This window comes from Lathyrus oleraceus, chromosome 4 (genome assembly GCF_024323335.1).
Source record: "Lathyrus oleraceus cultivar Zhongwan6 chromosome 4, CAAS_Psat_ZW6_1.0, whole genome shotgun sequence".
In the NCBI taxonomy this organism is placed as follows: domain Eukaryota; kingdom Viridiplantae; phylum Streptophyta; class Magnoliopsida; order Fabales; family Fabaceae; genus Lathyrus; species Lathyrus oleraceus.
Genome location: NC_066582.1, coordinates 61,021,048 through 61,165,226, shown reverse-complemented (window position 1 = coordinate 61,165,226; position 144,179 = coordinate 61,021,048). Strand labels below are relative to the sequence as shown.

The following is a 144,179-nucleotide window of genomic DNA, read 5'->3' as shown; positions in this document are numbered from 1 at the left end:
CATTGGTAGGACTTCAGCCAACCAAAAATCACAAAGAATGGTGAAGAATTGAGAAAGAATTGAAGAGATGAAAATTCTGGAAAATCACCTTCAGGGGAGCTTGAAACTTGCTTGATCTTGCTTCCAATTGGCCTTGGCTTGACTTCAGAACCTTGCAAGAGTTGAATTAGATCAAGGAAAGACTTAGATTCTTGGAGTTTCAATCTCAAAACAAAAGGAGATATGAAACTTGTCTTTAAAATGAAAACCTTCAAGATTATCCTCTAATGGTGAGGGTTTGGGTTGCCGGTTCAAAGCTTGGGCAAGGTGTCCTTAATCCTGAGAAATGAGGGTCTTATTTATAGGAAAGGCAATTGGTTTCTAAACATTCCCAAAATTTTCCAAAAATAGCAATTCAGTTGCATGCTTGCATGGGCGTGTGATAGGCCCATGAAATGATAATATCAGGTCCAAAATCCCTCATGGGCAATGTCGAAAGCATGCCATGTGATCATGCAATGGTAATTGAAATGTGAATGTGAACTTCATCCAAATGAACCCTTGAATAGAAACCATGCGCAAGTCCTCCAATTCTTAGCCAAATGAGATGATCTTGGACTTTTTGGAAAGGTGAGATCAAGGGGAACAAATTTTATGTTGAACACTTTTCCATTTCAAGCTTGGATCATGATGAATTTTGAGGTAGAAGTTTGGAAAATCAAACATATTTGAAAATTTTCTAAGTATCAAGTCAAATGTTCACTTCTTCCACCTTGAATAATTTTTGCTATGGGCTTCAAATGGAAAAAGTTCCTTCATAAAAGTTGTAGCTCTTTCAAACCTCTTCAATTTTGTCACAAATATGACCTCATTTGGATTTGGCATGAAGGGGTTATGCATTTTAGAAGTTGAGGAAAATCACTTGTTCAATGGTAATGGCCCAAAATGACCTATAATGTTTCCTCTTGGCATAGGCATTTGAAACTTTAATTTGGATTTATTCCAAGAATCAAAGTTAGATAGGACATCTTGAATTTGATCATGAAACTTGAATGTATTTCATCTCATAAATATTGAGCAAGTTATGGTCCTTGGAAGTTGACCTCCTAACTAGGGTTCAGACAAAATTACCTATAATCTTTCACCATAAAAAATGAATTTACAAGCAAAACTAGATCTTTACTTAAAAATGAGAGTTGTTTGGAATGTCGTAAGGAGTAACTTTTCTCTTGGAATTTATTTTCGTATAACAAACATTGTAAGAGATAGGTCTAGGGAACACCAGTTTTAACCAGTTGACTTTTTCTGGTCAACCACCATGAACCAACTTGCAAACTTGAAGTTCTCTTGATATATTGGACTCATGGAGGATCATATATGTATAAGATGATTTATAATGAATCATCCTTTGATATATTTGATCAAATGATGAAGAAACTTGCTGAGGAAGTCACATAACATACCCAAATGAATTAAGACTTCCAAGGAAAACAAGCTTCAAACTCTTGATGATTTCTTGATCAAAATGATATGTGAAGACCATGGGGATCCATATATGATGTCTATAGTCAAAGTGAACCATATCTTGTTTAATATCCTTGCATCGAGGGTCTTAAAGCCTAGATATGAGCTTGATGAAGCATGGGGGAACACACACACTACCTACAAAAGAAGTAAACTATACATGGACATATTTTTGGTATTTTGGTTAGTAAATAATGAAGAACAAAGTATGATACAATCAAATGTGCTTGGTGACTTCTCCCAATGCAAACCCAATGAATGAGGGGTAAGGAGGATGCCAAGGTGTGATCCCAAAGCTAATGCATATGATGAGATAGCATGGAACTTTGGGTCAAAATTGGGGTCTTATAATGTGTATCAGATGAAAAAAAATACCTTGAAACATAATCAAAGAGAAAACATCAAAGAATAACAATAAGATCAAAATAAAAATTTAGACAAAAAGAAAGAGTATATTAGATAAACCCAAGGGAGACTCTCAAGGTTGTTTCAGATGAATGGCATTGGCCAAGTTTTTGGTCTCAAATTAATGGCATTGGCCAGGTTTTCTTTCATACCTCAGGAATGTTGCCTACTCCAAGTCCATAGGTCCAAATCAAGTCACAGACAAAGATCCAACAGTCCACCAATGTGTTTTTGTTTTTATTAAGTGTTTTAAGGTCTTAAGACCACAAACAAAATATGATCACAAGTACAAATATATCACAAGCACAAAATATAATGGCTCAAGTGAGAAAAATGAAAATAACTGAAGCATAAACACAGGCCCAAATGGACAAAGAGCAAATGACTGAAGCATAAACAAATTGCATGAATGTAAATGACAAGGAATGATAAAGTTCATAAATTTAAATTACATTAAATTAAATGACGAGAAAATTAAACGTTAGTTGTCAAGTTAGTATGTTAATTGGTGCCTTGAGGCAAAGTTAGCGCTATGTTAAGCAATCGTACATAGGCTTATGTAGAAGCCATACCTATTTGAGATCGGTCAATAATAATTTTGGTGTTAATTCATGCAAGAGACAAGGTATCAAGACCAAGCTCCTAAAACATACCACACACAAACAAAAGTTAGGTCAACACAAAGTCAAAAAAAAGCTCATCAAAGCATTAAATCAATTAAACTATTTTTAAAACATAAAAAATGAAGAAAAATAAGTTTTTGAAAATCAAAAACCTAAAACCCCTTCAAAACACCAAAGAAATGGCCAAGGGATGTAAGGTTAAAGAAACATTGACTAATTTTTTTGGCATTTTTCAAAAGTCAGAAGTAATTAAAAACGAATTAAAATAAGTTAAAAATCACAATATTCACCAAAAATATCAAACTTAATCCAAAAATTAATTTTAAATCATAAACGGGAAGGAGAAAATATTTGCGATTTTTTGGTGTTGGTCCCATAATTTTTGGATCAAAAATGGATTTATGGTGAATTTTAAAATAAAAATCTATTTAAAAAACAATTTATAAAAATAAAATAAAACATAAAAACCGGAGACGTCATATCTCCCTCATTAATTGAGGTGGCATCTCTGATGATCAGAAACACGCGTTCCACAAGTACTCCCAATCAACGTGCCACATGCATGGCAATCACAATCAAAGGCTCATATTAGAAGATGGGAAAGAGATCCAAGGGTGAGGGCCATGGCATGCCACCACCGGAGCCCTAGCTCCGGTCTCCTTCCTCGGTGAGGGTCACCGGACTGTCAAGATTAAACTTGACCAGAAATTGATGAATCTAACATCATTTTAAAGGGAAAACTGCAAGGATCACGATTATGACCTTTGTTTGTTCCATATCTCACTCTATAATTAAAAAAGTGAAGATCAAAATAGAGGTGTTAAACTTGAGTTTCTTCGAATTGAGCTCAAAACAACCCAGTCATGTTGCCTACATTGGTAGGACTTCAGCCAACCCAAAATTCAGTTCAGATCTAGAGTATTGAGGGAGAATCGAAGAGATGAAATTTTGAGAAATTTACCTTCTGAGATGCTTCTGAGCTTGGTTCTAAAGGAGAATAGCTATCCAAAATGCAGCGGAAATTAAAATTTTTCTCCTTTAGTGATCCTTACGAATGGGCATGATCAGTGATAAAATCGTTACCTCTTGTGGCGGTTGAAACCTTCGATGCAGATCTAAGGAGTGATCACGAATGTTGAACAACGCCTCTACTCTGTCCATATGAACAGATTCCTTCAATCTCAGAGCTAGCTGCTACGAATGAAGGCTTTAAGTGAGATAGAGTGAGAGAGAGAGAGAGAGAGAGAAACGAAATTTCAATTGCACAAATGCTTCTGCACAAGGATTCTATTTATAGAACCACTTGTGTGGGTTGTAAGCTAAAAAGCCCACTTAAGTGTATGTGGCCCATATCTTATGATATACCAAAATCACTTAAGCACGTGGTACCTTACCATATTTTGTTTTCTACTTAAGTGCACCGTACCTTATGATGTTCTACAATTTTCGTAAGTCCACCGTACCTTACAGTGTTCCTTATTTACTCTATCTCTCATCAATCCGTCCTTTTGTGTGTGACCCTGTAGGTTTTCGCGACATTGGTAATTATATTAAATCACGTATTTAACATAATAAATAGTGAGCGGTATCTAGCAAAACATCACTGCTACCGAAGACACAAAAATATCATGTGATCTGACAAATCCTTTTGTGATAATACTTATGTGTATAATTACCCTTTTTCCCTTGTGTCTATATTGAACACAAGGCATAAACTGTGTCATCCTTGTCCAGTTTAATATGTGGCCCTTAGACATTTATCCTGTTATGCAGGATGGGTAAATTCCATCTAGGTCACTCATGTCCCTCAACATGCTTCATGGAGTACCCATCAACTGTGTTTATGGTCATCCAGTTACGGACAATGTTTGATCAACAATAAGGCACTCAACTCTACATCTAGGGTCCATAGTAGTTTCAAGTCAAAGGGTTGTATACACTATTATCACCATGAGAATAACTTATGACACTTTGCATAACATTCTATATAGTATTCTCATAGCGGGTCAATCCAGTATAAGTATTACTCTTAATACTCATACCTATGTTTAAGACTTGATAACTCCTTATCCATGATCCATGAGATGTGATCATCCGTCTATATACATAATAGTCTTAATGCTTTAATGTTATCCCACTTTACAACAAAGCTCGACTACGGATACTTTAAGAATAATGTCCTTATGTTTAATGGGATCTCATGATTAAGTCACATTTGATACATTAAATGGACTAGCTATTTTAGTGACTTTATTAAACAAACATAATAAAGAAAAAGCCTTTTATTATTAATAAATAATTTGATACAAGTTCCAAAAGTATTGGCCTCTAGGGCTTACACCAACAGGTTCTTGATGCAATTCTTCGTGCTTTCTGTTCCTCTTGCTTGTAGGAACTTAATTGAGTGGAAAAGAGAATCAACCTTTGGAGTTTCTGTTCACAAACTTGACTTGAACAAAAACTCGATTTCTTGGGAAATCTTCAAATTATTATATGGTGTGAGGTTATGGGAATGGCTGGCAGAGCTTGGGCAATGTCCTTCTCAATTCTGAGCAAATGATCTTGGATTTATAGGCCAAGCAAATGATATGTGCACCTTTCTAAATTTGAATCAAAATGAGAAATTCGTGGTGCATGGGTGCATGAGTGATTATATAGGCCGAATTGATGATTGGAATCCACTCTAAATCATGCAAGAAGGTTGCTGAAGTCATCACACAAGGCCATGCAAAGTTGTTCAATGTTTTGAGTTCAAAACTTGACAAAATAAGTCATGGAAATAACTCATGCGCAAGCCCTTCATTTCTCATCCAAATGATGTGATCTTGGACATTTTGTAAAGTTCTCTTCATAAGGAACAACTTTGATGTTATGAAGTTTTCAATTTGAAGCAAACTGGCCTGAAGATACCTCTAACCCCTAGTAAATGGAAAGTCTTACACTCAACATATCATGGAAAGGGAGAATTACATCTCAACGAAAGATAACTCAAATCTAAATTCTTTCTTTTTGAAAAGTTTAAAAGGAAAAAAAGGCACCAAGTGGCCAAAATGATTAGATGAGGTTATTAGTTCTTTTTGTTTTTTTTTTAAATAAAGTCAATATGATTAAGTCTTCTTACAAATTTGATTAAGAAAATAGTTTGAAAATCAATGGCATAAGGCCAAGGTTTCTACTCATTAAAACAAGTCTAAGTTGAAAACCAACAAGCAAAGAAGTTTTAAAACTGAGAAGGAGATTTTGAAATTAAAGAAGAAGGAGGTGGAGATGAAGAGGTTATCTTAGACAAGATTAAAAGTTTTGAGTTAAAAATATCTAACCCATGGGAAGCATCCACAAGACAATAGTGTCAGATAGAAACCCATTTCCTTTGGATTGTCAAGCAAACAACAAAGTCATAATCATCCAAGCAATTAATAAGAAACTCAATGGTATCAAATAAAGATAACCAAACATCCAAGCTAGCATTACCAAGAAAGAAATCTTCAATGTCTTTCATGTGTATCAGATGAAAAAAAATCCCTTGAAACATACTCAAAGAGAAAACATAAAAAAATAACAATAAGATCAAAATAACAATTTAGACAAAGAGAAAGAGTGTATCAGATAAACCCAAGGGAGTATCTCAAGCCTGTGTCAAATTAATGGAATTGGCCAAGTTTTCTTCCATAGCTCAAGAATGTTGCCTACTCTAAGTCCATAGGTCCAAATCAAGTCACAGACAAAGATCCAACAGTCTACCAATGTGTTTTTTAGTGTTTTTATTTTTATTAAATGTATTAAGGTCCTAAGACCACAAACAAAATATGATCACAAGCACAAATATATCACAAGCACAAATATATCACAAGCACAAAATATAATGGCTCAAGTGAGAAAAATGAAAATAACTGAAGCATAAACATAGGCCCAAGTGGGAAAAGAGCAAATGACTGAAGCATAAACAAATTCCATGAATGTGAATGACAAGGAATGATAAAGTGCAAGAATTTAAATTTCATTAAAGTAAATGACCAAAAAATTAAATGTTAGTTGTCAAGTTAGTATGTTAATTGGTCCCTTGAGGCAAATTTAGCGCTATGCTAAGCAATCGTAAGCAGGCTAATGTAGAAGCCATACTTATCTGAGGCTGGTCAATAATAATGTTGGTGTTAATGCATGCTAGAGACAATGTATCAAGACCAAGCTCTTAAATAATACCACACAGAAAAATAAGAGGGGATGAGCCTATCTCAATCAAGCTTATGTTGATTCATCCGACACAAGGTCATTGATGAATCAACTAGCTAATGATTCGATAAGAAGTCATGGGCAAAGAGATGATGGGGGAAGAAATGAGTTGAAAATGCAGAGATGAAATGAAGGGGATCCCAAATTGGTCAATGGATGAATCTCTCTTGATCAATACCATTCATTCATCTTGGGGGGTGAAGTTTTAAACTTCATCAACCTCCTAAATCCAATGCTATTGACCAAGTCAAGGTCCACTTCAACCAAGACCAAGGTCAACACATAGTCAAAACAAAAGCTCATCAAAGCATTAAATCAATTAAACGATTTTTAAAACAATAAAAAAATGAAGAAAAATAAGTTTTTAAAGATAAAAAACCTAAAACCCCTTCAAAACACCAAAGAAATGGCCAAGGGATTTATCATAGGTCAAGTAAGGTCAAAGGATCATTAGCTGATTTTTTTCGCATTTTTCAAAAGTCAGAAGTAATTAAAAACTAATTAAAACAAGTTAAAAATCATAAAATTCACCAAAAATATCAAACTTAATCCAAAAATTAGTTTTAAATCATAAATAAAAAGAATAAAATATTTGTGAATTTCTAATGTTGGTCCCATAATTTTTTGATCAAAAATGGATTTATGGTGAATTTTAAAAGAAAAATATATTTAAAAATCAATTTAGAAAAATAAAATAAAAGATAAAAACCGGAGTCATCGGATCTCCCTCCTTAATTGAGGTGGAATATCGGATGTTCAGAAACACACGTTTCACATGTACTTCCAATCAATGTGCCACATGCATGGTAATCACAAACAAAGGCTCATATTAGAAGATGGGAAAGAGATCCAAGGGTGAGGGTCATGACACGCCACCACCGGAGCCCTGTCTGCGGTCTTCTTCTCCGGTGAGGGTAACCAGACTGTCAAGATCAAACTTGACCAGAAATTGATGGATCTAACATCATTTTAAAGGGAAAATAGCAAGGATCACGAATATGACTTCTATTTGTTCCATCTCTCATTCTATAATTATAAAAGTGAAGGTCAAAATAGAGGTGTTCAACTTGAGTTACTTCGAATCAAGTTGAAAACAACTCAGTCATGTTGCCTACATTGGTAGGACTTGAGCCAACAAAAAATTAAGTTTAAATCCCGAGTATTATGGGAAAATTGAAGAGATGAAATTTTGAGAAATTCACCTTCTAATCTGTGTTCTTGATGCAATTCTTCATCCTTTCTCTTCCTCTTGCACGCAGGAACTTATTGGAGTGGAAAGAGGAATGAACCTTTGTAGTATTTGTTCATAAACTTTAGTTGAACAAAAACTCGATTTCTTGAGAAATATTCAAAGTATTCTCTGTTGTGAGGTTCTGGGAATGGCTGGCAGAGCTTGGGCAATGTCCTCCTCAATTTTGAGCAAATGATCTTTGATTTATAGGCCAAGCAAATGATATGTGCAACTTTCCAAATTTGAATCAAATTGAGCAATTCTTTGTGCATAGATGCATGCGTGATTATACATGCCCAATTGATGATTGGAATCCATACTAAATCGTGTAAGAAGGTTGTTGAAGTCATCACACAAGGCCATGCAAAGTTATTCAATGGTTGGAGTTCAAAACTTGCCAAAACAATTCATGGAAAGACCTCATGTGCAAGTCCTTCATTTCTCATCCAAATGATCTGATTCTGTACTCTTTCAAAGCTCTAATCATAAGGAACAACTTTTATGTTATGACTTTTTCAATTAGAAGCTCGGAAGATGGAGCAAACTTGCCTCGAAGATGGAGGTATCAAACATACTTAGAAATTTTTCTAAGTTATAAGCTAAATGACCTCTCTTTCCACCCTAAATAACTTTTGACGTGAGCTTCAAATGAACTTGGATCCTTTTAAAAAGTTGTATCTATTTTAATTGTATTTAATTTGATCACAAATTTGGAACCATTTGGAGTTTGGATGATAGAGTTATAGGTGTTAGAAGTTGACGAAATTTGCTTGTCCAATAATGAGGACAAAAATAGACCTATAATGTTTCCTCATGGTACATGAGTTCACAAGTAGAATTTAATCTTTCACAAAGAAGATAAGTTGAAGAATACCTATTGAAATTAATCATGACACTTGGATAATCTTGATATCATACAAAATGAGGAAGTTATGGTTCTTGGAAGTTGACATTCTATCTAGGGCACCATAAAAAATGACTTTCAAAGAAAATATAGCTCTGGAGGCAAACATGAAAGATGTTTTGAATGTCATAAATAGTTCCTTTTCTCTTGGAATCACTTTAATATGACAAAAATTGTAGGAGATAGGGTCTAGGAAACCCTAGATTTGACCAATTGACTTTTCTGGTCAACTTCCGTGAGTCAACTTGCATACTTGAAGATAATTTGATATTAGGGGCTCATGGAGGATAATATATGCTTATTATGATGTAAAATTAAGTATTCCTTGATATCTTTGAACAACTGTTGAAGAAACTTGTCGAGGAAGGCACACAAGATACCTAGATCAATTAGGGCTTCCTTGACAAACAAGCTTCAAACTCTTGATGAACTCTTGATAAAAATGACAAATAAAGAACATGAGGATCCATATATGATGTTTAGAACAAATTTGGACCTTTTCTTTCTTGATCTCTTGCATTGAGGGTCTTAAACCCTAGTTGTGGGCTTGGTGGGGTACAAATGGACATACACGTTACCTACAAAAGAAACACAGTTATACTAGACATATTTTTGTATTTTGGTTAATAAACAAAGAAAATAAAGTATGACAAAATCATATATGCTTGATGATCTCTCCCAATGCAAATCCGATGAATGATAGGTGAGGATAATACCAAGATGTGATTCCAATGCCAATCCAAAGCTATGATATGTCATGGGGGATCTTAGGGGTCAAAATTGGGGTCTTACAGTTGCCCCTATTTAAGGTCATTCTATCTGAAGATGTGAAGGTTAAAATCTACATAGCAACGCGGTATAATGGACTTAAATATTAACAACAAGAAACAAATTTTGCCCCCTAAGAGACCTCATGATGCATATGATATAAATGCAAAATATAATCTTCGTGGGGGATATATTGCCACAAAGGAAAAGAATCCAAAAGAAACTGAAAGTCCACAGGAGCACAATGCATTCCATAAGGAAAACTCACTGTGAGGACAAAGACTCTGGGGATAATAAGCTATGCGTAGGCCATACTATGAGTTAAAAACTGCGTGAGACACGAGGGGATTTCCATGAAAATAAATCAATGGAAAGACTCGAATTGGAGAAAAATCGGCATGTATCGGGATACTACAAACACAGCAGGAAACTATTCATTAGGGACAAGCGACTCGATTTTATAAGGAAATACGAATCTGGACTCAACTAGGGAAGTCAAACTTCAACACAAGAGTAAAAGATATATATTATCTAGTACCCGTTACTGGGTAGGTTAAAACGGAAGATAATACACTCAGGCAGAGGGACATCCATTATCAGTTACTGGGTAACATATCAAGGATGACTCGTTGATGAAAAGGAGGAAGAATCACCAACTACCAGTTACTGGGCAACTTAACAAAGGTAAACCACAGGGAAAATTTATATTACCAGTTACTGCACAATATACTCAAAAGGGAGGAATATTCATTATAGATTACTGGGTAAGGATAACCTACTAGGGAAATGAAAAAGTAGGATTTACAACTACTAGTTACTGGGTAGAAAACCAAAAAGCAGGATTTACAACTACCAGTTACTGGGTAGAAGATCAAAATCAGGATTTACAACTACCAGTTACTGGGTAGAAGACCAAAAAGTAGGATTTACAACTAACAGTTACTGGGTAGAAGACCAAAGAGCTGGATTTACAACTATCAATTAGTGGTTAGAAGACTAAATGGGAGAATATTCGTTACGAGTTACTGGGTATCATATAAGGGATAAACTACCGGGGGCAAAAATTCAATGATAAGTTTTATTAACTACCAGTTACTGGGTAGATAATAGAAAATCGACCAACTGGAAAAAAGGATAAACAATTACCAGTTACTAGGTAATTGAGCAATGATAATCTCCTGGTGAAAAGGGAATATAACTCGTTGGGCAAATGAAAGTAAATTCGCTGGGGAAATCAAAGAAGTAAATTACCTTTTATCAGTTATTGAGTAGATTAACATGGGTAAAGTATTCAACATCAAGAAAGATATTACTAGTTCTTGGGTAATAAACTCTCGGAGGACCAAAAGATCTATCTAGGTAAGAAAAAGAAAGAAACAGTCAAACAAGACTCAACCCAATGAGGATATAACTCAAGGGGAGTGGTCCCATCCAGATAATGAACTGCGGAGGAAACATAAACAATAATCATCCACGATAAAAAATAACTCAGTGGGGAAGAAGAAAGAATAAACTCTTTCTGCTTAAGGGGATGACACTCTACATTGAAGGAGGACAGACACACCACATCTGCATGGGGAAAAGATATCACCAAAGCAGGGGATCATAAAAAAACAGGTCAATGCATAAAAATGCACAACGAAATATTTGATGTTATGCTTATGCATGTATATGCATGAGTACGTATATGATTATGCTGATGAATGAGCACAAAGGATAGAAAAGCACAATGAAATATTTGATGTCCAGCTGGAGGATCAGTCAACGCCTCTGGTTAAGTAGTGGCGGGATTCCTCTGCATCATCTGCCTGAGCTCTTGCTGTCCCTCAGCCACCCCTTGAACCACATCCATGAATTGGGTCATGCGGATCCTCATCTCGGCGAGCTCTGCTTGTAGGCTTTCCATCACTCTCTGTTGATTTCTTTGGGTACCGTATCGGTGAATGCCTGAGTCAGCTATCACTGCTAGTGGAACACCTAACAAATATAAGAACACCGCAGCGGTACCTGTTATGCAAAATATGCAAATGAATATGTAAATGAAATGACATGTTTATCAGTTCCAACGGGTATTCTACCCCCTTGATTCCAGTCTCACATCAGACAGAAAGCGCAAGAAGACCGAGTTGTGGATAAACTTCTGAGATCAAGATGCAATAAGGAAAGCCATCATATAAATGAGTTCAAGAAGGGAAAAGGCCTTAGCCGACAGTTCATTAAAAAAGTATCTCCACAACAAGCCTGTGGATTATCGCTACAATACAATAAGTAAAGAGAGGAACAAAAATCAAGAATCAGCCTCCTGTATACAACCCATAAGGACCGCTCCTCACTTCAGCCAGTAGTACCACTGTGTCAGGATGATCTGGAGATTCTGTCAAACGCCGGATAAGCAGATTCCTCTTGTGAATAACTCCATCCAACTCGTTGATGTGCTCTCTGTAGTAATTCCCATCATCTTCTCCGAATACCTCTTCAAGTCTAGATTTCTTCAAACCTGCCAGCACTTTGAGTTCCTCAATTTGTCCTTGAGCTTTGTTGAGTTGATCTGTGATATAACCATTGGTTGAACGGGCGCACAGAAGCTCATTGTTCTTCTCCTTCAGCAAAATCTTCAACTTCTCCATCTGACCAGTCAATTCGGCCACCATCTCCTCCTCCTTTACCTTCTTAGAAGCTGAAAATGTATCCCATTGCTCTTGCCAACCCGCTAACTTACCATGAGCATCTGTTAACTGCTGTTTGACTCGCCTCAACTCAAAACTGGATGATCCCAAGGCTTTGTCTGTCTTCCTGAAGAAATCCACCTCCACAACTAATTTCCTCTCTGCTTCCCCTTGCAATCTGACGGCTTCCCCCTTCTGATATTCTGCCTCATGGAATTGATGCATACAGTCTTGCAGCTTCACACTTAACTCCGAGTTTTCAGTTTGAAGCTCCTCCATGGCATTCTTCAATTTTTCATACTCCTCTCGGCTCACCATCGTTGACTGCTCAGGAGTAGGTGGATACAAAGGTTCTTCAATAGGAAACGGCAGACCAAACTCTTCGATTCTTCCTTGAAGCCATTCTTCAAACTGAGGGTAAGTTCTACAATCTCCTTTTCCAAGGACAGTTCTTCCTCTCTTGATCACCTTGAGCCAAGCCTCAGCTGCCTTACGGGATATAGTCAAATCAGATGAAGAATGGAAAAATAGAGATTCTTCCACATCTTTTTCCAAAGGCGGAGTTCTTAAAGCATATCCAAACTGTCTGACTGCCAGAGAAGGATTGTAGTTGATACTTCCTCTTCTTCTTACCAATGGTACATTCGGGAAGTTCCCGCAACTGTGAATAATATCTACCCGAAGCAAGTTCTGGTCTGACCACCAAGAAATATCTTTAGCTCTTATCCCCATCAGTCTCTTCGACCAACTCAACGAGTCCTTGAGATCAACGAACGCTCCTGACTTGGGTAGGTGGGAACTGAACCACTTATAAAACAAAGGCGCACAACAATGCACCAATCCTCCCCTTCTATTCTCATTCCTGTGATGCACTGAATGAAAGAAATCTCCCAACAAGGTCGGCACCGGATTTCCCAACACGAAGAGGCGTATGGCGTCTATGTCCATAAATTTCGCCACATTAGGGAACAAGACAATCCTATACACATAAAGAGCCAACACAAAAATGAAACCCCTCTGATCACCTTCTTCAAGCTTCTTCTTGACCTCTCCCAGTAAGAAACTCAAATGAAAACCACTGACTCCTCCCTTCTGACACATATTAGACTTCAAGACTGATTTCCCCAAATATGTGGCTGAAGCAACCGTGCTGAGATCGGGCAGAGACTCAGAACTGTAGAATAGCGATTGCGGCTTGATAGGAACTCTGAGAAAACTAGCAACCTCCTCCAAAGTAGGGACCAAAATATAATCTGGGAACGTGAAACACCTCAATGGAGGGTCATAGAACTGCAACAATGTAAAGAGAGCATCATGTTGATCTTTGGAGAGAACCGTAACGAAACTTAGAATCAAACCATAATCCTCCTGGAATCCTTCTAGAGAATCATGATCCATTAACTTCATCAGCTGTTGAATAGGATCCAAACAAACCACAGGAAACTTGTAGGCGACATGTCTATTTCTGCCAATATCCATCTTAAGAGAACCAGAGAACCCCGGCCGAAATCAAGAGGAAGATGTAAACCCCTAAAAATAGATAAACATATGTTAAATGATATGAATGCAAAATGATGTGATGCAATGCAATGACATGGGAATCAGGACTGCTGTATCTGCTTGAACATCTGTCAGGTTGCACTGTCTGAAGAGAAACCCACTGAATAATATAATACAAGATCAAATCTCTACTCCTGAAAACCGGGTTGGTTGGAGGTTAAGGTTTCCTGAATTTAGCCCGCCCCTCACTAGTAGGTTCTAAGAACAGAAGTTCGTCAACTTCAGCCCTTCAGTCGAGAATAATACGTTTACCACAGAAGGTTTGGCATTATTACGGGATAAAAGACCTCCACTGACTCCCCTCAACAGGATATCCTAAAGCAAGTTCCCAGTCTCGGGGTCCTCGGATTAAGCAGCGAGAATGCGCTCACCAGAGCTAACATAAACGCGTCTCGGAGGAGAGGCCTCGATTGAGTTCTCGGGAAATGGTCACCAGAGTCGACGATTTCTAGAGGAACATCGGTCGTTATGGAACACCCATAGGACAAAATATATCCAAAAGAAACCTCGTTTGGAATGTGGGTCTCATGAACGACTTAACGTAGCAACATGCTACGCAAGCCTCATGACTATCCACTCTAAAACCTGCGTGTACGCTCAAGCCAGGGTAGTGGGCTTATCTCTCATAGAATATCCCAACCCAACAAACAAACAACCCAACAGCAGAGCCAACAGATACAAGCAATGATATGTACACAAAAATGCAATAAGGTAAAGTAGGTAAATGAATAATTGTACAAAAGAAATAAACACCCAACCAACAAGAAACCTACAAAAGCTAGGAGGGACTCGCTTAGGGAAATCGGGTCCCCAGTGAAGTCGCCAGCTGTCGCAACCTGAAAAAAGGAATGCAGAAAAAAACAACCGGCAAAAAAGAAAGAAATGACAGGAGAGTCGTCACCGTGCGTTATTTATCCCAAAGGAGGGAAAGGAAACGCTCGAAGTAAACCTGGAAAAAGGAAAGGAAAAGACAAGGTCTCGCAACCAAATCTTGGGTTCGGGAGTCGATTATGCGAAGGGAAGGTATTAGCACCCCTACGCATCCGTAGTACTCTACGGGATCCACTCTTGTTGTTCTTGTCTAAAGGGTGTGGGTTTATCTAATGTACTATTTACTAAAAGAGGGGTCAAAAGAAAATGACTCGCACGGATGTCGCATCCACTGCACACGTATCTCATATGAATATGAGAATCAGAGTCTTCGTAGCTCGGCTACCTATGGGTTAAAATGGAGTGTGCTCGCCAAGACATCGCGTCTTATGCCTACGTATCTCATCTGGAATGAGAATCAGAGCAAACCGTAGTTCGGCTAACCTATTTGTTTGTTTTGTGTTTTTTAGATGAACAACGTTACTACGCAATCTACCGGATGCTCGACCTTTGGAGACTTACTCGCCTTTAGTAGAAGGAGTTAACGTGTTCTTTGGAGAAGAAAAATCAATGAGTTTGTTTGTTTTAGGAATGCTCATGCAAAAGCAAGTCCTAGACGAAGGAACCGTGCTACCTTAATTGACATGCAAACGAGAGACTATGCGAAGCCTAGCAATCCTACGGGGAGACGATCAACCATACAAAACAAACATGCATAAAGTAAACACGCCAACAAGGGGGCTCAAACATACGTGGGTAGGGCTTTAGTCAAAAGGGGTCATATCAACCTCGATAAACAAGCCATGGGAGGGTAATCAAATAGGCTCTTAACCACTGACACTGAACGTCAGGGTGAGCAGATCGAAAGGGAAATGAGGATAAGACCTCATAGCTCTTAACCCTGGACAGGGTGAGCTCATGACAAAAAGTGGGGATTCAGAAAGGTGGAACCCTCTCCACTGACTGACCGGACAAAAGATCTTGGGCTTTTGTTCTGAAGCATCGACACGTAGTGCGAGCATAAAGAACGACACACTGAATAACGGGGGATTGACTACTAATCCCTTTTATCCGTCAATTGCCTCTTTATGGAGGTCTTTAGCACTGATGCCTCTTCTCGGAGGTCTTTGGGCACAAAAGTAAACAAACAAAAGAAAATATTGCCTCCTATTGAGGTCTTCCAGCTAAGAAAGCGGTAAAATGCGGGAAAGATGTAAAAGGGATCAAAATATCTACCCCACGGATAAAGATCCGAAGTAACAACAACTAAAGGAACGAGAAACCCGGAGATCTCTCAAGCTAGCACCATCAAAGAAAGCAAGTCAGCAAAGTAATCAGAATAAATCTCCAAATGGTATCCCACAAATAAAGTGGAATACCAAGCAAGCTATCTCTTCAAGAGTCATGTGAGCCCTCACAAAAAACTCAACAAACAAGTTAGAATAACAAGACGGGGCGCAATCAAGAGTTGCACCAAACCAGAATCAAAATATAGCCACATGAATCATGCCATTAAAGTTCACAAAAATCTCACAAAAAGCAACCAAGGATAGGAGGCCTAAACCTCTTGTCAAACAAATGCACCAAAAGGGTATCAAAACTCCAAGTCAGGGGGCAAGGATCCACACATCAAGACATGACATACATACTAAAACATGTGCCCGGATGCAATAGAAAGCATGTCATAACAAACACAAAACAGATTGGAGAGCAAACAGAAAAAACAGCTACTGTCGCGATCGCTACTGCTTCGCTTAGCGAAGCTTCGCTGCAGATTCGCCTAGCAAAGGTGCTAGCGAATGCCTGCGGGTTCTGGGTTCTTCTTTGATAACAGTACGATTTCCGAAACCCCAAACCCTATGGCATCCATTCCAGAAATTAAGTGATTGAACATTCAAGGCATTGTTCTACACATTCATACACATCTAAATCCACATGCAAAACCTAACTATACCCACTCTCCCAGATTCAACCATAATACTTCATGCTTCAGGAATTTCAAATTAAAAGCGTAAAGTAATGGTAATAAGGCAAACCTGATTGGAGAGATCGAATGAAATTGAACTGCACCGTTGGGTTTGCGGAACAATCTTAGGGTTTATAGGAGAGGGAATTGGTTCTTTGCAGACGAGTTCCCTTCAGTCTCTGGAGGCTGCTCTGATCTCGTTAGAATCTCTCTCTCTTTCTCTTCTAGGGTCTTTTGTTCTACTGAAATTTTAGAATTTATAACCTGATTTTCGTGGCTTTGTGGGCTCAAATGAGAGAGGTCCAAGTCCAAGATTTTTCTGTTATATTTTCAAAACACGTGCGCTTCGCCTAGCGAAGAATTTGCTCGCCTAGCGAGCATGACAGTTCGGATTCGCTAGGTGAACCACGCTGCTCGCCTAGCGAGCATGACAGTTCAGATTCGCTAGGCGAACCACGCTGCTCGCCTAGCGAGCATGACAGCTCAGGAATAGACTTTTGCTCCTTCCAGATTAGCGTTTTGAATGGTGAATGGACCCCATTTGAACATGTTGGAAGTAACTCAAGTCATTCCGTTGTGTTGACTAATCACCCAGATAGAACCCACAAAGTGTCTTGGATGATGTTCAAGCTTCTTGGAGCTGATTCTGATTGACATGATGAAATGCATTATGAAATGTTTAAATGACCTAAAAATGAATGCATGAATGAGGGGGGGGGGGGGGGAATTTGAGGTGCTACAATATTGTTAAGAGAAAGATATTTGTAGAGAGGCAGATGACTACTGCTAACACTATAGAGTAGAACGTTGAAATATAATGTTAATGACATAAAGGATAACATTGTTGATACATAAACTAAGTTATGGCACATAAATCTTGGGAGTATGAGGAAAATTATTACAGAGAAATTTAAAGGTGACAAGAAACACAAGAAAGGGGGTGGGGGGATTTGAATTGGATTTCTAAAAGTGAAAGCTTTTTCAATCCAACACAACAAACAGTAAACAAAGAACAAAAATAATGAAAGAATAATTTTTATCCTAGTTTGTTATTAACTAAGCTATCTCCAGTCCACCCGCCAAGGTGATTTTTCCTTATCAATAAGGACTTAATCCATTATAACCAAACTGATTACAGATACACAAAGACAACACATCAATGTCTTCTTGAGAATCCTGACTAAACCATAGTTTCTCAACGAATACAAACTCAATCAATGAGATACAATAGATGTGTTTACAAGTTTGCTTCTAAGAAAGAAGATTACATAAATTTCAGTACAATGAATTTATCACATAAAAACGAACAAAAGCTCTATGTGTGTTTTCTTTTCTCTCAAAATATTTCAAAACTGCATTATTCACGTAGATGATGAATTGTATAACGTAGTATGTAGTAGCGTAAATTAGCAGCATGTTCATTCTCCCAAGTCTCCTTTATATAAGTAATGAAAAGATCTATTGGAGGGCATAATTTGAATACTAAAATGCAGTTGTATCGTTGCATAACGACTTGTCAAAATGGGAGGAATATTTGATCTTGTAATATGTATTATTTTCCCTATGTAAAACCCTTTAATCTTATCTTCAATATTCAAGGGCTTCTAATAGATACATGATGAAGCATGCAATAGAGAAGATTAAGAATCTAGTTGAGAGAAACTTCAAAATCCCTGTCTTAAGAGTCTTGATCCAGTTCATCAGAACCTGGTCTTTAGAGTTTGGTGACAAACTATGGAGTATTGAGATAGAAGGGCTTAAAAGTATATCAGCATCATAAGCATCATAATTGCAAAGCTTTTGATGAGCGTGAGTCAGAAGCGTTAAAGTACATAATCCAGAAAATAAGCATCTTGTAAACCACACATCTCAGAGTCAGAGTGCACTAGGTTTAGAATATGATGACATTAATGTTATTCATTCAGAGTTAGAACTCGAGTTTAGTATCTACACACTAAATTAATTGGTTAGGGTATAAAATTATTCTCTAAGATTCTATGAATTGTTGTCATCAAAACATAAGGCTAGATGCAGAACCAGATCTTGTTCTTACAATCTCCCCCTTTTTGATGATGACAAGACCATAAATTTTGATGAACAATTTTTACTTGGTTTAAATCATATAAAAACATCAGAGTGAGGTTTGTAATCTCCCCCTGAACTTTATACTATTAAACTTATTTTTTAGCTTAGAATTTCAGAGTTAGGTTTGAAAGCTCCCCCAGAATTTAAGACTTAAAATGATCTTAACTTATAAAATATATCAATCAGCATGAAAGATATAACTTTCCATAACACATAAGTCTAGTTACATAAACTTTGGCCTGGATGATTATGCTTGTTTCTTGCTTAATAGTCCAAAGGAAATTGGTTTCTATCTGACGCTCTTGTCTTATGGATGCATCCCATTGGCTAGATCTTTTCAACTCTAAACTTTTAAACTTTGTCTAGGATAGTCCCTTCATCTCCTCCTTTCCTTCTTAAATTTAAAAAGCTCTCCCTCATTTCAAAAACATTCTTTGTTTGTGTTTTCAACTTAGACATCTTTTAATGAGTAGAAACTTTGGCCTTATGCCATTGATTTTCAATTTTTTTTCCTAAATCAAACTTGTAAATGAACATAATCATATTGAATTTAATTTTAAAAATACAAAAAGAACTAACAACCTCATCTAATCCTTTTGTCCATTTTGTTCCTTTTGCTTTTAAAATTTTCAAAGGAAAGTATTTAGATTTGAGTTATCTTTGGTTGAGATATATTTCTCCCATTCCATGATATATTGATTGTAAGTCTTTCCATTTATTAGGGGTTAGTGACTTACTTGTTGATTGAATCCAAGTTGGAGCCCTCCCTCTTTATTGTGGTAAAGCCCTCATTATTGGTGGATGTTTGGTTGATTATTCTCTGGTTGATAACAAAACATCTTTAAGCTTTTATTAAAACCAATCCACCAATCTTTGAAATCTTTACCATGAACTACGAGGTTTTGATCACTCATTTTTATGTTGGTACCCAGGCATAAGACCAAAGGTTTTTTAAAACACAAAAATATAATAAATCAATTCTTTTTCTCATCCCCACCTTCTATATTTTAGCAAACATTTACACACAAAAAAGGGCTCCCTAAGAGTACCTAGGATACTTTTAGTGCTAATACATTCCCTCTGTGTAACCAACCCCCTTACTTGTAATCTCTGACATTTTATTAGTTTTGATTTGAAAACTTCTTATATTTGGGTTTTGTTCGTACTTTTTCCCTTTTCCTTTGGAAAGAATAAAAGCGCGGTGGCGACTCTGGTTTTATTGATGTTGAGCTAACCAATAGCTCAGTGGTCATGAATTTCCCGCTACAGAAAAAAGTGGTGAATCTGCTGGGGAGTAGTACCTAGTGGGGTTAGCCTACTTTTGTGTGTGTATATATTTGTATACATTTGATGTTTGTTTTCTTGTATATATTGTTGTATGATACTCTCTGTCGGTTGTGCTTGGTGATCTTTGTGTGGTAAGATAAGTTCTAACCTAGACTTGAGTGAAATTAAGATAGGAGGATGGTATAGTCATGTTCGACTCATGTGGAGTAGTCCTTAACGAGTTGGCTTGAGATCCATCTACTTAGTGTAGACTTGATAACAGTTGTTACGCAATACTACACTCATACGAGTTTCTCTTGAGAATACTATGGGTTGATGAGTCATTCATCTAAACCTCTAGTATCTGATAAATGGGATCACGACTCTGGGAACTTTTTAGAACATGATGTACAGGTTTTTTATCCTTAGTACACTCCTTTACGATGGTTCTTAACCTGACTCCCTGCTCGTGACTCACAACAAACCCTTGATTCTAGGTAGATCCAATCAGGTATCGTCAAAATTAATGGCACTTGGGTGTTGATAAGGTGAAAAACATAATCCACCAAAATGGATGATTGATCTTGAGGATGACTTGATCCATCCCTTGACCCTTGTTTGTGTTTGCCTTTTGTATGACCCATTGTGTATGATTGTTACATTCATGCATACCCAACAATACATTTTCAAGGAATTAAGGTCATATTTGCAAATTTTTCCAGACTATGGATTATGGACGAAGGAACACTAACAAGTATAGTTTTAGATATCCCAAATTTAAAGAGATAAGGGAGCTACCAACCTTTGTATTAGATCCCTTGGATTTCAAGCAACGTCATGGGAAGCTTTTATCCGTGTTGTCTACTAATGTTCTGGAAGGACTCTTTAGTGTCTTGGTCCAGTTCTATGATCCTCTTTATCGATTCTTTACTTTTCTTGATTATCAGCTCATGCCCATGTTTGAGGAGTATGCTCATCTATTGGGTATACCCATATCTAACAAGGTGCCTTTTAGTGGAGTAGAGGAGATTCCAAGATCTCAAGTTATAGTTGATGCTATTCATCTAAAGAAGTCTGATATTGATGTTAATATGACGAAGAAAGGAGGGATTCGAGGGTTAAATTCTTATTTTCTCATTGGTAGAGCTACTAATTTTTCTCAAGCTGGTAGCATGGATGCTTTTGAAGCCATCTTTATCTTGCTTATCTATGGTTTAGCATTGTTCCTTAACATTGAAAAATTTGTTGATGTTAATACCATTAGAAGATTCTTGATTGGGAATCCTATTTCGACTTTTTTGGGTAACAAGTATTTCTCTATGCATTTAAGGAATTATAAAGGTGGATGAACTGTTGTGTGTTGCATCCCTCTTCTATACAAGTGGTTTATTTCACACTTACTATAGACACCAATCTTCTTGGAGAACCGACAATATCTACGGTGGTCTCAGAGACTTATGTTTCTCACTAATAATGATATTGTTTGGTATGATTTTTCATTTGATAGCTTGGAGATTATTGACAGTTATGGTGGGTTCTCTAATGTGCCTCTTATTGGTACACAAGGAGGAATCAACTACCACCCTGATTTGGCTCGTTGTCGGCTTGGGTTCCCCTTGAAGGATAAACCGAATAATGTTCAGTTAGAAGATAGATTTGGAGCTTAAGATTCTGTACGCCTGTTAAAGACCTATGTCTACGGTTGTGGCTGAGCCATCAACTCTCCCTAACCAGGATTTAGAGGAGTTTGAAGATATGCTCGCAAAGATGAAGCAAGAGAGGGACCTGTGGGAAGAAGGGTTCCATGCTTTGAATCAGAATCAAGTAGAGTTGCAACTTGAGTTGAAAGACAAAGATGCACTCATTGAGATTCTTGAAGAGCGTGAAGTAAAGAGACAAAGAGAAACATATGATTTATTTTCCTCTAGTACTCCTCAGCCTTCCGGTTCTTGGAAGAATATCATCGGTTAGCTCGTCATTGAGAAAGCTCAGATGAAGAAAACTTTTGTATAAGAGATCATACACATCCGAAGGAAGTATATGCCCTTGGACAGTTCAACTGATTCAGTTGCTAGGGATCCTTAGGATGATACTTTCCTTTTCTCTTGTATTTGTACTTTTGGTTTCTAAAATTGTACTCAGTGTAATCCTTCCAAAATTTTATGAATAAAATGAGATTTTATGGTCAATTCAAATGTTATTTTTGGTTATTATTATTATAATTGAAATATTTGGATGTAAGGCTTTAAATGTTCCTTGAAATAAAAACAAAAACATTGCATTCCATGCATCATTTCCATAAGCAGGTTTCTTCAACCAGGTGTCTTATGATCTTCGTCTTTGTATCAGACAAACTGACTCATCACTATAATACTCGAGCTAGTCGTCAAAGAAGAATAGATAACTTGGAACAGGAGAAAAGAGAGCTCAAGGAAGAAGTTGTCATACTCACTACTCTGATGGAGTCTGCCATTGCTGCTCAGAATCAACCATCTCCAACTCCTACAACTCCTCCTCAAAGGACTGTCATCTCTGAGATGGTTCCAGCACCAGTGCTAGCCAGTATGCACCAGCTATGCCTGCCGGATTCTCATGGGGAATGCCTCATAACTTCATGCTTGAAGGTTATGCTCCAACTTTTGCTCCTATGTCGGCATCTAGCCAGGTCATATCTGTACCTCCTCCTGTTGTACATACTTTGCCTCGTGTTAAGGAAACCATTTATCATTCCAAGCCGTCTGAGGGCCCTGATGTTTATGAGAAAATGGATGAGATGAAAGTACAATTTCTTGAGATGAGAAAGGAATTGAATACCCTGAGGGCTAAAAATTTGTTTGGTAAGAGTGCTACTGAGTTATGCTTAGTGCCCAACGTCAAAATCCCCATCAAATTCAAAGTACCAGACTTGAGAAGTATAAGGGAAATACTTATCCTTTAAGTCATCTTGTAACGTACGCCCACAGTATGTCTACTCAGATAGATAATGATCAACTACTCATCCACTACTTTCAAGACAGTCTGACTGGTGCAGCGCTTCGATGGTATATGGGTTTAGATAGTGCTAGTGTCTGTACTTTCAACGAATTAGGGGAGGCCTTCGTCAAGCAATACAAGTACAATGCTGATATGGCTCTCGATCGGGATCAATTACGGTCAATGTCTCAGAAGGATAAAGTGACGTTCAAGGAGTGCGTGCAGAGGTGGAGGGAGCTTACCGCTCAAATTATCCCATCGTTGGAGGAAAAAGAGACGATCATGATATTCCTCAAAACCATGAGTTCATTTTATTATGACCGTATGATTTCCAGTGCTCCCAATGACTTCACTGAAATGATGGTTATGGGGATGCGGTTAGAAGAGGGTGTCCGAGAGGGCCGATTGTCTAAATAAGAGGCGTCTACAAGCAAGAAGTCTGGTGGAAGTTTCTCCAAGAAGAAGGAGGGGGAAACCAATGCAGTATCTATAGGGAGGAAGAAGAGGCCTCATGTGAGGAAGAAATCTAGATCTCACCAGCATCGTCATCAAGTATCATCAGTTATTCCGGTATTCACCAAAAATTCAACAATTCAATCAGTACCAGTTCAGCAAGAACAACAACAACAACGTACCCATAACAATCATAACTACAACAATAATCAGCAACATTTTAAGAGGAAAAAGGTCACTTTTGATCCCATTATGATGACTTATGTAGAACTTTATCCTTCCCTAGTAGTCAATAATTTGATTCAACCAAGGAATCCTCTGTATACACCCAAACCTCTTCCACAGTGGTACAAGCCCGATATGCACTATGCTTTTTATCAGGGAGCTCCCGTCCATGACATTGAAAATTGTTGTCCTTTGAAGCATGAGGTCTAGAAGTTGATCAAGAGTGGTATGGTGTCCTTTGAGGACCGCGCGCCAAATGTCAGAGCTAATCCTTTTCCAGCTCATGGCATTTCTTCTGTGAATATGGTAGATTGTTGTCTTGGTAATTTCAGGGTTTTTGATGTTCTTCATATCCGCCAGTATTTAGTGGAGATGCATAGAACTCTGTGCCTGATTAGTGCTTGTGAGCATGTCCATGATGGTTGTGTTATCTGCAGTGTCAACCCTCGAGGATGTGTGATTGTCAAGAGGGACATTCAGAAACTGGTAGATGAAGGTGTAATTCTGAGTCAATAGTCCAGAAATATGGATAATGATGTAAATGTAATTGTACCAGTATTCAAGACTCTGGAGCGAGTAGTGATCCAATTTGTCCAGAAATACGGTTAGCGGGCCCAGTCCCGTATGCATCCGATAAAGTTGTGCCTTATAAATACAATGCTACTATGATTAAGAATGGGCAAGAGGTTCCTCTTCCCGCAACAAATTCAGTGGTGAGCATTGCATATGTCGTTAAGGTGACCCGTAGTGGTCATGTATTTGGCCATATATCTCCGAAGGTTGCAGAGGATTTTGGTAGGACAAAAAATGTTCTTTTAGTTGATCCTGTTAATACTCCAACTTGTTATCGATTCCCTCTCTTCATATAATATGATTATAGGGTGAATAACCTTTAACCACCTGGGCACCGCCTTGTCTAGTCTATATTTTTGCAGGAAGTACCTGCTCCCTAATGGGATAGTTAGGTTATCTAAGGAGCTCAGGATATCTCCATAAAATTTTACGCAAAAAAGCCTCAGGATAAAGAGAATTTATGCTCAAGGTGGAATGACTGGAAATAGCAGCTCAGGAATAACGCCCCCATAGAAATTCCATAGAGGCAAGAAAACCTCCCCCCTAACCTATGAGGAAACCGAGGCTAAATATTTAGGAGATATTCTCCCTAAAGACGTTAGCATAACGACTATTTGTTTTTCTTTAATTTTGTTTAAATTGTTTCATTTTTAAAGGAGAGTACTGCATATCTGCCAATTGTAACAAACAAATTGCTTTATGTGGTGCTCCATTTTCCCTTTGGGAGCTCTTACAAAGGGTCAAGGTTTTTTAATGAAGCACCTCACTTTTTATTATGTTAAAGTTCGTATGTTTGGCTATCTATTCCCTTGCATAGAACTAGAGAATGCATGAGAAGGTTTTCGCCCATTGAGGCAACCAATCGTTGGATCCTTGAGTGGGATCCTCGCCACCCAATGAGGAAGTCAATTGTTGGAACCTTAAGTAGTATTCTTTCGGTACCTTGAGGAGATCAACTATTGGATCCTTCAGTCGGATTCTTGCCACCCAATGAGGAAATCAGTCGCTGGATCCTTGTTGTTCCCTTTGGGTTGGATGCATTATGAAAAAAACATGGAGTATGTTCAAGCTGTTTCTGATGCAGAACGAACACATGTGGAACACGATGTTCCAGCATGTGTGTTGCAACATCTTGTCTTCGTCAATAGACCAATTTTATTGTAGTTTTGGTTAAGAAGGGACACATGTGGAACACGGTGTTTCAACACGTGTGCAAGATTTGACTCTAGTTCAGCAGGCCAATGTTGTTGCATTTTTTTAGTAAAGTTATGTTTCAAATTCAATTAGATTTGTTGATATATTCTAGCAATGCGTTTTTGATATTTTTTGAAAATTATTAAAGATTAAATTAATTTAAATGGAGATTTAATTTTGAATTTGAATTAAAAACAAATCATATCTTTTTATGGATATTTTTATGAAAAATATCATATTCAACAATATCTGCTCTTATTCTAGACGAAATCAAATCAAATTCCGACAAGAAAAATCCCAGAGTTAGCTTTGTTATATAAGGAACCTCAAACCTAGATTATGAGGTGTGCATGATTTGAAGACTCTTTGGTTTAGGGTTTCTATTTTTAAGTTATTATTATGCACCACTCTAGCCTGAATTCATATCTTATGGCATATAGTTTGGTTTTGGTTGAGTTGTAAAACTTTGTTCCAAGACACTAATTATATAAGCTTGAGAAAAAAGTATTTGGGTTATGTGTACACGACATTATTGCTTCAGTCACTTAGCGTATGTTTTGCTTTGTCTTAGTTTAGTTATAAATTCAACATTCAATATCATTGCTATTGTAGTTGATCACTTGGGATTAGTGATTGAGAGAAAGTGAGAGGGGTTCTTATATTTAAGGGGTTCTAAATATAAAGTCATTGGGATTAGGAAGAGGCTTTGAACAACATGGGGTAGTTGTTCATATAAGACTAGTAGTACTAATTCAGGATAGTGGATTTTATTTCCTGGGTAGAGTGCCACCCCCAGACGTAGGTGTGGTTTCATTGAACTGGATTAACAATTCATTATGTTCTTTATTGCTTTTCTGCTTTATCATCTTGTATAACTTAATTTGTCATAGTTTGGTTGTGTAAGTGGTTTTTACTTTTTGGTATAGAAAGTCCCATACATCTTGTTTGGCATCTGCCCCCAAAATCTATTATTCATCACAAACCAGTTGTACATGTTTTCATAGGCATCTGGTCAACCATTTTTCATCCTAAAAACATAATTTAGAATTGTATCAAAGCATGCACCCTATTATTTTTGGGTGTGTTCCAAGGTTCTTATTTTATTCAAGATTAAGAATTTCAAAGAAGGAGGAGCAATTCATTGTCCAAAGATTCTTTATGGTATTAAGTATCCTCCAATGATTTTAGCAAATTATGAAGATTGTGAAGACCAAGTAGATTATATTGAATAAATTCCCAGGCTTGCTAATATCTTTAGTAAAGTCTTGAGAAAACTAGATATGAGATATGGGAATAATTTATCTTCAAATGTTCAAGACAATTAGTAACACAATTCCAAAAGGTGTATTACTCCTATTCATAAAACATATTGCAAATTTTCAAGCAACAAGTCTCAACATCATGTTTACTAGAAAACAAAATCCTGAATATCAGACAATATGTCTCAAGATCATGTCGAACATGTTCACTAGAAAGCATAACTCACAATGTCAGGTAACATGTCTCAACATCCTGGCACACATGATAACCACTACATTAATTTTTTCCACTTCATTCCCTTGTACTATTGTAAATTGTAAGGTAGAAAACCACACCATCAACATATGTATCCTCAGTGGAATGAGAAGTCTCAAAGGCTTTATGAACAAGTTTGGCTTCACAATCCTAATATTCTTGTTCACATTTCATGTTCCTCCCATTAGGTATTCTCTTCCGTATATTTTTATTTTGAAAGTAGGTGCAATAAAAAATTGATAGGAGAAATAAACTATGTTACATTCTGTGAGAGCCATAATAGAAAGAAATTTGTTAACATGACGAAGGTTGCTGCCACTATAGAGTAGAATGTTGAAGATCGTGTTTCAGACATCATGCAAGACATGTTAGAATCTGAAACTAAGATATGGTACATAAATCCTGAGGGTTTTTGCAAATAAAGTTTTCATATGTGTAGTGATCTCAAAATTGAAGGAAATACTTATGAAGTTTGTCATCTTGAGAAGAAAACCAATATTTCATACATGATGGTCAACATCTGACTCATGCTTCTAAATTACCATAGATGAACTTTATGAAACTCGCGTGAGGAGTTGTCATTGAAAGGAAGGCTGATGGTCAGGTTGGAGGTCCTCCCAACATTGACCAACTAATAGTGGTTCAGAAGAAGAAGCTAAATAAGAATAGTGATTATGGCATAATTCTTCCTATTGGAGTTCCTTATCATATTTATAGAGTTTTGATTAATCAAAAACATGATATTGTGTTTGGTGAAGCTGGAATTGGTGTTCCTCTAAGTCAATTGAATCTTAGTCATAAGTTGTATGTTCTAGATATTTATCTCCATAATACTCCACATATGGATAAGTCGGATCTAACTGCTGGTGGAAATGTGATTGATGTCTCACTGGTAGGTTTCCTGAATTTGGCCCGCCCCTCATTGGTAGGTTCTAAGAACAGAAGTTCGTCAGCTTCTAGCCCTTCAGTCGAGAATAATACGTTTACCGCTGAAGGTTTGGTATTATTACGAGACAAAAGACCTACACTGACTCCCCTCAACAGAACATCCTAAAAGCAAGTTCCCAGCCTTGGGTCCTCGGATTGATCAGCGAGAATGCGCCCACCAGAGCTAACATAATCGCGTCTCGGAGGAGTGCCTCAACTGAGTCCCCGGGAAATGGTCACCAGAGTCGACGATTTCTAAAGGAACATCCTGTCGTTACGGAACACCCGTAGGACAGAATATATCCAAAAGAAACCTCATCTGTGTGTGGGTCTCATGAACGACTTAACGTAGCAACATGCTACGCAAGCCTCATGACTATCCACTCTAAAACATGTGTGTATGCTCAAGTCTGGGTAGTGGGCTTATCTCTCATAGAACAACCCACCCCAACAAACAACTCAACCCAACAGATCCAACAGATACAGCAATCATATGTACACAATGCAATAAGATAAAGCAGATAAATGCTGAAAGTAGATAACTGTACAAAAGAATAAACACCCAACAAACAAGAAACTCAAAAAATCTAGGAGGGACTCGCATAGGGAAACCAGGTCCTCAACAGAGTCGCCAGCTATCGCAACGCGAAAAACAACCGGCGGGAAAAAGAACAAAAGATCCGTCACCGTTCATTATTTATCCCAAAGGAGGGAAAGGAAATGATCGAAGAAAACCTGAAGAGAGGAAAAAACAAGGTCTCGTAACCAAATCTAGGGTTCGGGAGTCGATTATGCGAAGGGAAGGTATTAGCACCCCTACGCATCTGTCGTACTCTACGGTATCCACTCTTGTTGTTCTAGTCTAAAGGGTGTAGGTATATCTAAGGTACTATTTGCTAAAAGAAAGTCAAAAGAAAAATGACTCGCAAAGATATCGCATCCATTGCCTACGTATCCCACCGGAGTATGAGAATCAGAGTCTTCGTAGCTCGGCAACCTATGGGCGAAAGAGAAGTGTGCTCGATAAGACATCACGTCTTATGCTTACGTATCTCATCTGGAATGAGAATCAGAGCAAAACGTAGTTCAGCTAACTACGGGAACAAGGGTCTCGATTGCAACTAGGGCAAGAAAAATGGAAGGTCTCGATCGCAATGAGGGCGAGAGAAAAGAATCACAGCAAGGGCGAAAGAAGGCAAGGATTAGTTGTTAGTCGTCAGTCAAACTCGGTAAGACATCGCGTCTCGTGCCTACGTATCTCATCTGAACATGAGAATCAGAGTTGTCGTAGTTCGGCTAACTAGGGGTTAAGGATTGCCATCTGAACATGGACTTACAAAAGAGGACACCAGTTGTGTCAAAGGAAAGTGGGCAATGTGTTCAACATCCTAGCGGTAGGTGACGCAGCTCGCTGAATCGAGTCTTAGGCAGTTACCTCTTTGCAATAGAACGGACTGACATGCCATAAGATCGGAGATGCACAGAAGGTCTAAAAGTGAGGAAGCTCTGCCCTAGAGTTGTCATGCAATGTGGACCTATGTGTTAGGATTTACAGAGGGGAACACCTACCTAATGTTAGCATGCAAAGAATAAGAAAATTCTACCTATGTTATCATACAAATGGGTTCTACCTAATGGGTGCTACCTAAACGGAACAAGAGTCAACTGGCGGAGCAAGGAGAGGAGCCACGGATAAGGATAGATGGCGATGCCTGAAGCAATCGACTTACAAGAGGATGGATGAATGTGTGCTGGTTCTGTTAAGTTTTGAAAATGATTACTCGACGTTGGATCAAGCTTTTGATCTTGTTTTGAAATGATTATCGGATGTTCGTTTTAATTCTTGTATTAACAGATGAATAAAGAATGAAAGAATAAATATTATACACTTTATGGGATAGGGGTACATTTGTTACAAATGGGGATGGTTCATGGCAATCAAACAATAAGAGTATATGCCTCAATCATCATACAAGTAGGCCACAATTATCAATCAAATCAGATAAGTAACAGGTATATAATCAAATCAAAGAATCAAAGAATGAAATAACGGAGCATTAAACAAGGCATGGGATGTATGAGCATGTTAAAAAATCAAGCAATAGTAAGCATGGATGAAAGAAACAAGTGTAACAGATAACAGATGAATCAGATAGATGAAAAGATGCACAAAAAGGGTCCACTGAAATAATTAAATCAAGAAATAAGGTAAGGATCTGATAAAATCAAGATAAAAGGCCTCTAATACATGGCCTATGAGATGAACAAGGGAGGATCAAAAGATCTCTTCAATTGCCATAAGCAATCCCTAAATCAAACATTGATCATAAAGAAATCAACTAAAAATTCGAGCCAACTTAAGAAATATCAAATAAATAGCAAAATAATCAGGAAAATTATGAAAAATTAAACTAAGTAAGGTGGGGTCAGGACATCATCATCCCCCAAAGAGATTTTAAACATAATGAAAATTAGGACATGAGTTAATTGAAACAAAACAGAAGTCAAACCAAAAGTCAATCAACAAAACTAGGTCAAAATTAAATCAAGAATAAATTGAAAATGTGAAATAAAAATCCAAGAAGAAGTCAGGTTGACCATGGGGCAGTGGTCAACCTTCATCCCAAAAATCAGAAGCTAAAAATAATTTTTAAGTTATAAAAATAAAATCAAGAATCAAATGTCGGCTAAAATGGACCACTTAGAATGAATAATTAAAAATAAAATATTAATACTAAATAAATGCGAAAATAAAACTTAAATAAAATTAAATAAGGCATCCAGAAATATGGAAAATGTTTTTGGATATTTTTATGAACAAAGAAAACATTTTAAATTAATTAAAATCAAAACAGAAATAAATTGGGAATTAAAAAAAAAGAACATGAAAAGGGGGTGCATTAGCATTTATGACTGCACTGGGAATTGAGTGATGCGCTGATGGGCCATAAACGGGGGTGTTGAAAGCAGCCAGTGGAAGGCCCACGATCCAAAACACAAATAAGTCAGGGCGTGACAAATTAAAATGAACATTTTAATTAAAATAACCATGTGAACCTTATGTCAATCGATAACTTTTATTTTAAGTAACTAAAAGACAAAACCCAAAACGGATGGACATGATTAAAATAGAAATGATGGATCCAAGGGCTCTCAAGACGACACACAGTCGTCTTCTTCATTGAGCCAAAACCCTAGCCATACTCATGCAGAAAACGCAGGAAATGCAGCATGCTTTTCTCAACTTCAACACGAAAATACGAACACTATAGTGCATCAAAAATCATGAAGCAAAGCCCAGATCTCAAGTACAAAATGTGATGATTAACATGGTAACCTTTTTTAGGTGAAATGGTAGCTTATTCATGGAGAAAAGTTAGCAGCAAAGTGTCAATAGAAATGGTAGCTTACCTAGTGGAAGTCTAGTCCACTGCTTCTTGACTGTGGAGAGGCTAGAAGAAAATGATGCTTCCTTGGTGCTTCAAGAGCTTCACCTTCAGAACTTGCTAAGAAATGGAAGCTGACCTCTAATGACTCTTTTCCTTGCTTGCTCGAAAATCTACTACCCTTCTTTCATGTTTAGGGTTTTTGCTTTAAATATTGTGGGTCAAATACTCCTTAATGGGCTCTGAAATGATTTGTTGATCCATGAGCAAGTGATGCATTTGGTGAGGTGTACTCTGAAATGATTTGTTTATCCATGAGCAAGTGATGCATTTGGTGAGGTGTACTCTGAAATGATTTGTTTATCCATGAGCAAGTGGTGCATTTGGTGAGGTGTATTAGAAATGGGAAAGAGGGCACGTGAGATGTTGTTTCTTATTTTGGCAAAACTTCTAGGTGAATGGAAATATGATGCATGGCCAAATAAGGAAAGCAAAACATTGGCTGTGCAATCTTGCATTTGTGCAGCATGGCTTGGTCTGGCAACAAGCAAGGAAACAATTCAAGGGGGTGACTTTGTGGCAACATAACTTGATGAGCAAACCACCAATTGAGGAGATAATGCAAACATTAGAGAGATAACATGAAGTATGGCATGTTTCATGTTGAGAATGGATGGAAATAATGAGTGGAAGAAGGTGAAAAATGGACCTCAAGATCATGTCACACCATTGCAAGATTGGTTGGGCAAGTTAGGCATAAATGCTGGGCACGAAAATCAGGTCTAAGTGATGACCTTGAAGGTTAATATCTTGCAAATGAAACATCCTATGAATCTCATTCCAAAGGCATATGAAAGATGGCATATTGGAGAGCATCTTTGATGTTCAAAGTTTAAAGAAATGGTGAGTAGAAGTAACCTAAAAAGAGGCCTAAAGTTGAGCAAAGCTGAAAAATGCAAGGCTGACCAAGGTAACTTGAAATCTGCCTAGAAATTTCAAGTCATGGTACCAACTTTAAGTGAGTGTATCTCTCAAACCATGGATCCAAATGAGATGACTCCAAAGGGAGGTGAAATAGAACATGACAAGGTATAATTGTGGTGAAGATAATATTTTCAATTGGTGCCTTGAAGTGCAAGAAAACTGGCCAAAACGTTTTGACAAAATTTAAAGATTTTTAGACTTAGAAATTTTTCTAAGTGTCCTAAAAATAAACCCCACTTTGACCAAGCATAACTTTCTCAATTTTGATCCAAATGGAGAAAACTTTATATTTCTAGAAAGCTTGGAACAATAGGAACAACTTTCATGTTGGAGAAATGTTCGAATGGAGCTTTTATCTTCATGGAAACTTGCCCAAAATGAAAAGTCAACCATTTCCAAATTAAGTAACTTTTCCAATTCCTGATTAAATGACAAATCCATGATCCAACCTTGATCAAATTTCACATGTAGGCTCCCCTAGGCATGAATTTTGAGATTCCACTCTCAAAAAGTCAGGAGTTGACTTTTTTGGCCCCACAGTTGACTTTTCCCAAACTGTCTGATTCCCGATTCCAGTGATCAATTGAAGCACTTCTGGCTTAAATTAAAAACTGATTTTTTATATGTAGACCCTTGTGGACATATGGAGGGCCATGGAAAAGAGTTTCACCCAAAGAATCAGAAATAAACTAATGTTATACCAAACCCTAATTTTAGGGAAAAATTGATCGGGAACTGATTGCACTGCTTGCCAATGGATCTTTCTGAGATAATTCTGAGTCTTCCTAGGCCAAGAGGCCTCTCCAATCATGACATGGATAAGCTCCTCTACTTCCAACCAAACATTGCCTATTGCAGGTAGCCATGAAACCCTAATTTCCTGATTAAATCCATGAAACCCTAATTTCCTAGAGCCCCTTGAGACCCTTGAGACTTGTATACTTAGAGAATGAAGTCCAATTCTCAGTCTTGTTTTATGTGGGCTCCTTCTATTAAGGAGTGATCAATCAAAACCCGATTTCCAAGTCACTAATGTAGTACGCAATGAGTATGACCTAGTATGATGCAATTTAATGTGAAACATAATCCCATGCTTCCAGGAAAAATTGTAGGGTAAATTTTGGGGTATTACAATAAGTAATGATGAAATTATATATTTGGGGTGTGTTGTTAATAAGGTATATAGATTGTTTACCGAGGGCACACAATCTATAGATGATGTTCAAACTGAAATGACTCCCCATGAAGATGAATATTTCGATCTCATTGGTATTGATATGGAGCAAGTTATTGCTGACAAATTAGGAAACATTATGTTGTCTACTAAAGAAGATGGGAGTTTTTATCCTATTGTATATCTTGGAGCCATCATATTGATACCAATACTGTCATGTATTCTGAAGTTCAAACTTTATCAGATGGATGAGAAAAGTGCCTTCCTTAATAGGTACTTGAATGTGGAAGTCAATTATGATGTTTGTAATTATGTCACTGGAAAGGATGGTGTCATTAAGAAGGATGATTATATGGAAGTCGACGATGGAATTTTGTTTGCCATCATAATGAAGATAATCATGGAGAATATAACCAAGTCTCAAGACAAGGCTAATATAGAAAAGGATCATATGGTGAACAATGTGAGTGACAACATTGATGATGTTGTTAAGAATTATGTCAGTGTTGATGAGTGTTCTATCCCTAAAAATAACAAAGTTCATGATGGGTCTGATCCTATCAATGAAGGTGTTACTAAAGATGTTATTGGCAAAAGGATTCCTATAAATGTTTCTATTGATCCCTTAAACAACATGTATTTCCATTTTAAGGAAAGTGTGTTAAAGTGGAGGTATTTGTATCACAAGAGGATAGCCTTTGAAAGGAAATTATCAAAACAAGATTTCACATTTGAAGAGGTTGTTCAACTGCTGGAGGATGTTATTGTGGAATACATTGAGAATCTTATGATAGTTCACCTTTGTGACATGTTAGACAAGACGCTGGAGCATTTTGCTCAACAAATGCAATCTGAATTTGAGTTAAGCGTGGTAGGAGATGTTACCTACTTTCCTAATTTTCAAGTGAAGCAAATGAAGGACTACACCTTTGATTCCAAAATTATATATATTGGAAGTAGCTTCTATCAATTGTTGCATAGTAACCAACTTCTCAAAGATGTCATCAAATATGGTAATGGAGATGTCAACCAGGATGTGCCAAACAACATGTTTGACATGTTGGTGACTGAGTTTCCACCTTAGAAGAAGGATGAGCAAGTTACCCTTGTTAATTCTGAAGTGAATAGAAATCTTTTTCAAACAAGTGAATTTGAGACAGATGCTAAAAAAAATGTCTAGGACATTGTGTCCACCATAAGGAGAAGGTATGTTGGGAAGAGAATTCATGTGACTGTCTCCTCTTCTCACATGGATCATGTGTCATTCCATTATGAAACAAGTGTTCAAAAGTGGAAATATGTTACAACTGAGAGAGAGCTAGGTAAGGAAGCTCTTGATTGTAAAGTGGTTATGGAGATGTTGAAAGTAGTTAGGTTAATTAAGACTGTAACTGATGTTGGTCCTTGCTATGAAAATCTAGACAAGGATTATGAACATTATTGTTCAGTGTGATGTTGAAGGATGCAAGGAGTATAGAAAATTTTATGATAGAAAAAGTGTGAAGCTTTCACCTTCTATTATTTATGAATATTTAGGAAGAAGAAAGGTTTCCTCTTTTGACAAAAATATTACCAAGGAAGAAGAGAAAATTGCAAGTGAGGATGAAGAAGAACATTATTTTGAGGCACTGGCGTATATTAATTTTATGGAGCTTCATAGTGATGCTCAACTGTTGAAGACAATGTTGAATGCTTGAGCTTGTTATCCTAGCTTGATGGAGGAGAGCGGGGTTAAGAATAATGATATTCCTCATGGGTTTTTGAGTTTCATATATATTTTGTTTGTTGGGTAAGATGTATCAGACGTTATGTCCAACATTTGTGTTGCATATGATGAATCTGATATGGTTTTTGATGAATAAATGTTGGAGCATTTGTACCTCAACTTATTGTTGCTTCTACTGCAAGCGTGTGTGTATGTGGGGGGAGATGATGATATAATGATATTAAATAAAGGATGTTACTTATATATGGTGTTCATAAGTAGTTATGTGTTGTTGTTATCTAAAGAATGACTAGGAGAATATGTGTGGTATCATGTCTGTCTATAAGATCTACTGTTGGATTATTTATTTGATGGTGGTCCTTTGTCTCTTTTTAGGAAAAGAGGGGGAGAAAAAGAATATAACACACTTGAAAAGGGCACACTTCTTTGATAATGTTTTCTCTTATGCAGAGGTGGTGCAATCATGAAGAAGTGTTTAATTTGTGCTTTTCCTAAAAATAGACAAAGGGAATGTTGTTTATTTTATTGGCTTATAGGAAAATGCAAAGAAAGATGTCTGGAATATGTTATGTGACATCTTGGCGTGCGTGCTATACTAGTTGGATTCTCATGCACTTTATATTTTTTTCAAGTTTGTTCAATGGTTTTTCAAGTCCAAGGTTTGTTGAAGTCAAAGTTTATGCTATAGTTACTTGGATTTGTATTAAAGAAGAAGCATACACAAACAACTGATTTTAAAGCTACTCAGATGATGATGAAGATTGGGTTAATTTTGTTTCATCAAGAGATATTCTAGCTCCAGTCCTGAAATTCTGTTCCTTAGGGGACATATGTCAAACACAACGTTCTAGACAACTGGTTTGACAATTTACACCCAAAACACTACAGTGGAAAGTACTTGATGATAGAGCAGAAAAGCTATAAATAACACAATATTTGTTTACCCAGTTCGGTGAAACTACACCTACGTCTAGAGGGTTGAGTCTACATCCGAATAAAGGAAATTCACTATTAGTAGCTTAGTATCATTAGTCTTACAAGCAATAACGAACCCTATGTTGTTTAATTCCTCTTCCTGACACTACCCAATGACTTTATATTTAGAGCCTCCATTTAAACATGAGAACCTATTCACTTTCTTCTCAATCATACCATCCATGGTTTGAGATTACAACTCAATAATAAATGTCGAATACTACTACTCAACTTTAGACAAACATTTTATGTCAAGTCACTGAAACATAGAGGTGTACATACAACAATCACAAGGACTCAAAAATAAACCATAACACTCTAAATCTTTAATTTATCTCTTGGGTTCCAATTTAGGTTTTGAGCTCCTTATATAGCATAATAATCTTGGATTTTTCTTCATGGATTTTAGATTTAATTTTCTCCAGAATTAATGCAGATTCTATTGGGTATTTAATTTTTTCCTTGAATATCTCCAACAAGATTTTATTTGTTTCACTTTAAATAAAAATTTGAATCTTCATTTAAATCTTACTTAATCTTCATCTAGATGTCAAACAAATCACCTAAACATATTGCTAAATAAAAGCAATAAAAAAACGGAATGTTTTCCAAAGATTAGTTCAAAATGCAGCAGTCTGGCGCCTGTTGAGCAAGGCGCAGATGTCGTACCAACATGTTGAAGCATCATGCCTAACATGTGTCCCTTATACAACTTAAGCAAGCAAGATCAATCTTGAACACTTGGACACTTCTCCATGTTGTAGTTTTGCTAAATGCCACCAATCCAAAGGGTCAATGTAATAGAAACTACAATCTCCCCCTTTAGAAAATTGTGGAAAACAACTCTTCAAGATAAATAACACTTCTTACATCATAACAAGTGATAGTCTTAAGAGGAAACAATCATCAACATCCATCTTCCAATTATCAGAGTTAAGCTCATCAGCGGAAAGTCAGAAGCATCAACTTTCAAATGCTTACACAAAATCCATTCAGTTTCTCCAAACCAGACTAAAAATCAGTTAATCATTCATAGACTTAGTCATGCATGAATCTAGTTAGCTCATAGTTAGTAGCATACACTCCCACTAACATATATCAACATACAATCATTCACATACTTAGTATGGAACTCACGAGAAGTTAGTAGTTGATATCAGAATATGCAACGAATACTACTACATAGATCTGTTTTCACATATACAAGGTCCATATGTCTTGTCTGATGATCTAGCATTGAGCATAACATTAGCATTTACCCTTAGTATAGATGTTTAATACTAAACAAAACATATGTTACTTCATCTCTTAGTAACACTAGTACTCCACCTTTTTACCATAATTTGGAAAAAGGGTTAGTATCTGTAAGACCCCAATTTTGACCCTAAGATCCCTCATGCACTTTCATCATAAGCATAAGCATTGGGATCATATCTTGGCATCCTCCTTACCCCTTTTCATTGGGTTTGTTTTGGGAGAGATCACCAAGAACTTTGTGATTATACCATACTTTTATTATATCATTTCACTAACCAAAATACCAAAAATATGTCTTTGCATTTGTCTAACTCTTTTGTAGGTAGGGCATGATCTTATTGATTCATCAAGATCACATCTAGGATTTGAGACCCTCATGAACAAAGAGCACAACGAAGAACTGATTCAAGAATGGTTATGAATATCATATATGAGTCCCAATGATCTCTACATGTTATATTGATCAAGTTCTCTTCAAGAGTTTGAGGGTGATTTGCCTTGGAAACCCTAGTTTGATTGGGTATCTTGAGTAACTTATCCAACAAGCTATCTCACCAATTGATCAAATTTCTCAAGGGGAACTTCAAATATCATAATATTATGCATATATGATCTACCATGAGCCAAGAAAGTCAATATAATTGGAAATTAGCAAGTTGGTTGATGGTGTTTGGCCAGATGAATTCATTTGATCAAAACTAGGTCTCCCTAGACCCTATCTCCTAAAATTTTCACCATATGAAAACGATTCCAATAGAAAAGTTACCCTAAATGAAACTATAAACATCTTTCATGTTGACACCTAGAGATAGTTTTTCTTGGAATATCATTTTATATGTTGAAACATTATAGGTCATTTTGTCTAAACCCTAATTTGAAAGTCAACTTCCCAAGGCCATAACTTGCTAAATTTTTATGATATGTGTCGCACCCCAAAATTTGACTTTGGCTTTGTTGACCACATCTTGATTAATCTCGTTGTCTCGTATTCATCTCAATTTCTTAAACTTCGCGTGACAACTGGTTTGATTAGGTTTTGTGTGTTTTCGTTGCTTACCGTGTTGTATTTCGTTGTTTTAGCAAAACCTGGCCGATATCGTTGCCTCGTATTTATCTCGCTTATCTCTTTTGTGCGTGGCATCGCTTCGATTAGGTTTTGTGCGTTTTTATCTATTTAATTGTTTGTTTGTTGGTATTTTGACTGTATTTCGAATATATTAGAGTTTTCGTATTGTCCGATTAGTTGTGATTATGTTTGTCAGCGTTTTCGTGATATCGTGTTGATTTTATTATTGCCTAGGGTTGTTTATTTAATTACGTGTTGTGCCGTGTGATTTAATCGAGTCTGTTTGAGTCGTGTTGTTGATTTTACTGGTTTACCGGTTTACTGGTTTATTGGTTTTATCAATTTGTCTGTTTTGCTGTGCAAATTGTCATCGTTTTTATCGCGTTCGTGTCGCTCGATTTTATCGTATTTTAATCGTGTGCCGTTAATATTATTTGTGCTTAATATTAATTGTGTTTAGTTGTTAATTAGTTTATTTAATTAGGATTAATATTATATTAGTTTATTATTATTATTATTATTATTATATATATATAAATATATATTATTAATTTATGTTAGATATTTTTTAGGTTTCTTATTGTTTAAGTAATCTAAATATATATTATTAATTTATGTTAGATATTTTTTAGGTTTCTTATTGTTTAAGTAATCTAAATATATATTATTAATTTATGTTAGATATTTTTTAGGTTTCTTATTGTTTAAGTAATCTAAATATATATTATTAATTTATGTTAGATATTTTTTAGGTTTCTTATTGTTTAAGTAATCTAAATATATATTATTAATTTATGTTAGATATTTTTTAGGTTTCTTATTGTTTAAGTAATCTAAATATATATTATTAATTTATGTTAGATATTTTTTAGGTTTCTTATTGTTTAAGTAATCTAAATATATATTATTAATTTATGTTAGATATTTTTTAGGTTTCTTATTGTTTAAGTAATCTAAATATATATTATTAATTTATGTTAGATATTTTTTAGGTTTCTTATTGTTTAAGTAATCTAAATATATATATATAGATGTGGTTAGTGAAAGAAAGGAAAAAGGAGGGATCAGTAAGGAAAAAACGTGTGGTGAGAGAAACAGAGAATTGAAAAGAAATATTTTTCCAAAAGCATTACCGTATTTCACTTGTTCTTCATTTTCGGTAACCCAAAATCGTCCCGATTATTCACCGAAACACAAAAACCGATTTCATATCTTTGAAGTTCGTTGAGTCCAGGTCACAAATATCCAAGGTTCATTTTATTTCGGCGTCGTTTCACCGATCAAAAGCGACGTTGAAGTCAGGTACTCACGAAGGCAGCCAGCACTGCGTCGGTGACGGTTTCCAGCTTTCGGTCGATCATTTGGATGATCAGAAGTTCATCCTCTTCACACAAGGTAATATTTTTCACTTATCTCTGAAATCGGCAAAGTTCCGGCTTGCCGACAGGTGTTTTAATATATTATTTTTGTCTATTATATATTATTTGTCTATATGTACATATATATTATTTTTGTCTATTATATATTTATTGTCTAAAAATAAATATATATATATATATATATATATATATATATATATATATATATATATATATATATTACTTTTGTTTACTAAATATTGTTTATCTTTTATTATTATTTTACATATATGTTTTATTTAAATGTTAGTTAAATTAATTATTTGTTTAAATGTTTATTTTAATTAAATATTTATTTATATCAAATGTTTATTTTGTCTAAAGTAAATGTTTATATTGTTTTTTTATATTTGTTTATGTTGTTACTAACCGTTTCGTTTCAGGTTCAGCTCAGTTAACTCCACTAACTATTCGTAATACTAACTATTCATAGCTAACTGTGTTGTAATAATTTACTTTCTCGCATTTTTTATGTTTTGTATTGTGTGTTTAATCGTATTGTTCATGTTTTATGTTAAAAAATCGAAAAATCCAAAAAAGAGAAACCCGATGCGATTCCAACGGTCGCCGTTTAAGAAACCCTTTTCACACACTCATAAGCTTACTCTTGGGCTTTCCTGTAATGAGCCCATTTATTTATTTCTTTAGGGTTTAGGCTCGTTCAAATCTAAAATCAACAAAACAGACTTTCCCCTTTTCTTTTGGGAGAACTACGTGGATTTTGATTTCTCCATTGCGCCTTGGAGATACGTAGGCATGAAGTCTACGACTTTATCGAGTCCAAAAACAATAAAATCAAGTTCTTTTCTTATCTCCCCAATCAAACGACCAAAGCAAAAAGGTTCCTGTGGAGTACCACAAATGTAGAGGGTGTTAATACCTTCCCTTGGCATAACCAACCCCCGAACCCGTAACTCTAAAGGGATTTATCGTTATTTTTCCCTTCCTCTTTTTGGATAAAATAAAAGACGGTGGCGACTCTTGCATTTAAAATATTTTTCAAACGAGTTAAGTTCAATCAATACTTAATCTCGTGAAAAATCCCGCCGCGACAGAATGGCGACTCTGCTGGGGATTTATGATTAAACTTATTTGAGGGTTTAGCCTATCTTTGCTTGTTTATATGTTTGCTTTGTGAATATTTGCTAAATTGTATTGTTTGTAATGTTTGTTATTTTGGGTTTTGGGGGATACTTGTGATAAATCCTATACCCGGATTTGGGGCACATTTGAGATAGGATGGATGATAATTCAGGTTGACTTGATAGGAGACAATCCTTACCGAGTTGACTTGAGCCTTTGTCCGCTTGGTGGAGGCCTCTTTGAGGGTGATAGTGCTAAACAAGTCATTTGTGAGGCATTGTTGCTTTCGACGGGCCCGTGAAGCCAAGGACCTTAGTTTACCTTTACCCCATCTTGGCCTTACTTAGGATGTGATGCGGTGACCACTTCGGACCAAAAGTCTGGTTTGGTTGATACGCGATATCACACTCAAGCGAGATTCTTTTGAGAATAATATTGGAAAGCGAGCAGTTGCTTAACCCGGTATTATCCAAAGAAGGATCCATAACCTTGGGAACTTTTAGAACCCGTTTGGCAGGTGAACCTTAGAACTTATCTTGGGGCTTTGTCCTAAACTCCATGCTGGTGATGAACTTTGAGCCTTGTATTGTTTGACCATGTTTGTGTTTGTTGCATTCATGCATGACATGCATTCATTCCCATCATTTCAACCTTTTTCCAAGGAACTTAAAGTGAGGATTGCAAATATTGCAGGAAACATGGATTTTGGACGGAGAAGTGTGACAAAGTACAATCTCATCAATCCAAAGATAGATGAACTAAAGAAACTGGTTTCTTCGATCGCAGATCCTATTGGTTTCAGAGACAGATATGGGGCACTTATATCTTTATTGACACTTAGGATGGAAGAAGGGTTATTGCAGACATTAGTACAGTTCTATGATCCAGTCTATCACTATTTCACATTCCCAGACTATCAACTCATGCCTACATTAGAAGAGTATGCCCAGTTGCTTCACATCCCAGTTGCTGATACAGTACCTTTCTCTGGTTCAGAAAAGTTACCCGAGCACAGTTCTATTGTAAAAGTGTTGTACATGAAGAAGTCAGAATTCAAGAATAACTTCACCACCAAAGGAGGACTTCCAGGTTTCACTGCCAAGTTCTTAATGGGGAAGGTTTCTTATTTTGCCAGTCAAGGTTGTGATATTATTGTGGAGCAACTATTCGCCTTGTTGATCTACGGTTTGTTACTATTTCCTAATATTGAAGGTTTTGTGGATTCATATGCTATACGCATCTTCCTAAGTGGTAATCCTGTTCCAACTTTGCTCGGAGACACCTATCATTCCATCCATTACCGTACTTTGAAAGGAGGAGGAACCATAGTCTGCTGTATACCGTTACTCTACAAATGGTTTGTCTCTCATCTTCCTAAGTCAGCTACTTTTTGGGATCGCAAGTCAGGACTTCAGTGGTCACAGAGGATTATGTCTCTTACCCAGTCAGATATTGCATGGTATAGTAGACTTTTAGACGATGTGAAGATCATTGATAGTTGCGGGGAGTTCCCCAATGTGCCCCTCATGGGCACAAAGGGAATCATTTCTTATAATCCAGTACTTGCTAGGAGACAACTCGGTTACCCTATGAAGGACAAGCCTCCTAACATTCTTTTAGAAGGTATTTTCTTGAGGGATAACGAGGAGGACCCTACCATGAAAGAGAGAGAAGTAAGAGCTTGGCATCGTGTTTGTCGCAAAGGGAGACTTGAATTGGGTAAGAAAGATTGTACCTCCTATGAGTCGTACCTCCAGTGGATCAGAGCCAAAGCTATACAGTTGGAAATGCCATACCCACATCATGATCCTATCAAACCCGCTCCGTTGAAGACCCCCTACCTTCCGCTAGATGACAAAGAAGAACTCCAAGCCACCTTGGAGAGGGTCAAGAAAGAGAGAGACACTTGGAAGCATAAGGCCCAGGTGCTCGAAATGGAAAATGAAGAACTTCAGAGACAGTTAAAGGAGCAGAGTGGAGAAGATCGTGCAGGTAAACGTCCAAGGGTGCAAGAGGATTTATTTTCCTCAGGCACAACAGATTACTCCCAGATTCCACAGTCCTCAAGTGCATGGAAAGGTCTTGTAGACAGTTTGGTGAAGGAGAAAGCTTTTATGAAGAAGGCCTATGAAGAAAGAATTGAGAGACTTGAAGGACAACTCCTACTTGTTTATACTCGTCCTGATGACACATGTCCTTAAATGGTTTTCTTGGTTGTATTTTGGGTTGATAACTTTGTTTTGTTATCAAAAATGTTTGCAATTCTATCTTTTCCTTCACTTAGAGTTCCTTGGAAAATCATTCATTTTGCATATCCATGCATCACGTGCATACGGGTTGTCTGTCTTGGTCCAGTCTTCTAACAGTTGCTTCCCGCCACAAGATCCATTTCAAGCTGACGCATAATTACAACACAAGAGCCAACTACAAAAGAAGAATGGAGATAACAGATAACGAGAACCGAGAATTGAAAGCTCAGGTTGACCGCCTTTCTGCTATGATCGAGACATTGATAGCAAACCAAGCAGCCCAAGCTGCTCAACTTCAAACAGCACAAGCTCAGGTTGCCGAAGCACAAGATGCACAAATCCAGGCGCAAGCACAGGCAGCAGAGATGCGCAACCAAATGTTAACCACCCGTCTACATGCAGAGGAAGCCCAGGCTAGGGCTCAAGTTCATAATTCAGGACAGACTTCGGCACAAAATCAACTTCAATTTCAGAATCAGACAACAGCAACACCCGTCACTACAGTCATCGCTTCAGAAATCAACGCTGTCCCAGTCACTTCTGTTACCATCACAGCATCCCGTCCTTGGGAAATACCCAGGGATCTTAATCAAGATAGGTATCAACAAGAGTTCGTTCCACCAAATGCTCCTGTCTTCACTAATGTGCCTCCCGTTGTTCACTATACTCCTCACCTAGGAGAACCTGTCTATCACGGCCCTACCCCAAGTGAGGATCCTGGTCTCAATGATAGAATGGATGAATTCCAGGATCAGTTTGCGGAATTACAAAAAGAGATAAAAGCTCTTCGTGGGAAAGAACTGTTTGGCAGAGATGTAAATGATATGTGTTTGGTTCCAGACGTAAGGATGCCAGCAAAATTTAAACTACCAGAATTTGAAAAGTACAAAGGAAGTTCTTGTCCACAGACCCATTTGGTTATGTACGTGCGAAAGATGTCAATGTACACCAACGACCAAAGGATGCTCATTCATTGTTTTCAAGACAGCCTTACCGGTGCAGCTTTACGCTGGTATATGGGATTAGACAGTTCTCAGATCAAGACTTTCAACGATTTAGGCGAGGCCTTTATCAAACATTACAAATACAACCTTGATAATGTGCCAGACCGAGATCAGTTGAGGTCCATGCAACAAAGAGAAAAGGAGACATTTCGTGAATACGCGCAAAGGTGGCGGGAAATTGCAGCACAGGTTGTTCCACCTATGGAAGAAAAGGAGATGACGAAAGTGTTCTTAAAGACTCTTGATACTTTTTATTACGAGAGGATGATTGCAAGCGCTCCTACAGACTTTACTGACATGGTAAACATGGGAGTCCGTTTAGAGGAAGCAGTTCGAGAAGGGCGTCTAGTCAGAGAAGGAAGTTCATCTTCAAGCGGGGCAAAGAGGTACGGCGGTTTTATGAAAAAGAAGGAACAAGAAACTAATGCTGTGTCCTATAATCATCCAAGAAGGATCAATTATCCTTACCATTCCCAACACCAACATATAGCAGCCGTGACTCCAGTAATCACTTCCGCTCCAGTTCAAGTCCAATACCCTCAGCAGCGTACCAACCGCTTCCAACAGAATACTCAGTATCAGCAACAACATCAATCTCAACAACATCAACATCAGTTACAACAACGTCCACCACAGCAGCAAAGAAGAACCAATTTTGATCCAATTCCAATGTCATATGCAGAATTGTATCCAGCTTTGATCACTAAAAACCTTGTGCAACCACGACCACGACCTCTTGTACCAGAAGTGCTACCTTGGTGGTACAAGCCAGAGGTATCTTGTCCCTTTCATCAGAATGCTCCAGGTCATGACTTAGACAACTGTTTTGCTCTAAAGTTGGAAGTACAGAAGTTGACAAGAGCAGGTATCCTGACCTTCAAGAACATGGGTCCCAATGTGAAGGACAATCCAATGCCAAGTCATGGTCCTTCATCAGTGAACAATATAGAAGTTTGTCTCAATGAACAACGTGTTACGAAGATAGAGGAGATTCGGCGGTCTTTGGTTGAAATTCATTCTGTTTTATGTGCTCATGGTCTATTCCAACATGACCACCAGATCTGTGGTACATGTTCAGTCAATTCAAGAGGTTGTAGAAAGATTCAAGATGATTTGCAAGGCGTCCTTGATCAGGGTTTGATTCAGATTTCTAGACAAGTGAGTTCTCCAGAATCACAAGAACAAGAGGTGAAGGTCATCATTCCTTGCTTCAACATTCCAGAGAAAGTAGAGATAGCTTATCATCCGAGGGAGCCAGTGGTGATTTGCCCTCCGGGCCCAATGCCTTACACTTCAGATAAAGCGGTCCCCTACCGCTATGCAGCAACTATTATTGAGAACGGTAAAGAGGTCGAGATTAAAACCTTAGCCTCAGTTACCAATATCGCAGCAAATAGCCGAATGACGTGCAGTGGCCGCGTGTTCGCTCCGCCGGTTATCCCAAGTAGAAATGTTGAGAAAGATCCAATAGTCGTGGTACCAGTGACAAGAGAAGCAGAAGGGCAAACAAGCAATTCAACCCTTGATAAAGAAACAGATGAACTACTTAGAATTATCAAGCTCAGTGACTACAAAGTGGTAGATCAGTTGCTACAGACATCGTCAAAAAATCTCGATCCTGTCCTTATTATTGAATTCAGCTGTCCACAGAGAAGCACTACTGAAGGTGCTTGATCAAGCCTTTGTAGAACAGGATATAACAGCAGAGCAGTTCAACAATGTTGTAGGCAGCATCACTTCGTGCAATGGCTTAGGCTTTTGTGATGAAGAACTGCCAGAAGAAGGAAAGAATCACAACTTCGCTCTCCATATCTCATCCAATTGTCAAGGGGATTCTTTGTCTAATATCCTAATTGACACCGGTTCATCTCTGAATGTCATGCCCAAGTCTACCTTGGTGAAGCTAAAGTACAAAGAGGGGCAAATGCGGCACAGTGGAATTATTGTGAAAGCGTTTGATGGATCAAGAAAATCAGTCATTGGAGAAGTTTATTTGCCTATTGGTATTGGACCACATGTATTCCAGATCACTTTCCAGGTTATGGATATAGTGCCAGCTTATAGCTGTCTGCTCGGACGCCCATGGATTCATGAGGCGGGTGCCATTACATCCACGTTACACCAGAAGTTAAAATTTTTCAAGAATGGGCAAATAGTGACGGTTAATGGGGAGCACGCTATGCTGATTAGCCACCTTTCATCGTTTAGTGTGATAGAAGTAGACGAGACGGCTGTTCAAACTCCATTTCAGGCCCTGACCATCGATGATTACAAGAAAAGTGAAGGTTCAATCGCGTCATTCAAAGACGCCCAGCAGATTGTCAAGACAGGTCCTACAGAAATGTGGGGCAAGGTGATAGAGTTGCCAGAAAATGTTAACCATGCAGGATTAGGCTTTGTTGATGGAAAACAAGTGCAGACTTCAGTGGTGCGACCTTTCAAAGATATCTTTCACAGCGGTGGGTTTATCAACATGGTAGCAATTGAGGAGGATACTTTTGAGGGAAAGACAGAAGACGAAGGCCCCAGATTCGTGACACCAGGAGTAGTTATGAAGAACTGGACCGCAGTTGACATCCCACATTGTGTCCACATATCAAAGTAATTAAGCTTTTCAGTTTTCAAAAATCTTCCGTTTTAGCCCAAAGCGCGAAGCATTAATTTTGTAAAATGGGCACTTTTGTCAAAAACGTACTATCCATGAAAAAGATCTTTTGTGTTCCTATACACTTGTGTCCTTTTATCTTTTCAGCTTTTTCGGAAAATGGTAACACAAAAAAAAAAACCTTAAAAAGAACACATTTTTGCATGTCATGGTCAGTCCTCTAAAAACAATTGTTTGTACAGGTTACTTAAACCCGTTGAACACAATGACATCATGCCCTCTCCCAACTTTGAACATTCTGTATTCGAAGCTGAAGAGGAAGAGTGGGATGAGATTCCAGAAGAGGTCGCCCGCCAGCTTGAAAATGAAGAAGACACTATTCAGCCATACAAGGAGCCTTTGGAAACAGTCAACTTGGGTTCGGAAGAAAATGTGAAAGAAGTCAAAATTGGAGCATTGTTATCCCCACAGGTCAAGGAGCAATTGATCAGCCTGTTGAAAGAGTATGTAGATGTGTTTGCTTGGTCTTATCAAGATATGCCTGGTCTCGACACTGACATCGTAGACCACAAGCTACCTTTGAAGCCAGAATGTCCACCGGTCAAACAGAAATTAAGAAGAACACATCCAGATATGGCCGTCAAAATTAAAGAAGAAGTTCTGAAGCAAATAGATGCTGGTTTTCTTGCCACTTCAGTGTATCCAGAGTGGATAGCAAATATTGTGCCAGTTCCTAAGAAGGACGGGAAGGTACGAATGTGTGTCGACTATCGTGACTTAAATAGAGCAAGCCCAAAGGATGATTTCCCCCTGCCTCACATTGACATGTTGGTAGACAATACAGCAAAGTTTGACATATTCTCCTTCATGGACGGATTCTCCGGGTATAACCAGATCAAAATGGCTCCCGAAGACATGGAAAAAACTACATCCATAACACCATGGGGAACATTCTGTTATCAAGTGATGCCGTTTGGGTTGAAGAACGCAGGTGCTACTTACCAGCGAGCCATGACAACGCTCTTTCACGACATGATGCACAAAGAGATTAAGGTTTATGTGGATGACATGATCGCGAAGTCTCGTTCAGAAGAAGGTCACTTAGTGGATCTATTGAAGCTGTTTCAACGATTGAGGAAGTTCCGTCTTCGCCTCAATCCGAACAAATGCACATTTGGCGTCAGGTCAGGTAAACTCTTGGGCTTCATTGTCAGCCAAAAAGGCATTGAAGTTGATCCAGATAAAGTAAAAGTTATCCAAGAGATGCCCGCACCAAAAACAGAAAGGCAAGTGAGAGGTTTTCTAGGACGATTGAATTACATATCCCGGTTTATTTCTCACATGACTGCCACTTGTGAACCTATCTTCAAATTGCTGAGAAAGAGTCAGAATTGTGTTTGGACAGAGGATTGTCAGAAAGCATTTGACAGTATCAAAGAGTACCTCATGGAGCCTCCTATCTTGTTACCACCTGTTGCTGGAAGACCGTTGGTTATGTATTTGACAGTGCTTGAGAATTCTATGGGCTGTATTCTGGGTCAACAAGACGAAACTGGAAAGAAAGAGCATTCCATTTACTACTTAAGCAAGAAATTTACTGACTGTGAATCACGATACTCCTTACTCGAGAAGACATGTTGTGCATTGGCTTGGGCTGCTAAGAGATTGAGGCAGTATATGTTAAGTCACACCACTTGGTTGATATCCAAAATGGATCCGATCAAGTACGTTTTTGAGAAGCCTGCACTCACTGGTAAGATTGCAAGATGGCAGATGCTGTTATCAGAATACGACATTGAGTATCATACCCAGAAAGCTATCAAGAGCAGTGTGTTGGATGAGTACCTTGCTCACCAACCCGTTGAAGATCACGATGATAATGAGGATGAGTTTCCTGATGAAGATGTCATGTTCCTAAAATCCAGAGATTGTAAAGAGCCACTTCCTGAAGAAGGACCTGAACCAGATTCTCAATGGGGTTTAGTATTTGATGGAGCATCCAACGTTTATGGACATGGAGTAGGTGCAGTCATTATTGAAGGTGAGAAAAACAAGAAAGGGGGGTTTGAATTGTTTTGAAAAATAAGCGCTTTTCAAAATGAAAATCACACAAGGATTTTATACTGGTTCGCTTATAACACAAAGCTACTCCAGTCCACCCGGCCAAGGTGATTTCGCCTTCAACAAGGACTTAATCCACTAATCTTGAAAGATTACAAACAACGTCTAAGAGAAAAATCTCTTAGTCCTCTCAAGTTTACAGACTACACTAAGTCACTTGAGGAAATCAACAAACAATAAATGAAAGATTTATGTAATCTAGAGTGCTTCTAAGAAAGCAAATATTACAATAGTATGAACAAAGTGATTCACGTTATAAGCAAAAGCTTCGTGAAGATTTAGAGAGCAAGAAGGTTTTCTTGTGTTGATGTTTCAGTATGATTTTTCCTTGTATGTGTAGTTTTGCTGAATGTTGATTTGCAATCCTTTATATAGATCAGTGAGGTAGTAGTTGAAACTGGTGGATATTGAGATGAAGTTACGCCATCACATAAATAGCTTCTGCAGGATGACTTTTTCTTCTTGAAATGACTACTTACCACAAGTAGTATTTTCTTTATTGAAGTTGGAGATTAACGTCTCTTTCTCAATTAGGAAATCCATTTGCAAATCTTTTCTTGACTTAAACGTTACTCTTTCATGATTAGCAATTCCATGCTCAGAGTATTTGTGTTTCTGGAGAATCTTGAAATCTTGCTTCTGATGTTAATCTTTTTTTTTTGAGTTCTGATGGATTTCTTCAGATAGCGCTGAGAGTTTCTGGAGTTAGACAACCGTTGTTCAGAGTCAGAACTTCTATAGCGTATTCTTGTTCAGATGCTACTAATGTATTGCTGTTTTGCTCAGAGTTAGACTTTCTTGAACGTGTCTCCACTTCAGATGCTTCTGATCATTTGATAATTTGTATCTGATCTAGTTTTGTATCTGATGACATCATCAGATTTCTTCCTTCTTTCTTTAGAATCCTGCACACTACGAAACTTTTCGTTAGGGTGCCATTTTTGGTTTCATCCTTTGTTATCATCAAAATCAAGGAATCTGTTGTAGAACAATTTTTGTTCTTACAATCTCCCCCTTTTTGATGATGACAAAACAACCTTAATTAGCAGATGAAACATGAATAATATTAGATCAGATAGACAGAAGCTCCCCCTGAGATAATGCTAGGGAGTTCAGAAGTTCTTACCAGAGTTTCTTAAGTACAGAGGTTTCTGAAACTTTCTGCAATTTCTTAAGTCCAGGTTAGATAAATTTTATTTTTAAGAAAAATATGTTGCAGAATGCTTAAGGTATTAGACAATGTTTTCATCAGAGCTATTAATTACTTCTCCCCCTTTTTGTCAGAATCAAAAAGACATAGTAGAAAATAAGTAAAGAGAAAAACTGGAATTCATAGATAGAAGCACAAAGGCAACAGAAGCTAGAAAAACATCAGATTCAGAGAAAATAAAAACAACAGGCAAGCAGACAAAAAAATAAATCCTAAGTGCCTAAGGGTTCGGAGGCAGAGGCATTCTCTGAAGCAACATAGCAAGCATGTTCTGGATGTTGTCGTTGACAGTATCTTGCTTGTCCATTCTGGCCCGGAGTTCATTCTGATCTTGCTTGAGTTCTTTCAGAGTCTGAAGAACCGTAGGAATCACAGAAGATGACTCCCCCAGAGTCAGAGCCTTCTGAGCTTCAGCTTCAGCAGCAGCTTGAGCTTCTGCATCTGCCAGAGCCTTTGCTTCAGCTTCCTTTTGCCTTAGGATTTCAGCTTCCTTAGCAAGTCTTTCTTCTTCTATCCTTCTTGCTTCTTCTTCAGCTTCCTTGGCCAATCTCTCTTCCTCCAGCCTTCTGGCTTCAGCCTCTCTGGCAAGTCTCTCCTGGAGTCTTGCCTCAGCATCTCTGATGTAGCCATTTCTGACTTGTTCAGAGATGCCCTTCAGTCTAAAGGCCTCAGATGTCATCCAGCCAATGACTCTGTTGCAGTGTGTCCTTACAGATTCAGGATCATCACTGATTTCAGAGTTAGAGACCAGAGAATCGACCTTTTGAACTGAAGCCTCTGCAATCATCAAGATGGCTTCCTTTAGGGTAGGTTTAGAAAGTTCAGGTTCAGGTTCTGGTTCAGAGGTATGAGGTGGAGAGTTTGGAGGGCTGAGATTTAAGGTTTGAGGTTCAGATTCTGATTCAGGTTGGGGTTCAGATTCTGCTTCTGGTTGCGGTTCAGATGTTTGAGGTGAAGCACAAAGAGGGTTTAACTCTAAAGGTTCGGATTCTGGTTCTGGTTCAGCGGAGATGTTTGGTGGGTTGATATCAGAAGTGGGATGGTCAGAGGGTTGGTTTTCAGAAGGTATGGTGGTTGTTTGTTGTGGTGGAGGTGAAGTTGCTTCAGATTGTGGTTGTGTTTGTTGTGAAGCAAGTCTATGAGCATAAATTGTGGCTATGGTTGGGGAATCAGGATCAGAAAATTCTGGGTCAGATGAGAGGGAAACATATGGGGGTGATTCTGGTGCTGAGGATGATGAAGATGAAGTGCTTTGGTGGGTTTGTTTAGGTTCAGAGGGAGGTATGAATGTACGGGCTATATTTAGAACTGGTGTAGGTTGGGAGGTTCTGGTGATTGAGGGTGAAATATCAGAGGTGGTATAAATAGGTTGTGAAGAGAGAGGGTTAGAAGAAGCCATCAGAGGATTAGAGGTAACAGGAGGAACAGACTTACCAGTTGATATATTCAGAGGAGCTGAAGATTTGCTTCCAGAAGTTTCTCCGAGTCTGGCCTTCTTTGCCTGAGATGCTACCTTCTTTTCAGAAAGACCTCTCTTGTATCTGACGAAGTCTTCTTCAGAGTCCAGACAGTCGTCGAGGCTGAAATCAGAGACGTCAACACCTTCTTCCAGCAGACGATGAAGATAGATAGCAACAGCGTCTCTGGGTTCATTCTTGAAGAATCTGGCAAGGCCATGAGGCATCTTCCTCTGATCTTTCAAACTATCCCAGGATGTATCCAGAGTTGGCCTGACTTGAATTTTCTTGATTATCCCCATACTCTTGAGATTTCTGGCATTCAGAGGCTTCCCCACATCTATTGCCAGATCATCCATCAGTTTTGTCTTTTCCAGATGGTCTACCAGTCCATGCTCAATGAAGACATCAGATAGCAATCTTCCCAGAGGAATGTAGGATCTGGGCTTCATGTTGTTTCTGGTTTCTCTGACCGAATCTCTCAGATATCTGAAAAGGAGAGCAGAGAGGCAGATCTTTATACCCTTCTGAATGCAGTACAGAATGCATTTCTGGTCTGCATTGATGTAGTCAGAGGAGTTAGAGGCAGGACGGTGGTGAATGGTTCCCAGAATAATCTTCAGCCACACTCTGAGGTTCTGGTGTAGCTCTTTGTTTTTAGAAGGGTTTCCTTCAACGTTGGGTTTGAAGATTGTTGGGTTGATAACATCAGTAATGCGCTTTGACCTAGTAGGAATGTTGTAAATCCTTTTTCCTCCACTTCGCTCCATGTTCAACAAGGAGGCAATAGACCCTTCAGTAATAACAATCTTCACCCCCAGAACATATGAGACGATGAAGTTGTCATCTGCATCTGCATGTCTCCAGAACTCCTTGACGAGAAGTGGGTAAATAGGACCATAAAGCCTTTGGAAATAGTTTTCCCACCCTTGTTGACGAAGTTCTCCAGTTAGATCAACGCCATTTCTTCTTAGGTTGTCGAAATCAACAAGCGATTCGCACAACACATCCAAACCTTCAAAAGGGGTTGAAAGGTTGATATGGCGTTCACGGTCAAGAACGTGAGGTTCTTTGTAAACAGGGGTGATGGTGACGCCTGTAACGGTTGGAGTTTGAGTGTTTGAGGTTTGAGCGGTAGAACTTGATTCCATTTGTTGTGAAAAGTTAAACACTTCTTGTTGTTGAGCGTCCATGGTGAAGAAGAAGATGAAGATTGAAGAACTTGCAGAGAATGCTTCAGAGAGTTTTAGGGTTTTAGAGAGGGTTTGAGAGTGAGTGAGAGTGATAAGTGTGAAATGTGAGAAAAGTGTTTATATACTCTAAGTAAAACACATGCAAAACGACACACATTCCAGCGTTAGCACAAAAATCAAAATAGCACGTTTGGGGGGAAAAATGATTACAGCTAATTAATGAATGTCTAATCCCAACAGTACGCACACTGCTCTAGGAGATTTCAAACGTTCTGACCTTTGATTTCTTTTGACAGCTGTCTAGAAGTTCTAGGGTTAGACGCTTAGAGCTCCACGTGTTGATGTATCTGATCTTCAGGAATACCAAAGGATTGGTTTCTGAAGATTTCTAACTCAGATATCTTCTTAACTTGGTAGAAGTATCAGAGTCAGAGGCAGAAGTACATTTGTCTACATCAGAGTCACATTTTACATTTTCAGAGCCATATTTCACTCAGGGCAATTTTTAATGTTCAGATGTTCTAAGATAAAAAGAAATCTATCTTCAGCTAGAGGCTTAGTAAAGATATCTGCCCATTGATGTTCTGTATCAATGAACTTCAATGTTACTATCCCTTTCTGAACATAGTCTCTGATAAAATGATGTTTTATTTCTATGTGTTTGGCTCTGGAATGTAGAATGGGATTCTTACTTAAACAAATAGCAGCAGTATTATCACAAAAGATAGGAATGTTACTCTCAAAGATTTGTAGATCTTCTAGCTGATGCTTCATCCAGAGCATCTGAGTTGTGCACAGTGATGCTGAGATGTATTCTGCTTCTGCAGTTGATAGAGCAATAGTTGACTGTCTTTTGCTAGCCCAGGAGATTAGATTGTTTCCCAGAAGCTGGCAATTCCCAAATGTGCTTTTTCGTTCTATTCTATCTCCTGCATAATCTGCATCACAATAACCCGAGAGTCTATACTCTGATGTTTTCTCATACATCAGGCCCAGGTTAGGAGTTCCTTTCAGATACTTAAGAATTCTCTTAACTGCTGTTAAATGAGATTCTCTAGGATCTGATTGGAATCTGGCACAAAGACAGACACTAAAGAGAATATCAGGACGAGTAGCAGTCAGATAGAGGAGAGAGTCTATCTTACCTCGATAGAGCTTCTGACAAACCTTGTTGCTTACCTCTTCCTTTTCCAGAATGCAAGTTGGGTGCATGGGAGTTTTTGCAGAGTTGCATTCAGTCATGTCAAACTTCTTCAGAACGTCTTTAATATATTTACTTTGATGGACGTACATGACTTCTGGAGTTTGATTAATTTGAATTCCCAGAAAGAACTTTAGTTCTTGCATTAAACTCATCTCAAATTCTGCCTGCATTAACTTAGAAAATTCTTGGCAAACAGAGATATTAGCAGAACCAAAAATAATATCATCAACATAAATCTGGCATATCATGAGATTATTATTAAGGTTTTTACAGAAGAGTGTAGAATCAACTTTCCCTCTGATAAAATTTTGTTCCAGAAGAAAATTGCTTAATCGTTCATACCAAGCTCTGGGAGCTTGTTTAAGTCCATATAAGGATTTCTTAAGTTTAAAAACATGTTCTGGAAAATTTGAATTTTCAAAACCTGGAGGTTGGTTGACATACACTTCTTCTGATATATAACCATTAAGGAATGCACTCTTGACATCCATTTGATATAATTTAATAGAATGATTAATAGCAAAAGATACAAGAAGACGAATAGATTCTAACCTCGCGACTGGAGCAAAGGTTTCATTATAGTCAATACCTTCTTGTTGACTATAACCTTGAGCTACCAGTCGAGCTTTGTTTCTGACAACTTCTCCTTTCTCGTTCAGCTTGTTTCTGAAAACCCATCTGGTTCCAATGACGTGAGTGCCTCTGGGTTTAGGAACGAGATCCCAGACATCATTCTTTGAGAATTGATCCAATTCTTCTTGCATAGCTGCCACCCAGTCGTTATCCTGAAGTGCTTCATCACAAGACGTAGGCTCAATCAGAGACACTAGTCCCAGAGGAATATCTTCAGAAGTCCTGAAAGTAGATCTGGTTTTGACAGGTTCGTCCTTGTTTCCCAGAATCAAATCTTCAGATATATTGATACGACTTTTGACTTTCTTTGGGATTTCTGGAGATTTAATTTCTTCAGAGTTCTGAGTGACAGTTGCTTCTGGAGTTTTATCAGATTCTACAAGAGTGATTTCCAAATCTGCAAACTTTTCAACTAGCTTTGACTTTTCAGGGTCAAGCTTATCATCAAATCTGACATGAATTGATTCTTCCACAATTTTGGTTTCTGTGTTGTATACTCTGTAGCCTTTAGAGCGTTCTGAGTATCCTAACATAATACCTTTCTGTGCTTTGGAATCAAACTTGTTCAGATGTTCTTTAGTGTTTAAGATAAAACAAGAGCATCCAAAAGGATGAAAATATGAAATGTTTGGTTTTCTTCCTTTACACAATTCATAGGGAGTCTTTTCCAGAATAGGTCTTATAGAGATTCTATTCTGAATGTAACACGCTGTATTTACAGCTTCTGCCCAAAAGTGCTTTGCTACATTAGTTTCATTGATCATGGTTCTGGCCATCTCTTGGAGTGTCCTATTCTTCCTCTCTACAACTCCATTTTGTTGTGGAGTTCTAGGGCAGGAGAAATCATGGGATATTCCATTAGAATCAAATAATTCTTCAAAATCTTTATTTTCAAATTCTCCACCATGATCACTTCTGACTCTAATACTTTTAGAGTCAAATTCTTTTTGCACTTTGGAACAGAAACTAGTGAATACAGAGTGAGACTCACTCTTGTGCTTTAGGAATTTTACCCATGTCCAGCGACTGTAATCATCAACAATGACTAGTCCATACTTCTTTCCATTAACTGATGCTGTTTTCACAGGACCAAATAAGTCAATGTGAAGAAGTTCCAGAGGCTTAGAGGTAGAAACAACATTTTTCTTTTTAAAAGATGTTTTTGAAAATTTTCCTTTCTGACAAGCTTCACACAGAGCATCTGAAGAAAACTTCAGCTTAGGTAGGCCTCTGACTAACTCGAGTTTAGTTAGCTGAGAAAGTTTCCTCATGCTAATGTGGCCCAAGCGTCTATGCCATACCCATTGCTCTTCGTGAACTGACATTAGACATTTAACATTTTGATCTTTTAAATCAGAAAGATTTATTTTGTAAATGTTGTTTTTCCTCTTGCCTGTGAAAAGGACAGAGCCATCATTCTGATTAATGGCTTTACATGTTTTTTGATTGAAGATTACATCATAACCGTTATCACTTAATTGACTTATGGATAACAAGTTATGCATTAATCCTTCTACATAAAGAACATCAGATATAGAGGGAAGAGTATCATTACCAATAGTTCCGGAGCCTCTGATCCTTCCTTTCTGATCTCCTCCGAAGCCTACAAATCCAGCGTCTTTAAGTTCCAGACTTTGGAACATAGACTTTCTTCCCGTCATGTGTCGCGAGCATCCAGAGTCCAGGTACCATGACTGGTGTCTGAACTTTGCTGCATAGGATATCTGCAACATAGATAATCTTATATTTCGGTACCCAGAATCTCTTGGGTCCTTTTAGATTAGTTTTCCCAGAGTTTCTTATAACTTTGGGTCTTCTAGCATTTTTAAATTTGTGTTCTTGTGTGTGTGTGTAGTGATATGAAAAAGGAGATTTAATTTGATCACTTGTAGAAGTTTTATCTTCCTTAGGATCATACCCAATTCCCCTTTTATTGTTCTGACTTACTCCATAAATCATGGATGCCATAATACTCCTATCTATCCCATTCTTCAGAAATTCTTGAAAGGCTTCTTCATATTTATAAATAATTTTATTTGAAGTTTGTGGTGCTTGAGACAACGCTTCTTCTAATTCTGAGCTTTTTGTTTTTGCTCCATCTCTTTCTAACGTTAAAGATCTGATTGTATCTTCATGTGCTAGAATTGTCATCTCAAGTTCATTACATTCTTCAAATTTTGTTTTAAGACAGCCTTTAATGTTTTTAAACTTTTGTTTTAATTTCTGATAAGAGGTAAGAGTTTCTGACAAACATGATTCTAAGTCAGATCGAGAAAGTTCAGAAAATACCTCTTCAGATTCTTCGTCTGAGCTGCTGGATGTGGTAGCCATAAGTGCTACGTTGGCCTGTTCATCAGAGTCAGATTCTGATGATCCAGATTCACTGTCATCCCAGGTAGCCAACAGTCCTTTCTTTGTTCTGAAGATGTTTTTCTTGAAGCTTTCTTTTCTAGGGTTGTCTTTCTTTAGCTTAGGGCATTCATTCCTGTAATGACCTGTTTCTTTACATTCATAATAGGTAATATCTTTGTTAGCTTTACCTTTTGAAGTTGACTCTGATCGATCCCCTCTGGGTCTTGGTCTTCTGAAGTTGTTGTTCCTCTTTTTCCAGAGTTGCTTAACTCTTCTGGTTAGTAGGGACAACTCTTCTTCATCATCAGAGTCTTCAGGTTCAGAGTCATCAGTATCTTCAGTTTCTGCCTGGAGAGCTTTGGTTCTGTCAGGTTTCCGTCTTTCAGATCTGGACTTTAGCGCTACGGACTTGTTCCTTTTCTGAGGTTCATCCTCCTCTAGTTCTATCTCATGACTTCTGAGAGAACTAACAAGTTCTTCAAGGCTGATATTGTTCAGATCCTTTGACAGCTTCAGAGCAGTAACCATAGGTCTCCATTTCTTTGGCAGACTTCTGACTATCTTCTTAACATGATCTGCAGTTGTGTATCCTTTGTCTAGCACTTTAAGACCTGCAATAAGAGTTTGAAATCTGGAAAACATAGCCTCTATAGCTTCATCATCTTCCATTTTGAAGGCTTCATATTTCTGGATAAGCGCCAGAGCCTTCGTCTCCTTGACTTGGGAGTTTCCTTCATAGGTCATCTTCAGAGAGTCAAGTATATCTTTGGCTGTCTCTCTGTTGGTGATCTTTTCATATTCGTTGTATGATATAGCATTTAGAAGTATTGTTCTGGCCTTGTGATGATTTTTGAAGATTCGTTTCTGATCTTCTGACATCTTGTTTCTGGGAACTTCAGCTCCATTTTCCAAGACTGGAGGTGTATATCCATCTGTGACAATGTCCCAGAGGTCAGCATCATAACCCAGAAAGAAACTTTCGATTCTATCTTTCTAGTAATCAAATTTCTCTCCATCAAAAACAGGAGGCTTAGCATTGTAAGAATCTCTTTCATTTGAGTGGGCCATTGTTTTTCTCGTACTGGATCTCTCTACACGGTTAAGTGTTTGATTAGAAAATCAATAACAGAGCCGGAGCTCTGATACCAATTGAAGGTGAGAAAAACAAGAAAGGGGGGTTTGAATTGTTTTGAAAAATAAGCGCTTTTCAAAATGAAAATCACACAAGGATTTTATACTGGTTCGCTTATAACACAAAGCTACTCCAGTCCACCCGGCCAAGGTGATTTCGCCTTCAACAAGGACTTAATCCACTAATCTTGAAAGATTACAAACAACGTCTAAGAGAAAAATCTCTTAGTCCTCTCAAGTTTACAGACTACACTAAGTCACTTGAGGAAATCAACAAACAATAAATGAAAGATTTATGTAATCTATAGTGCTTCTAAGAAAGCAAATATTACAATAGTATGAACAAAGTGATTCACGTTATAAGCAAAAGCTTCGTGAAGATTTAGAGAGCAAGAAGGTTTTCTTGTGTTGATGTTTCAGTATGATTTTTCCTTGTATGTGTAGTGTTGCTGAATGTTGATTTGCAATCCTTTATATAGATCAGTGAGGTAGTAGTTGAAACTGGTGGATATTGAGATGAAGTTACGCCATCACATAAATAGCTTCTGCAGGATGACTTTTTCTTCTTGAAATGACTACTTACCACAAGTAGTATTTTCTTTATTGAAGTTGGAGATTAACGTCTCTTTCTCAATTAGGAAATCCATTTGCAAATCTTTTCTTGACTTAAACGTTACTCTTTCATGATTAGCAATTCCATGCTCAGAGTATTTGTGTTTTTGGAGAATCTTGAAATCTTGCTTCTGATGTTAATCTTTTTTTTTTGAGTTCTGATGGATTTCTTCAGATAGCGCTGAGAGTTTCTGGAGTTAGACAACCGTTGTTCAGAGTCAGAACTTCTATAGCGTATTCTTGTTCAGATGCTACTAATGTATTGCTGTTTTGCTCAGAGTTAGACTTTCTTGAACGTGTCTCCACTTCAGATGCTTCTGATCATTTGATAATTTGTATCTGATCTAGTTTTGTATCTGATGACATCATCAGATTTCTTCCTTCTTTCTTTAGAATCCTGCACACTTAGAAACTTTTCATTAGGGTGCCATTTTTGGTTTCATCCTTTGTTATCATCAAAATCAAGGAATCTGTTGTAGAACAATTTTTGTTCTTACAATTATCACTCTAGAAGGTTCTCATATTCCTTTCACGGCAAGAATTTGCTTTGAATGTACAAACAACATTGCTGAATATGAAGCCTGTATCATGGGTCTTGAAGAAGCCATTGACCTCCGCATCAAAAATCTTACTGTTTATGGTGACTCAGCGTTAGTTATCAATCAGATCAAAGGAGAATGGGAAACACGCCACCCTGGCTTGATCCCATACAAAGACTATGCAAGAAGATTGTTGACTTTCTTCACCAAGGTTGAATTGCATCACATTCCTCGGGATGAGAATCATATGGCGGATGCTCTAGCTACGTTGTCTTCAATGTATCAAGTGGGTTTTCCAAACGAAGTACCCAGAATTGTGATCAAGCGACTTGATAGACCAGCACATGTGTTTACAGCTGAGGCCAGTTTTGATGATAAACCATGGTACCACGATATCAAGCATTTCCTTCAGACTCAGGAGTATCCTCTTGGAGCAACAGAAAAAGATAAAAAGACTTTGAGAAGATTGTCAGGCAGTTTCTTCCTTAATCAGAATGTGCTCTATAAGAGGAATTATGACATGGTCTTACTCAGATGTGTTGACAAAAAGGAAGCAGAAATGTTGATGAAAGAAGTTCACGAAGGGTCCTTTGGTACTCATGCAAACGGCCACTCTATGTCAAGAAAGATGTTGAGAGCTGGTTACTACTGGTTGACCATGGAATCAGATTGCTGCAAATTTGTAAAGAAGTGTCACAAATGTCAGATCTACGCTGATAAGGTTCATGTACCACCAACCTTTTTGAATGTGATTTCTGCTCCTTGGCCATTCTCAATGTGGGGCATTGACATGATCGGTATGATTGAACCCAAAGCTTCCAACGGACACCGTTTCATTCTCGTGGAAATTGATTACTTCACCAAATGGGTGGAAGCAACTTCGTATGCAAAGGTGACAAAGCAAGTGGTGGTCAGATTCATCAAAAATAATCTCATTTGCCGATATGGCATTCCAAACAAGATCATCACTGACAATGGCTCCAATCTGAACAACAAAATGATGGATGAATTATGTGAAAGTTTCAGGATCGAGCATCACAACTCTTCTCCTTACCGTCCCAAGATGAATGGGGCAGTTGAAGCTGCAAATAAGAATATCAAGAAGATCATTCAAAAGATGGTTGTTACCTACAAAGATTGGCATGAAATGCTGCCTTTTACACTACACGGATATAGAACATCAGTCCGTACTTCAACTGGGGCAACCCCATTTTCACTTGTATACGGTATGGAAGCTGTGTTACCGATAGAGGTTGAAATTCCATCAATGAGGATACTAATGGAAACTCAGTTGTCAGAGGCTGAATGGTGTCAAAGCAGATACGATCAGTTGAATTTGATTGAAGAAAAAAGAATGACTGCCTTGTGCCATGGACAGTTATATCAAAAGAGAATGAAGCAGGCATTTGATAGGAAGGTTAAGCCGAGAGAATTCAAAGAGGGTGACCTTGTGCTCAAGAAGATGATACTATTTCACAATGATTCTAGGGGCAAGTGGACTCCTAACTATGAAGGACCCTATGTTGTCAAGAAAGCCTTCTCAGGCGGTGCTTTAATTCTTACAAACATGGATGGTGAAGAGCTTCCACGTCCCGTGAATACAGATGCAGTCAAGAAATACTTCGCCTAAAAAATGAAAAGAACAGCTCGCTAAGTTGAAAACCCGAAAGGGCGGCTTAGGCAAAAATGAGCGTCTCGGTGGACTGAAAACCTGAAAGGGCGGTCCAAGCAGAAATTAGAGACATAAAAAAAACAAAGAGAATATTATCCCGGTAGATTGAAAACCCGAAAGGGCAATCTAGGCAAAAGTTAGGGATTTCAGGCAAGTAACTGCATAACAGAGATAAGATCATTGAAGTATCAGAATATTTTCAACAGTTCTCCAACTTTCTCAAGGCTGCAATACAGGTCAAAAGTGGAAGAGAGAATGATGTCATTGTAGTTCAACGTACCCTTTTTCCACGAAATTACCATTTTCCAATTTGTAAAGATCTATGGAATCACGCTGTTGGCTGATTACCATCCTATCAAATCAATTTGAGCCTTTCTATATTTCTTGGCACTCTTAATTTTCATTTCAATTTACGAAAGTTCTTTTACTTTGATAGATATGTTTTGAAACAAAAGTTTTGAATTAAAAACAGTTTTTGAAAAATATAAAGATTATTTATTTTGATTTGTGGACATCAATAAAAGGATTGAGACATGTGGTCCCAGTAATTCTGAAATCATGTGATTCCAACTAGACATGTTCATATTACTATCCTTATATGTATATGATGAAAAAATCTCCACAGGTGTCTTGGCAGTAATATTTCTCCAGCAGAGGTTGTGATTCTGGATATCCCCAGCTATGCTTCCTAGTTTTCCTCAAGAGATCATGCAAGAAATATTTCAAGAAGTTTCTTCCTTTCACTTGGGGCATGAAGACTCCCCAGTTTAATTGATCATGAAGACTCCCCAGTTAAATGATCATGAAGACTCCCCAATTTAATTGATCATGAAGAATCCCCGGTTAATTGATCATGAAGACTTTGATCCAGGTTTTAAGTTACAGATTTGGCCTATGGGATTACTACAGGTATTTCCCCAGTAATTTATTAAGGAGGGATCAGCAATGTCCCCAGTAGAGGATGAGAAGGAAGCTTTGATTTCCCCGAGCAGGAGTAATACAGAGGTCTCCATCCCTCAGCGAGTGAAGAAAGTTGATATTCAGAAACTACAGGGAATCTCCTGTTGTTCTCTGTCCATTCAATAGAAGGATAGGTCTCCTCCTCAGTAATGTTTTGTAGTAAAGAAGAGTGTGTTGCATTTTAAGCAAATTCAAGAATTACAGGATTCCTCCTGAATTCTCATTTACATTCAAAGGTCAGACATCACTGTTCCCCGACAGAGTCTCCTAGAGGAAAGATCTCGTAACCAGATATCAGACACCATAATCCCCTGCAGAGTCTTCAGATACAGAAAGTCTCCATGATAATTAAAGCAAAAAAATCAAGGATAGATTTCCCCTATATTCTTATTCCCTGGAAAGATACCACCTATCCCCAGCGGACTTTATCCCCAGCAGAGTCTTCCAGAAGAATAATCCCTTCTGCATTATCAGCAAATTCAAGAATTGCAGGACTTCTCTTACAATATCATCTTATTTCCAGAGGATAACACCTTGTATCCCCAGCGGAGTCCTCAGAAAGGTCCAATCCTCATATACCTCACAAATTCAAGAACCACAGGGAATCTCCTGCATTTTTGAAGTAGAAGGCATCTCCATTCTTCTACGGAATCCTCAGCAGAGACAGACTTTTAAAGAAACCTGGATATGGTGCTCTTGTACCAATTCCCCAGCAAGTCTTTGTACTACTCCCTAGCGAGTCTCAGTGCAAATCTCCAGCAAGTCCTTATGCAGCTGTTAACATTTTTAGTTATTCCTAGTTTTGTCTGTCCATCATGCATTCATTACTAAATATTCATGCATATCTATGACATATCATGCTTGCATTCATATGCACCTTGTTTCCTTGTTTATATTGTGGGTTGAGTCAATCTCTCCATATAGAGTATCCTCATAAGCAGCAAAATACCTTTTATTGGTCATGTTCCCCACAGAGATCTATGCCTCGTGGAAGATGGTTGTTTCAGTTGTAAATCCTGATGAGTTCATTCCTCTTCAGTTGAAGTCTTGTTTGACCGTTTCATTCTAGTTCTATCCTAGTTTGAACCTCGTGTCTCCAGATAAAGCTCAGAAATTGCCAGTAAAAGAAGGCAACAATATAGTCTTTGTAACTCTCATTCAGTAAAACAGACATGACAGATATTGTGTCCAAGTCCTTTATACCTTCATCTTTGAGTTGGTACCCATTACAAACTTGAGTTACCTACACCCATGAGTGGTAACCTTTGTTATCCCTCGGATAAATTAATCACTATCTCCATCTATGAGTTGATAACATCCTCACAGAAAGTTCCATGGTTCTACCTGCAACTTTGAGCTGGTAGCGTGCTTTCGTCTTTGAGTTTAGCACAGATTCCTTTTGATTCCACCTTCGTCTTTGAGTTGGTGAAGTACCTGCAACTTTAAGCTGGTAATATGCATTCATCTTTGAGTTCGCACATTTTCCTGTGATTCCATCTTCGTCTTTGAGTTGATGGAGTACCTTCATCTATGAGTAGGGTATGTTTGATCCTTGTTGAACTGATAATGTGCTTTCATCTTTGAGTCTGCACAGATAACTTCTGATTCCATCTTCGTCTTTGAGTGGATGGAGTACCTTCATCTATAAGTTAGGTACATTTTGTCCTTCCACCGTCATCTTTGAGTCGGTAATGATAAACATCTCCAGGAGAATATGTTCTAAATTCTTTTAAACACCTTTGTCAATGAATCGGTGGTTGCCTTCAACTTTGAGTCGGCATTTCTCTGTCTACCTCATCAATGAGTTGGTAGTGTGCATTCAACTGTAAGTCTGCACAATGATCCTTAGATCTGATTCCTCATCTACACCATCATCAAAGAGTTGGAATTTGATTTCCCTAGCAGTGTTATTATCAATCTTTTGAAGCTTGCCTTCAACTTTGAGTTGGCATGTCCTGTTTACCTCACCAATGAGTGGGTAGTGAGCTATCAACCATGAGTTAACGCAGTTCGATTCTTATTATGCCCTTGTTATACCTTCATCCTCGAGTTGGTATTCATCTTTTCTGTTACCTCCATCTTTGAGTTGGTAATGTACTGTCACATCAGTACTCTTGTTATATTGATCTTTTCCCACTTTCATCTATGAGATAGTGATGTATCGTCAACATTGAGTCGATATCTCTTTTCCTCCTATTTTCCATCTATGAATAGGTAGTGAATCTTCCCCAGCTGAGTATTCTCAGTGTTTACCTTCATGCATTGAGTCGGTGTATGTCCTTCCCCAGTAGAGTTTGCACTCCTGTGTCTCTGTGTCTATCTGTCTTTTGCATCATGCATACATGCATTTGCGGTCAAATTTTGTGGCGTTTGTCATATTTAATTACCTTACGCCATTCGATAGCCTCTGGCTATCTGGCCTAAGTTAATTAAATAGGGGCACCTGTCGCACCCCAAAATTTGACTTTGGCTTTGTTGACCACATCTTGATTAATCTCGTTGTCTCGTATTCATCTCAATTTCTTAAACTTCGCGTGACAACTGGTTTGATTAGGTTTTGTGTGTTTTTGTTGCTTACCGTGTTGTATTTCGTTGTTTTAGCAAAACCTGGCCGATATTGTTGCCTCGTATTTATCTCGCTTATCTCTTTTGTGCGTGGCATCGCTTCGATTAGGTTTTGTGCGTTTTTATCTATTTAATTGTTTGTTTGTCGGTATTTTGACTGTATTTTGAATATATTAGAGTTTTCGTATTGTCCGATTAGTTGTGATTGTGTTTGTCAGCGTTTTCGTGATGTCGTGTTGATTTTATTATTGCCTAGGGTTGTTTATTTAATTACGTGTTGTGCCGTGTGATTTAATCGAGTCTGTTTGAGTCGTGTTGTTGATTTTACTGGTTTACCGGTTTACTGGTTTATTGGTTTTATCAATTTGTCTGTTTTGCTGTGCAAATTGTCATCGTTTTTATCGAGTTCGTGTCGCTCGATTTTATCGTATTTTAATCGTGTGCCATTAATATTATTTGTGCTTAATATTAATTGTGTTTAGTTGTTAATTAGTTTATTTAATTAGGATTAATATTATATTAGTTTATTATTATTATTATTATATAATATATAAATATATATTATTAATTTATGTTAGATATTTTTTAGGTTTCTTATTGTTTAAGTAATCTAAATATATATTATTAATTTATGTTAGATATTTTTTAGGTTTCTTATTGTTTAAGTAATCTAAATATATATTATTAATTTATGTTAGATATTTTTTAGGTTTCTTATTGTTTAAGTAATCTAAATATATATTATTAATTTATGTTAGATATTTTTTAGGTTTCTTATTGTTTAAGTAATCTAAATATATATATATATATATATATATATAGATGTGGTTAGTGAAAGAAAGGAAAAAGGAGGGACCAGTAAGGAAAAAACGTGTGGTGAGAGAAACAGAGAATTGAAAAGAAATATTTTTCCAAAAGCATTACCGTATTTCACTTGTTCTTCATTTTCGGTAACCCAAAATCGTACAGATTATTCACCGAAACACAAAAACCGATTTCATATCTTTGAAGTTCGTTGAGTCCAGGTCACAAATATCCAAGGTTCATTTCATTCCGGCGTCGTTTCACCGATCAAAAGCGACGTTGAAGTCAGGTACTCACGAAGGCAGCCAGCACTGCGTCGGTGACGGTTTCCAGCTTTCGGTCGATCATTTGGACGATCAGAAGTTCATCTTCTTCACACAAGGTAATATTCTTCACTTATCTCTGAAATCGGCAAAGTTCCGGCTTGCCGACAGGTATTTTAATATATTATTTTTGTCTATTATATATTATTTGTCTATATGTACATATATATTATTTTTGTCTACTATATATTTATTGTCTAAAATATAAATATAAATATAAATATATATATATATATATATATATATATATATATATATATATATATATATATATATATATATATATATATATATATATATATATATATATATATATATTACTTTTGTTTACTAAATATTGTTTATCTTTTATTTAAATGTTAGTTAAATTAATTATTTGTTTAAATGTTTATTTTAATTAAATGTTTATTTATATCAAATGTTTATTTTGTCTAAAGTAAATGTTTATATTGTTTTTTTATATTTGTTTATGTTGTTACTAACCGTTTCGTTTCAGTTTCAGCTCGATTAACTCCACTAACTATTCGTAATACTAACTATTCATAGCTAACTGTGTTTTAATAATTTACTTTCTCGCATTTTTTATGTTCTGTATTGTGTGTTTAATCGTATTGTTCACGTTTTATGTTAAAAAATCGAAAAATCCAAAAAAGAGAAACCCGATGCGATTCCAACGGTCGCCGTTTAAGAAACCCTTTTCACACACTCATAAGCTTACTCTTGGGCTTTCCTGTAATGAGCCCATTTATTTATTTCTTTAGGGTTTAGGCTCGTTCAAATCTAAAATCAACAAAACAAACTTTCCCCTTTTCTTTTGGGAGAACTACGTGGATTCTGATTTCTCCATTGCGCCTTGGAGATACGTAGGCATGAAGTCTACGACTTTATCGAGTCCAAAAACAATAAAATCAAGTTCTTTTCTCATCTCCCCAATCAAACGACCAAAGCGAAAAAAGCAAAGCATTCACATAAACATAAGCAAAAAGGTTCCTGTGGAGTACCACAGATGTAGAGGGTGCTAATACCTTCCCTTTGCATAACCAACCCCCGAACCCGTAACTCTAAAGGGATTTATCGTTTTTTTTCCCTTCCTCTTTTTGGATAAAATAAAAGACGGTGGCGACTCTTGCATTTAAAATATTTTTCAAACGGGTTAAGTTCAATCAATACTTAATCTCGTGAAAAATCCCGCCGCGACAATATGAAAGATTTCCAAGTTGCACAATCAAATTCAATCTGTCTACTTCAACTTTGATGTTTGGAGTGGGAGCTAATTCAACTTTTGTGAGCATGTGATATGAGGCTACATTATAGGTCATTTATACCATTGATCAAGTGATTTTTCCAAACCTCAAAAATGCATAACTCTATCATTTCAAATCCAAATGACATGAAATTTCTGACCATTTTGAAGCTCTTTTAGAGAGATACAACTTTGATGAATACACTTTTCTCATTTGAAGCTCCTACAAAAAGTTAAGCAAGGTGGAATATTGAGACATATGGCTTGACACTTAGAAAAAATTTGATATGTCAAATTTTTCCAAACTTCCACCTCAAATTTCTCAAAGTTCAATGCTCCAAATGAAAAAGTGTTCAACATCAAACTTGTTCCTCTTGATCTCACCATTCCAAAGAGTTCAAACTCATTCATTTTGGACTTGAAATGCCTAGGTTGTGCATGGCTTAAACAGGCTGATATCATTTGGCATGGATCCAACTTCAAACAACAATGCACATGTGCCTTGCAATCTAAGCCAAATTCAAAGCATCTGAACTTCAAATTTGGACTTTCAACTATCATTTCATGGGCCAATACACGCCCATGCATAATTCCATCATCATTTGCCAATTTTGGAAAGTGGAAGTGAGTGTACAAATATCATTTGATTCCCCTATAAATGAAGCTCCATTTGCTTAGAATCGACAACCACATTGCGCCAGCTTTGATCCCCCATTGAAAACCCTTCACTCTCATAGGATAAACCTGATAAATTCATTTGAATTTAAGCTTGAATCTCCACTATTTTGGAATTTAATTGTCCAGGAATCCATTGCTTCTAAACCTTTCCATTCCTCTCCTGCAAGCAATTGAAGTGAGTTCAAGCACAAGCCAGATCAAGATCCATCGTGCTTAAACCTCCATTGAAGGTAATTTGCAGAAATTTTAAACTCTTCGATTCTCTTAAATTCTTGCTCAATTCCATTGATTCTTTGGTTGTCTCAAGTCCTACCAATATAGGTAAGAAGATTGAGTTGCTTTGAGGTCAAATCGAAGCAACTCAGTTCATGTACCTCAGATTTCAATTCCACATATCTCTTAATATATTTGGAATTGGAGCAATTGGAGGTTAGATTCGAGCTCAGTGCCATTTTCTCTTTAAGATCATGTCCTTGTTTCTTTTTTTGGTGATGGTTCATCTTGACCAGTCCGGTGAGTGGCACCAGAGAAGATGACTGGAGCTCTAGCTCCGACGGTGAAGTGTCTTACCTCTGATCCATAGGATCCATCCTCCACGTTCTACTCTTGAGCGTTGATGCTGATTACCATTTGTGCCACGCGGTTGACTCGGTTGTATGTGGAGCACGCGTTTTGGATCATCAGATCTGCCACCTCAATTAATGGTCCATGTAATTTAGAATTTCTGAAATTTTATTTTAATTGCATTATCTTCAATAATTCGTATTAAATTTAATATTGATCCAAAAAATATGGGACTTTCACCAAAAAAAAAATCAAATATTTTTCTCTTTCATATTATGAATTAAAATTATTTTTTGGATCATTATTAATATTTTTCATGAATTAATTGATTTTTCATTTGTTTTTAATTGTTTTTTTTAAGTGTCCAAAAATTATGAATTTTTTTATCCAAGGTCCTTTGACCTTGTTTGACCTATGATAAATCTCATGGCCATTTCTTTGGTGTTTTGATAAGATTTTAGGATTTGGACAAAACATATTTGAATTTAATGCACTATTTTATTATTTTTAATTGAATAAATGCCATTTTAATTATGTTGACCATTTGTATTGACTTAATTGAGTTTGATTGTTTGTTGTTGGGCCTTGGTCAAGGTTGATTTGACTTTGTCAAATTAATATCATTGAATTTAGGGGATTGATGAAATGTACATTCCATCTTCCAAAATGAATGAATGATATTAATTTGGTAAAAGTCCTCCTTTGACCGATTTGTGATCTCATTCATCCATTTCCCTCTTCATCTAATTCCCCTTCTTCATTCATTCATTTCCATTTGGCCTATGACATCTCAAAGTCCTAATGCTAGTTGATTGAAAAATTGACATGAGTATGGATGAGATTAGGCCACACCTTTCGCATATTTTTTGTGTGTGGTATGTTTCATGAGCATAGTTCATAATACTATGTCTCCAACATGCATTAACACCAAAAGTCTATTGCCCGACCTCAAATAGTTGTGACTTCTACATAAGTACAATTACGATTGCTTAACATAACGCTAAATTTTTGACACAAAGGCATAAGCATTCTAGTTAGTGAGATTGTAAGTCTCCCCTCTTTCATGGTATTATGTGGAAACTTGGCCTTCTTTCCTTCCTGTGGAAGATGTTTTGGTTCAAGGATCCATGCTTGTGATAAGTGGGTTGAGTGTTCTTCAAAGAATGTCTGAAGAAAGCAAAAGCAAAGCAAAACTAACTCCTAATTTACTAACCATTGACTTTTAGTTTCAAGTTTTTATCTTTAATGCAATTTACTCTTTGCACTTTATTTCATTTGCCATTGTACATATCATTCTAATTGTTTATGTTAATAAAATTTTCACTTTGTCCATTTGGACCATATTGTGTGATATATTTTGCTTGTATATACTTTGCTTGTTTGTGTGGTCTTTGGCCATTAATGTACATAATAATCACAAAAACCATAAAACACTTTTGAGTGGACTGTTGGCTTGATCTTTGACAAATGGACTTAGAATCTAGGCAACCTCCCTAAGCTAAGGGACTTGGCCAATGCCAATTTGTGAAGAACCAAGTGCTTGCAATTTGAAATTCATCTGATACATCTTTGAAGATATCTCTTAGTTAATCTGCAAAATGGTCATTGTGAAGCTGTTATTTTGAACGTGTGACTTGTGGAATTCATCTGTTACATGGGTTATTTCTGAAGAAGATCATGGAGTGGATAAGCTTGGATGAGGCCATCTTTATTTGATGCATTTTCTCTTCAAGATAATATAATTGTGCATTTATGAGTTGCTTGATTCTAAAAGTCCAACGGAATTCTGGGTTTCTATTGACATTTTTGTCTATTGGATTGTTACCCATTTGGTCAGATCTTTTCAACTCTAAACTTTTAAATTTTGTGCATAGGGTAGTCTCTTCATCTTCTACCCATTTCTTTAATTTCACAATCTCTCCCTCCACTTTCAAAACCTTCTTTGTGTGAACTATTTTTTTCTAAACTTTGACCACTTTTGCAAAAAGATAGAAACTTTGGCTTTATGCCATTGTATTTTCAAACTTATTTTCTTAAATCAAACTTGTGAATAAACTTAACTATACTTGACTTAAACTTTCCAAAATCCAAAAAGAACTAACTCATTCAAATAATTTTTAGGCCTTTGTGCCTTTCAAACTAAAATTTTGTTAAAATCAATGCATCCATTTTGAAATTTGTAGCACGAACTACGAGGTTTTGATCCCTCATTTTATGTTGGTACGTAGGCACAAGTCCGAAGGTCTTGTCAAACACAAAAATGTAATTAATGAATTCTTTTCTCATCCCCCCATTCCATTTGTTTGTAAACATCACTTTATACAAAATACATATGCACACAAAAAGGGCTCCCTAAAAGTACCTAAGACTCTTTGGGTGCTAACACCTTCCCTCTGTGTAACCAACCCCCTTACCTGTGATCTCTGATTTTTATTAGTTTTTATTTGAAAACTTCTTATTGTTTGGGTTTTGTTCGTACTTTTCCCTTTTCCCTTGGAAACAATAAATGCGCGGTGGCGACTCTTGTTAATTGATCTTTAGCTTGTCAATAGCTTAATGATCATGAATTTCCCGTTACACATTCCATTTGCCACTTACATATCATTTAACTTATTTATGCTTATGCCATTTTTCACTTTTCTCACTTGAGCCATATATTGTGATTGTATATATTTATTTGTATATATTGTTTGTGTTTGTGGTCTTAGGACCTTAAGATACTTAATAAACAACAAAAACCCTAAAAAATGTTTATGTGGACTGTTGGGTTTGATCTGAGCTTTTGACTTAGAATTAGGCAACATTCCCTATGCAAAAGGACTTGGCCGATGCCAACATTTCTGAGACCAAGTTATTGTGATTTGAGCTTTCATCTGATGCAAGTATTGGGATCCACATAAATTCATCTACTACATGGTCTTGATGCAAATGTTACTTTGAACCTGTGTCTAATGCATTATTCTGAGTCAATCAAGAAGTATGTCATCTGATACATTGGAAGATTAAGAAGAAGACTGTGAAGTTGCTTGCTTGGATGTGGCTATCTTTTTTTGATGTCTTTCTCTTCATATTGCTACTTGCTTATTGATATTGCTTGATTTAAAGTTCAAAGGAAAAGTGGGTTTCTATATGACATTATTGTCTATTGGATTGCATCCCATTGGTCAGATCTTTTCGACTCTTAACTTTTAAATTTTTTCTTAGGATTAGTCTCTTCATCTCCTCCCATTTTCTTAAATTTCAAAATCTCTCCCCCTTTAAAAATCTTCTTTTCTTGTGATTTCTAAACTTAGACTTTATTGCAAATTAAAAACTTTGGCCTTATGCTATTGCATTTTTAACTCTTTTCTTAAATCAAACTTGTAAATAAATATAACCATATTGACTTAAAGTTTCAAAAGACAAAAAGAACTAACACTCATTCAAACTTTTTGGCCCTTTGTGTCTCTTTTAAATTTAAATTTTGATTAAAAGCAATCCACTCATTTTGAAATTGATACCACGAACTACGAGGTTTTGATCCCTCATTTTTATGTTGGTACGTAGGCACAAGTCCGAAGGTATTGTCAAACACAAAAATATAATTAATGAATTCTCTTCTCATCCCCACACTCTATTTATTGCAAACATCTTTTATACCAAAACACATACCTAGAACACTTTGGATGCTAACACCTTCCCTTTGCGTAACAAACCCCCTTACCTGTAATCTCTGGCATTTTATTAGTTTTGATTTGAAAACTTCTTATCTTTGGGTTTTGTTCGTACTTTTCCCCTTTCCTTTGGAAAGAATAAAAGTGAGGTGGCGACTCTGGTTTTATTGACGTTAAGTTTATACATAGCTTAATGATCATGAATTTACCACTATAGAAATTAAGTGGCGACTCTGTTGGGGAGTAGTCCTCAGTAGGTTTAGCCTACTTTTTTATGTGTATATTTGATGTTTGTATACTTGTTTTGTGTGATATAATCTGCTTGTTGTGCTTGGTGATTTCTGAATGGTGAGATAAGTTCTAACCCGAACTTGAGTGCAGTTAAGATAGGAAGATGGTATAGTCATGTTCGACTTGTGTGGAGTAGTCCTTAACAAGTTGGCTTGAGACCCATTTGCTTAGTGGGGACCCTTTTGTAGTTATTGATGTCACACAAGTTATTTGTGGGTTGGCATTACTTTCTATGATTTTGGGGTCTGAGAAGCTGAGGACCGTAGAACATTTAACCTAACTTGGCCTATTTAGGACGTAGTGCGGAGATAGTTCAGGTGTAGACTTGATAACAATTGTTACGCGATACTACACTCAGACGAGTTTCTCTTGAGAATATTATGGGTTAATGAGTCAGTCATCCTAACCTATAATATCCGATAGATGGAATTAAGACTTTGGGAACTTTTTAGAACATGATCTATAGGTTTTTATCCTTAGTACACTCCTTTGGGATGGTTCTTAACCTGACTCCATGCTCGTGACTCACAACAAACCCTTTGATTCTTGGTTGATCCAATCAAGTCTTGTCAATATCAATGGGACTTGGGTGTTGATAAGGTGAAAACCATAATCCACCAAAATGGATGATTGATCTTGACAATGACTCGATTCATCCCTTGACCTTTGTTTGTTTTCCTTGTGTGTGATCCCTTATTTATGATTGTTGCATTCATGCATTCATACGCATCATGACATTCATCACATGAAAAATAACTTCAAGGAACTAAGGTTTTATTTGAAAATATTTTCAGACCATGGATTATGGACGAAGGAACACTAAAAGTATAGTTTCAGATGTCCCGACTTGAAAGGGCTAAGAAAGCTATCATCTTTTGTATTAGATCCCTTGGACTTCATGCAACGTCATGGGAGGCTTTTTTCTGTGTTATCTGCTGATGTAGTTGAAGGACTCTTGAGTGTTTTGGTTCAGTTTGATGACCCTTTCTACCGTTGCTTCACTTTTCCCGATTATCAGCTTATGCATATGTTAGAGGAGTAAGCCCATCTCTTGGGAATACCTGTTTCTATTGAGTTGCCCTTTAGTGGATTTGAGGAGATCCCTAGATCTCATATTATAGCTGAAGCTATTCATCTGAAGAAGTCTGAGATTAAGGCTCATTGGGTTAAGAAGGGAGGAATGTTTGGGTTGACTTCTAAGTTCCTTATTGAGAAAGCTATTGTCTTTGCACAAGTCGGTAATGTGGATGCTTTTGAAGCTATCTTTGTGTTGCTCATCTACGGTTTGGCTTTGCTCCCTAAAATTGACGTTATTGTTGATGTTAACGCCATTAGAATCTTCTTGATGGGGAATCCAATGCCTCCTTTATTGGGTGATGTGTATTTCTCTTTGCATTTGAGGAATTCTAAAGGTGGCGGAACTATTGTGTGTTGTGTTCCTCTTCTGTACAAGTGGTTTATTTCGCACTTGCCTCAGACGCCTGCTTTTGTGGAGAACAAGAAATGTCTACGGTGGTCTCAAAGACTTATGTCTGTCACTAATGATGATATAGTTTACTATGACTCTGCATTGAGTAGCTTGGAGATTATTGGTAGTTGTGGTGAATTCTCTAATGTACCCCTTATTGGTACACAAGAAGGAATCAACTAAAACCCTGCTTTAGCTTGTCGTCAACTTGGGTTCCCCTTGAGAGACAAACCTAATAACACTCAGATTCAAGGTCTTTTCTATCAAAAGGGTAAAGATCCCCAACATTTGAAGCAGAAAATAATACATGTTTGGCATAATGTGCATAGGAAAGGAAGATCCGAGCTTGGTCCGTGCAACTGTGTATCTTAGGAATCTTACACTACTTGGGGGAAGAAGAGAGCTTTGGAATTGAAGATATTGTATGCTTGTGAAAGACCTATGTCTATGGTTGTGGTTGAGCCATCAACTCTCCCTGACCAAGATGTAGAGGAGTTGGAAGACGCGTTCACCAAGATGAAGGAAGAGAAAGATATATGGGAAAAACGGTTCCATGCTTTGAGCAGAAAGAATGAGGAGTTGCAGCTTGAGTCGAAAGACAAAGACGCGCTTATTGAACTTCTTAAAGACCGAGCAATGAAGAGACAGAGAGAGCCAGAGGGTCCATCTTCCTATAGTATGCCTCAGCCTTCCAATGCTTGGAAGAAGGTCATTGATCAGCTTGTCCTCGAGAAGGCTCGGATGAAGATATCTTTTGAGTCTGAGATCCGATGCATCCTAAGAAAGTATGCACCTGCAGCCAAATCATCTAAAACTGTTGATAGGGGATCCTTAGGATGATTAGTTTCCTTTTCTCTTGTATTTGTATTTTGGTTTCTGAAATTGTACTCAGTGTAATCCTTCCAAATTTTATGAATAAAAGAAATTTTTATGGTCAATCAAATTGTTATTATTGTTATTATATATTTGCAAATATACTAATATGTTCCTTGAAAATAAAAACAAATAAAAACATTGCATTTCATGCATCATTTGCATAAACAGATTTCCTTCCGTCAGATGTCTTATTAGTTATTCTTTTGTGCTTCAGCCAAGCTGACTCACCGATACAACACTCGCGCCAATCAATCGAGAATCATGGAGCACTTAGAGCAAGAGAACCGAAAACTGAAGGATGAGATTGCTCTTCTAACTGCTATGATGGAGTCTCTTCTAGCTGCTTAGAATCAGTCTTCACCAACACCTGCAACTCCTCCTCCTCAAAGGACTGTCATCTCAGAGGTTGCTACCTCAACTGTACATGTTGCTGCTACTTAATCTGGTATGTCTATGCCTGCTAGATTCCCGTGGGGAATTGTAAGACCCCAATTTTGACCCTAAGATCCCTCATGGCATCATAACATTGCATTTGCATCTTGCCTCAAGGATCACAAGCATCTTGACTCCTAACCTTTAGGTGGGAACCTTTGTGAGTTGGTTTGAGATCACCAAGCATGATTGAATTGTATATTATTGCTTTTAGCATTTTTATTTACTAACCAAAAGCACAAAAATATGTCACTAACATCTCTTGTTTGTAGCTTGAGCAGTCACAAGATCCAAAGCTTTTAGGAGATCCTATGTGCATTGATAGGGCCAATTGAAGATGAAAGCAAGCACGGAAATGGTTCCCAAAGCTCTCATCCTTAAAATATGCCTCCCAAGTGTATCAATTCATCATTTTGATCAAATCAAATCAAGGGGTTTGAGGCTTGTTTCCCAAGGAAACCCTATTTCATCTATGCATCAACTGTGCCTTGCTCATGAAGCAACCTCAACCCATGATCAAATAAAATCAAGGGAAGTTATTTCACTCATTATTTCATGCATATTTGAACTTATTTAAGTATCCTCAATCATCAATTCATCAAGATATGAGGTTTGGACTTGAGAAGTTGATTAGTCAATTCATCTGACTATTTTGAAATACACTGAGACCTAACTTTTGATGTTTTTATCAAATGGAGATGACCCCAAGAGAAAACATGTTCTTAACGACCATATGAACAACTTTCATGTTTATCAAAAATTTATTTGAAGCTTAGAAGGTCATCATACATTCCAAGACATTATAAGTCATTTTGACTAAAACCCTAATTTTGGGTCAACTTCCCAAGGACATAAATCCTTCATTTTTCATGATTTTGAGGTGGGATAAAATGCATTGGAAAGTTATGTTGAGTAAAATTTCAAAATCCTAACAAAAATACATGTGATAATGCAAAACATTATAGGTCATTTTGGACCAAAGGCATTGAAATGTGAAAAAGTCCAACTTCAAGTGCCCATAACATCTTCATCAAAAATCCAAATTATGCAAACTTTAAGTCCAAATTGCTTGACTTGAAAAGATCTACAACTTTTATGTTGAAGATTTTGTCACTGGGAGCTTGCATCATTGAAACAGAAGGGCTTGAACTTTGGCCAATTTTGAAAATCTCACATGTACATATTTTGCACCCCACACTTCATGGCCACTTTTCATCAGTTTCCAAGGCTCAAATGGAGTTTTGATCAACATAACAAATGATCCTTATGAAAAAATATTTCCAACCATTACTCATGAGGTGGTGTTTCTATTTTGGACATGGTATTTTCGAAGGCTTGAACATTATGGCACATTTTGAAAAATTATTTAAATTTGCATTGCATGATCCATTAATACACAATCTGTACGTCCAAATTGCTTCTATCATGCATCAGCTACCAAATCCAAGTGGAATTGGGCCCTCCATGCGCCTGTACAGGCCCATGCATGGAGGCCCTTTCCATTCATGCAAGTTTATGATCATGCATTTTCAACTTGCCTTGCCTATAAATACAAAGCATATGAGCTTCATTTCACTAACCTGAAGGCGCCCTACATGCTGTGCAATTGAAACCTCACCCTCACACCAAAGGAACTCTCTCATTTTTCTCTCAATTTTCATATCTGAATTTTGATTTCCTCGATTGAAATTTCAGATCTAAAAGTTCCTAAACGTCTTCACCTTGATCCATAGAGTGAATTGTAAGCATTAGGATCAAGGAATTGTGACTCCAAGCCCTGCAAATCAGAGGTTTACCTCAACTTTTATTTTCTTCGAATCAGCTTCTATAATGCTTATTTCTTGTTGTTGTTGTGTGATCTGAAGTCCTCTGCATAGAGGCAACACTATTGAGCTTTCAATTTTCAAAAATCATGAAGTTCAGTTGAACACAATTAAAATTCCATCTCTGATTTCTCTCAATGTAGAAACCTAGAGTGGGTTTGATTGGTACAGGGGTGATGTACATCACCCCAGCTCTCGATTGGTGCCAGAATCGTGTCTTTTGGTTAACATTTGAGTCTCTGCAACTTGAAGCTCGGCCGGAAGTTGGTCGGAGAAGACGGTGGCGCTGGCCACCGTCCCCTCTCCAGATTAGAATAGAGCCGTCCACTGCTATTTCTAGATCTAATCTCATATGTCCATTGTTATGACTTTTTCACTGGCATGGTGCACTTCAGTTGACTTGTGCATATGGTGAACGCGCGCTTCTTAGCCGTGTGATGATCCACGTGAATTAATGAAGCTTCATCAGACGGTCCACGCATTTTCCTTTTTTTTAATTTCTGATTTCTATTTCTTTTAATTCCATTTCTTTTTAAAAATTCATAACTCCTTCATTATTGGTCCAAAAAATGTGAGATCAATTTCATTCTTCTCCTTTTAATTTATACTTTCTAAAAATGATTTTAAATATTTTTTATTTTATCATTTGATATTTTTTATTAATTTTCTCTTTTCTGGTTATTTTTAATTCATTTTAAATAGTTTTTGATATCCATAAAATACAAAAATATTTTTCCAACCTCTTTGAATGATGATAGATCCATGAAAAATATTCTATTCAATTTATTAATTGATTTGAGATTTATTTGAGAGTTTAGTTCAATTAGGTTGTTTTTATGCATTTTTAATTGATTTAAAATAGTTTCTGACTTCTAAAAATGCTAAAAAAAATTGTCAAACTTTGTTTGACCTTGTTGGACTTAGGATAATTCACTTAGACTTTTCAAAGTTGATTTGAAGTGAGTTTGAAGTTTGACCTTTCTTTATTATTTTAATTCAAGTTTTATTTTAATATTGAAAAATACCAAAAATATTTTATTTGTTTCTTGACTTCTAATCTTCATCTTGCTTCTGTTTTCTATTGTTTGATCTTGATCTTCTCTATCTTTGGTCAATGCTTGTTGATTATCTCATTCCATTTCCATTAATGTACTTTAATTTTCATTCTTCTTCTTCTTTTTCTTTTTTTTATCAATGAGTTAAAGATTGGTGGTTAGCATTAATACATGGAGGCTTAACCTTCCTTGATTCAAATCTAATTCATCTTGATCATGGATCGAGTGAATGGATTTGCATTAAGGATAAGTTGCTTCCTAATCATGCAAAGAACCTAAATCAATACAAGATCATTTCTCATTTTCTTTTTGCCACGGCAAGTTGTAGGAGTTTGATTCACTAATCAAAATCTCTAACATGTGTTGTTGCCTACATTGTTATTGACCGGCCTCAGATAGTTGTGACTTCTACATAAGTCCAATTACGATTGCTTAACATAGCGCTAAATTGCCTTATGGCACACTAACTCTAACACTAACCACTAACCATTAACATTTAATTCTTGCTTTTTACATTTAGGCAATTTACTATTCTTGTACATATTATTCATTTGTTTTTGCTCTTTGCTCACTTGAGCACATGTTTATGTTAATGCAATTTTCCTTTTGCTCATTTGAGCACATAATTATGTATATATTTTTTGTGCTTGTGTTTTGTTTTGATTGTTGTGGACCAAATGCAAAAAATGGACAAATGGACTTAGTTTCTAGGATATTCCCTATGCAAAAATGGAGTAAAAAGGACCTTAAATGTTGAAGATGGATTAGAAGGATCAAATCTCTAAACTCACTCTTTGTCCATTCTTGATTAACTTCATAGAACTCTTTGTTGTGTGTGCTTTTGTGTTAGGGAATCCTATTTGAGCCAAATTGAAGAACCATTGCCATGTTCATCGAAAGTGAAATATACAAAAGCTATTGGAGATCTTCTAAGAGCTTGCTTGGTTAATTTTATTGCTTGAGCTTACACTTATTTTGCTTGCATATTCCAAAGGATGTGAGCTACTTGGATCATCAATATGATATCAAGAGAGGAACTCCATTTGTGGTCTTGTTTCTTATCCCTCATCTCTTGTATGACTAGGACTTTAGCCATTCTTCTTCTTCTCTCCACTCTAACCCAAGCCAAAACTTTTGTGCAAACATTTAACAATTGTTTTCAACATTAGAAACCTAAGCCTTATGCTTTTCATTTTCAAACTTCTTTTTCATAACACTTATTTTGAATTGAACCTTTAAGTCAACTTTGACTATATTTTGTAAATACTTTTCATTGGTAAATATAACCTATTCAAATACTTTTGTGGTTTCAATGACCACTTTCTTAATAAAAAAATTTCATAACCTTTAGCTATTAGGTTTGAGTTATCCTTGAGGTAGATGTAATACTCACCTACATCCTTAGTGATGGACAATGAGTCTTCCATGCTTATTATAGGGTTAACCCCTCACTAGCATGCTGAAGCTATCCTCACATGGTGGATTTGTGGTTTTAGGTTGAGTTTTCTCCCTTGGATAACAAAAGACCTTAAGGCTTTTGGACCAATCAATTCACCAACTTGTTTTTGAGATTTTTACCCCGAACTACGAGGTTTTGATCCTAATCTTTTTTAAGATGGTACGTAGGCAATGGGTTTATCCATCCAAACACAAATTGTAAATAACTTGTATATTCTCTTCTCATCTCTTCAATCATGTTTGCACAAACAAATTTTTCACAAAAATACCAACCTTACAACAAGTGTGAAAAGGGCTCCCTAGGAGTACCTAGGATGTTTGGGGTGCTTAAAACCTTCCCATTGCATAACCAACCCCCTTACCCCGATCTCTGACATTTTTACTAGTTTTTTATTCGATAAAACTTTGAGGTTATTGTTCGCTTTCTAACCATTCCTTTGGATAAATAGAAGTGCGGTGGCGACTCGACTTGTATGGTTTAGCTTGGATTTAGTCAATATCTCTAATGGTAACGAATACCCCGCTACAGGAATGCCATCGAATTTTATGCCTGAATGGTTTGCACCCACATTTGCTTCTATGTTGGCATCTAGTCCGGTCATGTATGTTCCTCCTCCAGTTGTTCATACCTTTCCTCGTGTTAAGGATACCATCTACCATTCTGAGCCGTCTGAGGACCCTGATGTTTATGAGAAGATGGATGAAATGAAGGATCAGTTTCTTGAGCTACGTAAGGAATTGAAGACATTGAGAGGAAAAGACATGTTCGGTAAGAGTGTTGCTGAACTCTGCTTGGTACCAAACGTTAAAATCCCGATGAAGTTCAAAGTCCCTGACTTTGAAAAGTATAAGGGAAATACCTGTCCTCTTAGTCACCTTGTCATGTATGCCAAGAAAATGTCAACTCAAACTGATAATGATCAGTTATTAATTCACTACTTCCAAGACAGTTTGACTGGTGCCGCTTTGAGATGGTACATGGGACTGGACAATGCAAGTATTCGCACGTATAACAATTTAGGTGAAGCTTTTGTGAAGCAATATAAGTACAATGTGGACATGGCGCCTGATAGAGACCAGCTAAGGTCTATGTCTCATAAGGACAAAGAGGCATTCAAAGAGTATGCCCAAAGGTGGAGAGAGCTTGCCGCTTATATCAATCCTCTATTGGAAGAGAAAGAGATGACCAAGATTTTCCTTAAGACCCCAAGTTTGTTTTATTATGAACGAATGATTGTCAGTGCCCCTAGTGACTTTACCGATATGGTAAACATGGGGATGAGATTAGAGGAAGGAGTCCGAGAGGGCCGACTGTCTAAAGAAGAGGTGTCATCTAGTAAGAAGATTGGAAGTGGTTTTTCCAAAAAGAAGGAAGGGGAAACCAATGCAGTATCAATAGGGAGGCAGATGAGGCCTCATGTCAAAAGAAATTCGCAACCACGTCAACATCAACATCAAGTTTCATTAGTTATTCCGGTATTTACAAACAATCAATCAGTGCCAGTTCAACAACAACGTAAACAATAGCTACAACAAAGAACCAACAACTACAACTACAACAATAATCAACAACAAGAAAACTTCGAGAGGAAGAAGATCTCTTTTGACCCTATTCCTATGTCATACGCCGAACTCTACCCATCTTTGGTTCTCAAGAACCTACTCCAGCCAAGAAATCCACCTCAAATTCCAGAACCACTTCCATGGTTATATAAGCCCGAACTCCGTTGTGCCTTTCACCAAGGAGCTCCCGGCCATGATATCGAGACATGTTACTCGTTGAAGTACGAGGTCCAAAAGCTAGTCAAAAGTGGGATGGTGTCCTTTGAGGACCGTGCATCGAATGTGAAAGCCAACCCATTGCCCGCTCATGATAATCCCTTTGTTAATATGGTAGATGGTTGTCCAGGAAATTTCCGAGTCTTTGATGTGCGACGTATTCGTAGATCCTTGGTAGAGATGCATAGAAACTTGTGTACCATCAATGATTGTGAGCACGACCATGATGGTTTTTCAATTTGCAATGTAAACACTCGTGGGTGTTTGATCGTCAAGAGAGATATCCAGAAGTTTATGGATGAGAATGTAATCCAGATTCAACAGTCTAGGGCTATAGATGATGTGAATGTGATTATTCCTGTATTCAAGACCCTATAGCGGGTAGTAATTCAGTTTGATAGCAGCACCAGTAACATCGTCAATAGATTGGTATTGCCTTTAGTAATACGGTTAGCGGGCCCCGTCCCGTATACATCCGATAGAGCTATTCCTTACCAGTATAATGCTACAATGGTGGAGAATGGTCAAGAGGTTATGTTTCCTACAACCAATTATGTTGTGAATATTGCAGATATTACGAAGGTGACCCGTAGCGGTCGAGTTTTTGGTCCCGTTTTCCTGAAGGATGTAGCAGATATTTCAGTTGGTAAGAAGGTTGATGTACCTGCAGTAAACCCAGTTAGTGCTCTAATGTGTCAGTCTGGTGAATCCATAAAATTGAAGCCTAATGATGATGATGAGGTATTGAGATTAGTTAAGAAGAGTGAATTTAATATGGTGGAGCAGCTGCTCCAAACTCCTTTGAAGATTTCAGTGTTGTCTCTGCTAATGAATTCTGAAGCGCATAGAGAAGCATTGCAAAGAGTGTTGGAGCAAGCCTATGTCAAGCAGGATGTTACTGTGGATCAGTTTGACCATATTGTGGCTAACATCACTTCCTGCAACAACTTGAGCTTTTGTGATGAAGAACATCCCAAGGAAGGCATAAATCAATATCTGGCACTGCATATATCGATGAATTGCAAGGAGGATACACTGTCAAATGTGTTGTTTGTTACCGATTCCTCTCTGAATGTACTCCCCAAATTAACTCTTTCTAGGTTATCCTACCAAGGCGCCCCTATGAGGTATAGTGGCGTGATTGTCAAAGCTTTTGATGGTTCTCACAAAACCGTCATAAGAGAAGTGCACCTTCCAATGAAGATAGGTCCAAGTGATTTTCAAATTAATTTTCAAGTAATGGATGTCCACCCGACCTATAGTTATTTGTTTGGAAGGCCATGGATCCATGAAGCTGGAGCTGTAACATCCACTTTGCACCAGAAATTGAAATTTGTGAAGAATGGAAAGCTTGTCATTGTAGGTGGAAAGAAAGCAATGTTGGAAAGAGATTGGTGAAGAAGTATTTGATGAACTATCTTGTCTACTTGAGCATGAGGAAAAAGTCATTCAGCCATTCGAAGAACAGATTGAGCTAGTCAACTTGGGTTCCTAAGATGATGTGAAGGAAGTCAAGATTGGGTCTCAACTGTGGCCAGGGTTAAGAAGGGGTTAAATGATCTTCTCCGAGAGTATTCAAATGTGTTTGCTTGGTCCTATGAAGACATGCCTGGTTTAGATTCTGAGATTGTGGAGCATAGATTGCCATTGAAGCCAGAATGCCCGCCAATCAAGCAGAATTTGAGGAGGACTCATCCTGATATGGCAGTAAAAATCAAAGAAGAAGTGCAAAAGCAAATTGATGCCAGTTTCCTTGTTACCACTGAGTATCCGTAATGGGTGGCCAATATTGTGCATGTTCCTAAGAAGGATGGAAAAGTTTGTATCTATGTTGATTATAGACATTTGAACAAAGCTAGTCCGAAAGATGATTTCCCTCTGCCGCACATTGATATGTTGGCAGACAATACATCTAAAATCAAAGTATTTTCATTTATGGATGGATTTTCCGGTTATAATCAGATCAAGATCACACCTGAGGATATGGAGAAGATCACATTTATTACACCCTAATGAATATTCTGCTATAGAGTGATACCTTTCGGTTTAAAGAATGTTGGTGCAACGTACCAGAGAGCAATGGCCACTCTTTTTCATGATATGATGCATAAAACGATCGAAGTCTATGTTGATGATATGATTGCTAAATCCAGAGATGAAGAAGATCATGTTGACCATTTGTTGAAGTTATTCCAGCGTTTGAGGAAGTACAAACTCCGCTTGAATCCCAATAAGTGTACTTCTAGTGTTCGTTCTGGTAAGTTGTTGGGCTTTATTGTCAGCGAGAAGGGCATTGAAGTTGATCATGCCAAGGTCAAAGCAATACAAGAAATGCATGCGCCTAAAACTGAGAAGAAAGTCAGAGGTTTTCTCGGCCGCTTGAATTATATTTCAAGATTCATTTTTCTCATCACTGCCACGTGTGCACCTATATTAAAGCTTCTTCAAAAAGACCAGTCTTGTGATTGGACCGAAGATTGCTAGAAAGCTTTTGACAGTGTCAAAGAACATCTACTTGAGCCTCTGATTCTGTCTCCACCTGTTGAAGGAAGACCATTGATCATTTATTTGATTATGCTTGAAGAAAGTATGGGTTGTGTTCTTGGTCAGCAAGATGAAACCGGAAAGAAATAATATGTTATTTACTACCTCAGTAAGAAGTTCATCGACTATGAGACTCAGTATTCTATGCTTGAAAAAACTTGTTGAGCATGTGCTTGGGCTATTAAGCGTCTCCGCCAGTATATGTTGAATCATATCACTTGGTTGATATCCAAAATGGATCCAATCAAGTATATTTTTGAAAAGCCTGCTTTAATTGGGAGGATTTCCTGTTGGCAGATGTTGTTATCTGAGTATGATATTGAAAACCGATCTCAAAAAGCAATTAAAGGTAGTGTCTTGGCTGACCACTTTGCTTACCAACTGATTGAAGATTACCAGTCAGTGCAGTATGATTTTCCTGATGAAGAGATCTTGTACTTGAAAATGAAAGATTGTGATGAACCATTACTTGAAGAAGGGCGAGAACCTGGTACCCATTGGGGCGTGGTATTTGATGGAGCTGTTAATCAATATGTTAATGACATTGGGGTAGTGATTATTACTCCTCAGGGCACTCATTTTCCATTTATAGCTAGATTGACTTTCAATTGTACAAATAACATGGCTGAGTATGAAGCTTGCACTATGGGGCTTGAAGAGGCCATTGATCTTAGAATCAAGTATTTGGACGTCTATGGAGATTGGGCTTTGGTTGTGAATCAGATTAAAGGTGAATGGGAGACGAATCAACCCGATTTGATACCATATCGAGATTATGCGAGGAGAATTTCAACTTTAATTACAAAGGTGTAGATGTTTTTGATTGGCTGCATTTTGTGTTAAAACACTAACTGTACTCTGATGTCTTGACTGATGTCATGACATGCTTGAGTAGTATGCTGCAGGATTAGCTAATACAGGATTTACTGAATATCAAACTGAATGTTATGACATTCATCCCTGACAGCAGATACTGAATTATAGGCTAGTTAGTTTTCTGTTATAGTTCAGTATTTATTTCAGGCTATTTTTCAGGAAATTAACAGCTGAGCAAGAGACCTAGCATATAGCCTAGTGTCTGGATGTCAAACTGAATGTTATGACGTACATTCCTGACAGCATATGCTAAAGTGTAGGCTAGTTAGTTTTTCTGTTTTAGTATTTATCTCAGGCTGTTTTTCAGGAATCTAACAGCTGTGCTAAAAACCAGGAAACTAACAGATGTGCTAAATTTAAGAGACCTAACATGTAGCCTATTTATTAGAACCCTAATGTGTGGAAATTAGGTTAACTTGCTTGACCTTAATTTTAGGAAATTCAAGTACAAGGCCCAAGTGCTGCATTATAAAAGGATGGCAATCCTACTTTCAGCAATTCAGGGGTTCGAAGTGTGAAGAAGTAAATACATCATTATATTTCCTTGCTGTATGTTTTATTGTGTCTTGTATTAGATTTTACGTGTGAGCCAAGCAATTATCACCTAGATGATTGCATTGGACTAGGGTGTTTATTTAGTTGTACTTGTTGTGTCACTCTAAGCTTTTAAGCGTGAGTGCTGTGTTTCTTGATTAAAGCTTTTAAGCACAATCAAGAGTTGTTTGAAGGATAACTTCACCACTGACTTTAACTTATTAAAGGTTGTAATCACTGCTGTGATTGAGGGGGAGTAAGTAGGAACTCAGGTCTTAGTTTAGATTGAAATTGCATTGGGTAGGTTTTAAGTGATAGGATTAAACAGTTGGTTTAAGTCCTGAATTAATACCTCTTATAGTGGATTTCCTCCCTGACTTGGTAGCCCCCAGATGTAGGTGTGTTTGTCATCGAACTAGGTTAACAATTCTCTGTGTTACTTACTGTCTTTTACATTTACTTTCTGCATACATTACCTGTCTGCGCAGAATTGGATGTCATAAAATCCTGTGTGACATCGATCGTCTGTTACTAGAATTTCAATTGGCATCAGAGCAGGCACCCTGCCTGTTAATTTCTGGGTGAGATCTAGGGACGTTACTTTCTAGTACCATGGACAAGGATGTAGGATTCTCAAATAGACCACCCATGCTGGATGGTTCTAACTATGATGATTGGAAACCTCGTATGATAGTCTTCTTGAGGTCTCTGGATAGCAAGGTCTGGAGAGTTGTCAATAAAGGATGGGAACATCCAACAAAGACAGGTAAAGATGGAATCAGTATGCAAATTCCTGAAGAAGAGTGGGACAAAGAGAAAGAGGCATTAGCCCTTGGAAACTCTAAGGCCTTGAATGCACTGTTCAATGGGATAAATAAGAACATCTTCAGACTGGTGCATCACTGTGAGCTGGCTAAAGAAGTTTGGGATACTCTCAAAACAAATCATGAAGGTACCTCTAAGGTAAGGATGTCTAAACTCCAGATGCTGACTACTAAGTTTGAAAATCTGAGAATGAAAGAGGATAAGACTATTCATGACTTCCACATGAATATTCTTGAAATTGCCAACACTTCTGGAGGCTTAGGAGAGAAAATGTCTGAAGAAAAACTTGTAAGAAAGATTCTCAGATCATTGTCCAAGAGATTTGCCATGAAGGTTACTGCTATAGAAGAGGCTCAAGATATCTGCAATATGCAGGTTGATGAGCTTATTGGTTCTCTCCAAACTTTTGAAATGGGCTTGTGTGAGAATGTTGACAAGAAGAACAAAAGCATAGCTTTTGTATCAAATACTGAAGAGGATTCAGAAGAAGGAAATATTAGAGGTGATGAAAGCATATCAGAAGCTATAGCCATGCTTGGAAGACAGTTCAACAAGTTCATAAAGAAGATTGATCAAAAAGGTAGACCAAATGTCAAGAACATTTCGTCTGACATCAGTAGAAGATTAACATCTGAAGAAAATTTCAACCAAGGCAAGGGAATCCAGTGTCATGGATGTGAAAGGTTTGGACACATTAGAGCTGAATATCCTACCTTCCTCAAGATGCAAAAGAATGGACTATCTGTCACCTAGTCTGAGGGAGACTCTGAGAGTGAATCAGAAGGAGAATCTGCAAAACATGTCACTGCACTAACTAGTGTTTGTGCCTCTGATGATGACTCAAGTGGAGATGAACTTACATTTGATGAACTTGCTGCTTCATATAAAGAGTTATGTGTCAAAAGTGCAGAAGTGTGTATCCAAGGAGAAAAGCAGAAGAAACTCATCAAGGAGCTGGAAGTTGAGAAGAAGAAGCATCTGACAGTCATAGATGGTCTAAATGGTGAGATAAACTTGCTGACCTCTAAGCTAGATCAAATGACAAAATCCATCAGAATGTTGAATAAAGGAAATGACACTCTGGAAGAGATTCTAAAGGTGGGACAGAATTCAGGAACCATGTCTGGTTTAGGCTTTGTTAAGGAATCCTCATCTGAATTCAAAAGCTCAAAGGCTGAAGTTCAGAAACTCAAGCAGAAGTCACAACCAATGTCACAACATCATGGACACAGGAGGATTAACCATCAAAAGAAAAAATTTCAAAGATGGAGATGCCACTACTGTGGTAGATTTGGTCACATAAAACCCTTCTGTTACAGGTTGCATGGTTATCCTAACCAAACCCCTCAAGTCAGACCTAAGCATAAGGCATCTAAGCATAATGCCCCCATCAAGAAACAACAATGGGTTGCTAGATTAGCTCACACATCTCTAAGGGCATCTACCAGAGAAGACTGGTATTTTTATAGTGGTTGCTCAAGACATATGACTGGGATGGAGAACTTATTGGTAGATATACAACCTCATATTACCAGTTATGTGACCTTTGGTGATGGAGCTAAAGGAAAAATCAAAGGTGTTGGTATGCTGAATAGTCCTGGAGTTCCAGAACTAAATAATGTGCTGTTAGTAAAAGGACTAACTGCTAATCTCATCAGCATAAGCCAGCTATGTGATCAAGGCTTCAATGTACAGTTCACTAAGGAAGAATGTGTGGTGAAGAATGGAGAAAATAAGGAAGTTATGAGAGGATCCAGATCCAAAGATAACTGCTATCTATGGGAACCTGAAGTCTCAAACTACTCCTCAATGTGCTCCTTAGCCAAGGAAGAACAAGAAGTGAAGTTGTGGCATAGAAGACTTGGACATCTTCATTTAAGAGGAATGAAGAAGATCATATCCAAGGAAGCAGTTAGAGGAATCCCAAAGCTGCTTATTGATGAAGGAAAAGTCTGTGGAGAATGTCAGGTTGGCAAGCAAACCAAGATGTCACATCCTAAGCTTGGACATCCTACAACATCCAAAACTCTGGAACTTTTGCACATGGACTTAATGGGACCTATGCAGGTTGAAAGTCTTGGTGGGAAGAGATATGCTTATGTGGTTGTTGATGACCATTCCAGATACACATGGATAAGCTTCATCAGAGAAAAATCAGATGCATTTGATGTCTTCAAAGATCTACGCATAAGACTCCAAAGAGAAAAGGATAGTAGTGTTATCAGAATAAGAAGTGATCATGGAAGGTGTAGCGGTGTATTCGTTACCATTGGAAATATTGACTAAATCCAAGGTAAATCATACAAAGTCGAGTCGCCACCTCACTTCTATTTATCCAAAGGAAAGGTTAGAAAGCGAACAAAAACCTAAAGTTTTACAAACAAAACTAGTAAAAGAAACAGAGATTTGGGTAAGGGGGTTGGTTATGCAATGGGAAGGTGTTAGGCACCCAAAACATCCTAGGTACTCCTAGGGAGCCCTTTTCACGCTTGTTGCAAAGGTTATTGTTTTTGTGAAATTTATTTGTGCAAACATGATTGAAGATATGAGAAAAGAATATACAAGTTTATTTACATTTTGTGTTTGGATGGATAAACCCATTGCCTACGTACCCTCTTATAAAAAGATTAGGATCAAAACCTCGTAGTTCGGGTAAAAAAATTCAAAACAAAATGAGTGGATTGATTGGTCCAAAAGCCCTAAGGTCTTTTGTTATCAAAGGGAGAAAACTCAACCTGAAAAACCACAAGTCCACCATGTGAGGATAGCTTCAACATGCTAGTGAGGGGTTAACCCTATAATAAGCATGGAAGGCTCATTGTCCATCACTAAGGACATAGGTGAGTATTACATCTACCACAAAGATAACTCAAACCTAATAGCTAAAGGTTATGAAAAATTTGATTAAGAAAGTGGACATTGGAACCACAAAAGAAACATTTGAATGGGTTATATTAACCAATTAGAAGTATATACAAAAATGGTCAAAGTTGACTTAAGGATTCAATTCACAATGAGTACTATGAAAGGAAAGTTTGAAAATCAAAAGCATAAGGCTTAGGTTTCTAATGTTGAAAACAAGTCAAATGCTTGCACAAAAAATGTTTTTGTTTGGGTTAGGGTGAAGAAATGAAGAAATAAAAGGTGAGGGATGTGGAGTAAAAACACACTAGGAGTTCCTTTCTTAAGATCATAGAGATGATCCAAGTAAGTTCCTTTGGAATAAGCAAGCACAAGGCAAAAGCAATCAACCAAGTCTCAAAGAGATCCTCAAATGAAAGGAAACAAGATGCCAATATATGGACTTACACCCGACTCCTATCAACAAAATGGAAACAGAATGCCAATATATGGACTTAGATCTGACTCCCAATCACAAAAAGGAAACAGAATGCCAATATATGGACTTATATCCGACTCCTAACAACAAAACGGAAATAGAATGCCAATATATGGACTTACATCCAACTCCAAACAACAAAAAGGAAACAGAATGCCAATACATGGACTTATATCTGACTCCAAACAACAAAAAGGAAACAGAATGCCAATACATGGACTTATATCCGACTCCAAATCACAACAAACAAATGTCAAAAGCAAACATGCAAAAGCAATTAAGTAAACAATCATCACACACTATATACATACAAGAGGCTCAAACAAATGGGTGGGCTTTAGTCAAGAGGGTTCATATCAACCTCAAACAAATGAGACCTCATGCTCTTAACCCTGGCCTGGGTGAGCTCATGACAAAGAAAGCGTGGGGATCCAGAAAGTGGGATCCTATTCCACTTGACAGACACTGGACAAAGATCTTGGGTACATGTTCAGAAGCATTAGCACGTAGTGCGAGCATAATGAACGACTCATTGAATAACGGGGGATTGGCTACTAATCCATTTTATCCGTTAATTGCCTCTTCACTTAGGAGGACTTATCAAGTAACACATGCCTCATCTTGGAGGTCTTTGGCACAATCTGTAAACAAACACAAACAGAGCCTCTTAAGGAGGACTTCCAGCAAAATGCCTGCCAAAAAGGTGACAAGACTTCCAAACTACCTGAAGTAAGAGAATAGCTACCTAAGTGGTGTATCAACCACAATCCAAAGCTCAAGCAAGAGCTAAAAGCAAGCAACTAATGTACCTGTACAAAAGCTAAACAATTAATATCTCAGTCATAAAATCAGAAAACCAACAGTGAAACCATCCAACTGTTACACAATTCAATGAGCAATGTTCAAGTAATCAAATGAAGCAATGAGCTCAACACATCAACTTAAATCCCTACAAAACACAAAGAAGTCAGAACACAATCCAATTTTCATCTCAAAAGGTGAGCAACTCAACCATTAAAGCTAAGTGTCCAAACCTAAAACACAAGGCAAGGTTAGTTCATGTACAAAACACTAGTACAAAGACTAGGTTCAAAACCAAACCAAATGATCAAAACAGAACCCAATCTTTCACATAAAGCACATTCAAACAATCAACAAAGTGTCCTCAAAAGGACCAACATCAATTCACAAAGCAAATAGCTCAAATGATCAATGTAAAGCAAAGGCAAGCAAATGTGCACAAAGTGAACTTCCAAATTAGAAAATCCAAATCAAAACAGAAAAGCATGCAAAGGATATGAAATTTTTTATGCAAGTTTCTCATTTTATGAACAAGCAATATGCAAAAAATCACATCCAGAAGAGTTCAAATGATAGGTGAACAAAAATGCACAAATGCAATGTCCAAAATGTGACACAAATTGTCACATACATCTTCATGTGTCAAAAACAATGATAGCATATGAGAAAAAAATTCAAACCAGTGATCAAAAAATTATATCATGAGTGAAGATTAAGCATGCAAAAATTCAGGTCAAATGGATCAACACATAGCATTTCACAAAGCATTAATCATAACATGTCAAATTAGCATAATGTTCAATCAAAGATCCACAATTAAAAAAATCAGACATCAACAAATCATGAAAATAACACTAAAAAAAACTAGACATTAAAATAGAATTATGAAAAAAAAATGGAGTTAATTTAGATCATTTTTCAATTTTTTATGTTTTTTTAAAGATGAACAAAATAAATGAATTAACAAAATAAAATGGAGGGAAAACAAATATTTGAAATAATCCAGAATTAATCTCCACCACATGATCAGGCGCGAAATGCAATTAGACAGACCAAATTTGAATGATCAAAACACATAACATCACTAATTGAGTCAGCATGCACAATCAGCAAGTCAATGGAACGCATGGCAAGTCAAAGTAGTCATGGCCAATCAATCACACACATAAGCGAACACATCAGCATACAGCATGGCAAAATGAAACGATGCGTTTCATTAAATGATATCAGCATACACCTCAGCAGTCAATGGCACACGCAGCATGGTCAAACACATACAGTCCAATGAAACAAACACGCGAGGCACCACATCAGCAACAGCTCAGCATAAACCTTAAGAAATACCAGACGACTGAGCTATTCTCCGATCGTCTTCTCCGGTAGGATTCTGGCGGAGTTCCACACAAATTTTTCCAGAAATGAGCAAATCATACATCACTCGAATCCTCTTGCAACGTACATCTCAAATATCATATCAATTTCATCTAAATCATCCTATAATTTCTGGATCGAAGCAAAACATTTTCATGCTCAAAATTTACATTTCATCATACAACCTCAATTCTAAGCCAAATCAAGATCTAAACATATCAGCATGCTCTACTAAGTGAGATCTACACAATTATAACAAGAAATCAGCAAAAGGAGAGGATCGATTTTCAACTTACTTGAAATGCAGTTCACTATTCACGTGTGTTCAAGGTCTCTACAGCTCCAGATCTTCTTCCTTAACCTTGCCTTGAAGCTTTGTGCAAGAAGAATCAATTGAAAACACCTAGATCCACTTCAATTTCAGAAATCCATTTCCATGTTCATGCACTTGATCTGCTTGAAATCCAGCTCAATTGTCCAATCCAGATGATGATTCTTGCTCAGAAATACACCAGGAGCAAGAATATGCAAAGAGATTTGGTGTTTGTGTGAAGAAATCAAGGATTCGAAGAGAGATAAAAATGGAGGGAAACTTGAAATTCTAGATCTGAAAATTCTGTTATCTCAAATGAGATTAGGGTTTGGCTTTTATATGGTGTGCTAATGACACTGAAAATCCAATTAAGCCTTGGTTAATCAAGATTAGTGAGATGTGAATCAAATTGCAAAATTGCAAATGAGGCTAGCATGGCCATGTCCCACGTGAGAATCCCATGCAATGACTTAAAAATCACTCAAAATCATCCAATGGTCCTCATGGAATGATTAATTTGCTTGTACCATAAACCAATTTTGAATTATGGAATTTCCCTCCAAAATGGACACTTGAGGAATGATGATCATACACACTTTTTCGATGCATGGCAAGGCTTTTTTTTTAGAAGTATTGGTCATGAGGAGTATTTTGCAAAAAGAATGGACCAAATTGGAGCTTAGAATCAAAAGTTATGCCATTTTGAACTTCCATGTACACTTTGTGATCATTTGGCCATAACTTCTCAACCATTCATCATATGATCATGAATTAGGACTTTTTGGAAAGGGGAGACAAAGATCTACAACTTTTATGTTCACCAAAAATCCATTTGAAACTTCTTTGATGTTGAAAACTCGAGTTGAATGTGGACCAGAAACTTTCCATTTTTGGAAACTTGAAATTACAGGTCATTTTCCATTTTTGGAAACTTTTGCCATGACTTCAAAATCTTCAAGATAGATGATTGAAATGACAAATAGACTTCTTTTGAACATGATTGAGGTGTTTAAATTCATCTCCCCAACCCATAGCCCTTAGTTGACTGCACAGTTGACTATTTGGTCCTCAGATGACCTTGAAATGTATTGATGAACTTGAGCCTCTACCACTTGATGAAATGGATTCAAAATGAAACCCTAGCTCATGTAGGCTCAATATAATGTTCATGCGGTCCTGATCTCAAGGAAAATATCTCATCTCTTACACAAAGGATCCTCTTGAATCTCTTGACCTGATGCTTGCTTCAACTGCAAAACCAATGTTAATGACATATTTTTGTGCTTTTGGTTAGTGAATAAAACAAGAAAAGCAATGATATACAATTCAAGCATGCCTGGTGATCTTAAACCACTCACAAGGAGGTCCCACCCAAAGGGAAAGGGAGCGAAGATGCTCAATGATCCTTGAGGCTATGCAATGCAATGCTATGATGCCATGAGGGATCTTAGGGACAAAATTGGGGTGTTACAGAAGGGAGTTTAAAAATTCCAAGTTTGAGGATTTCTGCTCATCTAAAGGAATAAGCCATGAGTTTTCCTCACCTATTACTCCTCAGGAAAATGGAGTAGTTGAAAGGAAGAACAGAACTATTCAAGAGTCTGCTAGAGTTATGATTCATGCAAAGAAGCTTCCTATGCACTTTTGGGCTGAAGCTATGAATACAACCTGCTATGTTCACAATAGAGTTACCTTGAGAAAGGGATCCTCTTCCACTCTATATGAAATATGTAAAGGCAGAAAACCTACTGTGAAGTACTTTCATATCTTTGGAAGCAAATGTTACATTCTTACAGAGAAGAAAAATGGACCCCAAAAGTGATGAGGGTATATTCCTTGGATACTCTACTAACAGCAGAGCATATAGAGTTTTCAACTCCAGAACTAATGTCCTGATGGAATCCGTAAATGTTATTGTTGATGATAAAGATGAAGAATCCAATGTCATAGAGGATGTTGGAACATTCCTTGAGACTTCAACAGAAATACCAGTCAAGACTGAAGATGTGCAGGATACTCCTCCTGGACTTGAGTTAGAAGCATCCAACAAGGTGCCTTCTATCAGGATTCAGAAAGACCACCCTAAGGATCTTATCATAGGAGATCCCAATAGTGGTGTGATTACTAGATCACGGGAGAATAGCTCAAATTCCTGCTTTGTATCCAAGGTTGAGCCTAAAAGTGTGAAAGAAGCTTTGACTGATGAATATTGGATCAATGCTATGCAAGATGAACTGGAGCAGTTTAAAAGGAATGAAGTATGGGAGTTAGTTCCAAGACCTGAAGGGACTAACATCATTGGTACCAAGTGGATTTACAAGAACAAGTCTGATGAGAAAGGAGTAATCACTAGGAATAAAGCAAGACTAGTGGCACAAGGGTATACTCAAGTTGAAGGGGTTGATTTTGATGAGACTTTTGCACCTGTTGCAAGACTTGAGTCAATAAGGTTGTTGTTAGGTGTTGCCTGCATTCTGAAGTTCAAATTGTTCCAAATGGATGTGAATAGTGCCTTTTTAAATGGCTACTTGAATGAAGAAGTCTATGTGGAACAACCTAAAGGGTTCAGTGATCCTAACCTACCAAAACATGTGTACAAGTTGAGGAAAGCTCTGTATGGATTGAAGCAAGCTCCTAGAGCTTGGTATGAGAGGCTGACTGAATTTCTGACTACTAATGGTTACAGAAAAGGAGGGATCGATAAGACCTTGTTTGTGAAGGATGAAGATGGCCAGTTCATGATTGCCCAAATATATATGGATGATATTGTGTTTGGTGGAATGTCAGATAAAATGGTGAAACATTTCGTTAACCAGATGCAATCAGAATTTGAAATGAGTTTGGTTGGGGAATTGACTTATTTTCTTGGACTGCAAGTTAACCAGATGGAAGATTCTATGTTTCTCTTCCAAAGCAAATATGCCAAGAACATAGTTAAGAAGTTTGGTATGGATAATGCCAGTCACAAAAGAACTCCTGCACCTACTCATTTAAAGTTAACTAAAGATGAAGGAGGTTCTAGTGTTGATCAATGCTTGTATAGAAGCATGATAGGTAGCCTACTATATCTCATTGCTAGTAGACCTGATATTGCCTATGCAGTTGGTGTGTGTGCTAGATACCAAGCAGAGCCCAAAGTGAGTCACTAAAATCAAGTCAAGAGGATTCTCAAGTATATTAATGGGACTTGTGACTATGGTATGCTATACTCTCATGGATCTGAGCCTATCTTATCTGGGTATTGTGATGTTGATTGGGCTGGGAGTGTTGATGACAGAAAAAGCACATCAGGAGGATATTTCTTCTTGGGAAACAATCTCATATTGTGGTTCAGCAAGAAACAGAACTGTGTATCATTATCCACTGCAGAAGCTGAGTACATAGCAGCTTGAAGCAGTTGTTCCCAACTGGTATGGATGAAACAGATGCTGACTGAGTACAATGTCTCTCAGAATGTCATGACATTGTTCTGTGACAATCTCAGTGCCATTAATATTTCAAAGAATCCTATCCAACACAGCAAGACCAAACATATTAACATTAGACATCACTTCATAAGAGATCTGGTAGAAGACAAAGTTATTACCTTGGAACATGTGGCAACTGAACTACAACTTGTTGACATATTTACAAAGGCTTTGGATGCTACTCAGTTTGCAAATTTAAGGGGCAAGTTGGGAATATGCCTCTCTGAGGAATTGTAGCAACTAAGTATGGTAGGAATGTACTGTTTAATATTTCAAATTATTAAACAATTGAAAGTCTGCTCTGATTGGTCAACAGATAATAGTTATGTCACTTGCAACAAGTGTGTTCACAAGATGTTATGGGGGATATCTGAACATGAGACATCCTATGTACCTGCTGGAGTTCAAGAACATGTGCATGCAGGAGTGTTTCAAGATGTCATACACAAGGTCATGGCATCTGATAAGGTTGTACCTGCTGTGAAGAAACAGTGTGTGTCTACATGATCAAAGCTGTGAAGCAAGATCAAGTGGGTGTTGTCTTGATCAACGCTGTAAAGCAAGATAAAGAGTGTGTCTTCTTGATTGAAACTGTGAAGTAAAATCAAGATTGTGTGTCTAATGATTGCTTGTATTTTTGTCTGTTTTAGTCTGCAATATTAAGTGTTGCTTTGGCAACATTTTTGACAAAAAGGGGGAGTAACACCTGTACCCCAGAACAATAGATTTGTTTGAAGTTGAAGGTCTTCTAAACACCTGTACCCTAGGACAACAGATTTGTTTGAAGTTGAAGGTCTTCTAAACAAAAGGCTATGTTGTTGTCTGCTATCTACTTGGGTTGCTGCTGCTTGAAGTTTAACTTCTATGTGTGCTGAGTGTATTAGCTAATTTGATTCTCTGCTTGGATGTGTGCTTTCCGCTGCTGTGAACTTTGTTGTGATGCCAAGTTGTTTTAGCCAAAAATTTGCCAAAGGGGGAGTTTGTAGATGTTTTTGATTGACTGCATTTTGTGTTAAAACACTAACTGTACTCTAATGTCTTTACTGATGTCATGACATGCTTGAGTAGTATGCTGCAGGATTAGCTAATACATGATTTACTGAATGTCAAACTGTATGTTATGACATTCATCCCTGACAGCAGATACTGAATTATAGGCTAGTTAGTTTTCTGTTATAGTTCAGAATTTATTTCAGGCTGTTTTTCAGCAAATTAACAGCTGAGCAAGAGACCTAGCATATAGCCTAGTGTCTGGATGTCAAACTGAATGTTATGACGTACATTCCTGACAGCATATGCTAAACTGTAGGCTAGTTAGTTTTTCTGTTTTAGTATTTATCTCAGGTTGTTTTTCAAGAATCTAACAGTTGTGCTAAAAACCAGGAAACTAACAGATGTGCTAAATTTAAGAGACCTAACATGTAGCCTATTTGTTAGCACCCTAATGTGTGGAAATTAGGTTAACTTGCTTGACGTTAATTTTAGGAAATTCAAGTACAAGGCCCAAGTGCTTCATTATAAAAGGATGGCAATCCTACTTTCAACAATTCAGGGGTTCGAAGTGTGAAGAAGTAAATACATCATTGTATTTCCTTGCTGTATGTTTTATTGTGTCTTGTATTAGATTTTACGTGTGAGCCAAGCAATTATCACCTAGATGATTGCATTGGACTAGGGTGTTTATTTAGTTGTACTTGTTGTGTCACTCTAAGCTTTTAAGCGTGAGTGCTGTGTTTCTTGATTAAAGCTTTTAAGCACAATCAAGAGTTGTTTGAAGGATAACTTCACCACTGACTTTAAACTTATTAAAGGTTGTAATCACTGTTGTGATTGAGGGGGAGTGAGTAGGAACTCAGGTCTTAGTTTAGATTGAAATTGCACTGGGTAGGTTTTAAGTGATAGGATTAAACAGTTGGCTTAAGTCCTGAATTAATACCTCTTATAGTGGATTTCCTCCCTGGCTTAGTAGCCCCCAGATGTAGGTGTGTTTGTCACCGAACTGGGTTAACAATTCTCTGTGTTACTTACTGTCTTTTACATTTACTTTCTGCATACATTACCTGTCTGCGCAGAATTGGATGTCAAAACATCCTGTGTGACATCGATAGTCTTTTACTAGAATTTCAAAAGGTTCAATTTCATCATATCCCTCGAGATGAAAACCGGATGGCAAATGCTCTTGTAACATTGGCTTCAATGATTATGGTGAAGTTTTGGAATGAAGTTCCCAATTTGACTGTGATGCGTCTTGATAGGTCAGCTCATTTGTTTGCCATTGAAGAGGTCAAAGATGAGAAGCTGTGGTATTTTGATATTAAATGTTTCCTTTAAAGTCAGATTTACCCGTCTGGGGCATATTTGAAAGATAAGAAGACTTTGAAAAGATTAGTTGGCAATTTCTACCTAAATGGTGATGTGCTTTACAAGAGAAACTTCGATATGGTTCTGCTCAGATGTGTAGATAGACACGAAGCAGGCCAATTGATGACTGAAGTCCATGAAGTTTCCTTTGGTACTCATTCCAATGGACATGCTATGGCTAAAAAGATATTGAGAGCAGGTTACTATTGCCTGACAATGGAATCTGACTGTTGCAAGTTTGTGAAGAAATGCCATAAGTGTCAAATTTATGCAGATAAGACTCATGTTCCCTCGACACTGTTGAATGTCATTTCCTCTCCATGGCCTTTCTCCATGAGGGGAATTGATATGATCGGTATGATTGAGCCCAAAGCTTTGAGCGGACATCGTTTCATTCTGGTGGCTATTGACTACTTCACAAAGTGGGTTGAAGCGACATCATATGCGAATGTAACCAAGCAAGTTGTTGTAAGGTTTATCAAGAATCATATTATATGCCGTTATGGTGTGCCAATTAAGATCATTACTAATAATGGATCTAACTTGAACAATAATATGGTGGAAGCTCTTTGCAAAGACTTCAAGATTGCACATCATAATTCTTCTCCCTACAGACCGAAGATGAATGAGGCTGTTGAAGCTGCGAATAAGAACATTAAGAAGATCATTCAGAAAATGGTTGTGACATACAAATATTGGCATGAGCGCTCTTCCATCCGCACTTCAATAGGGGAAACCCCTTTCTCACTTTCTTATGGCATGGAAGTTGTGCTCCTAGTGGAGGTTGAGATCCCATCATTGTGTATCTTGATGGAAGCCAAGTTAACTGATGCTGAATGATGTCAGACTAGATATGATCAACTGAATTTGATTGAAGAGAAGAGATTAGCTGCCATGTGTCATGGTCAGTTATATCAGCAAAGAATGAAGAAAGCTTTTGATAAGAAGGCCAGGCCTCGTGTATTTAGAGAAGGTGACCTTGTGCTCAAGAAGATTTTATCTTTTAAACCAGATGCTAGGGGAAAATGGACTCCTAATTATGAAGGCCCATATGTTGTTAAGAGAGCCTTTTCAGGTATGCTCTGATTCTTACAACTATGGATGGTGAAGAGTTCACTCGTCCTATGAATGCCGATGTAGTCAAGAAATACTTTGCCTAAAAAGAAAAGAAAAACTCGCTAAGTTGAAAACCCGAAAGGGTGGCTTAGGCAAAAAAGAGCGTCTCGATGGATTGAAACCCCGAAAGGGCGATCTAGGCAAAAGTTAGAGACATAAAACAGAAAATTTATAACGATAGATTGAGTACCCCACCTTGGGGAAATTTATGCAAAAATTAGGGATTATGGAAAGTAATTGCATTCGGTTGATCTTCAGTCTTGAAGCCATTCTTGAGCACGTCATTTAGTTCTGATTCGTCATTCTCAAACCAATGCCAAGAACACAATGGATATTGAAGATGGTAGAAGGATTAGTGATCATTGTATTCAATGTAGCCCTTTTTTCCATGTAAATTACCATTTTTCAACTCTTTGTAAAGATCCATGGAGTTTTGTCATTTACAGACTACCATTCTGTTAAATAAAGTTGAGTTTTTTATCCAATTGTTCCTACTCTTATTTATCTTTCAGCCAAATAGAATTAAATTTTATGATGATCACTTTGAAATTGAATTTTAAAAATCAATAAAAATTGTCTTTGTTAAAATAATAAAAACAATTACTTTTAAGGAGCAATTGATTTCCTTTAGGAATATCAATAGCAGTCTGAGAACAGGTAAGTCCTGAAATGCGAAGCATTGTTGGTCTTTCCCAAGCAGTTAGTTCAGTAAGTTGGTTTCCCCAGCCGAGTTTTATAGACGGTTTGCATAGATTCAGTACAGATTTTGTTTCCCCTCAGGTCGCCAACGGAGTTATCCCTGATCCCCGTCAGCACCGATTCTTGAGCAGTATTTTTGATCCTCTACGAGGTTGTCTCCCATTTTATATGATGTTGACCAAAAATTCCCCGCAGGGTTGATGATTCAAAATCCTCAACAGAACCCCTTGCTTTCCCCAGCCATGGTCAAGCCTTTGAGGTGGATGGTTTATGTCCATCCCCAACTCTTTTTCTCTAGTCGATGTCTCCATCCTGTCGAGATTAGTCGAGTGTTGTATCGATGATTCATACCGTTGATATTGTATCCTTCGTGATTATTTTTGTCAGCATAATCATCAATCATATACATATACATATACATATACATTTATAAATTTCATTATTGCCTTTGGTGATTCATTATTTTTTTGATCCTCTATTATGGTGATATCATTTCCCCACGCAGATTTAATGTGTATGTCCTCCCTCAATTGTAGAGTGTCGACCCCTTAAGCAGAAAGAATTTAACCTTTTGTCATTCCCCACTGAGTTATTTCCTCGTGGATGATTATTATTTCAGCTTCCTCCCTAGTCGATTATCTGGATGGAACCACTCCCCTTGAGTTATATCCTCATCGGGTCGAGTCTTTGATTGACCGCTTCTTTCTAGCTTTTACCTAGATCGATGCTTTTGGTCCCCTGAGAGTATATTACCCAGTAACTGGTAATATTCTTCTCAATTTGCGAGTACTTTACTCTTACCCAATACCTAGTAACAGTGATCTACTTTCTCTTGTTTTCCCTAACGGATTCGTTTTACGTTTCCCCAGGTAGTCTATCCTTGATATGTTGATCTTAACCGATAACCGATATTCTTTCCTTTCGATTCTATCCTTGATATGTTCATCTTAACCAGTGACGGATATTCTCTTTGCAATTTTTTACCCAGTAAAAACGTTGTCGTAATCCCTATTTTATTCCTCAGAGGGTTAATCCTTGATATGTTCATCCTAACCGATGACGGGTTTCCTCCTCTTTACGGTCTTCTTCCCAGTAACCGGTAGTTATAAATCCTAATTTCCCTTGCGGAGTCTATCCTTGATATGTTCATCCTAACTGATGACGGATATTCTCTTTTTGGTATTCTATCTAGTAACTGATAGATGTAATTCCTATTTCTCCCCTTGGAGTCTATCTTTGATATGTTCATCCTAACCGATGAAGGATATTCTCTTTTTGGTATTCTATCCAGTAACTGATGGATGTAATTCCAATTTATCACCTTTGAGTTTATCCTTGATATATTCACTTTAACTAGTGACAAATATTCTCTCTTTTCGGTCTTCTGCCCAGTAACAAGTAGTTGTAAATCCTATTTGGCTTTTCCCCAACAAACTATTCTTACCCAGTAACTGGTAATGAATACACCTCATGTTGCCCTCAGCGAGTCATCCTTGATATGTTTACCCTAACCGGTAATGGATAACATACTACTGTTACTCCTGTGTTGAAGTTCATTTCTTCCCCAGTGAGTTTGAGTGCGTATTTCCTTAGTGAAATCGTCGTCCCCTGTTTGGATCGAGTATTTCAGTTTTGTCCTGATTTACCCGTTTCTCCTGCAGATTTTTCCTTTATCCTCGGCTATTTCCTTCCATTTATTTATTTTCATGGAATCCCTCGAGTCCCCCAGCAGTTTTAAGTCGTAGTCTGGCCTACGCAGAACTTTTTATCCCCTAGAGTCTTTGTCTCCCCAGTGAGTTTTCCTTAGGGAATGCATTATGCTCCTGTGGACTTTCAGTCTTTCTAGATTCTTTTCCTTTGTGGCAACATTTTCCCCACAGATATTATTTTTTAACATTTCATTTCATATGCATCATGAGGTCTCTTAGGGACCAAAATTTGTGTCTATGTTGTTATTTAAGTCCATTCTACTGAGTCGATATGAAGATTTTAACCTTCATCTCCTCATTTAGAACGTCCTTAAATAGGGAAAGCTGTAAGACCCCAATTTTGACCCTAAGATCCCTCATGCTATCTCATCATATGCATTAGCATTGGGATCACACTTTGGCATCCTCCTTACCCCTCGTACATTGGATGTGCATTGGGAGAGATCACCAAGCACATTTGATTGTATCATACTTCATTTTTCTTTGTTTACTAACCAAAATACCAAAAATATGTCAATGTATAGTTTGTTGCTTTTGTAGGTAGTGTGTATCCTCACCTATGCTCTATCAAGATCATATGTAGGGTTTGAGACCCTCAATGCAAGGAGCACAATCAAGAATTAGTTTACATTGGCTCTAAGCATCATATATGGATCCCTATGATCTTCACATGTTATTCTGATAAAGAAATCATCAAAAGTTTGGAGTTTGTTTGCCTTGGAAACCCTAATTCATTTGGGTATCTTGTGTAACTTCTTCGACAAGTTTCTTTAACAATTGATCAAATATTTCAAGAGATACTTCATATTACATCATCTTATTCATATATTATCCTCCATGAGTCCCAAATATCAAGAGAATGTCAAGCTATCAAGTTGGTTCATGGTGGTTGACCAGAGAAAGTCAACTGGCCAAAACTGGGGTTCCCTAGACCCTATCTCCTAAAATATTTGTCATATGAAAATTATTACATGATACAAGTTACTAAAAATTACATTCTAAACAACTTTCATGTTGAAGTCTAGAGCTAGTTTTTCTTGGAAGGTCATTTTTTATGGTGAAAGATTTTAGGTCATTTTGTCTGAACCCTAGTTTGGAGGTCAACTTCCCAAGATCATAACTTGCTCAAAGTTTATGATATCAAAGCCATTCAAATTGCATGATCAAGTACAAGATTTCTACTTCAATGTTTATGTTTAGAGGAGGTGAAAATTCAACTTGCAAATGCATGTGCCAAGAAGAAACGTTATAGGTCATTTTGGGCCAATACCATTGAACAAGTGATTTTCCTCAACTTCTAAAATGCATAACTCATTAATTACAAAACCAAATGAGGTCAAATTTATGACCAAATTTAATAGGTTTGAAATATCTACAACTTTTATGAAGAAACGTTTCTCATTTGAAGTCCATAGAAAAAGTTATTCAAGGTGGAAGAAGTGAACATTTGACTTGGGACTTAGAAAGTTTTCAAATTTGTTTGATTTCCCAAACTTCCACCTCAAAATTCATCATGATCCAAGCTTCAAATGAAAACTGTTCAATGTGAAAGTTGTTCCCCTTGATCTCACCTTTCTAAAAAGTCCAAGATCATCTCATTTGGATCAAAATTGAGGGACATGCGTATGGCTCCATTGTGGGAAGTGTTTTGGAAAGTTTTGAACTCAAATGATCATTCTTCTTTGCATGCTTCCACATGATGAATTTAGTACACTTTGCACACGAATTGGAAGTGGATTACATCATTCCTTAGGCCCAAACCATTTCTCATGCACCCATGCAACAAGGTTTCCAAATTTGGCCAAAATTCAGGTGGTGCAAAAATCAAATGCATTATATATTTAAACAAGCTCAAGGCTTCAGAATCAATATGAACACCTTGCCCAAGCTTTGCTAGACTGATTCAAACCCTCATTTCCATAGAATTTCTGAAGATTTCTCTTGAAATCGAGCTTGAACTTCATCTTCTGTTTCGAAGTTCAAACTCCAGAAATTCACTTCCTTTTTCATCTCGATTGGCTTCTGTAAGCAAGAGGAAGAGAAAGCAATAAAATCCAGATCAAGATCAAGTGGAATTGGATCAACTCGAAGGTGATTTTTCAGAAACTTCATCTCTTCGATTCTCTCTCAATTCTTCACCATTCTTTGTGATTTTTGGTTGTCTGAAGTCCTATCAATGTAGGAAAGAAGATTGAGTTGCTTTGAGGTCAAATCGAAGCAACTCAGTTCATGATCCTCAAAATTCAAATCCTTGTATCTTTTTATATACTTGGAATTGGAGAAAATTGACGCCAGATTCAGGCTCCTGAGCATTTTTCCTTCAAATTAGTGTATTCACTTTTCATTTTTCATAAGGTTTTGGTTGGACCATTCTGGTTGTCCTCATTAGAGAAGATGACCGGAGCTAGGGCTCCGGTGGTGCGCTTGATCAATCAAGACCATCTGATCCATTTGAAATGTTTTAGTCTCACGTGTCCAAACTGACTACCTTGCCTGTTGCGCGTTTGACTAGTGACCATGTGGAATGCGCGCTCTTGGTCATTTGACCAGCCACCTCAATTAATGAGGGAGTTCAGATGACCCTTGTTTTTTTAATTTTCTGTTTTTTCATTTAATCCTTTTATTTTGATTAATTCATATTAATTTCATTTTTAATCCAAAAAATATGGGACTTTCACCAAAAAATTTCAAATATTTTCCTCTTTCATTTTCTGAATTAAAATTATTTTTTGGATTAATTTTGATATTTTTCATGATTTAATTGTTTTTTGCATATTTTTAATTGATTAAAAATACTTCTGACTTTTCAAAAATTATGAAATTTTTTATCTAAGGTCCTTTGACCTTGTTTGACCTGGGATAAATCTCTTGGCTATTTATTTGGTGTTTTGAAGAGGTTTTAGGTTTTTGATAAAACATAATTCAATTTAAATGCATTTTTATTTGATTTTTAATTGATTAATTGTGTAGAAATTATGTTGAGCCATTTTTATTGGCTTGTGAAGTTTGACTATGTGTTTGGGCCTTGGTCAAGGTTGATTTGACTTTTGTTGGATTAAAATCATTGGATTTAGGGGATTGATGAAATGTACATTTCGTCTCCCAAAATGAATGAGTGATTTTAATTTGATAAAATTCCTCCCATGACCAATTTGTGTTTCTATCATCTCCTCTCCCTCTTCATCTTCAATCCCATTGGTTCATCAATAACTTTGTGTTAGATGAACCAATAAAAGTATGGATGAGATTAGGTTCATCCTTTGATCATTTTATTTTTGTGTGTGGTATGTTTAAGGAGTATAGTTCATTATACCATATCTCTAACATGCATTAACAACAAGAAATTTATTGCCCGACCTCAGATAGTTGTGACTTCTACATAAGTCCAATTATGATTGCTTAACATAGCGCTAAATTTTGACCCAAAGGCATAACATTCTAGTAAGTGAGATTGTAAGTCTCCCCCTTTCATGGTATTGTGTGGAAACGTGGCCTTTTTTTCTTCCTTTGGAAGATGTCTTAGTTCAAGGATCTATGCTTGTGAATAAAGGGTTGAGTGTTCTCCAAAGAATGACTTAATCAATTGAAAAGTAAAACATCACTAACATCTCATCAACTAACATTTGACTAACCTTTATTAATCTTGCTTTTAATTTCAAGTCATTTACTTTATGCCATTTACCATTTCATTTGCAATTTACATATCATTTAACTTGTTTATGTTTATGCCATTTTTCACTTTGCTCACTTGATTCGTATATTGTGATTGTATATATTTGTTTGTATATTTTGTTTGTGTTTGTGGTCTTAGGACCTTAAGATACTTAATAAACAACAAAACCCTAAAAAAATGTTTGTGTGGACTGTTGGATTTGATCTGAGCTTTGGACTTAGAATTAGGCAACATTCCCTATGCAAAAGGACTTGGCCAATACCAACATTTCTGAGACCAAGTTATTGTGATTTGAGCTTTCATCTGATGCAAGTATTGGGATCCACATGAGTTCATCTGCTACATGGTCTTAATGCAAATGTTACTTTGGACTTGTGTCTAATGTATTATACTGAGCCAATCAAGGAGTATGTCATCTTATACATTGGAAGATTAAGAAGAAGACTGTGAAGTTGCTTGCTTGGTGTCATACCCCAATTTTGTCCGGATAGTTCAAAAAACTTTTGTTAAGCATTCACAATCGGAGAGAATGGTATATAAACTTAAAAGTTAGGGATCTTTACTTGATCCAAGCTTCACAAACCCTAATCATGTCTAACATTCACAATGTGGCCTACTAAACCTTAATCTTACACGGTTCTTCATTGTTCATAGTGCTTGGTTTCGTCTGCTTGATCAAAAGTTCACTCAACATTCATTTGTTCATAACTTTTGGTTCTAGTCTAAGCTCGTGGTTCCAATGGATTTAATCCTCTATGGTGTAAGAACAAATTTGGTTCTACAATATATCTCTAAGATTTTGATGATAACAAGGATGAAACAAAAATGGTACTATAACGAGATTTTTACTTAGTGTGTAGGACTCTAACCATTTATGTATGACTTTGGCCATACATTAGATATAAAATATTCGATGATCAGATGCCACTCAGAAAGGATGCGTCCAGAAGGTTCTGATTCTGATCAACGCAGATACCAGCGCAACATTAAGAAGTCAGAAGGTCCGATAAAAGACTACTAAATCCAGACTCTGATACTAAAGAAGTCTAGAGCATTGAGAAACTCTGATTAGATCATACATAATCATCCTCTGAAGACAAACTCAGATATATCAAGACTCTGACATAGACTCACCAGTTCAGAACGCGTAACCGAAAAGAAACTTAATATGGAAATAAAGTATTTCAAGAAGGGAATAATGAGGCGTGCAAAACTGTTTTAGAAAGAAACAATGAGATTAATGAAATTAATCATTCTTCAATGACCAAGATTCTATCTTCACTCCAACGATCCTTCACAATGACTATATAAAGAACAGAATACTTCACAAGAGAATACACCTGAGACACACAAGAAATCTCATTCATCCTCTCTCATTTTCACGAGCTGCTGTTCTTAAGTGAAAAGCTATTGCTCTTATAATTCTGTAATATTTGATTTTTGTTAGAAGCACTTTACATTACAATTTACTCTTGGTTAAACTACTTCTTCAAGTGACTCTGCGTAGTCTGAATACTTGAGAGGGCTGAGAGATTATTCTCTTAGACATTTGGTTGTGTAATCTTTCAAGATTAGTGGATTAAGTCCTTTTTGAAGGCAAAATCACCTATGCCGAGTGGACTGGAGTAGCTTTGAATTTCAAGCGAACCACTATAAAACTCTGTGTCATTTCCCTTTTATTTTGTGTGTGTTTGATTTCTAAAAAAGTTTTTATTGCCAAAACAATTCAAACCCCCTTTCTTGTTTTTCTCAACCTTCAATTGGTATCAGAGCTTCGGCTTTGTTATTGATTTTCTAATCTAACACTTAACAGTGTAGAGAGATCCATCGTGAGAAAAACTATGGCCAACACCAATGAAAGAGATAGTTACAATGCTAAACCTCCAATCTTTGATGGAGAAAATTTTGATTATTGGAAAGACAGAATTGAAAGTTTCTTTCTGGGGTACGACGCTGATCTATGGAATATTGTCACAATTGCTACACACCACCTGTGACAGACGCTGGCGTTGCTATTCCCAGAAGCAGAATGTCATATGATCAGAAGCATGAATTCAAAAACCATCACAAATCCTGAACGATACTACTCAATGCTATTTCCTACAATGAATATAAAAAGATCACCAACAGGGGAACAACTAAAGAAACACTTGACTCCCTGAGGATGACTCACGAAGGAAATTCTCAAGTCAAAGAAACAAAGGCTCTGGCTCTAATCTAGAAATATGAAGCCTTCAAAATGGAGGATGATGAAGCTGTAGAGGTAATGTTTTCTAGATTTTAAACTTTAATTGCAGGACTCAAAGTGCTAGATAAAGGATATACAACTGCGGATCATGTCAAAAAGATTGTTAGAAGCTTGCCAAAGAAATGGAGACCCATTGTCATAACTTTAAAGTTATCAAAAGATCTGAAAAATATCAGCCTTGAGGAACTTGTCAGTTCACTCAGAAGCCACGATATAGAATTGGAGAAAGATGAACCTTAAAAGAAGATCAAGTCTGTAGCACTAAAGTCCAGATTCGAAAGACGCAAACCAGATAGAAACAAAGCCTTCCAGGCTGAAGAAGAAGACAATGATGACTCTGAGAAGGAAGACTCTGACGACGACGAAGAATTATCCCTTTTAACCAGAAGAGTAAAACAACTCTGGAGAAAAGGAATAATAACTTCAGAAGACCAAGACCCAAGGGGGATCGATCAGAACCAACTTTCAGAGGCAAGTCAAACAAAGATATAACATGCTATGAATGTAAGGAAACATGTCATTACAGAAATGAATGTACCAAGTTGAAGAAAGAAAGCTCTAGAAGAGAAAATTTCAAGAAAAGTTCATTCAAAACTAAAAAGGGACTGATAGCCACCTGGGACGACAGTGGACCTGATTCCTCAGAATCAGACTCTGAAGAACAGGAAAATGTTGCACTCATGGCTACCATCTCCAGAAATACATCAGATGGAGAATCTGAATCTGGAGAGGTATTTTCTGATCTTTCTCGCTCTGACCTTGAATCATGCCTTTCTGAAACTCTAAACTCATATCAGAAACTTAAACAAAAATTTAAAGCTAGCTGTAAAAGAGGTTCTTGAAGAAAATATCGAAGAATGTGGTAAACTTGAGATGATAGTTTCAAAAATAAAAGATGAAAACCAAACTTTGATATTAGAAAGAGACTCCACAAATAAACAATGTTTAAAACTTGAAGAAGCGTCATCTCAAGCTCCACAAACTTCAAACACAGTAATTTATGAATATGAAAAATCGTTTCAAAAGTTTCTGAAAAATGGGATAGAGAGAAGCAGAATGGGGGTTTGAATTGTTTTGGCAATAAAGTATATGTTCTAAAGCCTGGAACTTAAAGATGTTGGCTTCGTAGGTTTATGAGGAAATCAGAAAGGAAGGATCAGAGGCTCCGGAACTATTGGTAATGGAACTCTTCCCTCTATATCTGATGTTCTCTATGTAGAAGGATTAATGCATAACCTGTTATCAATAAGTCAATGAAGTGATAACGGCTATGATGTAATCTTCAATCAAAAAACATGTAAAGCAATTAATCAGAACAATGGAACAGTCCTATTCACTGGCAAGAGAAAAAACAATATTTATAAAATAAATCTTTCAGACTTAAAAGAACAAAATGTAAAATATCTGATGTCTGTTCATGAAGAGCAATGGGTATCGCATAGACGCTTGGGCCACATTAGCATGGGAAAATTCTCTCAGCTAAATAAACTCGAGTTAGTCAGAGGTCTACCCAAGCTGAAGTTTTCTTCAGATGCTCTATATGAAGCATGTCAGAAAGGGAAATTTTCCAAAACATCTTTTAAAAAGAAAAATATTGTTTCCACCTCTAAGCCTCAGGAATTTCTTCACATTGATCTGTTTGGACCTGTTAAAACAGCATCAGTCAATGGAAATAAATATGGACTAGTTATTATTGATGATTTTAGTCGATGGACATGGGTTAAATTCCTAAAGCACAATAGTGAATCTCACTTTGTATTCACTAGCTTCTGTTCCAAAGTGCAAAATGAATTTGACTCCAAAATCATCAGAGTCAGAAGTGATAATGGTGGAGAATTTGAAAATAAATTTTTTCAAGAACTATTCGATTCTAATGAAATATCCCATGATTTCTCCTGTCCTAGAACTCCACAACAAAATGGAGTTGTAGAAAGGAAGAATAGGACACTCCACGAGATGGCCAGAACCATGATCAATGAAACAAATATGGATAAGCACTTTTGGGCTGAAGCAGTAAATACAACGCGTTATATTCATAAATAGAATCTCTATAAGACCTATTCTGGAGAAGACTCCCTATGAACTATGTATTGGAATAAAACCCAACATTTCTTATTTTCATCCTTTTCGATGCTCTTGCTTTATTCTGAATACTAAAGAACATCTAAACAAGTTTGATTCAAAAGAACAAAAAGGTATTGTGTTAGGATACTCAGAACTCTCTAAATGCTATAGAGTATACAACACAGAAACCAAAATTGGGAAGAGTCAATTCATGTTAGATTTGATGATAAGCTTGACCCTGAAAAGTCAAACCTAGTTGAGAAACTTGCAGATCTGGAGATTACTCTTGCAGGTTCTGATGAAAATACCAAAGCACCAGAAGTATCTGATAGACAAAGTCCAGATGCAACTAAAGCTTCAACTATCCATAAGAAATCAAGAAGTCTCCGCCAACATCTCTGAAGATTTGATTCTGGGAAACAAGGATGAACCAGTCCGAACTAGGTCAACATTGAAGGTACCTGAAGAAATCCCTCTAGGACTAGTATCTCTGATTGAGCCTATTTCCTGTGATGAGGCACTTCAAGACAACAACTGGGTTCTAGCTATGAAAGAAGAGCTAGATAAATTCTCAAAGAATGACGTCTGGGATCTTGTTCCAAAGCCTAAAGGTACTCACATTATTGGAACCAGATGGGTGTTCAGAAACAAACTGAATGAAAAAGGAGAAGTTGTCAGAAATAAAGCTCGACTGGTGGCACAAGGGTACAATCAACAAGAAGGCATTAACTACAACGAAGCCTTTTCCCCAATCGCTAGGTTAGAATCTATTCGCTTACTTGTTTCATTTGTTGTAAATCACTCAATCAAACTATATCAAATGGATGTCAAGAGTGCATTTCTTAATGGTTCTATATCAGAAGAAGTGTATGTCAATTAACCTCCAGGTTTTGAAAACTTCAGTTGTCCAGAACATGTTTTTAAACTTAAGAAATCATTATACGGTTTAAAACAAGCTCCTAGAGCTTGGTATGAAAGACTAAGCAATTTTCTTCTGGAACATGACTTTATTAGAGGAAAATTTGACTCTACACTCTTCTATAAAAACATTAGGAATGACCTCATGATATGCCAGATATGTGTTGATGACATTATTTTTGGTTCAGCTAATCCTTCTGTATGTCAAGAATTCTCTGAGCTAATGCAGGCAGAATTTGAAATGACCTTAATGCAAGAAATAAAGTACTTTCTAGGAATTCAAATCAATCAAGCTTCAGAAGCTACCTACGCTCATCAAAGTAAATACATAAAAGACATTCTGAAGAAATTCGAAATGGCGGAATGCAAACCTGCTAAGACACCTACGCATTCAACCTGCATTCTGGAAAAAGAAGAAGTTAGCCAGAATGTTCGTCAGAAGCTCTATCGTGGTATGATAGGCTCTCTTCTCTATTTGACTGCTACACGTCTTGATATTTTGTTTAGTGTATGTCTCTGTGCCAGATTCCAATCAGATCCTAGAAAATCTCATTTAACAGTTGTTAAAAGAATACTCAGGTATCTGAAAGAAACCCCTAACATGGGCCTGATGTATGAGAAAACATCAGAGTATAGACTTTCTGGTTATTGTGATGCAGATTACGCAGGGGACAGAATGGAACATAAAAGTACATCTGGGAATTGTCAGTTCTTGGGAAAGAATTTGATATCCTGGGCCAGCAAAAGGCAATCAACCATAGCTCTGTCCACAACAGAAGCAGAATATATTTCAGCATCACTATGCACTACTCAGATGCTCTGGATGAAGAATCAACTAGAAGATCTTCAAATTTTTCAGAGTAACATCCCTATCTTCTGTGACAATACTGCCGCCATCTGTTTAAGTAAGAATCCTATTTTTCATTCCAGAGCTAAGCACATAGAAATAAAACATCATTTCATTAGAGACTATGTTCAGAAAGGGGTAATAACATTAAAATTTATTGATACAGACCATCAATGGGCTGATATCTTTACCAAACCCCTGGCTGAAGATAAATTCTCTTTTATCTTGAAAAATCTTAACGCCCAAAATTGTTTAGAATGAAATGTGCCTCTAAAATAGCAAAATAAGACTCTGAAGTAAACACCTGGACTCTGTATCTAACTCTGATGCTACTACCAGTTAGAAGTCATCTGAGTTAGATATCTCCAGGATCCAACCGTTTGGTATTCCTGAAGATCAGATAAAGTAACATGTGGTACATCTTGCGCCTGACCTTGGAACTTCTAGACAGTTGTCTAGCAGTAATCAAGAAACAGATTCTTGATATCTCCTCGAGCAGTGTGCTGATTTGGGGATTAGACTTTCATCATGGGCTGTAATCATTCTTATCTAAACGTGCTTACTTGGTTAACGTGCTGCATTCAATTTCCTATCTGTTAAACTCAACTTTCTATTGTTGTTTTGCATGCACCCTAAATATGTATATATTCATTTAATAAACTACACTTGCACACTTTCACACTCACGACCTCACAAAACCCTCTCTCTCAGTTCTTCATCTCCTTCAAAGGATTTATGCAGTCTTCATCAAGTTCCTCAACATTCATCATCATCTTCAAATGTTCTTCATGCATTCTCAGCAACAATCAGTTTACAACTTCTCCCAACAGACGAACTCAACAGAGCAAGCACTCAGTTCTAGCCAACAAACTACTGCAACCACCGGCGTCGTCTCAACTCCAATCTACAGGGAACCCCACATCCTTGATCGTGATCCCCACATCCATCTAGCAACTCCCTTTGATAAGCTTGAAGTACATTGTCTCCTATATTCTAGGAGTCAAGATAGTCATCACTGAAAAATCAATTGCTTCTCTTCTGAACATGGAGAAGACAGGAGGAAGACGCATCCATAACATAAACCCTAGGGAAAAGTACTTATCCCAGGAAATAAACCCTACCATCTTCCAACAGAGTGCTGAAGGGAAGCATTCCAAGAACAAGGAACTACATCAGAACCTCTGGGTCTGGCTGAAGATCATCTTAGGCACCATCCATCATCGTCCTGCTTCAAACTTTTCTAACTACATCAACACAGATCAGAAGTGCATCTTGTACTGCATTCACAAGGGTCTGAAACTCTTTCTACCTGCACTCCTCTTCAAGTACCTCATAGATTTAGTAAAATACACCAGAAACAACATGAAGACAAGGAACTACATTCCTCTAGGGAGACTGATATTTGATGTATTGATCGAGAGTGGCCTCGTGGATGTCGCATCCGCAAAAAACAAACGGCGGGCAAAAACAAAACAAACAGAACCGCCACCGTGCGTTATTTATCCCAAAGAGGGAAAGGAAACGCTCGAAGTAAACCTGGAAAAGACATGGTCTCGTGACCAAAGAGAGATGGGATCGGGAGTCGGTTACGCAAGGGGAAGGTATTAGCACCCCTCACGTCCGTCGTACTCGACGGGATCCACGCTCAAAAGAATAGAAGAAAGGTGGCTAAAACTACTCAAAAGAATGCACACACACACTGGAATAAGATACAGGTGGGAGAAGAGGGGAACGGGCTCGCTAGGATATCGCATCCTATGCCTACGTATCTCATCTGGAATGAGAATCAGAGCTACCGTAGTTCGGCTCACGCACGCCAAACAAAACCCACACAGGAAACCGACTGCCAATCGCTGGACTTACGTCAGACTCCACACAAACAGGAAAACATGGAAACCAAATGCCAATCACTGGACTTACATCAGACTCCGAACCAACAAACACACACAGGAAACCAACTGCCAATCGCTGGACTTACGTCAGACTCCAAACGCACACACAAGAGGTTAACCGGACGCTGAGTCGTCAAAAGCAACAAAAAAAGTTGAACAAACAAACCAACAGGGAGTCTGGTACTCGAGCCTGCTAGCTGTCAAGCAAACACACACAAAAAGAAAAAGGGTGCCCGGAGAGATCTCGTACGATCTCCTGCCTACGTACCTCATCTGGTATGAGGATCAGGGCAACGTAGTTCCCCTTAACAGGGGAGAAACTTTCTCCTAACGAGAGACTGGGAAATGACAAACTAGAAGGGAGACTGACTTGAGCCTAATAGTTATCATGCAATCCACAATGGTCCTAGGTTGAGGTTTCTATCTGACTTGCACAGGCAGCAAGCTATCCTAAACAGCACAAGCAAAGTCATACAAACACAAGAGCAAGCACACACACTATATACAAACAGATGGGCTCACACAAGGTTAAGCTTTAGTCGAGGGGTCATGTCAACCTCGACAAACAAGCCACTATAACAGGGTGATGTTAGCTCTTAACCCTAACATTGAGAGTTAGGGTGAAGCTGATGAAATGGGAAGTGAGGGTAAGACCTCAAAGCTCTTATCCCTGGCCTGGGAGAGCTTCAGACAAATGAAAGTGGGAGTTCAGAAAGTTGGAACTCTTCTCTACATATGACTGACACAAGTAAGATCTTGGGTTAATATCCACAATGCGTCAACACATGGTATGTGAGCAAAGTGGATGACACACTGAATAGCAGGAGATGGATTGCACATCTCTTTTATCTGCCAATTGCCTCATAAGAGGACTTTCCCTGCTTGGCACAAAGATAAACATTCACAAGCATTGCCTCTTAAGGAGGGCTTCGGACAGGTGCCTGCCCACATAACAGGACAGGTCTTCCAGACTACATGAAGTCAGAGAAGTTATACCTCAATGGTTAAGCAACCACGCAAAAGCAAGTTCAAAGAACTTAAGCAACTTATGTACCTGTTGAAACATCAAACAAATCAGTTCAACTGTACAAACAGACAGACAATCATGAATATCAAACAGTCAAACCCAATGAGCAAAGGCATAAGCCAACAAGTCAAACTCAAATGAGTTAACAACCCTACAAAACACACAAGGTTAGTAGTCATAAGTAAACATCAAAGGCTCAAGTGATAGAGCACCAACAACTATGGAACTTGAATGCTCCACCTGAAATCAAAGCTCAAACATAAGCAACTAACCACTAGGTCAAAGCCTAGGGTCAAAGATGGAGAAAAAATCCAAAACAAAACATGAAATTTAACATGAATCATCCTCATTCAATCAAGAACACAATCCAAAAGGCCCCATCTCATTACCATTAACCAAAACCATTTCATGAACCAAACATAGCAAGGTATGCAAGTTATGATCACATTGAGACACCAGAATGAACAAATGCAGATTAATTCAAAAATGATTCAATTAATCTTGGAAAAAATCATGGATAAACAGGACAAACAACATGATTATCACATAAAAAATCAAGGCAATTGGGCAACATTAGGCATGGTAATCAAATTGCATAAGTCAAGGTAAGCACAATCAAGCACATATGTGACACAACTTGGCACACCAACTTAGAACAAGCCTAAAACAGAAATGAAACATGGTAAAAACCTCAAACCAAAGCCAAAACAACATTCAACATGTCTGGAATTAGTGTGCAAAATTTCACATCCATTGGATAAAGAACAAGCATTTCACAAACAATTTAAGATCAAGGCAATTCAAAAGCTCTCATATGACTATCCAGAATGAAAAATCTCAATGGAATCAGAAATCAATCCAAAAATTCCACCAAATATCATGAGCATTCACAACATCCATATCAAGCATCATACAAAAAATCAGGACATTTGGAGATCATTTGGCATGGAAAATTCATCCCTCAAGTTGAATATCACAAGGTGTGACACAAATTGTCACACCTAACTTAGAAAAATCATAAAACAGAAATGACACATGATAAAAATTCAAACTCAACACCAAAATTTCAAGTCATGAGTCTACTTTCAACATGTAAAATTTCATGATCATTGGATTAAAATTGAGCATTTCACAAATGAAGAAACAAGGCAATGTCAAGATATGATACATGTAGACAAACCCTAGCACCAAATATTTTCCAGCCATGCACAATTTACAAAATAATACTCATAAAAAACTAGAGGGGAAATGTGACACAATGCAAAAATCCTGGTATTTTTTGGATAAAAACTCAATTAGTTATGAATTTTTAAAGGTTGGAAATAAAATGAAATGGAAACGAAAGAAACAAATGAATTAATTGAAATATTATTTAATTAATTTGAATAATTCCTTTTGGCGCCAGGGTGCTACGCACCGTTTCACTTAAGTTTGGCCAGAACCAATCAGAGCGCTGCATGAGCGCTTCATGCAACCAATGAAAATAAACCTAGTGAAACAGCTAAGGAAACGGATTGGAATCAAAAAAACCGTGGCCAAAAGTTCTGGAAATCATCTTCATCGTGTTCATCATGTGAACAGTGGAACATTCAAACATGCCAAGAACAAATTCTCCAGAAATGGAAATTGAACACATCAACATGAAGATCCTTTATCATAGATCACGAATCAAGCATTGATTAAGCATGGATCATCATAAACAATTGGAATCGAGCAATTCAAGTTTTAACCATGGAACTTTAAATCAACCTAACTCGATGAATATGGCATGGAATTTAATGATTCGAAGCTCAGAATGATCACAACAACAAGATCTACAACATTCACACAAGAATTTTAAGAAATAAGGAAATCGAATTCGTGACCTCTTGAAGAGAAGCTTTGGAATTTGCTTGATTCAGGTTGTGCAAAGCTCCAATGATCCTCTATAATGCTCATGCAAGTGAATGGAAGAGAAATTAAAGCTCTATTGCACATGATTCAACAGAATTTTTGAGTTGCCATGGATGAGTTTAAGCTTCAAGCTGCTCCAATCATGCACGAATTCATGTGATTCTTCCTTCAAACTTGCTCACAAATGCTACCAGATGATGAATTGATCAAGAAAAGTGCAGAATGTTTGAAAAAATTTGAAGAAATTGTGAGAGAAATTTTTTGGAGTTTTTGGTGATTCTAGATCTAAGATAGGGAAATGTGAAAAACAGTTAGAGATTTGCTATTTATATGCTATGCTAAACATGCTTAATTAACCTAAACCAAATGCTAATGAAAATGGATTAAGTTTGGAGGTGTTTTTCAAAATTGAGCTTTCACCCTTATGCATGGAAATGCATGGTGAACAGTACGAATTTGGATTGAATTTCTCTTTAAAAACTGTTTTGGAGTCAATGGTGATGGTCACATGTTCAAATGATGCACAAATTTTAAATTCCATTTTCCCCTCCAAAAATCAAGTGAATTTCCAAATATTTATGTGAATGTAATGCATGCCATGTAATGCAAAATTTGGAAACTAAAGGTTAAAACAAGAACAGTGCAAAAAGAGCCACTTGAATTGGACTTTTGGTTGAGAAGTTATGCTCATTTGAAGTTCAATGCACCCTTTGTCAAGTTTTTATCATATCTCCTTAACCACACATGAGAAATTGATGATCTTGGACTTTTTGGAAATGGGAGAGAAAGATCTACAACCTTCATGTTAAACAAAATTTCATTTGAAGCTTTCTTGATGATGTAATCTTGAGTTTAAAACCTTTCCATTTTTGGCAAATTCAAATTACAAGTCACTTTCTATTTTTGGAAAGTTTTGTCCTGACTTTATTTTCTTCAAAGTTGATGTTTGAAATGTAAAATGAGACTTGTTTGAACATGAATGAAGTATTTCTAATCACTTCCCACCTCCAAATCCAACAGTTGACTTGTGGTTGACTTTTGCAGTTGATAGATGACTTGATCTTGCACAGAGGATCTTGAACCTCAACCACTTGATGAAATAACTCCAAAATGAAACCCTAGCTTATACAAGCTAAATCAAATCATATGATGATCTCTATCTCAATAAAAACCTCATCTCCTTGAAAAACCCTGTTTGGCCTAATTCAACTGATTAGGGTTGACCAGAGGTCAAAACCCTAATCCCAAGGAATCTGATCAGGAATAATGAACCATGATGATGATGGTGTACCACTTCAACCAAGATAATACCCAATCTCCTTGAGGAACCAAGAACCTAATTGAAGCACAAACCTCAGATGATTGGTGATCAATTCATGAAACCCTCAAGCTTGCATCTCTTAACCTCTTCATCTTCTGAGAAAGACTTAGGAGGATGACTTGTTTATTGTTTCCACATGATATGCAATATGCAATGACTAATGCCCTAAAAATGAGATGCAATATGATAAGCTAGTCCCAAGAGAGGAGGGCAAATTTTGAGGTGTTACAGTGGACCATCTGATTCAGCTCAGACTCATGGAAGATGTCACCATTGACACTGGAAGACCTCTGAATACTCGGAATCTGAAGAGCATCGGAATCATTGATCAAGTCAGAGCCAAACCAACACTTGATACCTCCTCGGAAGCACTCAAAGATCAGAGGGAGATTCCCAATGGACTCTACCTGTTCTCCAAGATTGACCTTCTAGAGGTAATAGCTACTATCTAGAGGACCTTGCCAAGCAAGGGGTGGATATCTCTGAATTCTCAGTGGACTGGATACCTGAGCATCCACCAAACTCCATGAAGAGGATGCGAGAGCCCTCTGAGAAGTCCAAGAAGGCGGAGAAAGCTAAGCTGGGAGAATCCTCTGGATCAAGATCCCCTGTACCTCTGGTTGGCTCTCCAGGTAAGTCTGTATCTCTCCCTCCCTCTGTCAAAATTAAACCAATTGCTTCTTCTCTTTCCCAAACAACCCCCATATACACCTCAACTGAAACTCCTCCCTCAACCACCAGATCTTCTAACCCACCATCTCTAAAATTCAACCTCTCCACCACAACATTACCAGTTTTAGAAGCAAAAATGTTGAATGAAACCACCTCACCATCATCATCACCATCTCCTGAATCCCCACCTTACTAGGAACTCTCCTCTGATACTGAACCATCTGACCCCCAATACCCCACTCTGGCTCAACTCCAAGCCCGTGCTCTGGCCTCTCAAAAGCCATCACATCCTGAACCTAAACTTGAAGTCACTTCCCCACCTCCGGAACATCCAAATCGAACCACATCTGAACCACAACCATCTGATCCAACCACATATGAACCAACCCACTCTGGCATACCACCACCTATCACTTTCGCTGACCCAACAACTCCTTCACCTAATCTTAATGCCCCCATCTCACCCTCCTCACCCTCCCTAGCCTCTGCCACTGAACCAGAAACTACCCTTCCTACCCTTGAAGAAGCAATCAAGTTTTTTGCAGAGTCTTCAGTTGAGAAGGTCAAGTCTCTGACCATCAACTCTGGTATCAGTGATGATCCCTCTGATGTAAGGATCCACTAGAACAAAGTGATAAGTTGGATGACCTCTGAAGCCTTTAAGCTAAAAGGCCTCTCTAAACAAGTCCGCAAAGACTTCATCAGAGACGCTGGGATCAGACTCCAAGAGCGCCTTGCCAGAGAAGATGAGGAATGGACAAGGAAGGAAGCTGAAGAGATAGCGCGTCAAGAAGAACTTCAGAGAATCAGAGAAGCTAAAGCAAAGGCTATTGCTGATGCTGCTGCTGCTGAGGCTGAGGAAAAAGCTAAAGCCGACACTGAAGAAGCAACTCGCATTGTTGAAGAAGTTGCTGCCAAAGCCAAAGCTGATGAACTGACTCAGGGGGAGCACTCCAACTCTAGGTTCATCCCTCTGGTCTTGAAGACTCTAGAGGAACTGCAGAAAGAACAACAGATAGTTTGAGCCAGACTGGATCAACAGGATTCTGTCAACGTTAACATTCGGAACATGATGTCCCAGCTGCTCCACAGGATGCCTCCGCCTCTAAACCCTTAGGCACCTAGGCTATTTTGCTTGTTGCTTTCTATGTTTTGTTGTTTTCTCCTTGCCTTCTGCTTTCTGACATATGTGCTTATCTATAAGTGTCGTTTTATCTATATCAACTTTATTTTGCTATGTCTTTTTTATTCTGACAAAAAGGGGGAGAACTAAAACAGCTCTGATGAAATCATAACTAATTCCTCTCAAGCACTGCAAACATTTTCAATAAACTATTACTAAATCAATGACTAAAGATATGCAGGAAACTAGCTAAAAGCACCAACCCAAGGAAGGTCCGGTAAGAACTTCTGAGCTATCAAAAGATCTAACTCAGGGGGACCCCACTGTACTATCTGATCTAAGATTTTCCTTAAATGTTTTATCTTTACTATGAACTGTTTTGTCATCATCAAAAAGGGGGAGATTGTTAGAACAAAGTTGGTTCTACAATATATCTCTAAGATTTTGATGATAACAAAGGATGAAACAAAAATGGTACTATAACGAGATTTTTTCTTAGTTCTTAGGACTCTGGCCATTTAGGCAGGACTCTAACCATACATCATAGAGAAAATTACATCAGATATAAAATATTCGATGATCAGATGCCACTCGGAAAGGATGCGTCCAGAAGGTTCTGATTCTGATCAACGCAGATACCAACACAACATTAAGAAGTCAGAAGGTCCGATAAAAGACTACTAAATCCAGACTCTGATACTAAAGAAGCCTATAGCATTGAGAGCTCTGATGAGATCATACATAATCATCCTCTAAAGACAAACTCGGATATATCAAGACTCTGAAGTAGACTCACCAGTCTAGAATGCGTAACCGAAAAGAATCTTAATATGTAAAGAAAGTATTTCAATAAGGGAATAATGAGGCGTGCAAAACTGTTTTAGAAAGAAACAAGGAGAGTAATGACATTAATCATTCTTCAATTACCAAGATTTTGTCTTCACTCCAACGGTCCTTCACAATGACTATATAAAGAACGGAATACTTCACAAGAGAATACACTTGAGACACACAAGAAATCTCATTCATCCTCTCTCATTTTCACGAGTTGTTTCTCTTACGTGAAAAGCTATTGCTCTTATAATTCTGTAATATTTGCTTTTTGTTAGAAGCACTTTACATTACAATTAACTCTTGCTTAAACTACTTCCTCAAGTGACTCTGCGTAGTCTGAATACTTGAGAGAACTGAGAGATTATTCTCTTAGACGTTTGGTTGTATAATCTTTCAAGATTAGTGGATTAAGTCCTTTTTTAAGGCAAAATCACCTTGGCCGGGTGGACTGGAGTAGCTTTGAATTTCAAGCGAACCAGTATAAAATACTGTGTCATTTGCCTTTTATTCTGTGTGTGTTTGATTTCTGAAAATGTTTTTATTGCCAAAACAATTCAAACCCCCTTTCTTGTTTTTCTCAACCTTCATATGGTTCGTGCACTAGAGGATCGAGGATTCATTTGATCCACCTGGTCTATTATGGGTGGTTCGTGATATTAACAGGTTTATGGTCCTGATTCTTTGATAAGGATTCGTTTCAAAGCATCGAATGTTCTTGATCTTCTTCTTGGTTGGGGTTGTCATTAGTACAATAGCACATGTCTTTGGTTCATGCATATCATTCGTCCATACAAGTTTATTAAAGTCTAGTGTGATTATATTCAAGAGATTAATCGTGCTAGTTGGTTTAGGATTGGTGGTTCATTCAAAGTTAAAGCATGGTTCATTAGCCATGTTCATATGTCAGTTCAAGTCATGTTCAAATTTATCATACATTTGTATTCAAAACATGGTCCAACAAAACCCAATTCCAATTACTTTTCTCCCATTTTTCAAATCCATTTTTGCCAATCCATTCTATATCCACAATAACCATAACTTTTAAATCATTCCGTTTAAACATATTTCAAGTCCACATTTCATGGCCAAAGTCCAAAATAATGGTTTTAAGCAAGACAAAGTGAATTTAAGCAAGATCTTATTTACAACAAGGTAATTCAACAAGAAGTGCGCTTGTACAACATTGTCCATGTCCTTCAAATCCAAACTTCAACCGTGCTGCAACATTTTTCAACTTCAGCAAGACAAAGAAGTGGATAAACTCATGGAATTTGTGGGCATGATCTCTCTAAAAATCCATTGTCAAAGGCATAATTTACAATTATAGTGGTAACCTCATGATTTACACAAAGTTGTGGCCTATGATCTAAGGATTGGATGAAATTACAAAAGAAAAGCATATGAGTTTGAAGCAGCATGACAATTAACCATGACAACCCCACTCACCCTTTGTTTTAACACACTTCAAGAAGCAATAAACCTGGTATTATAAGTGAAACCTGCAGAATTCAAAAAAGAGCATATAGTAAGAATCATCCCAAAGAGATTATGCAACTTCTATAAGAGAGACGAAAATCATTCTAGGAATTTTCATACCAGGAACTGTTGCGTGCCAGGGTAGTGCTTCCTCAAAGAGATTTGAACAACCGGTGCCTGTATTCATTCCTTCACAAACACAACTGTTGGCTTCAATTATGTGTACATTAAGTTTGACCAAAAGACGGAATGCACATGGTATTATGGATGTTCTCACGGAAATGCTTAATGCAATAGACCCCAACAATAAAGAAGGGCTTAGACAGGGGTTTGTTGTTGACTTGGTAAAGCAATGTAGAACCACGAGCATGTGTCCTGCAACCTGACAAAACCCACACAAAGGCAAACCATGACCAAGGTAGGAACAAATTTGGAATGAGATATGTGGTTTAGTGTTATGGCTATAATACCTGCAACATTGCCACTCCTCTTGAAAACCTGCAAGACATTTTCCCAAAAAGAAAACATAATGTAACCTGTAGAATAAAAGCCAGACATCATAAGCAACCCAAGGAAGTTTTAATTAAGACTTTTAACAGAAGGAGGAAATGTAGAGTGCCCTGTCCGAAATTCCAAGACATGAAAGTCCAAACCATCCAAGAAGAATCTTGACTAACTGTAACCTGTAACGAAAAAATTAATAGCAGCAATCAAAGTGATATCAAAGTAGCTTCATACACCAAACACTAAAACAAAATGATTTGGATATGCATACATGGATCAAACCAACCATTGCATTACAAGTGTAACATAAACCAATCACATGTTCATATCAATGGTGTTACATTACAAGACTGAAAATCTAGCCAAAAGCATGAGCCATAGCAGGTTGAGGAAATTTTAAAAACAAAATGAAATAGAAGACCAATTCCATCAACATAGTCGTATACATGAAGAGTTTAAAGAAAATGTTGATGTCATACTAAATGGGCGGGACCACCCAAGTTCCAGGTAGATCAAGATGTGTCACTACAGACAAAGACACAAAAAAGGAATTTGCTTTCAACAAATTTAAGATCCACAATCGGTCCCCACGAAATCTGAGATAAATATAATCCTAACAGAATTATTTAGAGGATCCTCCGCCAGCTCATAATCCACACATGATTTGAGACCTCGGACTTCTTCTATAAAAACGATCTTAATCACTGCAAATAGGGGTCGAAAATAAGCATCACTACCCTGCACACAAAAAATCGAAAAAACTATGAGAAACTCCAAAATATCTTAGCTCTTAAATCTCAACAAGCCTAACCTAAGATTCACAGTCCTATTGGAAAACATCAGTGAACGATAAACAACCATACATACAGAAGAACGGGAGAAGAGGCTGAGGATTCGAAGCGGTAAAGACAAAATCAAAATCATTTACCCGAGGTATGTTCGCGACTACCGGACATTCTCCAAAGTTATGAAGCTTCAGTTGAAATCTCTTATCCTTCACTTTGAGCATTCCAATATCGTAGCTTTTTCGTAGTTTCGATTTCCATGCTGTGAACATTTGTTGATCTTTGGTGTTGGTTGTTGGTATGAGAATTTAGGTTAGTTTTTCTTTTGAACTTCAGATTTACGGTGATAAGACAGTTGTTTATAGAAATCAATTTAGGGTCTGGGAATAGGGTAGTATGGCGTTTGTTTTTGGTTGAAAAAATTGAGTGTTAGGCGATTTTGAGGAGTGAAGTCTGAGCTTACATTAGGATGAACACCGAAGTGTTTTCATCGTATGTTCTTCTTTTTGTTTTTTTTTCTATTTTTGAAGAATTGTGTGTGTGTTTAAAATGAGGGAGAGAAAGAATTTGGAGTTAAAGGAGTTACATCGGATCCCTCTGTAGCGGGAGATTCATGATCATCAGGCTATTGACAAGCTAGAGATCAAATAACAAGAGTCGCCACCGCGCTTTTATTGTTTCCAAGGGAAAAGGGAAAAAGTACGAACAAAACCCAAAAGTAAGAAGTTTTCAAATCAAAACTAATAAAAAGTCAGAGATCACAGGTAAGGAGGTTGGTTACACAAAGGGAAGGTGTTAGCATCCAAAGTGTCCTAGGTACTCCTAGGGAGCCCTTTTTGTATGCATATGTACTTGGTATAAAGTGATGTTTACAAACAAATAGAATGAGGGGATGAGAAGAGAATTTCCTTGATTATATTTTGTGTTTGACAAGACCTTAGGTCTTGTGCCTACGTACCAACATAAAAATGAGGGATCAAAACCTCGTAGTTTGTGATACAAATTTCAAAGTGGTTGCATTATGTTTAACAAAAATTATGTTTGAAAGGCACAAAAGCCTAAAAATGGTATCAATTAGTTAGTTCTTTTTGGCTTTTTGAAAGTTTAAGTCAAGTATAGTTAAGTCTATTTACAAGTTTGATTTAAGAAAAGAAGTTTGAAAATGCAACGGCATAAGGCCAAAGTTTCTATCTTTTTGCAAAAGTAGTCTAAGTTTAGAACAAAAGTGATTCACAAAAAGAAGATTTTGAAAAATGGAGGGAGAGATTTTGAAATTAAAGAAATGGGGAGAAGATGAAGAGACTATCCTAAGTACAAAATTAAAAGTTTATAGTTGAAAAGATCTGACCAAATGGGTAGCAATCCAATAGACAAGAATGTCAATAGAAACCCAGAATTCCCTTGGACTTTTTCGAATCAAGCAACACACAAATGCACACTTATATTATATTGAAGAGCAAGGCACCAAATAAAGATGGCCACATCCAAGCTTATCCATTCCATGATCTTCTCCAAAATAACCCATGCAACAGATGAACTCCACAAGTCACATGTTTAAAATAACAACTTCACAATGATCATGTCGCAGATGAACTTAGAGATGTCTTCAAAGATGTATCAGATGAATTTCAAATTGCAAGCACTTTGTTCTTCAACAAGTTGGCGTTGGCCAAGTCCTTTAGCATAGGAAGGTTGCCTAGATTCTAAGTCCATTTGTCCAAGATCAAGCCAACAGTCCACTCAAAAGTTTTTTAGGGTTTTTATTATATTTATGTACATTAATGGTCAAAGACCACACAAACAAACAAAGATTACACAAGCAAAATATATCACACAATATGGTCCAAATGGACAAAGTGAAAATTGCATTAACATAAACAATTAGAATGATATTAACAATGGCAAATGAAATAGTGTGCTAAAAGTAAATTGCATTAAAGTAAAAGCTTGAAATTAAAAGTTAGTAGTTAATTGGTTAGAAGTTAGTATTGTTTTGCTTTTGATTTTCATTTCAAGACATTCTTTGGAGAATACTCAACCCACTTATCACAAGCATGAATCCTTGAACCAAAACATCTTCCAAAGGAAGGAAAGAAGGCCAAGTTTCCACACAATACCATGAAAGAGGGAAGACTTACAATCTCACTAACTAGAATGCTTATACCTTATATGTCACAAATTTAGCGCTATGTTAAGCAATCGTAATTGGACTTATGTAGAAGTCACAACTACTTGAGGTCGGGCAATAGAATTTTGGTGTTAATACATGTTAGAGACATAGTATAATGGATTATGCTCATGAAACATACCACACACAAAAAGAATATGCAAAAGGTGTGGCCTAATCTCATCCATACTCATGTCAATTTTTCAATCAACTAGCATTAGGACTTTGAGATATCATAGGCCAAATGGAATGAATGAGTGAAGAAAGGGAATAAGATGAAGTGGGAGGGGAATGGATCAAAACACAAATTGGTCAAAGGAGGACTTTTATCAAATTATTATCATCCATTCATTTTGGGAGATGGAATGTACATTTCATCAATCCCCTAAATCCAATGATATTAATTTTACAAAGTCAAATCAACCTTGACCAAGGCTCAACAACAAGAGTCAAACATAAACAAGTCATCATAATTGGTCAACAAATTTATTTGGCATTTATTCAAATTAAAAATACTAAAATAGTATATTTAAATTAAATATGGTTTGTCAAATTCCTAAAATCTCATCAAAACACCAAAGAAATGGTCATGAGATTTATCATAGGTCAAACAAGGTCAAAGGACCTTAGGAAAATATTTTCATAATTTTTGGACATTTAAAAATATTTTTAAACAATTACAAACAAATGAAAAATCAATTAATTCATGAAAAATATTAATAATGATCCAAAAAATAATTTTAGTTCAGAATATGAAAGAGAAAAATATTGGAATTTTTTTTTTGTGAAAGTCCCATATTTTTTGGATCAATATTGAATTTAATATGAATTATTGAAAATAATGCAATTAAAATAAAAATTAAAATATCAGAAAAAACGTGGACCACTTGATCTCCCTCATTAATTGAGGTGGCATATCAAGTGGATAAAAACACACGTTCCACCGTGCACTCAAGTCAGCACGCAACAAGCATGGTATTCAAAAGGAACGCACGAGATTAAAACAAATGAGATGGATCTTATGGCTATGAGACATGCCAGCGCATGGCTGGAGCTGTAGCTCCGGTCTTCTTCTCCAGTGGACCTCACGGGACTGGTCCACCATCAACCATCACCAAAATTAAAAACAAGGACATGATTTCAAAGTAAAAATGGCACTGAACTCGAATCTAGCCTCAATTCACTCTAACTCCAAGTATATTGAGAGATACATGGAGTTGAAATTTGAGGTACATGAATTAAGTTGCTTTGATTTGGCCTCAAAGCAAATCAATCTTCTTGCCTACATTTGTAGGACTTGAGACTACCAAAGAATCAATGAATTGAGCAAGAATTTAAGAGAATCAAAGAGATCGAAATTTCTGGAAAATACCTTCAATGGACGTCTGAATTCAACTGATCTTGATCTTGCTTGTGCTTGATCTCATTCCACTTGCTTGCAGAAGAAGGATTGGATGCTTACAAGGATGTGGATTCCTGGAGATTTGAATTTCTCAGGTTTATCCTTTGCAAAGTGGGGGTTAGATACGGGGGATCAAAGCTGGCGCGAATGTGTGTCCGTTGCTGAGTATATGAGGCTCTATTTATAGCTGAAACCATTGATATTTGCACACTTGAAATCACTTCCCAATTTTGGTCATTGATGATGCATGGGTGCATGGGCGCACATAGGCCCATAAAATCATTTCCATAAGTCCACAAATGAATGTTAGATAGTCTGAATTCAGCTTGGATTGCAAGGCAAGCGTACATTTTGATTTGAAGTTTGATCCTTGCTAAGTGATGACACCATGTTCATGCCATGCGCATCGTATGCATTTCTTGTCCAAAATGAATGAATTTGAGCTCTTTGAAAATGTGAGATCAAGAGGAACAACTTTTATATTCAACACTTTTTAATTTGGAGCTTGGAACTTGAAGAAATTTGAGGTGGAAATTTGGAAATTTTTAACATATCAAAATTTTTCTAAGTGTCAAGCCATATGTCTCAGTATTCCACCTTACTTAACTTTTTATATGAGCTCAAATGAGAAAAGTGTCTTTATCAAAGTTGTATATCTCTCAAATACCTTAAAAATGGTCACCAATTTCATGTCATTTGGATTAAAAATGATAGAGTTATGCATTTTTGAAGTTTGGAAAAATGACTTGATCAATGGTATAGGTCAAAAGTGACCTATAATGAAACATCGTATCACATGCTCAAAAAAGTTGAATTAGCTCCCACTCCAAACATAAAAGTTGAATTAGACACATTGAATTTGATTGTGCAACATGGAAATCTTTCATCTTATAAAAATTGAGCAAGTTATGGCCTTGGGAAGTTGACTTTCAAATTAGGGTTTAGACAAAATGACCTATAATGTTTCAAAATAGGAAATTATTTTCCAAGCAAAGCTAGATCTAGGTCTCAACATGAAAGTTGTTTGTAATGTCATTTAGAGTAAGTTTTATCTTGTAATCATTTTCATATGGTTAAATTGTAGGAGATAGGGTCTAGGGAGACCCTGTTTTGATCAGATGAATCCATCTGGCCAACCACCATCAACCAACTTGCTAACTTCCAATTCTCCTGACTTTATTGGCTCATGGTATATCATATATGCATAAGATGATAAATTTTGAAGTTTCCCTTGATAAATTTGATCAATTGGTGAGATATCTTGTTGGAGAAGTTACTCAAGATACCCAGTCAAACTAGGGTTTCCAAGGAAAATCACCCTCAAACTCTTGAAGAAAACATGATCAATATAATATGTAGAGAACATTGGGACTCATATATGATTTTCATAACCACTCTTGGATCAATTCTTGGTTGTGCTCTTTGTTCATGAGGGTCTCAAACCCTAGATGTGAACTTGATGAATCAATGGAATCATGCCCTTCCTACAAATGCAAAGACATATTTTTGGTATTTTGGCTAGTGAAATGATAAAATACAAGTATGATTCAATCACAAAGTGCTTGGTGATCTCTCCCAAAATAAACCCAATGAAAGAGGGGCAAGGAGGATGCCAAGGTATGATCCCAATGCTAATGCTTATGATGGAATTGCATGAGGGATCTTAGGGTCAAAATTGGGTTCTTCCAGCTGCCCCTATTTAAGGACATTCTAACTGAGGAGGCGAAGGTTAAAATCTTCATGTCGATTCAGTAGAATGGGCTTAAATAACAACATATAGAAACAAATTTTTGGTTCCTAAGAGACCTCAAGATGAATATGTGTAACACCTCAAAATTTGCCCTCCTCTTCTTGAGATTAGTTTGACACAGTGCATTCCATATTTTAGGGCATTAGGCATTGAATTTTTCATATCATATGGAAATAAGAAGGTCATCCTCCAAAGTCTTTTCAAAAGATGGAGAAGTTACATGATTCAAGCCTGAGGGTCTCTATGAATTGATTGGCAACCATCTGAGGGTTTGCACTTCAGTCAGGGTTTCTTGATTCTTCAAAGGTCTTGAGCATCATCTTGTTTGCAAGGATATATTACCATCATCATGGTTTTATCATCCTCAAGGGTTTCATTGTTCATTCTGAAGTTCCTTGGATTAGGGTTTTGACCTCTGGTCAACCCTAATCAATGCCATTCTTCCAATCAGGGCTTCTCAAAGAGATGAGGTATTTGCTGGGGATGAGGATCACATGATTGTTATGAAGAGCTTGCATGAGCTAGGGTTTCATTTTGAGCAATTTCCCCAAGTGGTAGAGGCTCAGGTGGATCAAGGCATTTCAAGGTCATCTGAAGACCAAAAAAGGTCAACTGTGCAGTCAACTGAGGGCTATGAGGAGGGGAAATGAGTTTAAACACCTCAATCATGTTCAAAAGAGGTCCATTTGTCATTCTAAACATCTATCTTGAATATTTTGAAGTCATGGAAAAAGTTTCCAAAAATGGAAAATGACCTGTAATTTCAAGTTTCCAAAAATGGCAAGTTTCTGGTCCACATTCAACTTAGCTTTTCAACATCAAAGAAGTTTCAAATGGATTTTTGGTGAACATGAAAGTTTAAGATCTTTGTCTCCCCTTTCCAAAAATCCCTAATTCATGTCCATATGATGAATGGTTAAGGAGTTATGGCCAAATGATCACAAGGTGTGCATGGAAGTTCAAAGTGACATAACTTTTGATACAAAACTCCAATTTGGTCCATTCTTTTTGCAAAATACTCCTCATGACGAATACTTCTCAAAACAAGACTTGCCATGCATGGAAAAAGTGTGTATGATCATCATACCTCAAGTGATCATTTAGGAGGGAAATTCCATAATTCAAAATTGGGTTATGATACAAGCAAAATACCATTCAAATCTTGATTATTGGTTGATTTTAAGTGAATTCAAGCCTTGCATGAGTACTGTTCACGTGTAGCAGGGCCACATAAGCTCACTTTTGCATTTTTGCAAATTGATCCAATATTCCCTAATCATGTTTAACCAATGCCTAATTTGGATTTCAGTGAGATTAGTGAATCATATAAACGCCAAACCCTAATCCATAACCTACATAACAGAATTTCAGATCTAGAATTTTCCATTTCCCTCTAATTTTTCTCTCACTTTGAATTTCATTTTTCTTCACATAAACACCAAAAATTCATCAAGATTCTTGATCATCATCCTTCATTGATCAAGAATCAACCTCTGTTTTGGACAATTGAGCAAGAATTGGAGCAGTTCAGGAACACTCACATGTTAAGGGAAGTTTGAAATTGAGGAAGATTAAGGAGTTTTCAACTGATTCTTTTTGCTTAGGGCTTCAAGGCAAGGAAAGTAGAGTAGATCTGGAGCATATGAGCACCTGAGGACACGATTTCAAAAGCTTCCATTTCAAGTAAGTGAAAAATTCATCGTCACCTTTTGTTATTTTATGTACATAAACGTGTAGATCTTGTTGAGTAGGTTATGCAGATATAATTAGAATTGAAAATGGTGAAGAATTGAGGAAGATATGTGGAATAAAAGTTTTGGTCATCAAAATGTTTGCCTTCGATCCAGGAAATTTAGGGAGAATTAGAGGATTTGGATATGATATTTGAGATCCTCGTGAGAAACTGCGTCGAATGATGTACGCCTTTCCAATTTCTGGAAAAAAAATTGGGAGCGCCGCCGTCCAGGTCGTCGGAGAAGACGACCGGAGCTTAGCTCCGGCGTCTGGTTTTACCTAGGGTTTATGCCTTGTGTACGATCGCGTGGCTCCCATGTGTATGCTGCGTGGACATTTGAGTGCTTGCCATTGCCTTGACCTGTCCACGCGTTTGTTGACTCACTGATGTGGGCTGATGATGCGTTAAATGAAACGCGTCGTTTCACTTTGCCTCGCTGGATGCTGATTGTGCTGCCTGCGTGTGTATTTGATTGGTTCTGAGTACATTAACCATTGCCACGCGTATTTGACTGTTGACCATGCATGCTGATGTCAATTAATGAAGTTGTGCGTTTCATTCTTTTAAATATGGTCCGTTTGATTGCTTTGCACGCTTGATCTGATGGCTAGGAATTATTCTAAGTTTCATTCAAATATTATTTCCCTCCATAATTGCCATGTTTATTCCATTTATTTAGCTCATTTGTAAAATGCATAAAAAATAGCAAAATAATCCAATTTGACTCCAATTTTTTTCATAGATTTGTTTTAATGTCTAGTATTTTATAGTATTATTTTCATGATTTGTTTGTTTTTGGATTTGTATTTTGTGATTTTTGATTGAACCTTGTGTTAAATTGATATGTTATGATCATTGCCTTGTGAAATGCTATGTGTTGATCCAATTGATCTGATTTTTGTATGCTTGATCTTCATATATGATATGAATTTTTGAGCATTGGTTTGAATTTTTTTTCATATGCTATCATTATTTTTGACACATGGAGATGAATGTGACAATTTGTGTCACATTTTTGGCATTTAATTTGTGCATTTTTGTTCACCTATCATTTGAACTCTTCTGGATTTGATTTTTTGGACATTGCTTATTCATGACATGAGAAACTTGCATAAAAAATGTTCAAAGCCATTGCATGCGTTTCTGTTTTGATTTGGATTTTCTAATTTGGATGTCCATTTTGTGCTCATTTGTTGGTCATTGCATTACGTGGATCATTTGATGCCTTTTCTTTCTGAATTTATGTTGGTCCTTTTGAGGACATTTTGTGATATGTTTGAACTTGCTTTATGCAAAAGATTGACTTCTGTTTTGATCATTTGGTTTGATTTTGAACCTAGTCTTTGTACTAGTGTTTTGTACATGAACTAACCTTGACTTGTGTTTCAGGTTTGGACATTTAGCATTAATGGTTGAGTTGCTCACCTTTTGAGATGCAAATTGGATTGTGTTCTAACTTCTTTGTGTTTTGTAGGGATTTAAGTTGATGTGTTGAGCTCATTGCTTCATTTTATTGCTTGAACATTGCTCATTGAATTGTGTACAGTTGGATGGTTTCACTGTTTGTTTTCTGATTTTTTGTCTGAAGTACTAATTGGTTAGCTTTTGTACAGGTACATTAGTTGCTTGCTTTTAGCTCTTGCTTGAGCTTTGGATTATGGTTGATACACCACTTAGGTAGTTAGCCTCTTACTCCATGTAGTCTGGAAGTCCTGTCACCTTTTTGGCAGGCATTTTGCTGGCAAGTCCTCCTTCAGAGGCTCTGTTTGTGTTTGTTTATAATTGTGCGAAAGACCTCCAAGATGAGGCATGATACTTGATAAGACCTCCATGTAGAGGCAATTGACGGATAAAAGGGATTAGTAGCCAATCCCTTGTTATTCAGTGAGTCATTCATTATGCTTGCACTACGTGTTGGTGCTCTTGAACATTTACCCAAGATATTTGACCAGTGTCTGTCAAGTGGAATAGGATCCCACTTTCTGGATCCCCACGCTTTCTTTGTCATGAGCTCACCCAGGCCTGGGTTAAGAGCATGAGGTCTCATCCTCATTTACCACTTTGATCAGCTTCACCCTAACTCTTAATGTTAGTGGTTAAGAGCTACAAATTACACCTGTACAGTTTGGCTTATTTGTCGAGGTTGATATGACCCCTCTTGACTAAAGCCTACCCATTGTTTTGCCTCTTGTATGGATATAGTGAGTGATGCTTGTTCACTTGTGTTGGTGTGTTTATTTGCTTTCCTGTTCTCCTCTCCATTTCTGTAGGAGTTGTATGATTGATTTCTGAGGAAGTAGGATGCATGTTAGAGACCTTAACTTAGGGATATTTGATGGCATGACAACTATTAGGCTCGAGTCTTAGTCTCCATATTAGTTTATTGTTTCCATGGTCTCTGGTTAGGAGAGTATTGTACCCCTGTTAAGGGGAACTACGTCGCCCTGATTCTCATACCATATGAGATACGTAGGCAGGAGGTTGTAAGTAATCTCTCCGGGCAACCTTTTCTTTTTTTGTTGATTTGTGTGCGTGTACCCCTTTGTTTGTCTTCTTTGGTGTGAGTACTTGTTTGTTTAGCGTGTGCATGTGTTGTATGATCATTACCTTGAGGGTTTCTTCTGTCATCACTTGGGGTTCAGATTGGGGTTCACCTATACTGATTTGGGGTTCATATTTGGGGGTTTAACTGTATCACTTGGGGTTCATTTATGGTGATTGTCATTCATATTGGGGTTCGTCTTTGGGGTTCATTTATGGTGACTGGCTGGATAGTTAGTTACTTTGTTGGGGTTCATTCTGATAACCTCTTTCTTTGATGTTCGCTGGTTAGCGTTGGTTATTGTTTGGAGTCGGATGTAAGTCCATGTATTGGCATTCTGTTTCCTTGTTTGTTATTGTTGGGAGTCGGATGTAAGTTCATGTTATGGCATTCTGTTTCCTTGTTTTTGTTGTCAGGAGTCAGGTGTAAGTCCATGTATTGGCATTCCGTTTCCTTTTGAGTGTTTCTTTTGACGTCTCAGCGTCTCTTTTTGGTGTTTTGTTTCGGCTTACGTTAGCCGAGCTACGAGTGCTCTGATTCTTCCTCTGGATAGAGAAGATACGTAGGCATAGGATGCGATATCCTAGCGAGCATGCCTCCTTCCCCCGAACTACGTTGACTCTGATGTTTGTTTCTGACAAACTTTGTAGGCCCAAGATGTGACATCCTGCCGAGTCTACTCCCTCCGTTTTCTTTCATCTGTTTTATTATTCCAGTTTGTGCATTTTCTTTGAGCAGTTTTATTATCAACCTTTTCTTATTCTTTGAGCTATCTTTTAAGCGTGGATCCCATCGAGTTTGATGGACATGAGGGGTGCTAATACCTTCCCCTTGCGTAACCGACTTCCGTACCTTGCAATCTCTGGTCGTAAGACCATTCCTTTCCCTTTCTTAGGTTAGTCCTGCGCTTCCTTTCCGTCATAGGATGAATAGCGTCGGTGGCGGCTCTGTAAACTGTATTTTCCCGCCGGTTGTTTTTCGCGTTGCGACAGCTGGCGACTCTGCTGGGGACTAAAGTTGACCTCTTGCTGGTCCATCTTCCCTAAGCGAGTCAATCCTAGCGCTCTCTAGCGTAGTTTTTAGGGTAGTTTGGGTTGCTTTTACTTCTTATTTATTGCATTTATGATTATTATACTGTGATTATATTTGCATATATGTTTGCATGCATCATATTATCACTGTGCTGGATTCTGGACAGGTGTGGTTCCTATGGTTTGGGGTGGGTGTTCTGAGTGGGGCTAAAACCCAAAGCCTGAGTATACACCTAGGATTAGCATGGTCTCACGTCTCCTCATATGTTGGATTAGCATGTTGTTGCGACGTGACATACCACAGCCGGACGAGGTTCTTTTGAGAGAGCACTTCCTTGTGGCGTATCCACTATGGTTGGGTTACCTCTTTTGAGCTGTTGACTTCGGTGACCGTTCTTTCCCGAATCTTTGGTTTAGATGATCTTATGAGAGCTGCACGGCACACCCAAAAGGGCAAACCCGTTGAGTATCTCGTCCGATTGTCGAGACCGATTATCCGCCTTAGGGTGACCTTATTAGTATTCACCTGTGAGGGGAGGGGCTTGATTCTTACCGATACAGGTTCTGTTGGCGATTTTGTGATGGTGACTTTGGTTCAGTTGGATTTATGGATATTTATTTCTGACACGCCGGCGTTTTGTCCGTGGTATTTATTAGCGGGTTCCGTTTATTTCGGATCCCCGGGTTGAATTTAAGGGTTACTTGTTCAGAGGGTTTTGTGGTTATCCGTTCTGTGGCTTTCCTGCGATGATGGTGATATATCCTCCAGTTCCATTTATTTCGGAACTCCCGAGTTGGATTTGTGGCTACTCGGTCCCTCAGATGGTTGTGATCAGTTCTAAGATCGGAATCCAGTATAGTTGATATTCAAATGACTTGGAGGATGGCACTATGCATTGCATTCATGCATCAGCATCATTCCCATTTTGCATTCATCCGCATCTAACTCATGTTTATCCATATGCAGGGTACATTCTTGATTGAGATTCTGGTTGAGAGACATCCTTGTTCCAGGTATGAGGACTGACTTGAAAGCTGATGTTGTCTACAGTTTCTTTGATCCAGAGATTGGCGTGTTGAAAGATATGATAGCATTGATTACGCCTTACCATGTGGGGGGTGTTCCGTGAGGCTTATGGTGGTATTCTGAAGATGGTTTTCAGGCTCACAGATAAGGATAGGAGTGCCATCCATACTCTTCTCCAGTTTTATGATCCGGGTTTGAGATGTTTTGTTCTCCCGGATTACTTGTTGGGACCTTTGATGGAGGACTATGCCGGTATCCTGGGTATGCAGATCAGAAACCAGATTCCTTTCTATGTAACTAGGGAAGAACCTGATATTGCTGAGATTTCTCGTGCTCTTTATTTGAGCCCCGAAGTGACTAAGGGAGGTTTGAAGGAGAAAGGAAAGTTGCCCGGTTTTCATCTGAGTTTCTTGGAGGCTAAAGCCAAGGAGCATGTTGTTTTGGGTTATTGGAAGGCCGTTTGTGCTTTACTTGTTGTAAGCATTTATGGAATCATCCTGTTCCCTAATCAGAAGAACTTTGTGGACATTAATTCCATCTGGGTGTTTGCTCAGAGGAATCCCATTCCTACCTTGATTGGGGATGTTTATTACTCGGTCCATAATCGGAACGAGAAACGGCGTGGAGGATTGGTTAGATGTTGTGCTCAATTGTTATATAAATGGTTTATGGGATATTTGCCTACCAGAGGTGCCTTTGTCTTTCTTGACCATACTGTTAATTGGGCAACCAAGTTGATGGGTTTTCGAGCCAAGGACATAGTTTGGACTCACATTGATGAGGCTGGACGAGATTTTATTTACAGTTGCGGGAGCTTTCCCAATGTGCCCCTTATAGGAGTTCAAGGGTGTATTAATTATAACCCGACGCTTCTTAAGAGGCAAATGGGGTTTGCTATGGAGGTTCCTCCTCTCGAGCGCGAGATTCAGGAGTCTTTCTACTTCCCGATTGAGGGTAATCAGTCACCATTGAGGCAAGTGTCTGAGGCATGGCGTAACATTCAAAGGAAAGGCAAGATTCCTTTTGGTAGAGCTAATAATAGGTCTTTTCCTCCGTTTGATGATTGGCTCAGAAAGAGGGTTGAGCTCACCCGTCTACCGTTTCCTGTGGGTAATCTTTGGTATCCGTTGATTGAGGAGCCGTGTTCTGCTATCAGTATGAATGAATTTCTTGAGATGAAGAGGGAGGGAGATCCACTGCAAGCAGAAAAGACTGAGATAGAAGTGAGTGTTGCTAGATCTCAAATGGCTAATCAGGAAATCAAGGGGAAAGCAGAAGACCAGGTTAAGATACACGCTCAGGAGATAAAGCGTTTTGAGATAGACACCGCCTATTATTGCAAGATCATCCAAGCTTTAGAGTCGTCCACGCATGAGCACGCTCGCACCAAAGAGCAGTTGGCTAGAGCGTTGAAAGTCATTGAAGATGAAAAGAAGAGACAAGTCCTTGTGAAGACTCAGAGGGAAGCTAGAGCCAAAGCCCTTACCGCCGAGTGGGAAGCAAAGCTGAAGGTTAAGGAAGAAGAGAACATGAAGATTATGGCCGAGAGAGATCACTATCTTGCCGAGAGGGACCATTATTTCCGTCAGATGAAGATTCATCAGATAGAGGTGGGAATACTTCGGCTGGAGAACACCGAGCTCAGGTTCGCTATGAAGTTTACCAGGATGGTTGATGATGCAGAGCCTTCTGTGGGACCTTCTTTAGTTTAGACTTTTGTTGCAGTATTATCATGTGTTGGATTACTGTCAGGCATGTTGACGGAATTCACTTGCTTGTATTTCTTTCCGATTCTGGAGGATTGTAAAATTTGATTTGTATCAAACCTGATGTATGATTCTCGCACGTGTAGTGCACTTTAGCTATACAGTGGTTATTATCAGTCAGTGATTGATCTTCAAGCTTTATTTGCTTTTCTGTGTACACTCACATAACACACACATGGTCGGGTGATATCTTTGCTAAATCATAACTCTCTGTTTTGTATGGTAAAACCAGATGATTGATGTTAGATTGTTGCCGTCGGATTATCATCCGTCTCGATGAAACCAGGATCGAAAGACAGAGTGTTCCTCATATGGATAGACATTGCATTCATGCATGAATCATAATAACTTGTCTTCTATTTTGCAGGTGTCGGTTTCTAACATGTTTGAATGTTTCAGGAATCATTGCTCGCGCACGCAGAATCATTCCTTTGCACGTAGCTCGTCCGCGCAGATACCCTACCAGACGAAACAAACCCAAACTGATGGATCCATCCAACACTGACATTCTCGAGCTGAAAGAGAAGATGAGCGAGTTGATCAACGTCATGCAAGGGTTCGCCTTGGGGAAGAAAGCACTTGTTGAGAAGGTGGAAAAGCTTGAGCGGGCTTCAGTTGCTAATAGTGGCAATAATCAAGAGGGTACCTCCAATAATGGTCTTGGTGGTTCCTGGGATGGTGGCGATCTCAGAAAGAAGGCAACTAATGCTGGGGTATTCATCAACAATGGTGGTGATTTTGGTTTCGCTGCAGGCAGTGGACCAGGTCCTGTGGGCAATAATCTGAAGGATAATCAGTTTCCTCCTTTCTTTGGGGCTGTGGAGGATAAAGAAGAAGATCAGTTCTCTGTGCTGAACGAGCAATTTGGTCAGTATGGTGCTCAACCGCCGAACAAAGAGATTCAGGTACTGGCGGAAAAGATCAGGGCTCTGGAAAGCCATACCTCTCTCTGGGGCTATTAATATGACAAACATGGGGCTGGTTGAGGGGATTGTGATCCCACAGAAGTTTAAAGTTCCCACGTTTGATAAGTACAATGGGAGTTCTTTCCCGGAAGCTCATCTTCAGGCCTTTGTCCGAAACATTTCGGCCTACACCATGGATCCGAAGCTCTGGATGTACTTCTTCCAGGATAGCTTATCTGGTGGGTCTCTTGAGTGGTATACCAAGTTGAGATCACCAGATATTAAGAGCTGGCAGGATTTGGGAGGTGCTTTCTTTAAACAAAACCAATTCAATGCTGACATGGCACCTAGCCGTACCCAGTTGCAGGGTATGTCTCAGAAGCCAAATGAAGGGTTTAAAGAGTATGCACAAAGGTGGAGAGAGTTGGCTGCCAGAGTTCAACCACCGTTAGTGGATTGGGAGATGTCTGATCTGTTCATGGGTACCCTTCAGGGGACTTTTGCTGAAAGGATGGTGGGTTGTACCGTCACTGGTTTTGCAGACATAGTAGTGGCTGGCGAGAGAATTGAAAGCTGGCTAAAAATGGGAAAAATACATGGAAATGCTTCGTCGTCTGGATCGAAGAAGCCATTTGGGAAGGGTCAGCGTAAGAAGGAGGGTGACACGAGTGTTGTGTATGCCCAGAGAGGACATGGTAGGGATCGTTACTACCAGCACACTGCTGCAGTAACAATTCATGCTGATAATCAACCTGCACAACAACAGTAGCAACAACAACGACAGCCGTTTCAGTAGAGAACACAACGGGCCGGGTATCAAGTGAGAGGAAGGATGACTGATCGTCAGTTTGATAGGCCACCCGTGACGTATACCTTTCTGTTGAAAAAGTTGAAAGATCTTAGGTTGGTTCAGCTGAGGACCTTGGCTCCGTTAAGACCAGACCAGAGGCCTGCCAATTATGATGAGAATGCCAAGTGCGAATTCCATTCTGGTGCTCCCGGGCATAACATTGAGGGTTGTAAGGCCTTTAAACATGTTGTTCAGGACTTGGTAGATTCTAAAGCCATCAATTTTTCACCATCGCCGAATGTTAATGCTAAATCCATGCCGACGCATGGTCATATGGGAGTGAATGCAATTTCGGAGGATAAGAGGAAATTTGGGGTGATGGACGTGGATCAGATAAGGACTCCAATGGCTGTGGTCAAGAGACAGTTGTTGAAGAATGGGGTTTTTCCAGGTTGTGATAATTTTTGTGCTGCTTGCACTGTCGCTACAAATGGGTGTGTAGTATTGAGGGAGACGGTTCAGAGAATGATGGATGAGGGAAGTCTCCGATTTGAGAAGGTTGATCTGGAGAAGGAGGATGTTTCAACAATAACCATTTACTTTGACCCTGTCTACTTGTCAGCGCCGGCAGATGCGGCTCCAGTTACCATCATGGTACCGGGACCCATTCCATATGAAAATGATGATGTTGTGCCGTGGGACTATGGTGGGGAGGTGTTTTGTAATGGAGAAAAGATAGAAGATCAGGTTGCGGGTGATACCACCGTTTCAAAGGTGGATAATGTCGGACTTAGTGGTTTCACTCGCAGCGGGAGGTTGTTTGCGCCTGACACATTAAGGAGTGGGGATGCAGAAAAAGAAAAGAGAGATAAGGCCGAGGCTTTAGCCAGGGCGAAAGGTAAACAGGTGGTGAAGGAGCGTACTCCTAGAGCGGCACCGGCGCCTGTTGGGTTGGAAAATGAGCTTGATTCTAAAGCTGAGGAGTTTTTAAGGATTATCAAGAAGTCTGAGTACAAACTTGTTGACCATTTGCAGCAGACTCCGTCCAAGATTTCAATCTTATCTTTGTTGTTAAGCTCAGAAGGGCATAAAGATGCTTTGTTGAAAATCTTGAAGAGGTCATATGTCCCGCAGGAGATTACGGTCAATCAGTTGGAGACAGTGGTGTCAAATGTCAATGCCAGCCATGGGTTGGGTTTCACTAATCTCGATCTTCCTGTGGATGGGCGTAATCACAATAAGGCATTACACATTTCGATGGAGTATAAAGGAGCAGTGCTTTCGCACGTTCTGGTTGATACCGACTCGTCACTCAATGTGTTGCCTAAAAAGGCCCTGGCTAAGTTGGATTGTGAAGGAGTAGTTTTGAGGCCGACTGATCTGGTGGTTAGAGCATTTGATGGCTCTAAGAGGGTTGTGTTTGGGGAAGTTGAGCTCCCTGTGAAGATTGGGCCCGAGGTGTTCAAGTCTGTGTTCTATGTCATGGACATTCAGCCGACATACAGTTGCTTGTTGGGTCGACCATGGATACACGCTGCTGGGGCAGTAACTTCGACTTTGCACCAGAAGTTAAAGTATATCTGGGACGGGCAGGTCGTAACAGTGTGTGGGGAGGAGGATATTTTTGTCAGCCACTTGTCATCGTTCAAATATGTGGAAATGGACAGTGAAATATTTGAAACACCTTGTCAGGCGTTTGAAACCGTTAAGGTGGAGAATGCCATTTTTGCTGAGAAAGAGAAAAAGCCGTCCATTGCTTCTTATAGACAGGTTGTAGAAGTGGTGAACAATGGAGAAGCCCCAGGTTGGGGAAGAATGATAGACATTGCTGCGAAAGAGGACAGGTTTGGGATTGGCTATCAGTCGGGCCAGGGCTCGTCTGGGCAGAATAGAGGACGTCGTCAGCCGTTCACGTTCACTAGTGCTGGAATGCTAGATCCAGATCACGTGTGTGCGGCGGGTGAAGAAATTGACAGTGACTGCGAGCTCGACTCGTGGATAAAACCGTGCGTACCAGGGATGGAGATCCAGAACTGGAAGGCCGAAAAGATCATCACTGTTACTCTGCGTGAAGAGTAATATTTCTGTTTTTCAATTCTGTTTGCATGAAAGCCATACGTTTTGCCCGAAACGTAATGGTTCATTGTAAGGGCCACCTAATGTGTTTCACTTTGCAATATTTGCATCAGTAATAAACGGAAGTTTTCACATTAAAAGCGGTGTTCCCTGTTTTTCATTTGTTTTTGCAGTTTAATAAAAATAAATAAAAATGGCAATGTTTATTTTCATTTTTTCTTTCTTTTAATTTGTCGCGTCCCGACTCTAAAGCAATGCATGAATCAACATTCATGCAGATGCGATCATTCTTCGGATCTCATTGATAGCAATCCTGTTACACCCTCATATGACTTCGACAATCCTATCTATCATGCCAGAGAAGAAGGCGAAGAAGATTGTGGACTACCGGAAGAATTAGCCAGGTTGTTGAAGCAAGAGGAGAAGGTGATTCAACCGCACGAGGAGCAAGTCGTGATTGTTAATCTGGGTACCGAGGAGGTCAGAAAGGAAGTAAAGGTTGGGGCTGCTTTGGAGGTGAATGTCAAGAGCAGAATGGTAGCATTGTTGAAAGAGTATGTTGATGTCTTCGCCTGGTCTTATCAGGATATGCCAGGGTTGGATACCGATATCGTTGTACACAAGTTGCCATTGAGAGAAGATTGTCCTCTAGTGAAGCAGAAGTTGCGCAGAACTCGACCCGAGATGGCCATGAAAATCAAAGAGGAGGTACAAAAGCAGTTGGATGCTGGTATACTAGTTGTCACTAATTATCCGCCTTGGGTCGCGAACATTGTGTCGGTACCGAAGAAGGATGGAAAGGTGAGAATGTGTGTGGACAATCGGGATTTGAATAGAGCTAGCCCGAAAGATGATTTCCCATTACCTCACATTGATGTGTTGGTAGATAATACAACTCAATTCTCAGTGTTTTCCTTCATGGATGGCTTTTCTGGCTATAATCAAATTAAAATGTCGCTAGATGATATGGAGAAAACAACGTCCATCACACCATGGGGCACTTTTTTTTATAAGGTGATGTCATTCGGTCTCAAGAATGCCGGTGCCACGTATCAAAGAGCTATGGTGACTTTGTTTCATGATATGATTCATCATGAGATCGAATGCTATGTTGTTGACATGATAGCAAAGTCCCAAACAGAAGAGGGGCACCTGGTAGACTTGGCCAAGTTGTTTGACCGATTGAGACAATTCAAACTGAGGTTGAATCCGAATAAGTGCACTTTCAGAGTGCGGTCTGGTAAGTTGCTGGGGTTTATTGTAAGCGAAAGAGGAATCGAGGTTGATCCTGCTAAAGTAAAAGCGATACGAGAAATGCCTGAACCGAGAATAGAAAAAAGGTTCGTGGTTTCCTAGGTAGATTGAACTACATTTCACGGTTCATATCTCATCTAACAGCCACGTGTGAACCCATATTCAAGTTGTTGAGAAAAGATCAAACGGTCAGGTGGAATGATGATTGCCAAGCGGCATTTGAAAAAATAAAAGAATATTTGTAGGAGCCTCCGATTCTGATGCCTCCAGTGGAGGGGAGACCATTAATCATGTACTTGACAGTCCTCGAGGGGTCTATGGGGTGTGTACTGGGGCAGCATGACGAGTCTGGTCGAAAAGAGCATGCAATTTACTACCTTAGCAAAAAGTTTACCGACTGTGAAACAAGATATTCACTGCTCGAGAAAACTTGTTATGCTTTGGCATGGGCTGCTCGCCGACTGAGACAGTATATGCTGGTTCATACCACTTTGTTGATTTCCAAGATAGATCTGATCAAGTATATATTTGAGAAGCCAACATTGACCGGACGGGTTGCGAGATGGCAAATGATTTTGACTGAATATGATATCCAATACACTTCTCAAAAGGCAATAAAGGGGAGTGTATTGTCTGATTACCTCGCCCAGCACCCATTGAGGATTATCAACCGATGAAGTTTGAGTTCCCTGATGAGGACATCATGTTTCTCAAATAGAAAGATTGTGAGGAACCTATCCCGGAGGAGGGGCCTGACCCTGAGTCCGAATGGATTCTGATGTTTGATGGGGCCGTTAACGTGAATGGTAGTGGAGTTGGTGCTATTTTAGTTACGCCGAAGGGATCCCACATTCCTTTTGCCGCCCGGCTAACGTTTGAATGCACCAACAATGTGGCTGAATACGAAGCTTGTATCTTGGGGGTCGAAGAGGCGATTGATTTTCGGATCAAGAACCTTGTCATTTATGGAGATTCAGCTTTGGTTGTGAACCAGGTTAATTGGAAATGGTATACGCATCAATCCCACTTAATTCTGTATCGGGATTATACGAGGAGATTGTTGACGTTCTTCACCAAGGTGGAATTACACCATGTGCAGAGAGAAGAAAATCCTTTGGCAGATGCTTTGGCTACTCTGGCCGCTTTGATTAAAGTGCAGTGGTGGAATCAATTCCCTAGTGTTGAGGTGGGACGACTGGATAGACCGGCTTATGTGTTTGCTATTGAAACAGCGCCTGATGATGAAAAGTCGTGGTATTATGACATCAAGCGCTATCTGGAAACCCAAGAGTATCCCGAGGGAGCGTCTAAAAAGGACCGAAAGACTCTGAGGAGGTTGGCCATGGCGTTCTATCTGAATAAAGATGGGGTTTTGTAAAAGAGGAATTTTGATTGGGTTTTGCTTAGATGTGTCGATGACAAAGAAACAAGCCAATTGATGAAAGAGGTGCACGAGGGGTCGTTTGGTACCCACGCCAGTGGGAATGTGATGGTGAAAAAGTTGCTAAGGGCTGGGTATTACTGGATGACGATGGAGGCCCAGTGTTTCAACTTCGTGCGGAAATGTCATAAATGCCAGATTTATGCTGATAAGGTGCACGTACCTCCAAACCCGTTGAGTTTGATGTCATCTCCGTGCCCGTTTGCTATGTGGGGGCATTGATATGATCGGAAAGATTGAACCTACGGCTTCGAATGGGCACCGGTTTATATTAGTGGCTATCGATTACTTCACCAAGTGGGTGGAAGCGGCATCTTATGCAAACGTGACGAAACAGGTCGTGGCCAGGTTCCTATAAAGAGACATCATTTGCAGATATGGGGTTCCCGAAAGAATCATTACTGATAATGGTTCTAATCTCAACAACAAGATGATGGCAGAACTGTGTCGAGAGTTCAAGATCGAGCATCACAATTCTTCTCCTTATCGTCTAAAGATGAATGGGGCGGTCGAGGCGGCTAATAAGAATATTAAGAAGATTGTGCAAAAAATGGTCGTGACCTACAAGGATTGGCACGAGATGTTGCCGTTCGCATTGCACGGGTATCGAACCTCGGTGCGTACATCTACTGGGGCAACACCTTTCTCGCTTGTGTATGGGATGGAAGTCGTGCTACCGGTTGAGGTCCAGATTCCGTCGTTGAGAGTCCTAATGGATGTGAAACTGGAAGAGGCGGAATGGGTAAGGACTCGGTACGAAGAGTTGAGCCTGATTGAGGAAAAGAGGCTGGCGGCCATTTGTCATGGGCAGTTGTACCAGCAGCGAATGAAGCGTGCTTGTTTCATGTGGGAGATATGGTGTTGAAAAGGATCCTTCCTCCTCAGAACGATCGTAGAGGCAAGTGGACACCCAATTATGAAGGTCCATTTGTGGTCAAGAAGGTTTTCTCTGGCGAAGCCTTGTTGTTGACGACCATGGATGGCGAGGATTTTCCATCCCCTGTGAATGCGGACGCAGTTAAAAAATACTTCGTATAAGAGACCCGCTAGACGAAAAGAATAAAATAGTCCGGGCAAAAATGGGCATCCCGGCGAACCAAAAAAAATGAAAAAAAGGTTCGGGCAAAAATTAGGGATAAAAAGAGAAAAAACTGTACACCCGGCAAGTCAAAAACCCCACAAGGGAGACTTGGGCAAAAAAGGGTATCCCGGTGGACTGAAAACCTGAAAGGGCGGTCCAGGCAAAAGAGGGAATGAAACGAACAATTGCGTCTAGCATGATTGTTTGTACTGTGGATATGACACATGGGTAATCCCCGGCAGAGATCGGTCGGAAGCGTCTTGTTCAGAAGGCAGAAAGTGCGGAGAGTCTTGAGGACATATGGGTTGTAACCGGGTTGGAACTCGATGAGATCACGTTTTCACATTGCCATTAGGATAGATTTTCCTTTTGTGCGCAATTACCTCTTTTCAGGGATTGCTTCATGTGTATTGCTCAGTTACGAGCCACCTTTTTCAATCAATAAAATGCATATTCAGTCAAATAATTTTGTTTTTGTTTTCACTACCGCTTTGATTGCAAAAACATCCGTTTATTTTGATAAAGAATCTTTGCATTTTGAGACATAGGGGTCCCTTCCAATGCATGTTTATAGGATTGAAAACTTGAAATCTTATTCGGAAGGTTGAGTGACCTGGGTGTTGAAATTTTGGCACGCCTGGGGCACGCTTTATCTAACGATCTCTTTTGCAGGTGCTGTTGGTTATTTTCACTCACTTGCAGGTTGTGACGTGAAGCGTTTTTGACAAAAGAATCCTTCGAGTCCAATCAGGGACGAGGAGTTGAAGAATGGTGTAGAGACAGCGAGAGAATGGTGACGATCCTAGAGGGTTAATCAAGAAGACTCTTCAAAGACTAAAGAAGTGCAAAGTTGATACTGTGGATAGATGGTGAATACCAGTGTTCGACGAGTCGACAGGTGTTCCGCATCAAATATTCCGTATTTCCCCAGCAGGTCGGAAGGTTGCTGCTCCCCCAGCAGGGGTGTGCGTTGGTGGTTTTTCCCCAGTGAAGTCCCCAAGAAGATCGAGTTCAGTGGA

At 37.9% G+C, this 144,179-nt stretch overlaps 1 protein-coding gene across 1 annotated transcript; it reads left to right on the top strand.

Moving 5' to 3' along the window:
• Positions 1 to 43,503: 43,503 nt before the first annotated feature.
• Positions 43,504 to 117,251, top strand: LOC127136020 (uncharacterized). The gene is made up of 4 exons (XM_051062627.1): positions 43,504 to 44,149; positions 44,363 to 45,837; positions 45,926 to 46,804; positions 117,048 to 117,251. Exons 1-4 carry the CDS (start codon positions 43,504 to 43,506, stop codon positions 117,249 to 117,251), a joined length of 3,204 nt encoding a protein of 1,067 aa, XP_050918584.1.
• The last annotated feature ends 26,928 nt before the right edge of the window (positions 117,252 to 144,179 follow it).

Excerpts from the sequence above, each read along its gene's own strand:
- LOC127136020 (XM_051062627.1), top strand. The coding sequence starts at position 43,504 with ATGATCGAGACATTGATAGCAAACCAAGCAGCCCAAGCTGCTCAACTT. Across the intron at positions 44,150-44,362 it reads ATTTGAAAAGTACAAAGGAA|ACCGAGATCAGTTGAGGTCC; the intron begins GTTCTTGTCCAC and ends ATAATGTGCCAG. Across the intron at positions 46,805-117,047 it reads CCAGATTCGTGACACCAGGA|CTCAGACTCATGGAAGATGT; the intron begins GTAGTTATGAAG and ends CATCTGATTCAG.